At 45.8% G+C, this 144,179-nt stretch overlaps 1 protein-coding gene across 2 annotated transcripts; it reads left to right on the top strand.

The window, feature by feature from the left end:
• The first annotated feature begins 57,613 nt into the window (after window positions 1-57,613).
• Window positions 57,614-143,239, top strand: TEX9 (testis expressed 9). 2 transcript variants are annotated; one of them, XM_073587007.1, is made up of 12 exons: window positions 57,614-57,789; window positions 58,748-58,839; window positions 85,428-85,491; window positions 97,499-97,578; window positions 101,453-101,501; window positions 102,817-102,896; window positions 103,064-103,242; window positions 125,048-125,130; window positions 125,253-125,426; window positions 134,758-134,892; window positions 141,669-141,803; window positions 142,678-143,239. In XM_073587007.1, the coding sequence occupies exons 1-12, from the start codon at window positions 57,751-57,753 to the stop codon at window positions 142,753-142,755; spliced, it is 1,188 nt and encodes a 395-aa protein (XP_073443108.1). In that variant the 5' UTR covers window positions 57,614-57,750; the 3' UTR covers window positions 142,756-143,239. The 2 variants fall into 2 exon arrangements, with proteins under 2 accessions (XP_073443108.1, XP_073443107.1); XM_073587006.1 differs by lacking the exons at window positions 57,614-57,789; window positions 58,748-58,839 and adding an exon at window positions 57,892-58,708.
• The last annotated feature ends 940 nt before the right edge of the window (window positions 143,240-144,179 follow it).

Genomic DNA, 144,179 nt, shown 5'->3' with positions numbered 1-144,179 from the left:
CTGATGTGGTTATTATAGGAAAACTCAGCCCACGGGAGTAATTCAGACCAGTCGTTCTGGTGGATATTAGAAAAGTGCCGGAGGTAGTTCACCAAACTCTGATTCGTCCGTTCTGCCTGACCGTTGGACTGTGGATGATAAGATGAGGAGAAGTCGAGAGTGACATCCATCGATTTGCATAGAGCTCTCCAGAAGCGAGAGGTGAATTGGACTCCTCTGTCCGAAACAATATGTTGGGGCAGTCCATGGAGACGAAAGATGTGCTGGACGAAAATCTTCGCCAAGGCGGAAGCCGATGGCAAGCCAGGCAAAGGGATGAAGTGTGCCATTTTAGAGAATCTATCTACTACCACTAAGACGACAGTACACTTGGCAGAGGAGGGTAGGTCCGTAATAAAGTCCATGGCGATGTGTTGCCAAGGTGACGAGGGTACTGGAAGCGGATGTAGAAGACCAGAAGGCAGCTGCCGAGGCACCTTGATCTTGGCACACGAGAGACAGGAGGCGAGGAAATCCCGGACATCTTGGGAAAGGGTCGGCCACCAGTAATAGCGGGACACCAGAAGAAGTGTCTTTTTATGGCCGAGATGACCCGCCAGCTTAGAAGCATGGCCCCAGTGGAGGATTCGTCTTCGGTCCCTCTCAGAAACAAAAGTCTTGCCAGGTGGGGTAGCGAGGAGAGAAAGTGGTGCCACGGTGATGAACCTGGATGGGTCCAAGATATGTGCAGGTTCCTCCTCGACATCCGTGGAAAGAGAGGACCTGGACAAGGCGTCGGCTTTGAGGTTCTTGTTGCCTGGATGAAAATGCAGGTCAAAATCGAATCGGCCGAAGAACAGAGACCACCTGGCCTGCCGAGGGTTGAGTCTTTGTGCAGACCGCAGGTACGCTAGATTCTTATGGTCTGTGTAGATTGTGAAGGGATGTGCGGCGCCCTCCAACAAGTACCTCCACTCCTCTAGGGCTAACTTGATGGCAAGCAGTTCTCGGTCTCCGATGGAATAATTCCGCTCTGGGGTGGAGAATGATTTTGAAAAGAAACCGCACGTAACGAGCCTGCCGGAGGAGGACTTCAAGTTCTGAGACAAAACAACTCCGGCTCCAGTTGCAGATGCATCCACCTCAAGGATGAATGGTTTGTTGACCTCAGGGCGATGGAGAACGGGAGCCGTGGCAAAGGCACGTTTCAGAGATAGAAAGGCTCCTTCTGCTTCAGGGGTCCAGACGTGTGGGTTGGCTCCCTTATGGATCAAAGACGAGATAGCGCCAGTCAAAGAGGAGAAATGGGAGATGAACTGCCGGTAGTAGTTTGCGAAGCCGAGAAAGCGCTGAATGGCTTTCACCCCTTGAGGACGTGGCCAGTTAAGCACGGCCTAAACCTTCTCAGGATCCATACGCAGACCAGAGTCGGAGATGATATAGCCCAGAAATGGAAGAGAGGACTGTTCAAAGGCACACTTCTCCAACTTGGCGTACAGACGATTCTCCCTCAAACGGAACAGTACGCGGCGGACATCTCTTCTATGGGTGGACAGATCAGGAGAGAAGACCAGGATATCGTCGAGGTACACCACCACACAGGAATACAGAAGGTCTCGGAAGACGTCGTTCACAAATTCCTGAAAGACTGCGGGAGCGTTGCATAACCCAAAGGGCATGACGAGATACTCATAGTGTCCATCTCTGGTGTTGAAGGCGGTCTTCCACTCATCTCCGGAGCGAATACGGATGAGATTGTAGGCTCCACGGAGATCCAATTTAGAAAAGATTCGTGCCCCACGTAGCCGGTCGAACAACTCGGGGATGAGAGGTAGCGGATATCTATTCTTAACGGTAATCTCGTTGAGATCACGATAGTCAATACAGGGGCGCAGGGACCCGTCTTTCTTCTTGACAAAAAAGAAGCCAGCTCCAGCAGGGGAAGAAGACTTTCGGATGAAGCCCCTGGCCAAATTCTCCTGTACATATTCGGTCATGGCCTGGGACTCGAGTGGACTCAACGGATAGATCCGCCCTCGGGGCGGAGTCGAGCCAGGAACAAGCTCGATAGGACAATCATATTGCCGGTGCGGAGGGAGGACCTCCGCTTCCTTTTAATCGAAGACGTCCGCGAAGGCCCAGTAAGCCGAAGGCAACTCCGCAGGACCCGAGACAGGAGACGAGCATTTGAGGGGTCGTACTGGGTGGAGACATCTGGTTTGGCAGAAGCGGCCCCAGCGAAGAATGTCTCCGGACCGCCAATCCAGAACAGGTTCATGCATTCGCAACCACGGAAGACCCAGGAGCACGGTGTGGGACAAAGACGGCAGCACGAAGAAGGTTATCTTTTCACGGTGCAAGACCCCGATCTATAACTCCAGCTCTTCAGTGACCAGTGTAACAGCTTCGCGCAAGGGAGCACCGTCGACAGAGGCTAACTGCCGGGGAACCTCCAAGGACCTGACAGGTATCCCTAATCTCTTCACCGCCTCGAGTTGGATGAAGTTTCCCGCAGCCCCAGAATCAATATAGGCTAACTCCGAAAAACGTTTGGAGCCCAGGAAAAACACAACAGAAAGGGTCAAGGGTAGAGAGGTGTCGGTGACACCTAGGGAGGCCTCTCTTACCTGTCCTAGGCGGAGGAGTTTCCCGGCCTCACAGGACAGGAACGCAGGAGATGGGAGGCGCTGCCACAATAGAGACAAAGGCCATGAGCGAGTCTGTCCTGGCGGCGAAGCTCCGCGGGCCTGAGTCGGTCCACTTGCATGGGTTCGGGAGCTGCGGCCGCGGCGGAGGACCGCGAGCGTGGTGGGCTGTGTGTCGGAGGAGAAAAACGATTGGGCCTTCTCTCCCTGGCGATCTCGCGGGAACGCTCCCGGAAACGTAGATCCACTCGTGTTGCCAGCGAGATGAGGTCCTCCAAAGACGTGGGTGTATCCCGGCCTGCCAGCTCGTCCTTGATTCGGGACGATAAGCCTCGCCAAAAAGCCCCAACCAGGGCCTCATTGTTCCACCCCAGCTCCGAGGATAACGTACGGAACTGGATGGCGTACTGTCCTACCGAGAGAGTACCCTGGCGAAGGCAAAATAAAGACTCGGTAGCAGCGACCAGGCGACCGGGCTCATCGAAGACCTTACGAAAGGTCTCCAAGAAGGCCGCGAGCTGGGAGACTATCGGGTCATCGCGTTCCCACAAGGGATTCACCCAGGCCAGTGCCTCACCCTCAAAGTGGGAAATCATAAAAGCCACTTTGGCCCGGTCGGAGGGATACTGTAGGGGAGCCAACTCGAAATGAAACTGGCACTGGTTGATGAACCCCCGACAGAGTTTGGGATCTCCGCTATAACGTGGGGGTTTGGCCAACCGGGGAGAGGAGTGTGGGACTGCCACAGGTGCCGGGACTGCGGCTGCCGTGTGTAGGGCTAGTAAGCGGTTATCTACAGAGGCAATGTAGTTCAAAATATGGGCCTGGGTGTCGCGCTGCTGGGCCAGTTCCTGCTGCAGGCCGGAGATCTGGGAGGCAATTCCCGGATCGGAGGTCTGCAAAGAGGAGAGTCGGGACTCCATCGATTTGAGGAACGACATGATCCTCGCCTGGTTCTCACGAAGGAACAAAAGTTCCTTTTGGGTTGGGGTCGAGGTACCAGCGGGATCCATGGCCTGACTATCCTGTAAGGTACTCCTGGGGTGGACCCACTAGACCGTGGCAACGAACCTCCCGAGGGCGAGCTGACCAGGTGGACCACCCCCTATACAGGGAGTGTATGGGGCAAGCCCACGGGTAACTATCACCACGGTAGCCGGTACCCGGGAAAGTATGAGCAGACAGACGGGTAGATCCAAATAGCAGGCACTGGACAGACGACACGGCTCGGAGACACAGGAGAGATGGCACGTCTTGGTGGGACAGGAGGGATGGCTAGGCTAGAAGACACAGGAGGAACGGCACAGCTTGGCGAGACAGGAGGGATGGCACGGCTTGAAGACACAGGAGGGAAACGGACGAGGACTGAAGCCACAGAACCTAGGAGAGAGAGCACAAGAGGAACTGGGTAAATGCACGGAAGAAAGCTAGGGAGAACTAGGAGGGCGGCCAGAGTCACTAGCAAGTTCTAGTGATAGTCAGGCATCGCCTCCAGAAGGAGGCGGCCTGATATAGGGAGAGAGAAGGGCTTCCCGGTCATGACCTCCAGCTGGAGGAGGAGACGCGCGTCCTCAGGTGGGGGAGGGCGCACGCCCGGCCATAGCGAGGAAACGTGCCCGCCGAGGAGGAGGAGCGGGAGCGCGCACCAGGGGGCTGGACCGAGGCGGCCGTGGGCCGTGGACGGGAGACCGGGAGAGACCGCGCCGAGGCCTGCAGCGGCCGGCGTGGCAGCGAGGAGAACCCCGGAGAGCGGGTGAGCCGGGGCCGGAGGCAGTTAAGAGGAGAAGTCCGCGGCAGCCGCCGCGTGACACGGGGCAATAAATGGAGAAAATGGAGAGGTGAGTGGTGTTGTATTTTTTTGTTACCAATACACTGGGGAGAATAATGATGGGAGTGGGGAGAACAATGATGTAGGTGGGGGAGTACAGTGATGGGGTGGGGGAGAGGATAATGAGGGGGTGGGAGAGAGGACAATGAGGGGGTTGGGGAGATGACAATGAAGGGGATGGGGAAGATGACAATGAGAGGGATGGGGGATGACAATGAGGGGTGTGGGGGAGAGGACAAAGAGGGGAGTGGGAGAGAGGACAATGAAGGGAGTGAATTGGGATGAAAGTAAGGGGGGACATATAATAGACTTATGAACAGGGGAGGGGGAGGAGGACGTTAGATATGAATGTAAAATAAATCGGGTGATAAAGAGGGTAGGAGTGCACCACAAAAAATGGAGAGGGATATGCATGAGGCCTGTCAAAACACAAGTCTAAGAGCATAAAGAGAAAAGATACAGGCCATATACACAGGCATCACCTTAGATAATCAAATACTTTATTTGGTACAACAGACAACCGAAAAAACACACACATAAAAGCAATTAAAAGTCATAAAATGACACTACAAATTTGCTCATGATAGAGCTGCAGCCCTCATAAAACTGACATAACATGAACTCTTAATACCAGTGACGCACTGCCAATGGCGGCAGGCCACGCGACTGCTATGGGACCCCGAGGGGTGAGGGGGCCTGCCAGAGTCGTACCGCAATGGCTGTGTCAGGGGCGGACATACCGCATGTGCAGCTGGTGCAGCTGCACCGGGGCCCAGAGGCTCTGGAGGGCCCCTGCAGGACGGCTTACAATGAGGGAAATCTGGCCTGTTTATCCAGCCCCAAGGCTCCGGGGGGCCCCTGGCCAGATTGCCCTCATGTGTGGCAGACAGGGAGAGATCCCTGCAGCTCTGCTGATTACAAGAGAAAATGACAGCAGAGCTGCAGCAATCCGTCCTGCTTCCTGCCCGTGCTTCCTGTCTCACACAGCAGTCAGCAGTGCAGCTGAATGACATCATCATTCAGTACAGCGGCCGCTGTGCCAGTGAGAGGAAGCTGCCAGTGATGGTGATGCTGTGGCTGCGGGAGAGCGTGCGGAAAGGTGAGAGGTGCTGTCTGGTGTGTGTATGTGTAGCACTGCAGGGGAACGTGCAGAGAGGTTAATGGTGCTGTGTGTGTCTGTGTGTGTGAGTAAGTGGAGGAGAGGGCAATGATGGGGGTTATGGGGAGAAGGCAATAATGGGGTGATAGGGAGAATGCAATGATGGGGGTGACGGAGAGGGCAATGATGGGGTGGTGGGGGAGAAAGCAATTATGGGGGTGGTGGAAAGGGCAATAATGGGGGGTGGGGAAGAGGAAATGATGGAGCTGGTGAAAAGGACAATAATGTTGGTTGTCGAAAGGGCAATAATGGGGTGGTGGGGAGGAGGAAATGATGGAGGTGGTGGATGGGCAATGATGGGGTTGTTCTGTCTTCACTAATTGAAGCAGAATTCATGTAGCTTATACAGGCAGCTAAACCGCTATACCAGGGTCTAGCAAGGAGACTGTAGTTGAATCTGTGCTTTATTGAACGTGATGGTATATTGATGTGGTGAAACTATATTACAAACATATATACACTGAATCAATACAGGGTACATCAGGGATACATATTATACATATCATACATTATCTGCACTAATAGCTAACCAGGGGAGAACTAACAAAGCAGGCTAACATGAGACAGAAATTAGATACAGGAAGCATTATTACATACCAGCGATGTGCTCACAAGGGGAGAAGAGAAATGAGATGCTTCCAGGATGTAGGCTGAGGGAAAATGGTGGACTGGAGGGAACATGGGGGCTGAACTAACCATAATCCTTTAGATAAGGCTACCAGGGTGCATTGCAACTTTACCAGAATGCACTGCAAACAGAGGCAATGGAAAAATGAAAGTAAAACACACAATAACACTGAAGTTATGACTCTGGTCACTAGATGGAGCCGGAAAACACTGTAAACATTAAGAAGCAGATAATAAATCAGATGTTGAATTAAATGTCGGAGACAGATCAGGGGTGGTGGGGAAAAGGCAATGACGGTGGTGGTGGAAAGGGCAATGATGGGGTGGTGGGGGAGAAGGCAATGATGGTGGCAGTGGAAAGGACAATGATGGTGATGGTGGGGAATGAGGCAATGATGGAGGTGGTTGGGAAGAAGGCAATGATGGGGTTGTAGGGGAGAGGGCAATGCTGGGGTGGTGGGGGAGAAAGCAATGATGGAGGTGGTGGAATAGGCAATGATGGGGATCGTGGGGAAAAGGCATTGATGGTGGTGGAAAGGGCAATAATAAGGATGCTGGGGGAGGAGGAAATGATAGAGGTGGTGGAATGGGCAATGATGGGGGTTTATTTGCTTGTTACAAAGGTGAACACAGGCTGGGGTTAACTGATGCAAATTCATATAATACAATAATAATGAGAAGAATTAAGTTTGTCCGGTTGGTTCAGTCCTCCACAACAGTCACTTTTACATATGGCCTCTTGGGAAAATTAATTGCCCCCCCCTGAGCTGTTGCTATTGATAGCAGCATCCAGAGGGTTAAATGACAATGATCAGTGCCAACACCTGTTGTGGCTGTTGACGCAGGGTGTCAACTAAAGCATACAGCTGACACCCACTGCATTTTCACTGATAAGGGGATTTTATTGTGCTATTTATTATTTTTAGTAAGTCAGTAAAAAAATAGTTACTTGAAAGGGAATTTTTATTTATCTGTAAATAGCAGAATGCTCAAAATGACTTAAAGGGAATCTGTCAGCAGGTTTTTGCAATGTAATCTGAAGACAGTTTGATGTAGTGATTAAAACACAGATTTCAGCAATGTCTCTCTCATTAAGCGCCTCCTGTTGTTTACTTGCAATAATTGTTTTTGCAGCAGGAGCTCCTTCTGTGATAAGCAGCTCACTGTCTAAATACATTGTATATACAGAACCTGGTGGGGGCGGGGGCAGCTTTATCAGTTTTGCTGCATGGCTAAATATAAAACTTCTGATTGTGTCAGATCCGCTGCACCCTTTAAACTAAGTGATACATCTTTGGATTCAGGGTACCTTTGCCTAAATCAGGCTGATATCAGGTGTAACAAAACCTCGGTGGCAGATCCCCTTTAATGGATCGTGTTAGTTGTGCTAGTATACCATAACTGTCAGAGGAATATAGGAAAGGTAAAGAAAAAGAGGTCTCCAATCATAAAAATATAGCAAATTTGGACATTATCAGTATAGGCCCCATCTTCTGGTAATTCACCATGCTAAAGTGAACCCCGGGTTTAGAGAAGAGGTTCGTGCACAGAACTATATTACTGTTATGCACAAAGCTATAATTGGGTCCCTTGATGTGCATTTGGCCTCTTCAGTTCCTCCATATGGCTCTTATTTAAAATATCATATTTCTCTGTAGCATTTTAAAAAGAAAAAACAAAACACGTTGCACTTTTTATCAGATGCTCGCTCTACCAGATATTTCTGTGTATATATAGCATGATAAACTAAGAAATTATTTTGGCATTTGTTGTTGCTTTTTTTTTTTTTACTAAAATCATCAATTACTTTGTATGAAAACAAATTCAAGAACATTATTAAAGCACTCCTGGTTCAACCAAGTAATCACAAGTGCATAGAATCTCCAGATTAAGAGATTATGTCTGGTGAAATAATTGTGGTGTTTCTAGACAATGAGGCTGATGTTTCCATTTTTTTCTCATGCTCATGAGGTTTACCATGTAAGAACCTCTGTTATATAGATAGTAAAGCTTTTGTAATCACACTATGCCTAGAAGAATCTATTGTGCCTGTCTGCCTGATGATAAAAGATCGAAAAATGTGTGATCTCAACAATTTACTGTATTTAATTTTGTAATCTGTAAAAAAATAATATATGTTACACCCACTCTATAACTATACAGTATACTCACTTTTTTTGTATTATAAGGCTCCTATTTTTTTTTGCCATTCCTCACATTATTTGATGTAGGAAAAAAAATCTTTATACCCTATACCATGTTGAAACAAAACAATAAAAAATAAGAGTCCTTAGTGGTTGATAAACGTTTCGAGTCTTCCTGGGTCTTGTTCATGTCGCTGGGGAAGAAGCAAAAAATAACATGAATATCACATATACAATAGGAATATACAATGGGGAAAATGAGTATTTGATACACTGCTGATTTTGCAAGTTTTTCCCACTTACAAAGAATGTAGAGGTCTGTACTTTTTGTCGTAGCTACACTTCAACTGTGAGAGGCAGAATCTTTATAAAAAAAAGTCCAGAAAATCACATTGTATGATTTTCACATAATTAATTTGCCACAGGGGCATTTGATGATATATACCACAAAATTTGAGTCCCAAGTACATTAGTTTTTGATGGGAAATGTTTTGCCTGTCCTTGGGTGAGTAAGCTTTGATGCCACTGGAACAGGATGCACAGTTGAGGAAAGGGAGTGTATCCGTCCTTCAAGTGTTAATGAAGAATTGGGTATGTAGTTTCTGTGTGCTGCCAATGTCAGCTCTTACTAGTTGGTCTTGATGTTACGGGGTCTTTTGGTGTGGATTTGTAGACTTCAATGTTGGGATAAGCCCTTGTGAGAAGAGGCTAATACTTGCTGATAACTGTATGAATTTTCGGCATCAGTAGGTGGTACGTGTCAATAAAGGTATGAGTTCTGGTTTGGTAACCTGGAATAATGAGGGTGGTGTCAATAGAGCTCTCTGTTCCTCCTGTTTAACTCCTTTCCCACCTTAGGCCTGTTTCACATTTCTGTTTTTTTTACGTCAGTCAAAATCCGCCAATTTTAGAAAAAAACGGATCTGCCCTTTTTTTGGCGGATCCGTTTTTTTCTCCCATAGACATTAGCGGCAGATCTTGACTGACGGTCATCCGTCTCACCCGATTTTTTGCGGATCCGTCAGAATTTTACCGGCTCCCGGGCGGATGAGACGGACTCTGAAATGTTTTTTTCAGAGCGACGGTCCGCTATTTTGTATTGCGCATGCCCGGCAGATTTGCTCTGGCAGGGATTTTAACCGGTAAAACCGGTAAAGCTGTCAAAGTCTCTCTCACCCTTTAAATTTCTGACTCCAGCGGATTCATCAAAAAAACGGTCCGGTGGCATACGTTGGTGTCACAACGGAAACTGATCCGTTTTTCACATCTTTCACGGATTGCAACTGAACAAAAAAAAACGGAAGTGTGAAACAGGCCTTAGACGTATCCTGTGACCTGGATCTTATTGACCTGGGATGTATGGATACGTCCCGGAGATTTTGCGCGTACACGTGTTGTGCATGAGCGATTGACACTCAGCGTCAGGAGCAGTCCCGAACCGCTCCTGGCACTTTAACCCCTAAATGCTGCGATCTGCCCTTGGATCAGAGACCCTGCAATGACACACAGGGTCCCGATCGTTGCCATGGTGACCCGATGTCGTCATGATGACATCCGGGTCACGAGAGTTAGGAAATTTGCTTGATCATGCTCAGAGCATGATCAGCAACTTATCCTGTCAGTGCAGAGCTGACAGTTTGCATAGCATAGGGAAGCTGCTGCATCGCCATGCTATACAAGCAATCAGCCTGCAAAAAATTATAGTCCCATAGTAAGACAAAGTAAAAAAGTAAAAAAAGTTTAAAAAAAAATTGTAAGCATATAAAAAAGTAATAATGAAAAATAAAAATATATTGTACCCATAAATAAATATTTTTATGAAAAAAATAAAACAATTAAAGTACACATACTTGGTATCGCCACATTCAGAATGACCTGACCTATGAAACTGTCCCACTAGTTAGTCCCTTAAACACTATAAAAAATAAATAAAAAACAAGGTAAAAAACAGTGCTTTATCATTATACTGCCAAACAAAAAGTAGAATGAAATGTGATAAAAAAGAAAAATGTAAATAAACATGGTACTGTTGGAAATGTCATCTTGTCCCTCAAAAAACAAGCCAACATATAGCTCCATCAGTGGAAAATAAAAACGTTATAGCTCTCAGAATAAAGCAATGCAAAAATAATTATTTTCTCTATAGAATAGTTTTTATTGTGTAAAAGCGCCAAAACATGAAAAAACGATATAACTGTGGTATCTATGTAATTGTGCTGACCCGAAGAATAAAACTGCCTTCTCAATTTTACCACATGGGAAATGACATAAACCCTCCCCCCCAAAAAAAAAAAAATTTTGAATTTCTATTTTTTTGTTCATACTGCCTCACAAAAATCAGAATAGGAAGCGATCAAAAAATGTCATGTGTCTGAATACAAACATCAACTCATTCTGCAAACAACAAGCCCTCACATGAATCTGTCGGCCAAAATATGGAAAAATTATAACTCTGAAAATATGGGGATGCAAAAGCTAGTTTTTGCAAAAAAACCCTCTTTTAGTGTGTGACAGTAGCCAAACATAAAAACCCAATATAAATATGGTATCGCTGTAATCGCACCAACCTGAAGAAAAAAGTAGTTTAATCACTTATACTGCACAAGGAAGGGCGTAAAAAATGAATAAAACCAAATCTTCACCTACTGTTGATTTGTTCATTCTGCTTCCCAAAGATCGCAGTAAGGATTAGCGCACATTTGTCCTGCGCACTGCACTAAGTGCTTACCCCGAGGTTTCCGTGTAAATCTCTGAAATACATGATTCAGACGGAACCTCCAGCAGAAGATTCCTTATAATGAGGCAGATGGAAGCACTGTGGATGCCATCTAACCTGTAATCTGGCGGTGTCTGTCTTATTAGGATTGCATAAATGTGGCATCGGCCACAGTTTTCTGCACCTTTGAAAAGAATGACACCACTGAACAGAGGCCAGAGGGAGTCCAGGGTAATTCTGCTGCCTCATTATAGTGAATGGATCTCTCGGAGGTTTCATCTGAATCATGTCACTCGGAGATTTAAATGGCAATCTCAAAGAAAGTGCTCAGTGTAGATCGCCAGATAAATGTGATCCTAAATGTTATGTATAATGTTCCTAACAAAATATTCAACTCAATCCACAAAAAAAAAGCAAGTCCCCACTCCTGGCCATCATCTGTCAATGGAAATATAGGGGGCTTCCATGTTACTGGTAGCACAAAGGCTCTGGAAAAGCAAAATGGCTCCTCTCCCCTCAAAAGAATTTCAGCAAATTCTGCGCTCCCAAATCCAAATGACCCTCCCTTCTGAGCCCCACAGTGTACCTAAACCACATTTAGTGTCCACGTTTGGCACTTCTGTAGTGATGAGAGCCCGCCTAACTTACAGGTGCATCTCTCCTTAAGCATGAGCTGGGCATAATGTACTGGTCACTACAACGTACAGGTGTCAGATTTCTAGTCTGGGACCGGATTCCTGCCCGACAGCTCAGGGGGCTAGCACACAGGGTGGTGGACTGATACACAGCATCTTACCTCACAGAGGGAGGCAGGGGCACCACGTGGGTGCAGACAACCCGGGTCCAGGACCTGCGGGAAGCGCAGAGCGGTATGGAAGCGCTCAAAGCCCGCAGGACCTGCGGTCACGTGACCGCGCGTCAGAGGGAGGGGGCGGAGCTATCGCTGCGCTCCCAAAACGCTGCTGTAACTGGTGACACAGGAGAATCACAGAGTGGTCAGACAAAGCCAAGGGTCATACACAACACGGGCAGGCATGGTACTGGAGGGTTATTCAGAAGGGAGGTCAGACAAAGCCAGAGATCATACACAGCACGGGCAAAGCAGGTACAGAGTCAGTGAACCAAAGATGTAAACTGTAACAGAGCAGGATCAAAATACCAGGCAGACAGACAATGATTGGCGTGAAGCACGGACAAAGCAGGGTCGGGCACACTCAGATGGGAGTATAAATGACAGGGGACAGCTCTCCCCTGATGCTATAAGAACCCTCCCCAGATCCACAGAGAGGCTCCCAAAGTTAACTCCTACACAACCTACCCAAGACTCGAAGCATACCATGACAGTACCCCTCCTTCAATGGGGGGCCTCCGGACCCCCAGGTCTCTCAGGATATCGAGCATGGTACGCTCTAACCAGGCGATCAGCGTGCACTAACCTGGCTGGTACCCATGATCGATCCTCCGGACCGTACCCCTTCCAATGTACAAGATATTGCAAGGAACCACGTACCCACCGGGACTGTGCAATGTTTTGCACTTCGAACTCCATATGACAGTCTACCAACACCGGAGTTGGTATAGAACCAGGTTCCTCTACCACCGAGCCTACAGGTTTGAGTAGAGACCTATGGAAAACATTATGAAGTTTCAAGGATGAAGGGAGAAGTAAGCGATATGCCACTGGGTTGATTACCTCGATTATCACATAAGGGCCAATGAATTTAGGTCCCAGCTTGGCAGAAGGTAATTTTAAGGTTATGTTTCGCGTAGAAAGCCATACCTTATCCCCACACTGTAGTGTCTGACCCGGATCCCTCTTATTGTCAGCAAAACGTTTATATTTCTCCTGTGCCCTGGAAATGTTCGCCCGAACCTTAGTCCATAAATCACTTATTCTGCTGACAGAGTCCTCAGCCCCTGGACAGTTTGAAACCAGCCGTGAGAACTCACCAAAGCGGGGGTTCAATCCATGATTAATAAAAAACGGTGACCTACCCGTGGATTGGTTTATTTGACTGTTAAAAGCGAACTCCGCCAATGGTAAGGCCTCGCACCAGTTGTCCTGTAACATAGAAGTCAAACACCGGAGGATCTGTTCCAATGACTGATTGGTGCGTTCTGTCTGTCCATTGCTCTCTGGGTGGTAAGCTGAGGAGAAAGACAGAGATATCCCCAACTTCCTGCAGAAAGCCTGCCAAAACTTAGCCACAAATTGTGTCCCCCTGTCAGAAACAATGTTAGTAGGTACCCCATGGAGGCGAACAATTTGAGGAAGAAAGTGTAGAGACAGAACTTCTGCAGACGGTAACTTAGTCATGGGTACAAAATGTGCCATCTTAGAGAATCTATCTACAATTACCCATATTACCGTATTACCCCGAGAAGAAGGGAGATTAGTGATAAAGTCCATGGACAAATGAGTCCACGGCCTTCTAGGAATTGGTAAAGGCACCAATTTCCCGGCCGGCCGGCAAAGAGAGCTCTTTGAGCGTGCGCAAACCCCACAAGCAGTGACATGTTTCTTAATCTCCGCCGACATGAATGGCCACCAAAAGACTCTTTTAATTGCCTCACCTGGGGCAGCAATACCTGGATGAGCGCCCAATTTAGAGATCGGAACGCAAGTGTTGTGGGACAAACAATTTATTAGCGGGTTTGGATCTTGGAGCTAAAGATTGAGCCTCCATAATCTCCCGCTCCAGTTCCGATGACAGCGCAGCTAGAACCACCCCAGGTTGAAGAATGGATGACGGCGGATCAGGGGCAGACAATGGTTCAAAACTGCGTGATAATGCATCTGCTTTCACATTTTTAGACACTGGACGGAATGTAATTGAGAATTGAAATCTGGAAAAAAAAAGTTTCTAACGGGCCTGTCTGGGGGTCAATCTTTTAGCAGTTTTGATATATTCCAGATTTTTATGATTAGTGATGACCGTAATCGGATGTTCTGCCCCTTCCAAAAAATGTCTCCATTCTTCAAATGCCAGCTTAATTGCCAAAAGCTCTCTATTCCCAACATCGTAGTTTCTCTCTGCTGGAGAAAACTTTTTGGAAAAATAAGCACAAGGTCTAAGGTTAGTCAGAGTAGCTGGCCTCTGAGACAATACAGCCCCTACTCCTACCTCAGAAGCGTCAACCTCCACAACAAATGGCAAGGATGGGTCTGGTTGCACTAGTATTGGAGCAGACATAAAGCAATTTTTTAAAACCAGAAAGGACTGTTTCGCCAAGGGAGACCAATTTTTGATATCAGCCCCTTTGCATGTGAGATCGGTGAGAGGCTTCACAATCTGTGAGAAGCCCTTGATGAATCTACGGTAATAGTTCACGAATCCCAAGAAGCGCTGGAGTACTTTCAGGTCCTGGGGTTGGACCCACTCCACAATGGCTTGCACCTTCTTGGGATCCATTCGAAACCCCTGTGGTGAGATTATGAGCCCCAAGAACGTTAGCTCCTGGACAAAAAATGTACATTTTTCAGGTTTAACAAATAATTGGTTTTCACTGAGCCTTTGAAGTACCATTTTGACATGCAACAAATGAGACTCTTTGTCAGTTGAGTAAATCAGAATATCATCCAAGTAAATGACAACAAAGCGGCCGATGAGGTCCGCGAACACCACATTAATGAAATTTTGAAAAACCGCTGGTGCATTAGTGAGGCCAAATGGCATCACTAAATTTTCAAACAATCCCTCTGACGTGAGAAAGGCAGTTTTCCATTTGTCCCCTTCTTTAATTCTTATCAAATTATAAGCCCCTCTAAGATCCAATTTGGAGAACCATTTTGCCCCTGAGAGTTGGTTACACAAATCTGGAATCAGGGGTAGGGGATACGTATTTCTGACAGTAATTTTGTTGAGTACTCGGAAGTCGAGGCAGGGGCACAGGCCACCATCTTTCTTTTTAACAAAGAAGAACCCCGCTGCTACCGGAGAAACTGAGGGTCTTATATGCCCTTTACGGAGACTTTCCGTTATGTATTCCTTCATTGCCAGACGCTCAGGTCCTGACAAATTAAATAAACGGGCTTTGGGCATTTGGCCCCAGGGATTAGGTCTATAGTGCAATCGAATGACCTATTTGGGGGTAATGCCTTGGCTCACTTTCGAAGAACACATCCTCAAAGTCCTTAAGGTACTCCGGAATACCCTCCAGACAAACAGAAGACTTCGGTTTTGCGGGTATAACACAGAACACAGGTTTATAGAAACAGTCAATACATTTAGGACCCCACTTAACAATTTCTCTTTTCTCCCAATCAATAACTGGGTTGTGCCGTTGAAGCCACAGCATGCCCAATACCAGCCCTTCGGGCAGGTTGTCCATGACAGAACATTTCATCTCCTCGACATGGGAGGAACCAACATGCAAATCAAAACTGTTAGTAACGTAATGAATCCCCGAACGGGTGAGAGGGGAAGAGTCTATGGCCACGATTTTCAGAGGGGTCTCCAACCTGACTGTCCCTATCTTGACCCTGGAGACGGTACTGGAACTGACCAGGTTAAGTGATGAACCGCAGTCCACCAAGGCTGTAGAAGCAAAATGATAGTTGTCTATGACCAGTTCGACATTAAGCAGAAATATAGGGCATGAGGAAGAAAGTACCTGGGGGTCTGGGCAGCCTCCTCGATCACTACCCAGACCTAGTAGTTTCCCGTCAGCTTGGAGGACGTTGGACACACTGGACAATCTCTCCTCCAATGTCCTGGCTCCCCACAGTAGAAGCAAAGTTGTTTCTCATGGCGGCGCTTCCTCTCTTTCTCTCTGATCGAGGTTGCGCCAATTTCCTTAGGCACAGGACTAGCCTCCACCTCTTTACTGCTGGAAAACAAGGATGATTCGGAGTGCATAACCCCTCTGGCTCTGAGCCAGCAATCCATCCGCATGGCTTGGGTCATGGCATCCTCCAGTTTGTAAGGAGGTGGATGCAGGGCCAAGGCATCCTGAAGGCATTCCGACAGGCCTCTACGGAATAGTCCTCGCAGAGCGGCATCATCCTAGGAGACCTCTGCTGACCACCATCGGAACTCGGAGCAGAACCACTCTGCTGAGTGCCGACCCTGACGTGCACTCACCACCATGTCCTCTGCCAGGCGAACCCTGTCTGGTTCGTCATAAATGCGGCCCAAGGCCTCAAAAAATGCATCCACAGTCATACGTTCTGGGGCTGTGGAGGGAAGGGAGAACGCCCAGGCTTGTGGGGCACCCCGAAGTAGGGAAATAATCACACCCACCCTCTGGAATTCTCCCCCAGACGAATGTGGTCTCAAGGAAAAAAATAATTTGCATCCCTCTCTAAAAGCCCTGTACTCCCTTTTGTCCCCAGAAAAGGAGTCTGGCAGTTTAACCAGAGACTCCGGGGAAGTAAGTGACACGTCCCTGGTATCGGGACCGAGGGCCCCCTGTACAATATTAACCAGCTTCTGCTGGGTTTGGGCCATAGAGCGCTGCTCCACATTTAGTTTTTGAAACATCTGGGACAAATGTTTAACCTGGTCAGATAATGTTTGCATAGGGTCCATGATGCAAGCTGTAATTCCCACACTCACACACCTTTCTTTCAGGGGCGGGGGAAAGGAACTGTTTTGGTCGTTTATAATGTCAGACTTCTAGTCTGGGACCGGGTTCCTGCCCGACAGCTCAGGGGGCTAGCACACAGGGTGGTGGACTGATACACAGCATCTTACCTCGCAGAGGGAGGCAGGGGCACCACGTGGGTGCAGACAACCCGGGTCCAGGACCTGCGGGAAGGGCAGAGCGGTATGAAAGCGCTTAAAGCCCACAGGACCTGCGGTCATGTGACCGCGCGTCAGAGGGAGGGGGCGGAGCTATTGCTGCGCTCCCAAAACGCTGCTATAACTGGTGACACGGGAGAATCACAGAGTGGTCAGACAAAGCCAAGGGTCATACACAACACGGGCAGGCACGGTACTGGAGGGGTATTCAGAAGAGAGGTCAGACAGAGCTAGAGATCAGACACAGCATGGGCAAAGCAGGTACAAAGTCAGCGAACCAAAGACGTAAATCATAGCAAAGCAGGATCAAAATACCAGGCAGACAGACAATGATTGGCGTGAAGCACGGACAGAGCAGGGTCGGGCACACTCAGATAGGAGTATAAACGACAGGGGACGGCTCTCCCCTGATGCTATAAGAACCCTCCCCAGATCCACAGAGAGGCTCCCAAAGTTAACTCCTACACAACCTACACAAGACTCGAAGCATACCATGACAACTGGTCACTACAGGGTACTGGTCGCTACAACGGTAGTTTGCAATTTTGACTCGGCAACATCCACTTCTGCATGTTTCTGTACAACACGCATGGAGTCAAAATTGTCACTAGAGCTGTAGATGAATTCCCAAAGGGGTATAATTTCTAAAATGGTGTCACTTTAGGGGGGTTTCTGCTCTTCTAGCAATTAGGGGCTTTGTATATTGAGTCTGCAAACTATTCTAGGAAAATGTGCACTCCAGGAGGCAAATAGCGCTGTCACGGCCCCAGGCTCCTCTTACCCTGCTGCGCGTGCCTCCCGGCGCGCTCCGGCTCCCTGGTGCGTCCCCACACCCGGCCTCCGGCTCCCTCGGCGTCGGGCACCTGCGCGCTGCCTTCCTCCTGGCGCGCAGCCTCTTGGGTAGTATGACGCGCGCTGGCCCTGCCTCCAATATGGCGGCGCCCATCGCTACTTATGATATGTGTCTGGACAGGTAAGACGCCTGTTCTACGTATGCGGTGACGCTGTCTCTTGCAGCGTTCTCTGTGTTACAGGTCCTCTTCCCTGCCGCTGTCTGCGCTGTGTTTCTGGTCTAAAGTTCCTCATCTTTGCCTCTGCCTGCGCTGTCTCTGTCAGCTCCTCCTCTGCACTCCAGCCTTACCATGCCCTCCTTGGGTCAGTTCCTCAGACCTTCCCTGCTTGTCTGCCTTGCTTTTCGCTCAGTGTTTTATCTGTGCTTCCTCTTTTGCAGTCTCCAGCTATTGCCACCCGCTGCGCTCCGGTCCTGCGCCCTGCCCATTATCCACAGTCTGTGTTCCCCTGTGCTCACTGTACGGATTCGCCTGTGCCTCCACTCCTGTCTAAAGCCCCAGTCGTCCCTTTGGTTCTTGCTGTCGCGGTTCCATCCCCTGGGGGTCTGCCCCTAACACTCCCTGTATAGGGGGTGGTCCTCACCTGGGCGCTCGCCCCCGGGGGCTCTGGAGCCGTGACCCAGAGGGTCCACTTCCGGGTTGCCTCTACGTGCCTCCCCGCTACAGCAACCGTAACAGTTAGAACAGGCCATGGACCCCGCTGGAGCCACGGCTGCCCAAAAAGAGTTGGTTTTCCTTCGGGAGAACCAGACGCGCATGATGTCCTTTATGAAAACTATGGACTCGCGTCTCTCCGCTCTACAATCCTCTGACCCTGGTAATGCCGCCCAGTTGGCTGGCTTGCAACAATAATTGGCGCAGCAGCGTGATACCCAGTCGCATATCCTCAGCTACATGGCTTTGGTAGACGGTCAGTTGCTTTCCTTACAGTCGGCCGCCTCTGCTCCTCCTGCTGCGGGTTCCCATCCTACTCCGCAGTTGACCAAACCACCCCGGTATAGCGGTGACGCCAAATTGTGCCAGGGTTTTCTAAATCAGTGCCGCCTTCATTTTGAACTACTGCCCTAGCAGTACCCCACAGACCGAGCCAAAGTGGCCTTCATCATCTCTCACCTAGAGGGGGACGCTCTGGCTTGGGTCAATCCTCTCTGAGAGTGTGATGACTCTCTGGTTACCCAGTTAGCCGTTTTTCTGGAGACTTTCCGTCGTTTTTTTGACGAACCGGGTCGTTTAGCCTCCACCACTGAGGCTTTGTTTAGCCTCTGCCAAGGATCTCTAACCGTGGGCCAGTACGCCATACAGTTTAGGACCCTGTCCTCTGACTTAGGTTGGAATAACGAGGCGCTGGTGGGCGCCTTCTGGCGTGGCCTCTCGAGTCGTATTAAAGATGAACTCGCTGGTCGTGATACCCCTACAGCTCTGGAGGATTTGATTTCCCTAACTACCCGGATAGATCTCCGGTTTCAGGAACGGGCCAGGTAGAGAAGGGTTTCTCGTCCATTATCTTCTGTTCGCAGACCACCCAGTCCCCAACCCAGGATTCCCTCCTCTGCCTCTGCACCCGAACCTATGCAGGTGGACCGCCTGAAGCTCTCTGACCAGCGTCGTAGGGAGAGAAGCCTCCAGGGTCTTTGTTTCTACTGCGGTAGCGGCTCCCATTTGCTCCGAACTTGTCCAGATCGTCCGTAAAACTCCTTTGCCTAGGCCATGTAAGATAGGCCTTCCTGGGCGTTTGTGATACCTCTCTACCCCTCACTTTGTCTGTCCTCTTGCATGTTGATGGGAAGCGGGCTTCTCTGGTGGCCTATGTGGACTCGGGGGCCGCCGGAAATTTTATTAGGCTTGAGGAGGCCAACAAACTTTCTATTCCCGTGAGGGCCTTAGAGAACCCTCAAGTTCTCGCCTCCGTAGATGGTCGACCCCTGCTAGAGATAGCTACTCTTGTTACTCATGTGGTAGAGTTGCAGGTAGGGGCTCTGCACAAGGAGAAAATCACATTTTATGTCTTGGCAGGTATTTCTCACCCAATTCTACTCGGTCTTCCTTGGCTACGGCTCCACGAGCCCACCTTAGATTGGCATAGCGGCAACGTCTTGCGCTGGGGGAGTTTTGTCAGGCTGGGTGTCTGCTGCCGGTGCATCCCGTAGGTACCCCTCGTTCTTCCCTTGTTCCCTCCGGATTACTGTCGGCTTACAGTGCCTTTGTGGATGTTTTTGATAAGAAAGAGGCTGAGACTCTACCGCTGCACTGACCCTACGACTGCCCCATTGAGCTCGTTTCAGGCACCACGCCTCCTCATGGAAGGATTTATCCTCTCTCCTCGGCAGAGACCCAAGCCATGTCTGAATACATCCAAGACAACCTGGCCAGAGGCTTCATTCGGAAGTCTTCGTCCCCTGCAGGAGTAGGCTTCTTCTTCGTAAAGAAGAAAGATGGGTCGCTGCGCCCGTGCATCGATTATCGTGGCCTGAATCGCATTACGGTGAAGAAGAAATATCCACTGCCACTCATCTCCGAGCTCTTTGGTCGCCTGAAAGGAGCACGTGTGTTTACTAAACTTGACCTACGAGGGGCCTATAATCTGGTTCGCATACGTTCGGGAGACGAGTGGAAAACGGCGTTCAACACGCGAGACGGGCACTACGAGTACCTGGTTATGCCGTTTGGACTCTGCAATGCACCTGCAGTATTCCAGGAGCTCGTTAATGATATCTTTCGGGATCTCCTCTACTCCTGTGTCGTAGTCTACCTTGACGACATCTTAGTCTTCTCTCCTGATCTGGCCACACATCGCCGAGATGTTCGCCAAGTCCTCCAACATCTCAGAGAGAACCACCTTTTTGCCAAGTTGGAAAAGTGCCTCTTTGAGCAAACTTCATTGCCTTTTCTTGGTTACATCGTCTCAAACTCGGGGTTAGAGATGGACCCCGAGAATGTCTCGGCAGTTCTCAATTGGCCACATCCCCTCAGAGTGAAGGCTATTCAGCGGTTTTTGGGTTTTGCCAATTATTATAGGCAATTTATCCCCCATTTCTCTTTGTTGACTAAACCCATCTCGGCTCTGGTCCGCAAAGGGGCCGATCCCAATCATTGGCCCTCTGATGCAGAAGCTGCCTTTGAAGCCCTGAAACAAGATTTTGTGAAGTCTCCTGTACTCCATCGCCCGGATACCAGCAGACCATTAATTCTTGAAGTTGACGCTTCCTCGGTGGGAGCAGGAGCAGTTCTTCTGCAGAAATCCTCCTCTGGCTGTGCTCTCACCTGCGGATTCTTTTCTAAGGCGTTCTCCGCTCCCGGACGCAACTATGCCGTTGGAGATAGAGAACTCTTGGCCATAAAAATGGCTCTCGAGGAGTGGCGCCATCTTCTCGAGGGTGCCCTCCATCCGTTTATCATTTTTACGGATCACAAAAATTTGGCCTACCTCCAGTCCGCCCAAAGGCTCAACCCACGGCAGGTCAGATGGTCATTGTTTTTCGAATGCTTTGACTTCGAACTCCACTTCCGACCCGGGGATAAGAACATCAAGGCGGATGCCCTTTCACGGTCATTCCTATCAGTGGATAAAGAGGAGGGTCCTGCACATCTCATCGACCCTGCCAAAATCCTTACCGTGGCCCCACTAAGCCTGGTCTCCCCACCTTCTGGTAAAACATTTGTTCGTGGTGGAGATAGACTGAAGGTGCTACGTTGGAGCCTTTCGTCAAATTTTTCGGGACATTCAGGAGTTAAAAAGACTCTCGCGCTCGACTCCCGCCATTATTGGTGGCCTTCGCTTCACAGAGACGACCAGGATTTCATTGCCTCCTGCCCTTCTTGTGCCCGGAACAAGGTTCCTCGACATCGTCCTTGGGGATTCCTGTGTCCATTACCAGTGCCTGCCAATCCATGGACTCATATTGCTATGGATTTCGTCACCGATTTGCCTCCTTCTTCTAGATGTACGGTGATATTGGTGGTCGTGGATCAATTGTCATGGTTTATTTAGAATGCTGGGCAGGTGGTGTAGGAGTTAATGGGGAGAGCCTCTCTTTGGGTCTGGGGAGGGTTTTTATAGCTTCAGGGGAGTGCAGTCCCCTGTCATTTATACTCCTAGTTGAGTGTGCCTGACCCTGTGCTGCGTGTGCTTCGTGCCAATCCTTGTCTGCCTGTCTGGTGTTTGATTCGGTCCCGTCTTGGTTTACGTCTCCTGCCTGCTGATTTTGTGCTTTGCCGATTGTCCTGTGTATGACCCCTGGCTACGTTTCTGACCCTTCTTGAGCACACCCCTCCTGTACCGCGCTGCCTGTTCTGTGTATGACCCTTGGCTACGTTGATTGACCTGCCTCTGTACTTCCCTCCTGTACCTTGCCGCCCGCCCCGTGTATGACCCGATTGCATGCTTCACTACTGTAATTCTCTGTGCCACGGCATTCCCTGTACAGCTGGTAGTGTCCCGGGAGCTTGTCCGTGGCTCCGCCCACTCCCTCTGACGCGCGGTCACGTGACCGCAGGTCCTGCGACCTCTGGGAGTCTCACCACTGCTCCGCCCTCCCCGCAGGTCCTACAACCAAGCTACTGTTGCCAGCGCTGCAGACTCTCACCGCGGTGAGTAAACACTCTGCTGCCTGTTAATCAGCCCTGGTTCTCCGAGTGACAGCACTAGCTGGCTGTCACTATGACATTATAAACGACCTGTACAGTTCTCTTCCTCTCCCCCCGACTGGAAGGTGTGTGAGTGTGAGAGGAACCGCTGACGTCATGGACCCCATGCAGGCACTGTCAGAGCAGGTATAACAGTAGTCACAGATGTTCCAGAAATTAAACGTGGAACAACGATCTATGGCCCACACCCAGCAACAACTGGTTAATACGGTACAAGGGGCTATTGGTCCCGAGAACAGGGACGTGTCTCTTACGTCACCAGAGTCTCCGGTTAAACTGCTGGACTCTTTCTCCAGAGACAAAAGGGAGTTCAAGGCTTTCCGGGAAGGGTGTAAATTGTTCTTTTCCCTGAGACCAAACCCGTTCTTCAGGGGGAGAATTTCAAAGGGTGGGGGTGATTATTTCCCTACTTCGGGGTGCCCCACAAGTCTGGGCGTTTTCTCTAGCCCCTACAGCCCCAGAACGTATGACTGTGGATGCGTTTTTTGAGGCCTTGGGCCGCATTTATGATGAACCTGACAGGGTTCGGTTGGCTGAGGACATGGTGATGAGCGCACACCAGGGTCGGCACTCAGTGGAGTGGTTCTGCTCGGAGTTCCGACAGTGGTCAGCAGAAGTCTCCTGGGATGATGCCGCTCTCCGGAGACTATTTCGTAGAGGCCTGTTGGAACACCTTCAGGACGCTCTGGCCCTGCATCCACCTCCTGACACTTTGGAGGAAGCCATGACCCAAGCTGTGCTGATGGATTGCCGGCTGAGAACCAGAGGGGTTATGCACTCCGAAACTTCCTTGTTTTCTGGCAACAAAGAGGTGGAGACCAGTCCAGTGCCCATGGAAATTGGCGCTACCTCGGTAATAGAGAAGGAGAGGAAACGCGAGGGAAAGCAACTCTGTTCTACTGTGGGGAATCAGGACATTGGAGAAGAGACTGCCCATCATGTCCAGCATCTTCCAAGCCGACGGGAAACTACTAGGTCTGGGTAGTGATCGAGGAGGCTGCCCAGACCCCCAGGTACTTTTTTCCTCATGCCCTAAGTTTCTGCTTAATGTCGAACTGGTAGTAGACAACTATCATTTTGTTTCTACAGCCTTGGTGGACTGCGGTTCATCACTTAACCTGGTCAGTTCCAGTACTGTCTCCAGGGTCAAGATAGGGACAGTCAGGTTGGAGACCCCTCTGAAAATCGTGGCCATAGATTCTTCCCCTCTCACCCGTTCGGGGAATCATTACGTTACTAACAGTTTTGTTTTGCATGTTGGTTCCTCCCATGTTGAGGAGATGAAATGTTTTTGTCATGGACAACCTGCCCAAAGGGCTGGTATTGGGCATGCTGTGGCTTCAACGGCACAACCTAGTTATTGATTGGGAGAAAAGAGAAATTGTTAAGTGGGGCCCTAAATGTATTAACTGTTCCTATAAACCCGTTTTCTGTGTTACACCCGCACAATCTGTCTATGAGTCTTCTGTTGGTCTGGAGGGTATTTCGGAGTACCTTAAGGACTTTGAGGATGTGTTCTCCGAAAGCGAGGCAGAGGCATTACCCCCACATAGGCCATTCGATTGCACAATTGACCTGATCCCTGGGGCCAAATTGCCCAAAGCCCATTTATTTAATTTGTCAGGACCTGAGCGTCTGGCAATGAAGGAATACATAACGGAAAGTCTCCGTAAAGGGCATATAAGACCCTCAGTTTCTCCGGTGGCAGTGGGGTTTTTCTTTGTTAAAAAGAAAGATGGTGGCCTGCGTCCCTGCCTCGACTTTCGAGAACTCAACAAAATTACCGTCAGGAATACGTATCCCTTACCCCTGATTCCAGATTTGTGCAACCAACTCTCGGGGGCAAAATGGTTCTCCAAATTGGATCTTAGGGGGGCTTATAATTTGATAAGAATTAAAGAGGGGGACGAATGGAAAACTGCTTTTCTCATGACAGAGGGGTTATTTAAAAACTTTGTGATGCCGTTTGGACTCACTAATGCACCAGCAGTTTTTCAAAATTTCATCAATGTGGTGTTCGCAGACCTAATCGGCCGCTTTGTTGTCATCTACTTGGATGATATTCTGATTTATTCGACTGACGAGGATTCTCATTTGTTACATGTAAAAACCGTTCTCCAAAGACTCAGGGAAAATCAATTATTTGTTAAACTGGAAAAATGTACATTTTTTGTCCAAGAACTAACCTTTTTAGGGCTTATAATTTCACCGCAGGGGTTTCGGATGGATCCCAAGAAAGTGCAGGCCATTGCGGAGTGGGTTCAACCTCAGGACCTGAAAGGACTCCAGCGCTTCTTGGGATTCGCAAACTATTATCGAAGGTTTATTAAGGGTTTTTCACAGATAGTGAAGCCTCTCACCGACCTCACGTGTAAAGGGGCAGATATCAAAAATTGGTCCCTCCCGGCGAAACAATCCTTTTTAGTCTTGAAGAAATGTTTTATGTCTGCTCCGATACTTGTGCAACCTGACCCGTCCTTGCCATTTGTTGTGGAAGTCGATGCTTCCGAGGTGGGGGTGGGGGCCGTATTGTCTCAAGGGTCAGCTACTCTGACTAACCTTAGACCCTGTGCTTTTTTTTCCAAAAAATTTTCTCCGGCAGAGAGAAATTACGATGTTGGGAACAGAGAGCTTCTGGCAATTAAGCTGGCGTTTGAAGAATGGAGACATTTTTTGGAAGGGGCAGAGCATCCGATTACGGTCATCACGGATCACAAAAATCTGGAATACATCAAAACAGCTAAAAGATTGATGACCAGACAGGCCCGATGGTCACTCTTTTTTTCTCGGTTTCAATTCTCTATTACGTTCCATCCTGGGTCTAAGAACGTAAAAGCAGATGCTTTATCACGTAGTTTTGAACCATTGTCTGCCCCTGATCCGCCGTCATCCATTCTTTAACCTGGGGTGGTTATAGCGGAGCTGTCATCAGAACTGGAACGGGAGATTATGGGGGCTCAATCTTTAGCTCCAAGGTCCAAACCTGCTCATAAATTGTTTGCCCCACAACATTTAAGTTCTGATCTTCTGCAAGAATTTCATGACTCTAAATTGGGCGCTCACCCAGGTATTGCAGCTACAGGTGAGGCAGTGAAAAGAGTTTTTTGGTGGCCATTAATGTCTGCAGAGATTAAGAAACATGTCACAGCATGTGGGGTTTGCGCCCGTTCAAAGAGCTCTCATTGCCAGACGGATGGGGAATTGGTACCTTTGCCAATTCTGAGAAGACCTTGGACTTCATCACCAATCTCCCTCCATCCCGGGGTAACACGGTAGTTTGGGTAATTGTGGATAGATTTTCTAAGTTGGCACATTTCGTACCCATGGCCCAGTTACCGTCAGCTGAAGTTCTTTCGAAACACTTCCTTTCCCAAACTGTTCGCCTCCATGGTGTACCTATTAATATTGTTTCTGATAGGGGGACACAGTTTGTAGCGAAATTTTGGCAGGCTTTTTGCAGGAAGTTGGGGATATCTCTATCTTTCTCCTCAGCTTACCACCCAGAGAGCAATGGACAAACGGAGCGCACTAACCAGTCACTGGAACAGATCCTCTGGTGTATGACTTCGACGTTGCAGGATGACTGGAGCGATGCCTTGCCATTGGCGGAATTCGCTTTCAACAACCGAATTAACCAATCCACTGGTAGGTGACCGTTCTTTATTAATTACGGATTGACGCCCTCATTTTGGTGAGTTTTCACGCCTGGATTCAAACTGTCCGGGAGCCGAGGACTCTGTCAGCAGAATAAGTGAGCTATGGTCGAAGGTTCGTGCAATCATTTGCAAAGCACAAGGGAAATATAAACACTTTGCAGGTAATAAGAGGGACCCGGGTCAGACACTTCATTGTGGGGATAAGGTGTGGCTTTCGACACGAAACATAAGTTTAAAGTTACCCTCCGCCAAGTTGGGTCCCAAATTCATTGGCCCCTATGTGATAACTGAAGTGATTAACCCAGTGGCCTATCGCTTACTCCTCCCCTCATCTTTGAAACTGCATAACGTTTTCCATAGGTCCTTACTCAAACCTGTAGGCTCAGTGGTAGAGGAACCTGCGTCTCTACCGTCTTCGGTGTCGGTGGACGGTCATATGGAATTTGAAGTGCAAAACATTGTGCAGTCCCGATGGGTTCGCGGTTCACTGCAGTATCTCGTCCATTGAAAGGGGTATGGTCCGGAGGATCAGTCGTGGGTACCGGCCAGGTTGGTGCACGCCTGGTTAGAGCGTACCATGCTCGGTACCCGGAGAGACCTGGGGGTCCTGAGGCCCCCCATTGAAGGAGGGGTACTGTCATGGTTTATTTAGAATGCTGGGCAGGTGGTGTAGGAGTTAATGGGGAGAGCCTCTCTTTGGGTCTGGGGAGGGTTTTTATAGCTTCAGGGGAGTGCAGTCCCCTGTCATTTATACTCCTAGTTGAGTGTGCCTGACACTGTGCTGCGTGTGCTTCGTGCCAATCCTTGTCTGCCTGTCTGGTGTTTGATTCGGTCCCGTCTTGGTTTACGTCTCCTGCCTGCTGATTTTGTGCTTTGCCGATTGTCCTGTGTATGACCCCTGGCTACGTTTCTGACCCTTCTTGAGCACACCCCTCCTGTACCGCGCTGCCTGTTCTGTGTATGACCCTTGGCTACGTTGATTGACCTGCCTCTGTACTTCCCTCCTGTACCTTGCCGCCCGCCCCGTGTATGACCCGATTGCATGCTTCACTACTGTAATTCTCTGTGCCACAGCATTCCCTGTACAGCTGGTAGTGTCCCGGGAGCTTGTCCGTGGCTCCGCCCACTCCCTCTGACGCGCGGTCACGTGACCGCAGGTCCTGCGACCTCTGGGAGTCTCACCACTGCTCCGCCCTCCCCGCAGGTCCTACAGCCAAGTTACTGTTGTCAGCGCTGCAGACTCTCACCGCGGTGAGTAAACACTCTGTTGCCTGTTAATCAGCCCTGGTTCTCTGAGTGACAGCACTAGCTAGCTGTCACTCTGACATCGATTTTCTATAATGGCCCACTTCATTGGTCTACCGGGTCTGCCTACCGCACCTGAGTAGGCGAGGATCTTCCTGCTTCATGTCTTTCGCCTCCATGATTTCCCTCAACATATTGTCTCGGATGGAGGAGTCCAGTTTACCTCCCGTTTTTGGCGAGCTCTCTGCGGATTGGTGAAGATAACCTTGGATTTTTCCTCAGCCTACCACCCTCAGTCTAATGGTCAAGTCGAGCGGGTCAACCAAGCACTGACGACCTACCTTCGCCATTTTTCCAGTGCGCACCAAAATGATCGGGTCTCACTTCTTCCTTGGGCAGAGTTCGCCTATAACAACCATCCAAGTGAAGCCTCCTCCAAATCCCACTTTTTTGTGGTTTTTGGTCAACACCCCGGCATTCCCCTTCCTGTGTCCCCTACCTCGGGTGTACCGGCGGTGGACTCCTTTTCTGTGGACTTCTCTCGGATTTGGATGGAGACCAATGTAGCCCTTGAGGGTGCCAGCCTCAGGATGAAGAGGTATGCCGACAAAAAATGGCTAGAAGCTCCTCCGTATCACCCAGGGGATAGAGTTTGGTTATCGTCTCGGCATATCAGGTTGAAGATTCCCTCCTATAAATTAGGTCCACGTTACATTGGTCCCTTTGGGATCTTAAGTCGCATCAACGACGTGGCCTACAAGTTAAGGCTGCCCACCTCTTTAAAGATTCCCAATACCTTTCATGTATCTCTCCTCAAACCTGCAGTATTTAACCAATTCCACTCTGTGCCGTCCCACACCTCCCAACCTTGTAGCTCAGATAACACCTTTGAGGTACGGGATATATTGCCAATGAAGACAGTGAAAGGAAACGTTTTATTTCTGGTGGATTGGGAGGGTTTCGGTCCTGAGGAGAGATCATGGGAACCCCAGGAGAATATTGATGCTCCTCGCATTATGACACGATTTCTCACCAGCGTTAGGAGAGGGGGGCGTAAAGGGGGGGTACTGTCACGGCCCCAGGCTTCTCTTACTATGCTGCGCGCGCCTCCCGGCGTGCTCCTGCTCCCCGGCGTGTCCCCGCGCCCGGCCTCCAGCTCCCTCGGCGTCGGGCACCTGCGCGCTGGCTTCCTCCTGGCGCGCAGCCTCTTAGGTAGTATTACGCGCTGGCCCCGCCTCCAATATGGCGGCGCTCATCGCTACTTATGATCGGCGTCTGGACAGGTAAGACGCCTGTTCTACGTATGCGGAGATGCTGTCTCTTGCAGTGTTCTCTGTGTTACAGGCCCTCTTCCCTGCCACTGTCTGCGCTGTGTTTCTGGTCTAAAGTTCCTCATCTTTGCCTCTGCCTGCGCTGTCTCTGTCAGCTCCTCCTCTGCACTCAAGCCTTACCGTGCCCTCCTTGGGTCAGTTCCTCAGACCTTCCCTGCTTGTCTGCCTTGCTTTTCGCTCAGTGTTTTATCTGTGCTTCCTCTTTTGCAGTCTCCAGCTATTGCCACCCGCTGCGCTCCGGTCCTGCGCCCTGCCCATTATCCACGGTCTGTGTTCCCCTGTGCTCACTGTACGGATTCGCCTGTGCCTCCACTCCTGTCTAAAGCCCCAGTCGTCCCTTTGGTTCTTGCTGTCGCGGTTCCATCCCCTGGGGGTCTGCCCCTAACACTCCCTGTATAGGGGGTGGTCCTCACCTGGGCGCTCGCCCCCGGGGGCTCTGGAGCCATGACCCAGAGGGTCCACTTCCGGGTTGCCTCTACGTGCCTCCCTGCTTCAGCAGCCATAACAAGCGCTCTGTCCTCCTAAGTCTCTCCTACTGTACAGCCACATATGGGGTATTGCCACATTCAGTTGAAATTGTGGGACAAATTATGGTTCCATTTTTTCCCATTTCTTGATTGAAAATGTAAAATCTGGGGCTATAACTAAATTTTGGTGGTAAAAATTTGATTTTTTTTCACAGCCCTGTGATGAAGGAGTTAACTGCTCCTACCCCCCCAGGGCCTGTAAGCATATTGAAGAAAGCAGGATTTAGTGCTCCAATGCTGAATAGCAAGGCCTTTTAGTATGATAATGAGATAAGGCTCAAAACAGAACTTCAAAGCTTAGGTAAGGAGCCACGCCTGCATGGGGCAGGAAGATGCCTGAGGGCTTCAATTAGAAGGTACCTGCCAGCTAGACACAGAAATACACATCCATTGTCTCTCCCAGCCTCTCCGGCTCCATCCTAGGATCATGGATTATGAGCACATCTTTCGAGCTATGGACTCATGAAAAATATCCGAGTGACCCTGAGGAAATCGCGCATCTGGCAGTGTGACTCCTGAGTCGGTGAGGGTTCTGGGACCTGAGATACATAGATTGGCCCTCCACAGCAACCCAATGGGGCCATGTTTGCTCTCCACACAACAGGCAAAACAAACCGCATTCACTGGTACCTCTCATGTCCTGATCCGATCATGCTGTTGAAAGTTACCCCCTTTCTTAGATATTGGGAATAAGTTCTGCAGAGAGCTAAAGGGTGGAGATTATTAGCCCACCCTCTGACATAGGGAGAGGAACCTAGCGTGTTTAAGAACTAGCAGCCCATGGCAGAGACAGACACTCACACAGAAGAACCAGACGATGGTGATCTAAGATGAAATTGGGGACAAGGGGAGCAGCGGCCCATGCTTTGGGGGTCTGTCCGGCAACTAAGATTCTAGTACCTGTGGACTGCAGAGCTCCCGGCACCTACATGCACCCTACAATCTGGTAAATTGACCTCCAGCTTAATATCTCTAAGTCTTGTACCCTTATTGTTATATTTTACTCTGACTGCAAATCCACTGTAATTCCATTGTATAGCTTTCTGTATATTTCTGTAATTATCTAGTGCGCCCTTAAGGCAATTAAACTATAAAATTAATCTTGGGCTGATGCTTTTACTCTGATCACGAATCTTAGAATACTCAGCGGGTAACAGGACATCCTCCCCGGCGGCCATTTGCTCTAGGTGCAGTTCCCTTACTGACCTGAGAAACAAAGGGGGTGCCGGAGAGCTGTGCCAGTGTAGTTACGTCACATTGGTGACGTGGGAGGAACGGGTCCTGTGTTGTGTCCTCCACAAGCCCAAAGGTATAAAATTCTGTTACACACTGCACCCCTAGATGAATTATCACTGCACCCCTAGATGAATTCGCTGAGAGGTGTAGTTTGTAAAATGGGGTCACTTATGGGGGTTCGGCTGTTCTTGCAACTCAGGGGCTCTCCCAGTGTGTAATGGCACACACAAACCATAACAGTAAAATCTGCACTACAATATCGCGCTTCTTCCCTTCAGAGTTTTGCACTGTGCTGTAAAAAATTTCTTGATTACATATAAAGTATTAGCCCACTCAGGAAAAAATAGACCTCAGTTTGTTGTAAAAAAAAAATTCTGCTGACCCTTAGAAAAATTAAAAACTTGATGCTAAAACAACATTTTAGTGGTAGAAATGTAATGTATTCTTTCTTCACCGTTCAATGGTATAAAATTCTGTGAGGCACATGTGGTGTCAATATGATCACTGTACCCCTAGATGAATTCATTGGGCAGTGTAGGTTGTAAAATGAGATCACATATAGGGGGTTTCGGTTGTTCTGGCACCTCAGGGGCTCTGCTAATATGACATGGCACCCTCAAACCATTCCAGCAAAATCTGAACTCCAATGTAGCACCTTATCTCTTCTGAGTTTTGCACTGTGCCTCACAAGTAGTATTCCCCCACGTATGGGGCATCGGCGTACCCAGTTGAAATTGCACTACAATTTGTATGGAGCAATTTTTCCTTTTATCCTTATGAAAATGCAAAATTTGAGGCTAAAATAACATTTTTGTGGGGAAAATGTAATTTTTTAAATTTTTACGGCTCAACTGTTATGATTAGGCCACCGAGGAGGATCACTGGGGAACAAGCCAGGCAACCAGATGACCAGAAAGTTTGGTAACTTAGTGGATTGCAGACCCCTAAAACTAACAACACAACTAGAATTAGCCGTGGGACGTACCTACGATGCCCTAGACGCCTCAACACAGCCAAAGAATTAACTAAGCCTAAAGCAAGAAAGGGGGAAGCTAAACTGCCCCGAAGTAGAACCCCAAAGGAATAGATAGCCCCCAAACATATATTGCCAGTGAGACAAGATGAGGCACAAACACAGGCAGAAAATAGAGTAAGCAAATGATGGGGCCCAAACTGTCTAAATAGAATAAGATAGGAAAGATACTGTCTGCAATCATGCACAAAACCCTAAGAAAAATCCAAAATGTCTGATATGCAAAAATACTGAGGCCACACGACCTCTCCCCCACTAGATCAGCATTCTGGAGTGAACTGGAAGCAAAACAAAAGATACTGATATAACAGGGGACTAGCAATACTGAACAGACTGACATACGCTGTGGCACATGTTACAGGGTCATGCAAGGGTCACAGCAGGGAACAATGCTGAACCCACACAGCAAAGCAGAAATCAGAGAAAGGCAAACTGGATCAAATGCAAAAAGATTCCAGCAAACAAATAACTTATCTGAATGATGCAGGACCAAGCAGGGGGCAAGCGGACTTCAAAATGCACAGGAAAAAAAACAAATCACCAGCAACAACTGAAGAAAGTCTGCTCACTTAAATTTTCCCAGTCTGTAACACCTGACCTCCACTCCTCCTCTTCAGGTGATTGACTTCTGTCAACTCGACCCGCTCCATTACCGGCAGCAACCACCAGAGGGAGCCCAAACTCAGAAGTCAGGTCAAAAGTGTTCACAACACTCAACGTTATAAACATCAGTGAAGCACTTGGGGGTCCAAGGTGCTCACCACACATCTAAATATGTTCCTTGAGGGGTCCAGTTTCTAAAATGGGTCACTTGTGGGGGATTCCACGGTTGAGGCACACCAGGGGCTCTCCAAATGGGACATGGTGTCCACTAATGATTCCAGGAAATTTTACATTCAAAAAGTCCTGAGCCCTGCTGTGCACCCAAACAGTAGTTTTCTCCCACATTGGGGTATTGGTGAAATCAGGAGAAAATGTACTACAAATTATATGGTGCGATTTTTCCTGTTAGCCTTATGAAAATGCAAAATTTGGGACTAAAAAACATTTTTGTGGGGAAAATGTGATTCTTATTTATTTTTATGGCTCAACATTATAAACGTTTGCGAAGCACCTGAGAGTTTAATGTGCTCACCAAATATCTAGATCGGTTCCCTGAGGGGTCTAGTTTCCAAAATGGTGTCACTTGTTGAAGATTTTCACTGTTTAGGCCCATCAGGGGATCTCCAGAAACGACATGGCGTCAGCTAATTGTTCCAGCAAATTGTGCATTGAAAAAGTCAAATGGCGCTCCTTCCCTTCTGATATCTGCTGTGCAACCAAACTGTGGTTTTCCCTCACATATGGGGTATTGGCATGCTCAGGAGAAATTGCACAACAAATTTTGGGGTTCATTTTCTTCCTGTAACGCTTGTGAAATTAAAAAAATTTGGATCTACAGTAAATGTTTTGTGAAAAAAGTGAAATTGCCATTTTTTTCCACATTCCAAAAATTCCTGTCAAGCATCTAAAGGGTTAATAACCTTCTTGAACGTGGTTTTGAGCACCTTGAAGGGTGCAGTTTTTAGAATGGTGTCACTTTGGGGGATTTTCTCAATATATCGTGGCACTACTGTGCAGGTGCTCAAGTAGGTTACCCAAACCCGATAAATAGAAAGAACAAAAGAAGTGCCAACTTTTTTCTTTCTTTTTGGGGTTTTTTCTGTCATATAGACCACTCAAAGTCACTTTAAATGTGAGGAGGTCCCTAAAAAAATGGTTTTGTGCATTTTGGTGGAAAATGGAGAAATCGCTGGCCAACTTTTAACCGTTATAACTTCTTAATTAAAAAAAAATTGCTTCTAAAATAGTTCTGATATAAAGTAAGCATATGGGAAATGTTATTTATTAACTATTTTATGTGACATATCTCTCTGATTTAAGGGCATGAAAATTCAAAGTTTGAAAATTACGAAATTTTCAAAATTTTTGCCAAATTACCTTTTTTTTCACCTGCAGCAACACCGGACACCTGCAGCACTGAACACTCGCAGCAGCGCGCAGCATATGCAAACACCCCCTTTCCTTCTCCAGCCGCGACCCTGGGACACTGCTCCACTACGGCCAGTAAGGTATATCCGCATTATAAGACGAACCCCCATTTTCCCCTCAAATTTGGGGGAAGAAAGTACGTCTTATAATCTGAAAAATAAGGTAATCCACACATTACTGTATCAATAAAGTTTTTTCAAAGTCAAATACTAGGAAATATCTAAAATATGACAAGTCAACAAAAGATAAAAAAAAAACACTGTCAAAAATGTGATAAAAACAATTGTAAAAACGCACTTAAAACCTCAATGAAAAATGCAGTTAACCTAATTTACATGATAGGTGCAGAAATTCCGCAATAGCCTTTGGCTACATTCAGAAGATAAGCTTTTGGTGAGTTTTTGATGTTGCAGATCTTCAATGTAGCCTGGCTACGTTCCCACAATGAGCTTTTGGTGAGTTTTTGATGTTGGTTACTTGCATTTTTTTTCTTTTGAAAACAGCGTAAAAAAAGTCACCATAAACTCATCGTGGGAATGTGGCCTTACGGAACAAGAAACAAACTTCATTATAGTAAATGGGGACGTGTTACGAAATTTGTGTCCATCGTGGGGCATATTCGTTTACGTAATTTTAATACAAAAACCCAAATACTAGTGTGAATCTAACCTATAGGGGATAATAAATGGCAAGCTATCGAGGCTAACTTTGTACTTTGTAGGCTTGATTGCAAGCTTGCTATTTTTCAAAATGATTTGATCTAAAATACAAAAGAAAGTAACTTTACAAATCCTATTGATTAAAAATATCTACCCTATGTTTGGATCTCCCATTCCTTTTTAACTAAATGTACTAAAAATACGACATTATTACAATGAGGTTTGAATGATATCTGCCTGATACAAACTTAATATAGTCACAATCAAATATTCTGGATGTAAAGTGTAATATTCATTATCTGGATCCTTGCATTGTCCTGATTTTGATTGTAATGTTTCCCTGGAGCTTATTGTCAAGTTGTTTACAAAATGTGATAACATTAGCTTCCATCCAAAGCCGTCTGTCATCATCCACTAGGAAATGATTGTAGGCTTTCTCTAACCTATGGCATCTTTTACTATCAGACATTCCTGGTTTTTTACACAGATACAGGGTGACAAGTTGTTTTCATCCTGGTTGTGGCCTGTGATTGGATGTTTTGGATAAAGTAAGCTTATTCTCTACCCAGCTACCAAGTCAGAATTACAGACTCCAACACAACTGGCGAGGTCAATCTAGGTTACAGTCAAAGTGATAATGCCTTAATGGAGGAAAGGTTTAGGAGTTTAATTCAGCCTCAATTTTGTTGTTTTTTTTTATCTGACCTGATGCAAAATTATGACATAAAAGCCAACATCTGATAGAAATACTACTGGAGATGTTTCCATTTTTTTTCCCTACAGAGAAAACTACAAGAAATATTAGAGATCTTAGAGCAAATCATCTCTTAGCAGTCAGACCTGATCACATCACAGACGCTGAATAGGAAACCGCCTAGACCACTAGATACATTTCCTAGTCACATTAGCTCTGTCAAGCAGTTTAAATAGAAAATATTTTTGTAATGCTTTTCTACCAGAAGCATGTGCCAGCGTGGTGCCCTGGGTAGCTGCGAAATATCCACAAGTTTATATAAAAATAAATAAATAAATGAAATTGCAGAAAGATAAACCATAGATCCCATGCCGAGTAAAATTAAAAATGTATCATTCTGCTCTATATGAATATTATGACACACGGTTTTCAAACTATTTTACTAAATTGTTTCCTATAGAGCTGCGTCCCTTTACCAGCATTAGGGTTTAGTTACACCATCACATAAATCGGACAGGTATTATCTGATTTTTTTTCTATGCTATTCAATAGGGCAGTGCTGATGCCTGATTTTTTTCAATGACAGAATCTGACTGTGAGAAAAATGGCAATGTGCTGCGATTTCACTCCGAAATCGAATGGGTGCAAGAAAAAAAAAATCAGATGCCATACGGAGCCACGTGGTAGCCCATGTACAATAAGAAAAGAAGGGGGTACTGACTAGGCACTAAAACCTTATAATATCAGATGAAACTAAATATAGAGTTAGAAATATTTTATTTTACTCAAAAGCAGTGGACAAATTAGATAAAGACATTTAAAGACATGAGATACATCGATCTCCATAGAAAATACATATAGAGATCCAGCCTTACTCCATGTATGCAAAATCAATTCATGCAATAATCAATTATAGGAGGGCAAAAAAAAAGTCTAATGTACAGTGTTCAAAAACCAGATGAGACATAATGGCTATCATGTACCAAGAAGAAACATTGAAATAAAGGACAAGTAGATAATATAAATGAAATGTTCAAAGAATCAGAGTCCCAGAAGATATAAATACCAGATCTGAAATGGCGTGTGACCAGTGCGGAAACACTGGGTTAATGGTAAAAAAGAATAAGGTACGAACACAGACCCGAATGAAAATGGCTTCATCAGGGGTGTAGAGATGAATTCTCTATAAATATGAATTATAGTGAGCAAACTAATAAATAGGTTTCAGGTGAATAATAATCTGCACAGCTATAAATAATTGCACACTCCATTATAGAAGACAGAAGGAACAGGTAACTTATGTGAGACTTGGGCAGTTAATGGTGCTGATAATAAACCGCACCACTATTGATCAATGCCGGAAATAATTCGTCGTAACACAAAATAAGACCAAGTCTTATTTTCCTGCTCTAAGCCAGAGAAACCAAGGAAAGACCTGCCACAGGCCGCATGAACAGGCTATCTCTATTTCTCTTTATGACGTGGAACATGTTTGTGCTGCGGAGCGGGCCTGTGGGCAGGTTGTTCCTTGGAAGATAAGACTCTGCCTACAGCCTCGCCCCAGCGCATGGGCATATCTGTAAGGGCCCCGTCACACATAGCGATCTCGCTAGCGAGATCGCTGCTGAGTCACAAGTTTTGTGATACAACAGCGATCTCACCAGCGAGATCGCTGTGTGTGACAGCGATCAGCGACTGTCCCCCCTGCCGGTATCGTTGATCACTGTAGGAAAGCCCTGGACATTTTTTTTGGTCGCTGGTCTCCCACTGGCCAGCACGCATCGCTGCGTGTGACAGGCGGGAGACCAGCGATCAACTGGTAACTAACGTACACATCGGGTATCTAAGGGACGTGTGTCCCTTAGATACCCGATGTGTACCTTAGCTACCAGCGCGCTGATGCAGGGAGCTGGTAACTAAGGTACACATCGGGTATCTAAGGGATGCACGTCCCTTAGATACCCGATGTGTACCTTAGTTACCAGCTCCCTGCATCAGCGCGCTGGTACTGTAACTAATGTACGCAGCGACGCCGAGCGCTCGGCGCCGCTGTGCTGATCGCTGGTGAAGCTGTCTGTTTGACAGCTCACTAGCAATCACATAGCGACTTACCAGCGATCCTGACATGTTGATATTGTTGTCGGGATCGCTGGTGAGTCGCTATGTGTGACTCCAGCTTAACTGAAAACTTCTAACACTGATTACACAAGAACCACAAGAGAGATTTCTTCACCCCAGGTATCATTTTAATCAGATCACTTTAAAGCCCCCGTCACACTAAGCAAGATCACTAGCGACATCGCTGCTGAGTCACAAGTTTTGTAACGCAACAGCGACCTCAGCAGCGATCTCGCTGTGTGTGACACCTATCAGCGACCGCCCCCCTGCCGGGTATCGCTGATCGTGCAGGAGTGTCCTGGGCCTTTTTTTGATCGTTGGTCTCCCACTGGCCAGCACGCATCGCTGCATGTGGCAGCGGGAGGCCATCGATCAGCGAGCTCCCAGCGCTGTAAGCAGACGCTGGGAGCTGGTATCCAAGGTAAACAGCAGGTAACTAAACGCGCGCGTCGCTTAGTTACCCACTGTGTACCCTGGATATCAGCGTGCTCACGCTGGGAGCTGGTATCCAAGGTAAACAACGGGTAACTAAGCGCCGCACCAGCAGTGGTGTTACCGCTGCCTCTTTGCGAATCTCTGCCTGCCGTAACACCACTCTTGCAAATCATGTTACTCATGGACATGGACATAGGGTCATGATAACATTATTAGTGAGGCAATTAGTCTAGGCAGGGAAAGTAAATCACCCACAACTAGTCATCCACTAATCACAGGCATAGTTATAAAATTGTTTTTTGGCACATGAAAAATTTAAAATGACAATAAAATCAGCTTGTAATTGAGCTTATACAGGGCCGGACTGGCCATCTGGCAAATGTCAGAAGGGCCTGTCTGGTCGTGCGCCACCTTGTCTGCTGTTGTTAACAGAAACGGTTACTCTTAACCATACTATTAAGAGTTGTGATGGAGCACAAAGTCGATGACTCCATCGCTTGCACCAGCAGGCCATGGGTATCATTAGAAATATTGGTCTTGTAGTAAATCTTGCTTTTCTCCATCCAGGGTAATATTAGTAATATATCCCATCTGGTGCTTGGGGACGGGGACACCATGGGCCTGTGTGATTTCAAATGCCAGCGCTGAATTTCAGCCCCAGTCCGTACCTGAGTAGCAACAAATACATGGTGAAGGTTTGGGGGTTCTGAAGAAGCTATCTGGTTTCCTTTAAGCATATGACAGTAGCATTTTGATTTTTTTCTTAACATTTAGAATTTGATGTAGATTTACTGTAGGCTTCACAATACAAATCTGAACAAGTAATTTACATGCAGCGGATAGAAAAAAAAATTCTGCACTATCTATCCATTTACACTCTAAAAATGTATCCAGTATGTAGGTGAGATTTAGTACCTTGTTGGCACTGTAACACCCTATGAACATTCTGTCGCAAAATCTGCAGATAAATTCCCTGTGTGTAATGTACAAGGAGATGTAGGCTATGTTCACACTTTCAGGATTTGCTGTGGATTTGCAATCCATAGAAATTTACTGTACAATTTTCAAAATTCCTTCAACATGTAGTAGAAAAAATATGCCCCCAAAATGTTCAAGACTGGAGCATGCTCATTCTTGTGTTGATTTTCACTGGGGATTCCACCCTATCTAATGCATCATAATACAGAACAGTGAAGTCTGTTGCTAATACAGCATGTAACTAATGTAGCCAAGGGGCGTACCTAGTAGCAGACCACGCAGCTGCTATGGGGCCCGGACAGGTGAGGGGGCCCGCGACGGCCGCTGCGGTTTGGCAGCTGTGCTGTGCTGACACAGTACTATCTCCTTTAATTAAATGTAAGCGCCGGCCGCTGTATACCCCCTTGAAGCTCCCCTTTCCTTGTTACCTGGTCAGCAGTTGGCTGAAGTCTCTGGCTGGATTTGCATAAGAACGCCATGCTTCCTGGCAGCCAGAGAGCAGCACATGAGCATTGCAGGAAGCAGAAAACATTCATGAGCCTCTCTCACTCAAGACGGTGAGCCCGGCTGGGGGTGGATTTTTTTTGTTAAATGTGTCCCCTCACTGTGCTGGCAGCCTGGCACTTTACATTTACAATGGCTCTGGCTGCACTTTGCACCTTAGGGAGGGGGCCCGGCTGCATGCACTGTGGAGGGTGGAGGGGGCCCTGCATGCACTGCAGGTGTGTGTGTGTGTGTGTGTGTATATATATATATATATATATATATATATATATATGAACAACGACAAAGCAAAGTCCAGCAATAACGTGAGCAATCCAGGATGCCGTTAAAAATTTTTTTCTTTTTATTCATAAATCCATTAAAATGCAATGGTCCAAGCAGTTCAAAACAGCAATAACGCAGGAAAGTCGTGCAGATAGGACTACGCGTTTCAGCGGTAGAACCCGCCTTCTTCACGGTGCAGAATCTAATCTGCTTTCCAAACATGGAACCTTATATACATCCCACTCCCATCAGGGTAATTATAAACATATGTGAGAGACTTAAAAACATGTGCTATAAAAGCAGATCAAACATATAAACTATCCACATATTGATCAGTATACAACATGCATAAAGATTATAAGGAAAGAATTCAACATATTGGAGAAAAGTACATTAGGAATGTCCAATAACCTGACCATAAGATTTAAGGCCCTGTGCACACAGTGCAGACTCCGTGCAGTTCCGCAGCAGATTTGGCCCTGCAGAACCGCAGCAGAAAAGCAACAGAACAGCACGTGATGCACAGTACCATTTAAGGCTTTGTAAAACAAAAAAGGCTGTGCACATGCTGCAGACTTTTCTGCGCAGATCTGGTGCAGAATAAAAGAAGCAGCATATCGCTTCTCCTGTGCGGCTCTGCTGCAGCTCTCCACCTGCTCCTTTATAGAAATCTGCAGGCGGAAACTGCAGGGGAAATCCGCACAAAAACTGCACCAAATCTGCGACAAATCTGCAGGCAAAACGCAGATCATCTTACCTAAAGATTTAGCAAAATCTACGCGGAAAATTCCACAGCAGAATCGGCACCGTGTGCACATAGCCCCAGTGGTACAAAAACATAGAATAATAATATTAACCAGCATTATAGAATACAAATATATCAATAGTGCATAATGATATCCAGGCGGTTATTAAAGCCCTGTGGCATGCGAGTCCCCAACTCAAATATCCACCTACTTTCTCTTGCAAGCACTTTTTTATGAAAATCTCCCCCTCTCAATGGTTTTTTTACATGCTCTGTGCCCATAAAGGAGAAACCGCGTAAATCCCCATTATGTTTTTTTGAAAAACGTCGGGATACTACTGATGCACCAACCATAGGCAAATTACTAGCGTCTGACAGGTGTTTGCGGATTCTAGTTTTAAGGGGATTCATCGTGCAACCTACATATTGCATACGGCATATATTGCAATTAATTAGATACACTACATTCTCCGTATTACAGTTTATAAAAGAACAAACATTAAACTGTTTTTTATTGGAGATAGATGTAAATGTTTTAGATTTATTAGCAAAACCGCAGCACTTACAGATATTGGCACCGCATTTAAAAAATCCTGTTGTTTTTAACCAATTGCTAGGGGAAATTTTTTCCAGATCTTTGAACATGCTGGGTGATAATGTAGCTAAAGTCGGGGCTCTTCTTGCCACAAAGGCAATATCATTATTTTCCACAATATTTTTCAAAATATCATTCTGAGATAACAAGGGAAGATATTTTTTGATGATTTTAACAATAGAATTAAACTGAGGACTATAATTGGTACTGAAAACCACCCTAGATTTTTTAGAGTCAAACTCCGCACAGGAGAAGCGATATGCTGCTTCTTTTATTCTGCACCAGATCTGCGCGGAAAAATCTGCAGCATGTGCACAGCGTTTTTTGTTTTACAAAGCCTTAAATGGTACTGTGCATCACGTGCTGTTCTGTTGCTTTTCTGCTGCGGTTCCAGCGTCGGACTGGCCCACCGGAGAACCGGTGGATTCTCCGGTGGGCCCTGGCATCTGGTGGGCCCTGGCACCTGCTGGCATACAGGGCCAGCAGTTGCCTAGGGCCCCCCGCTGCTCCAGGGGCCCCCAGCCAGTGGTGTGTCGCACACCATGCAGCTGCTATGGGGGCCCCTGCCAGCGGAGCAGCAGCGGGTGTCAGGAGGGAGGAGCCCCTGTCCCCGCTGCTAAAGAGAAATGAATATTCACTGCGAAGCAGTGAATCTCATTTCAGGTCTCCACCCCCAGAGGCCCCGCCCCCAGCCCAGTAAGCTGCTCTGCATCAGGGCCGGCGCCGCCCTCAGTCCCCTCTGCTCCTGACTCACAGCCAGTGCGCGATGACGTCACTACATCGCGCACCCGCTGTGTGTCTGGCAGAGGGGGCAGCTCCTGACACTGAAGCCGGGATCAGCGTGGGAGCGAGGAGGAGAGGTGAGTATCATGGTTTGTTTTTGTTTTTTTATATCTCTCTCGCTCTCTCTATCTGTCTCTCTATCTATCTATCTCTATCTCTCTTATATCTACTGTATCTATCTTTCTATCTCTATCTATTATCTATATCTATCTATCTCTATATCTATCTCTATCTATTATCTATATCTATCTATTTCTATATCTATCTCTATCTATCGCTCTATCTTTATATCTATCTTTCTATCTCTACATCTATATATCTATCTATCATCTTTCTATATATATCTCTATATCTTTCTATTATGTCTATCTATCTATCTCTATATCTATCTATCTTACTCTATCTATCTCTATATCTATTATCTCTATATTTATTATCTATCTAGCTACCATCTATATCTATCTATCTTTATCTATATATCTCTATCTAATATCTATATCTATCTATCTCTATACCTATCTATCTATTTATCTATCCGTTATCTATCTCTATATCTTTTCTCTGTATCTATCTATCTCTATATCTATATCTCTCGCTATCTATCGCTCTATCTCTATATCTATCTCTATATCTATCTTTATCTCTATATCTATCTCTATATCTATCTCTATATCTATCTCTATATCGCTCTCTATAGCTATCTATCTATATATCTCTATCTATCTCTATATCTATCTCTCTGTATATCTATCTATCGCTCTATCTCTATATCTATCTTTCTATCTCTATATCTATATATCTATCTATCTTTATCTATTTATCTCTATATCTTTTCTCTGTATCTATCTCTCTCTATATCTATATCTATCTATCTCTATATATATCTATTATCTCTATATCTATTTCTCTCTATATCTCTCTCTATCTATCTATCTATTTATCTCTCTCTATATCTATCTCTCTGTATATCTATCTATCTTTCTATCTCTATATCTATCTATCTTTCTCTATTTATCTCTATCTATTTATATCTATCTATCTCTATCTATCGCTCTATCTCTATATCTATCTTTCTATCTATCTCTATATCTATCTATATCTATATCTATCTATTATGTCTATCTATCTAGCTATCTCTATTATCTATATCTACCTATCTCTATATCTTTATATCTTACTCTATCTCTATATCTATCTATTATCTCTATACTTATTATCTATCTTTATCTATCTCTATCTATTATCTATATCTATAACTATCTCTCTATCTATTTATCGATCTCTGTATCTATCTCTCTATATCTATCTCTCTATCTACCGCTCTCTCTATATCTATCTTTATATCTATATCTATCTATCTCTACATCTATCTTTCTATCTATATCTATCTAACTCTATATCTATATATCTATATAGCATTATTCCCTATGAGGGGGGCAGTATTATACCCTATGAGGGGGCAGCATTATACCCTATGAGGAGGCAGCATTATGCCCTATGAGGGGGGCAGTATTATACCCTATGAGGGGGCAGCATTATACCCTATGAGGAGGCAGCATTATACCTTATGAGGAGGCAGCATTATACCCTATGACGAGGCAGCATTATACCCTATGAGGGGGGCAGTATTATACCCTATGAGGAGGGCAGCATTATACCCTATGAGGAGGCAGCATTATACCCTATGAGGAGGGCAGCATTATTCCCTATGACGGGGTGCATTATTCCCTATGAGGGGGGCAGTATTATACCCTATGAGGGGGGCAGTATTATACCCTATGAGGGGGCAGCATTATACCCTATGAGAGGGTGCATTATACACTATGAGGAGGCAGCATTATACCCTATGAGGGGGTGCATTATACCCTATGAGGAGGCAGCATTATACCCTATGAGGAGGGAAGCATTATTCCCTATGAGGAGGCAGCATTATACCCTATGAGGGGGTGCATTATACCCTATGAGGAGGCAGCATTATACCCTATGAGGAGGGCAGCATTATTCCCTATGACGGGGTGCATTATTCCTTATGAGGGGGGCAGTATTATACCCTATGAGGGGGCAGCATTATACCTTATGAGGGGGTGCATTATTCCCTATGAGGGGGCAGCATTATACCCTATGAGGAGGGAAGCATTATTCCCTATGAGGAGGCAGCATTATACCCTATGAGGGGGTGCATTATACCCTATGAGGAGGCAGCATTATACCCTATGAGGAGGGCAGCATTATTCCCTATGACGGGGTGCATTATTCCTTATGAGGGGGGCAGTATTATACCCTATGAGGGGGCAGCATTATACCTTATGAGGGGGTGCATTATTCCCTATGAGGGGGCAGCATTATACCCTATGAGGGGGGCAGCATTATACCCTATGAGGGGGGCAGCATTATACCCTATGAGGGGGATACATTATACCCTATTAGGGGGTGCATTATACCCTATGAGGGGGACAGTATTATACCCTATGAGGGGGACAGTATTATACCCTATGAGGGGGGCAGTATTATACCCTATGAGGGGGGCAGTATTATACCCTATGAGGGGGTGCATTATAACCTATGAGGGGGGCAGTATTATACCCTATGAGGGGGGCAGTATTTTACCCTATGAGGGGGTGCATTATACCCTATGAGGGGGTGCATTATACCCTATGAGGGGGGCAGTATTATATTCTATGAGATGGATGCATTATATTCTATGAGGGGTCTACATTATATTCTATGAGGGGGCTGCTTTATATTCTATGAGGGGGCTACCCCAACTCCTGCTACATAATTAAGACATGTACAACCTTATACCCGGATATTAGCGTGTTTTACCGCACAATTGGTGGTCTGGTATTTAACTATGCAGCTACATAGTGGGCCCCAAGAATGATTTTCTCTGGTGGGCCCAAGGTGTTCCAGTCCGACGCTGTGCGGTTCTGCAGGGCCAAATCTGCTGCGGAACTGCACGGAGTCTGCACTGTGTGCACAGGGCCTTAAATCTTATGGTCAGGTTATTGGACATTCCTAATGTACTTTTCTCCAATATGTTGAATTCTTTCCTTATAATCTTTATGCATGTTGTATACTGATCAATATGTGGATAGTTTATATGTTTGATCTGCTTTTATAGCACATGTTTTTAAGTCTCTCACATATGTTTATAATTACCCTGATGGGAGTGGGATGTATATAAGGTTCCATGTTTGGAAAGCAGATTAGATTCTGCACCGTGAAGAAGGCGGGTTCTACCGCTGAAACGCGTAGTCCTATCTGCACGACTTTCCTGCGTTATTGCTGTTTTGAACTGCTTGGACCATTGCATTTTAATGGATTTATGAATAAAAAGAAAAAATTTTTTAACAGCATCCTGGATTGCTCACGTTATTGCTGGACTTTGCTTTGTCGTTGTTCACATTTGTATGGATGGACTCCTACATCCAGATCCGGGCACAACGGAGTTAACCAGGTCAGCTGAGGTTCCAGGTGGTTCACAGGAGTGAGCTGGTCTACATTGTTGGATTTATATATATATATATATATATATATATATATATATATATATACACACACACCACTGAGCCACCAATGATTTATTCTGCCTTGCTAAATGTCTGTGTTATATATATTGACAATCAATCAGCTACTTGTTGGCCAATAGCTGATAGCCCATTTTGGCATTTCTTATGCTCACAGGATGATCAGTATAGATTGTTTTGTGTGCATAGATTATTATTGTTCTCAGCAGCACATACTGGTTACAAAGAAGGATGTGTTACTGAGTGGGATTATTTTTAAGCCAGATTGAAAATCATTTTAGTGCAGTATATATGAGTTCATGGACAGTACTTGGGCCCCTGTGCAGTATATATGGGCTCCTGGACAGTGTTTGGGCCCCTGTGCAGTATATATGAGCTCCAGGACAGTATTTGGGCCCCTGCGCCGTATATATGAACTCCAGGACAGTATTTGGGCCCCTTGACAGTATTTGGGCCCCTGTGCAGTATATATGGGCTCCTGGAGAGTATTTGGGCCCCCGTGCACTATATATGAGTTCCTGGACAGTATTTGGGCCCCTATACAGTATATATGAGTTCCTGGACAGTACTTGGGCCCCTGTGCAGTATATATGAGTTCCTGGACAGTACTTGGGCCCCTGTGCAGTATATATGAGTTCCTGGACAGTATTTGGGCCCTTTGCAGTATATATGGGCTCCTAGAGAGTATTTGGGCCCCTGTGCAGTATATACGAGTTCCTGGACAGTATTTGGGCCCCTGTGCAGTATATATGAGCTCCTGGACAGTATTTGGGCCCCTGTGCAGTATATATGAGCTCCTGGACAGTATTTGGGCCCCTGTGCAGTATATATGGGCTCCTGGACAGTATTTGGGCCCCTGTGCAGTAGATATGGGCTCCTGGACAGTATTTGGGCCCTTGTGCAGTATATATGAGCTCCTGGACAGTACTTGGGCCCCTGTGCAGCATATATGAGTTCCTGGACAGTACTTGGGCCCCTGTGCAGTATATATGAGTTCCTGGACAGTACTTGGGCCCCTGTGCAGTATATATGAGCTCCTTCCATTTTGACTTTTACAAGGAATATATCAAATTGGATGTAAGTGTTTTACTTTTTCTTTTACTCAAATGAGAAAAAAATCAAAGACTAGCTATAAAATTAATTGTTTGACCTATAACATGCATGCCTGGAGTTAAGAGCACCTGTTGATTTTTTTTTTTTTTTTTTTTTTGGGGGGGGCCCATTCATGACTTCTATGTACGCCCCTGATGTAGCCGCATGTAACAAAACTAAGTATGGTATGTTATTTACATGTACTATTACTATTTAGTTATTTACTTACTGCAGAGTGTATGCTCATTTTGTATTTGTCTTGGGTTTTGCCTGATGAATTTCCAGTGTGAACATGCTCCTACGCACTTCACATAAACCAACATATCTTCTGTCATTTCTTTGGTTTTCTTGTAGTTTTTGTACTTTGTACAAACAGGAGAGTGACTCCCCCTTTTTGAAATAGGCATTTCATCAATATAGCTTCACATGGGCAGGTATCTGAACATTTGGGCTTAGGTCCTGCTCTGCACCCTTCTATATTGAAGTCAGCTGACACAAAGTGAGGCTTTAGTACTAGAGATAGGATAGGACTATCCTGACTGGGTACAGCTTGTCACGTTTGAACGGCTTTTACGATTTTCTTTAATCAAAACAGTGCCAACTAATTACTCTGTTATTTACATTGTGAGAAGATCACTGGAAAAATGCTGGAGGGGAGATATGTGTCACTGAGGCAGTTAGCCTCAGTGATATAAACCCCAATGTTTGCTCCAGCATATTATGTGTTGAGAGGGGTTAATCGGCAATAATAAGGGCTGTTTTTTTTTTGGTGAACAACTGAAGAGTGAGTGGGAGGCTATTCACTATTTCTCCACCCTAGGGTGTGGTCCAGAAGGTAAATGTGGAGCCTTTGGACTTATACTGTGTTTGGTGTATCTGGAGATTAGATCTCCAGAGCTTTTGGTCATGTTAAAGAGAGATGATCCCCCCCCCCCGTGACCAGGCAAACCTCACAGCCACACAGACTGTGCTATGAGGAACTGCCACCACTGTAGAATTCTTGCTAAGACTTGCTCCCTTTTCTTGTCTTTTGTTCCTACACACACACTTGATGATAACCTTACTCTGCAGGTGTCCTTTCTTGTCTCTTGCTCACTAACTACTCACTCTAAAACCTGGAACTAACAATCTGGTCTCTAATACTCCTGCCCAACTGTGACCCGGCCCTACAGTTAACCTTGACTAACAGGAACTCCAGGAGGATGCAAACATGCAATACAATACATTTTTGCACAAATTAAACAACAGGGGTCTTCAGAGGGGTGTTATGTCATCTTCTCCACCTTTACATGACGTTATTGGAGGCTAGGGCTGCTCTTAATCCTCGCAGCGTCCATCGCCGCTTCTGGAACAGGACGTCACGGGAGGCAGCACTGCAGTTACTCACTAGTTTCTTGCATTGCTGCACTCTCTGAAAACATCCTGGATCCTGGGTAATTGACGCTGTGGAAAATGTGAACGCAGCGTCAGCTCCCTGCTTCTATCTCTGATACCTGATACCTCTAGTTCCTGTGAAAGGGGATGTCTTTAGGGAGCGGTGATAGAACCAGTGAGTGACATCAGTGCCACCCCAATGGTATTAGCTCTGCACTAAAAAAATCACAATCATGTGGTGGCACTGGTGGTACTCACTGCTTCCATCTTCACCCTCTGAGGATATTTTTTTTATAGTTAGAAGCTACAGTGGTGGCGGAGATTGAAGCATTGAGCTGGCGCTATACTCACATTTCACACTGCTTCCATCACCCAGGGATACATGACATCTTATGACGATGGCGATGCAAGAAACTGTAGTAAGTAATTTCAGTGCCGCCCCTGATGATGCTGTATTCCAGGAGGGGCAATGGATGCTGTGGGGAGTGAGTGCAGCCCGAGCCTCCTGTGACATCATGTTTGAGACTCCTCTCAAATGAAACCTGACAGGGAGTGCAGTAAAAAAGACACATTTGGAGATTAGCAGGATAGAGAGGTGTGGAGTATTGGGTAATAAAGGAAACAATAAAAGTGGTTATTGTTAGGCGTTGGGTTCCTGTCGCTGCACAGCAGGAATCCCAAAACTTGCATCCGGCAGTCTCCCATTCCTCTTCGGCCGCAGAGGAGCCTGCTCAGCAGACTCATCGATCCTGGCGCTCTGCTCAAACCAGCTCTGTGTTTGGTTGCTGCTGGCACCTCTGGCTCAGCTATAGCAACGCATGCTGGTCAGCAGCGAGCTACTCTAGAGACTGTCCTCCTTTCGGTCCACTGAGCATGCCTGTGGGACGATCTCTCATTGGAGATCGGAGGTCACATGCTCAGGTCCATCTCCAGCTCGGATTGGACCATCAGAAAGGTCAGGAAGGTCCCGGAAGGACGCGGCTATAAAAGGTTCGACCATGCGCTATTATAGACTGCATTATCAGACTATAAGGAGTGAGTGTCGTATGCATGTATGAATGTCTCTGGTGAATGACTCATTAAGAAACCCCTACCCTTGGTACCCATGTGTTGTGCAGCCTAGCCTGTTAAACGCCCAGGCTTAGGTGTAGGTAGGACAGAGTCTGAGACAGGCATCAGTGTCCACGGTGCACGTGCTCGACACTCCATAGTCAGTGTCTATAGTGGGGTCTGCAGGTGCGACGCCGCGCGCTCAGAAGGTCTAGAGGGACTCTGATCCCGTGTCCTTGGGGCAGAGTTCTGTGACCGCTTTCTGTGCGCTCCGTGGCCAGGCTCTGTAAGCTAAACAGGCACCGGCATTTATGTTCTGTGGTAGCGTGGCTCTATGAGTTAAGAGTTCGCTTCTGTTCACACTAGGTGACGTTAACCCACGTGTGACCTTTTGTACACCGCTTTATACTTCCGCCATTACTAAGCAGCAGTTTACCACCCCAGCATGGTGGACCCCGGGCTGCAAACGCACCTACTATTATTTTATTATTTGGTGCTTCCTGCCAGCCCTAACATTATACTAGTGCCAGGGTCTGGCTGGTAATGGCGGACGAACAGCGACTGCTGCAGTACATCGGGCAGCTGGAGGGCAGGTTGGCGGCTCTCGAGCGTTCAACCTCAGCTGCGGATGTTACTGCGGTCGCTGCCCAGGCAGCTGTGGAGGCTGTCTCACGTGTTCCCACTATCATCCCTGCACCGATGTTATTTCGCCTCCCGCTGCCCGAGAAGTTCTCGGGCAATAGTGCCTCCTGCAGGGGCTTCGTGAGCCAGTGTGCTATTCAGTTATAGCTGCTGACTGCGCGATTCCCCTCTGAGCGGGCTAAGGTGGGATTCATCATTTCCCTTTTGGCTGGCAGGGCTCTGGAGTGGGCCACCCCACTGTGGGAGCATGGTGACCCTGTGGTACAGAGAGCCTCTCAGTTCCTAGTCTCTCTGAAGCAGGTTTTCTGGGACCACGGGTCACACACGATACCACGATACCGCGCTCCAGTGGTTGGCTCTGACACAGGGTTCGTCTCTGGTCAGCCAGTATGCCATCCATTTTCAGACGCTGGCTTCCGAGTTGGAATGGTCAGACAAGGCCCTTATACCAATTTTTTGGAGGGGTTTGGCTGACCATGTTAAGGACGCTCTGGCTACTCTGGAGGTTCCCTTACTCTGGAGGAGCTTATTACCATCTCCACCTGCATTAATCTCTGCTTCTTAGAGCGAGGGTTGGAGCGCTCCCAGTCTAGACAGAGGTTTAGGTTGGCTCCAACTTTCTCTAAACCTCTTGAACCACCCGATCAAGTGTCCGAGCCGTCGGTGGCTATGGAGGTGCCTCGCACAGGCTCTAAGTCCTGCTCTACTCGAATCTCCACAGCCCATTTCCATTGTCGACAGTCTGGTCACTTAGCCAATAGGTGCCCACAGCGCTCGGAGAAACGCCCGCGTCTAGTGGCAATTGGAGGAGGTCTACTAGACACCACACCATTCTCCTCAAAGCTAACCTTCAAGGGGATGCTAGAGTTCGGCTCCACCACTCTGGCGGTAGAGGTTTGCGTAGATTCTGGAGCGGAGGGTAATTTTAAGTCCTCAGCCTTCGCTCTTCAGCACGCAATCCCCTTGGTTATGTTACCTCAGCCGGTCACCATCAGAGTGGTGAATGGCTTGACACTACCCTCGCAGATTACCCTTCAGACTGCTCCACTAAGGCTCTCGCTGTCTCCATCCCATGACGAGACAGTGTCCTTCCTTATAATGCCTGAGGGTATCGATCAGGTTCTCTTGGGAGTTCCCTGGTTGCGTTGCCACTCTCCCCATATAGAGTGGTACTCGGGGAGAATTCTTAGTTGGAGTAAGTCCTGTGAGGGTAGATGTCTGAGCGAGTGCGTACAGGTTGCCTCCACTGTAGCCCCTGCAGATCTTTCTTCGCTCCCTAAACACTATCAGCAGTACGCAGACGTGTTTTCCAAGAGAGCGGCGGAGACTCTTCCGCCGCACCGCCCCATGACAGTCCTATAGACCTCTTGCCTGGTGCAGAGCCTCCCAAGGGTTGTGTGTATCCCTTGTCTCTCACGGAGACAGAGGCCATGTCACAGTATATCAGGGAGAATCTGGCAAGAGGATTTATTAGGAAGTCGGTGTCACCAGCAGGGGCGGGATTCTTCTTTGTTCAGAAGAAGAATGGAGAATTATGGCCTTGCATCGATTACAGGGGTCTTAACGCCATCACTGTTAAGAATAAGTACCCTCTGCCCCTGATATCGGAACTGTTTGATAGGTTGCGTGGAGTGAGAGTGTTTACCAAGCTCGATCTGTGGGGGGCTTACAATCTGATATGCATACGTGAGGGAGACGAGTGGAAGACGGCTTTTAATACCAGGGATGGCCATTATGAGTATCTGGTCATGCCCTTTGGCCTCTGTTATGCCCCGGCCATCTTCCAAGACTTTGTAAATGACATCTTCCGAGATATGCTTTCCTCTTCGGTGGTGGTCTATCTGGATGATATCCTCATCTTGTCTCCAGATATGGAGTCCCACCGGAGAGAGGCTTGCAAAGTCTTCGATCTCCTGCGGGCAAACTCCCTATATGCCAAGTTGGAGAAGTGTGTGTTTGAGCAGGAGTCCTTGCCTTTCCTGGGCTATATCATCTCGGCCCAGGGGTTGGCCATGGATCCTGCCAAACCACAGGTGGTGATGGATTGGCAGGAGCCTCACTCCCTCAAAGCGGTGCAGTACTTTATTAACTATTACCGCCAGTTCATTCCACACTTCTCGACTTTGGTAGCTCCCTTGGTTGCCCTCACCAAGAAGGGAGCGAATCCTAAATTGTGGTCAGATGAGGTCTCCAAGGCCTTCCTCTCCATCAAGTCCCACTTCGCTAGTGCTCCCATTTTACATCGCCCCAATGTGGATAAGCCATTTATTTTAGAGGTGGATGCCTCGTCCGTCGGTGCTGGAGCAGTCCTGTTCCAAAAGGATGCTCAAGGTCGGAAGCATCCTTGCTTCTTCTTTTCAAGACCTTCTCGCCGGCGGAGAGGAACTATTCCACTGGGGACAGGGAGTTGCTAGCCATGAAGTTGGCCTTTTCTGAATGGAGACACCTCCTGGAGGGGGCTCGCTATCCCTTCCAAGTTTACACTGACCACAAAAACTTGGTCTATCTCCAAACCGCCCAGCGGCTAAATTCTCGCCAAGCCCGATGGTCTCTCTTCTTCTCCCGGTTCCACTTCACCCATTTCCTTTCCGGTGAGAAGAATGTCCAGACCGATGCGCTCTCTCGCTCAGTGGTGTCAGTGGAGGAGCCTTGGTTAATTGTACCATCTGAGAGCCTGAGGACAGTTGCTCCGTTCGCCGTTGAGTCTGTACCCCCGGGCAAGACTTTTGTCCCTGCCAGTTTGCGTCCGGAAATCCTCTCTTGGGCTCACGCGTCCAAGGTGGGTGGACACTTTGGTACTAAGAGGACAGTTGAGCTTTTGGCGAGGATATACTGGTGGCCGCAAATGGCTCGTAACGTCAAAGAATATATTTAGGCATGCGTCTCCTGTGCCAAGAATAAGCCTTCCCGGCAACGACCCCATGGGTTACTTTATCCCTTACCGGTGGCGGACAGGCCCAGGGAGATAATTGGCATGGACTTTGTGGTGGGTCTACCCAAGTCCAGTGGCAGCACAGTTATTTGGGTCGTCACCAACCATTTTTCTAAAATGGTGCACTTGGTGCCTCTCTCTCGGCTTCCTTCCGCACGGGGTCTAGCAGTGTTGTTCATCAAACACGTTTTCTGGTTACACAGCATGCCAGACAAGATTGTCAGTGACCGAGGTCCCCAGTTTGCGTCTCGGTTCTGGAGAGAACTCTGTCGCTTGCTCAGTATTGAGCTGAATCTCTCCTCGGCCTATCATCCCGAGACGAACGGGTTGGTAGAGAGCCAACCATACCCTGGTCACATATCTCTGACATTTTGTCTCAGCCAGGCAGGATGACTGGGCACCCTTGTTCCCGTGGGCAGAGTTCGCCTTGAACAACACTGTGGCCTATTCCACCGGCCAGACCCCATTCCTCAACTACGCCCAACATCCTCGTGTCCCTGTGCCCATGCCCGTGTCATCCACCGACTCTAGGGTGGCAGACTGGGCGGTGGAGGCACGTGATATTTGGGACCGCACCCAGGATGCCATTTGGGCCTCTAAGGAGAGAATGAGGTCCTCTGTGGACGCACATCGGCGTCCTGCTCCAACCTTCTCCCCTGGCGACTTAGTGTGGCTCTCCGCCCGTAACATCAGGCTGCGAGTCGAGTCCAAAAAGCTCGCTCCTCGCTACATTAGCCCCTTTAAGGTCCTCGAATAGATCAGCTCTGTAGTCTATCATCTGGCCCTTCCACCACACTTGGCTATCTCTGACACCTTCCACATGTCCCTCCTTAAACCTGTTCACATGTCCCGGTTCTCTGAGTCATCTGCTGGGACATCAGACCTGTCTTCAGACGAGTTTGAGGTCAATGCCATTGTGGGATGCAGGGTGGTGCGTAGTAAAAAGTTTTATTTGGTGGACTGGAAGGGTCATGGTCCAGAGGCTCGGACCTGGGAGCCAGTGGAGAACATCCACGCTCCGCTCCTTATTGCGGCATTTGAGCGTAGCAAGGCTCAGAGGGGAGGGGGCCCTAGGAGGGGGGGTGTAATGTTAGGCGTCAGGTTCCTGTCGCTGCACAGGAGGAATCTTGAGCGTTGCATCCGGCAGTCTCCCATTCCTCTTTGGCCGCAGAGGAGCCTACTCAGCAGACTCGTCGATCCTGGCGCTCTGCTCAAACCAGCTCTCTGGGTTTGGCTGCTCCTGCCACCTCTGGCCCAGCTATAGCAACGCATGCTGGTCAGCAGCAAGCTACTCCAGAGACTAAGTCCTCCTTTCGGTCCACTGAGCATGCCCGTGGGACGATCTCTCATTGGAGATTGGAGGTCACATGCTCAGGTCCTTCTCCAGCTCGAATTGGATCATCAGAAAGGTCAGGAAGGTCCCGGAAGGACGCGGCTATAAAAGGTTTGCATAGCCGCTCGGCCATGCACTAGTATAGACTGCATTATCAGACTATGAGGAATGAGTGTCGTATGCATATATGAATGTCTCTGGTGAATGACTCATTAAGAAACCCCTACCCTTGGTACGCATGTGTTGTGCAGCCTAGCCTTTAAGTGCTTAGGTGTAGGTAGGACAGAGTCTGAGACAGACATCAGTGTCCACGGTGCACGTGCTCGACACTCCATAGCCAGCGTCTATAGTGACGTCCGCAGGTGCGACGCCGCGCGCTCAGGTCTAGAGGGACTCTGACCCCATGTCCTTGGGGCAGAGTTCTGTGACCGCTTTCTGTGCGCTCCGTGGCCGGGCTCTGTGAGCTAAACAGGCACTGGCATTTATGTTCTGCGGAAGCGCGGCTCTGTGAGTTAACAGAGTTCGCTTCTGTTCACACTGGGTGACGTTAATCCACGTGTGACCTTTTGTACACCGCTTTATACTTCCGCCATTACTAAGCAGCAGTTTACCACCCCTGCACGGTGGACCCCGGGCTGCGAACGCACCTACTATTATTTTATTATCTGCCAGCCCTAACAGGTTATGGTGTAAGGTTATATAGAAAATACATTTTAGATGCCAGACCATTCCCTTAACATATCTATCCATCCTGTAATTTCCAGAATTCTCCTTCTTGGCGTTACAATTGAATTTCTGAAGAGAACATATATATAATTTTATGAGGAAATGTAGAATAAATAAAAAAGAAAAAAAAAATAAAATATATATATACACTCACTGGCCACTTTATTAGGTACACCTGTCCAACTGTGTGTTAAGACTTAATTTCTAATCAGCCAATCACATGGCGGCAACTCAGTGCATTTAGGCATGTAGACATGGTCAAGACAATCTCCTGCAGTTCAAACCGAGCATCAGTATGGGGAAGAAAGGTGATTTGAGTGCCTTTGAACGTGGCATGATTGTTGGTGCCAGAAGGGCTGGTCTGAGTATTTCAGAAACTGCTGATCTACTGGGATTTTCTCGCACAACCATCTCTAGGGTTTACAGAGAATGGTCCGAAAAAGAAAAAAAATCCAGTGAGCGGCAGTTCTGTGGCCGGAAATGCCTTGTTGATGCCAGAGGTCAGAGGAGAATGGGCAGACTGGTTCGAGCTGATAGAAAGGCAACAGTGACTCAAATTGCCACCCGTTACAACCAAGGTAGGCAGAAGAGCATCTCTGAACGCACAGTGCGTCGAACTTTGAGGCAGATGGGCTACAGCAGCAGAAGACCACACTGGGTACCACTCCTCTCAGCTAAGAACAGGAAACTGAGGCTACAATTTGCACAAGCTCATCGAAATTGGACAGTAGAAGATTGGAAAAACGTTGCCTGGTCTGATGAGTCTTGATTTCTGCTGCGACATTCGGATGGTAGGGTCAGAATTTGGCGTAAACAACATGAAAGCATGGATCCATCCTGCCTTGTATCAACGGTTCAGGCTGGTGGTGGTGGTGTCATGGTGTGGGGAATTTTTTCTTGGCACTCTTTGGGCCCCTTGGTACCAATTGAGCATCGTTGCAACGCCACAGCCTACCTGAGTATTGTTGCTGACCATGTCCATCCCTTTATGACCACAATGTACCCAACATCTGATGGCTACTTTCAGCAGGATAATGCGCCATGTCATAAAGCTCGAATCATCTCAGATTGGTTTCTTGAACATGACAATGAGTTCACTGTACTCAAATGGCCTCCTCAGTCACCAGATCTCAATCCAATAGAGCATCTTTGGGATGTGGTGGAACGGGAGATTCGCATCAGGGATGTGCAGCCGACAAATCTGCGCCAACTGTGTGATGCCATCATGTCAATATGGTCCAAAATCTCTGAGGAATGCTTCCAGCACCTTGTTGAATCTCTGCCATGAAGAATTGAGGCAGTTCTGAAGGCAAAAGGGGGTCCAACCCGTTACTAGCATGGTGTACCTAATAAAGTGGCCAGTGAGTGTATATATATATATGGGGCCGGTGTTAAGAATAGGCAGACTAGGCAGCTGTCTATGGTCCCGCTCCCTCAGGGGCCCCCAGCCAGTGGCAAAGCCGCTACAGGGCCTGTAAGAGGGGCCTGGTTCCGCGCCCCCCATTGCGCATTCAACTTATAGGCATCATAGATGCTGATACAGTTGAAAGCAGTGATGAAGATGAGAGCGTCAGATTGTGTGTGTGTCTGCATTATATTGTGTGTGTGTGTGTAGTACTGCTGGACTGTGGGGCATTATATTGTATGTATGTGTATATATGTTATAATGTGTGTAGCTAAATTATACTGTGTGCGTGTGGGGGTTGGGAGCTGCATTATACTATATGTGTGTGGGGGGCTGCAGTGTACTGTGTGTGCGAGGGGACTGCATTATACTGTGTGTGGAGGGCTGCATTATACTCTGAGGGGGGGCTGTATTATACTCTATGGGGGGGCTGCATTATAATCTATTGAGGACTATGGGTTGCATTATACTATATGGAGGCTGCATTATACTCTATCCAGAACCATGGGGAGTGCATTATGATACGTGTACTATATGGGACCTGCATTATACTGTATGGAGGACTATGGGGAAAACACACTATATGAAGGATTATAGGGTGCATTATCCAAAGTTGAGTACTATGGGATGCATTATACTATATGGAGGACTATGGGGAGTGTATTAAAGTATATGTAGGAATATGGGTCACATTATACTATATGGAAGACTATGATGTGCATTATTCTATATGGAGGACTATGGGGTACATTATACTATATGGAGGACTATGGTGTGCATTATTCTATATGGAGGACTATGGGGTACTTTATTCTATATGGAGGACTATGGTGTGCATTATTCTATATGAAGGACTATGGGGTGTATTATACTAAACAAACAAAATGCTGCCTATTCATCGAGTGATTGGATTGTTTATACCGGTACAAAAATCATTGTTCTCAGCAGAACATCGCTGATTACATGATACTGTATGGGGACAGACTGATCTAATAGTAATTGTTCTGTCCCATCATTGTTCGTCAGTCAGTGTGAAGAGACTGGGAAACAAGCATTGAGCGACTTCAATATTGTTGATCGCACTCGTTTAACACCCTAAACTCAGCCGAAATATTTCTGTGTGATGGTTCAATATGTCAGCATTTGGGGCCGCATTTTCAATTTTTGCCCAGGGCCCCACTTTTGTCTAAAACAGGCCCTGTAAAAATATATATATATATATATATATATATATATATATAGTAGCTGAAGAGCCCGGCGCTGCCCGGGCATAGTAACTAACTGTGGTTAGTTATAGCAAATTATAATTATCCTTCATCCCATAGTCCCGTGCCCATGTACCCAACATACATATCCTCCATCCCATAGTCCCATGCCCATATACCGATCACACATCCTCCATCCCATACATACTGACTGCTGAGCTGTGTATCTAATCCTATCCTGTGTGATACTGACTGCTGAGCCGTGTATCTAATCCTATCCTGTGTGATACTGGGCTCCCCCCTGCAGTCTGTGTCAGAGGGTGGTCTGTGATGGCATGGTAATACATTGTGTTACTTCTAGCTTTACAGAAGGATTATAACACCATAGAAATAAGAATAATAGGCCTCAGTTACCACAACTGTCTACAAAGAAAACTGTTGCTGATAGTAACCAATCACAGCTCATTTTTCATCTTTTAAACAGCTCTGGGACAGCGTGGCTAATTTTGTGTCTCGACTTTTATGTGGCGAGGTTGGTGTATGTGTGGTGAAATGTGTGCTGAGGGTGGTATATGTGTGGAAGCACGTGGTAGTGTGTGGCGTATTTTGTGTGTGTGTTCATATCCCCGTGTGTGGTGAGTATCCCATGTCAGGGCCCCACCTTAACAACTGTACGGTATATACTCTTTGGCGCCATCAATCTCATTCTTTAAGTCCCCCTTGTTCACATCTGGCAGCTGTCAATTTGCCTCCAACACTTTTCCTTTCACTTTTTCCCCATTTTGTAGATAGGGGCAAAATTGTTTGGTGAATTGGAACGCGCAGGGTTAAAATTTCACCTCCCAACATAGCCTATGACGCTCTCGGGGTCCAGACGTGTGACTGTGCCAAACTTTGTGGCTGTAGCTGCGACGGTGCGGATGCCAATCCCAGACATACACACACACAATGAGCTTTATACATTAGATTAGCATAAAGCATAAAACAAGCAGCTGAGAAATAAAAATAACATTACATATCATGGCCTCATGTAACACAACACAGATAATAGTATGTATATCATGCAGGAGGGCTGATGTTCTGGGTGTCGCCCTCAGCACGGAGGCGGCCATACTACACCGGCACCGCAGGTGAGGAGAGGTCTGCACTCTGCATCACTAGTAGTCTATTCCTAGGCCAGGTCACGTGATCAACCGCCGTGTGACTCCTCTCGCGATAGCTGGAATCTAGTGTTGCTTAGTAACAGAATGCCGGCGCCTTAGTGTAACCTGCAGTGCAGCCCGAGCCCGTACAATGGCGGAGACCCGCAGAGCTGCCGCTGTATCCAGCAAGGTATGGGCAAAGGTTGGTGACCCGGATCATCCATCACTGCACGGGCCGGCACTGGGAACACAGGTCGTGTCCTCCCCCGTAACCTGTCTTCCTCCGTCGTGCACTGTCCTCCTCCCTGCGCCTTCCTCCTCCTTAGTGCATTGCCCTCCTTCCTACGCCTTCTTCCTGCTCCGTGCACCTTCCTCCTTCGCCTCCTCCTCCTCCGTGCACCTTGCTCCTCTTCGTGCCTTCCTCCGCGTGCTGTCCTCCTCTTCCTCTGCGCGCCATCCTCCTCCTCTTCCTCTGCGCACCTTGCTCCTCTTCCTCTGCGCGCTGTCCTCCGCGTGCCTTCCTCTTCCTCCGCGTGCCGTCCTCCTCTTCCTCTGCCCGCCATCCTCCTCTTCCTCTGCGCGCCTTCCTCCTCTTCCTCTGCGCGCTGTCCTCCGCGCGCCGCCCTCCTCCTCTTCCTCTGCGTGTCTTCCTCTTCCTCTGCACCTTCCTCCTCTTCCTCTGCGCACTGTCCTCCGCGTGCCTTCCTCCTCCACGTGCCTTCTTCCTCCTCCACGTGCCCTCCTCTTCCTCTGCACGCCTTCCTCCTCCTCCACTGCGTGCCCTCCTCCACGCTCCTTCCTCCTCCTCCACGCGTTCTCCTCCGCACGCTTCCTTCTCCACGTGTCCTCCTCCTCCGCACGCCTTCCTTCTCCTCCATGCCTCTTCCTCCACGCGTTCTCCTCCGCACGCTTCCTTCTCCTCCACGTGTCCTCCTCCTCCGCACGCCTTCCTTCTCCATGCCTCTTCCTCCACGCGTCCTCCTCCTCTGCGCGCCATCCTCCTCCGCGTGCCTTCCTCCTCCTCCGTGCACCGCTGTCCTCGTCCACGCGCCGTCCTCCTCTTTTGCGTGCCGTCCTCCTCCGCGCATCCTCCTCCTCCGATGTGACAGGTGAGGACTATTTGTTACTGAGCGCTGCTATTATTTTAGGTAAAGAAAAACAAAGGCGTGGGACCCCCTGCAGCGGGCACAGCGAAGAAGACCACCCAGGAGAAGCTGCTGGCCAGAGAGGAGGAGTACAAGTATGGACGCTCTAGACATTATGATTCTCGGCCCCTGCGCCTGTTGGTTCTGACTCTCAGGAGGATTCTGGTATAAAACTGCTGGAAATGTCGTGAGGTTTTGGCACCACTTGTAGCTGGGCAGAACTTTTGCGATATTTGGCATTTTACACCAGTCCTGATCGGTGCCACCGGGGTATTTGTTCTCAGCTAGGGGTGAGACTGAGCGCTGCCTACAAATTGCCACAATTTATGCCAGGAGAGTGGCGCCCCCTCTGGTCAGATGTGGTCAGTGCTGGCAGCAGTTGTGGGACTGAACAGCACCTGTGTAGTGTAGTGCCGCGGCCGGTACTGCGGGTCTGCCCGTACTCTTAGGGTGTGTGCACACGCTGCGGATTCTGCGGTGGAATTTTCCACGTGCATTTTGCAAAATCTCCAGGTAAATCCGCAGGTCAAAAGATCTGCGGATTATCCTGCGGTTTTCCCCTGCGGTTTGACACCTGGACAATGGAGTAGGTGTAAAACCGCTGCGGATTCCGCACAAAGAATTGACATGCTGCTGTTTTGAAACCGCAGCAAATCCGCTCAGAAAATTCCGCACCGTGTGCACTGCGGTTTTTGTTTTCCATTGATTATAATGGTACTGTACATCGCAGCAAAAACCGCTGTGGATCCGCAGCAGAATCTGCAGCGTGTGCACACAGCCTAAGGGTATGTGCACACGTTGCGGATTTGTATGCAGATTTTTCCACTCGGAATCTGCAGAATCCGCAGGTAAAAATGTCCTGTGTTTTACCTGCGGGTTTTCTGTGGATTTTCTGTGGTTTTTGTGAGGATTTGGCCTGCGTTTTTACACCTGCGGATTCCTATAATGGAATGGGTATAAAAACGCTGCTGAATCCGCACAAAGAATTGACATGCTGCAGAAAATAAACCGCTGCGTTTCCGCGCAGATTTTTCTGCAGCATGTGCACAGCGGTTTTTGTTTTCCATAGGATAACATGGTACTGTACAGCGCATGGAAAACTGCGCGGACGAATCCGCAACGTGTGCACATACCCTTATGTATATACATGGATCAGCAGTACTGACCGCAGCACTGCATTACACGGGTGACCGAGCTGTCCTGCCTGCCCAAGTACCGCTGATTGGTGGGGTGCCAGCTGCCGGTCTCCCACCGATCTGATATTAATGACATATCTGGAGGATGCAGTGCAGCCGCCTTGTGATCAGGACCGGAGCACTAAATGTCAGCCCTGCGCCTCTCCTTCCTGCCGGCGTCCCTGGTACAACGTCTGTGATTTGACGTCACACTGGAGCCAATCAGAAGACGTGCAGCAGGTAACATAGGAGGCTCCCAAGGCTCTGGTGCAGGGGCCACAGGCTAACAACATGGCTGCTGGACTCTGATGTCCTGCTATGTATCTCTGACCGTGGACCCCTTACACACCTGGTACGTGCTATTAATACTAAGGCTCTGTTCACACGGCCATTTATATTTCCGCTCTTATGATCCATTTGGGGAGCAGAAATCCAATGTTCAGTCCCAGGATCTATTCTGCTATTTCCTAAATGGGCATCGGCCCCATCGGCTCTTCGTGTTATGGAATGATTAAGCATAGTATCCATACCATGTCTTCCTCCATCCTAAAAATGGGAGAGAGATCTTTTCACATCTGGACGATTTGGTATAATTTTTCCCTCCCATTCTTCAAGAGCTGTAACTTTTTTTTTTTTTCCATCAACTTCGCCATATCGGGTGTTGGTTGTTTTTTTTTTTTTTTTTTTCGTAGGACGAGTTGTAGTTATGAATATCACCATTCATTGTATTATTCAAAGTATGGGACAACAGGGAAAAAATCCAAGTGCAGGGAAATTGCAAACCCCTTCCGAATTTTGCAGAAGTTTTTACGGCATTTATTGTGCTGTACAAATGACCTGGCAATATTAGTCTCCGGGTTAGGCCGGCTTCACCCTTAACGGATGGAAAATCAGTCCGAGTCTATCTGCCGAGACTCGCAGGAGTGTCATACAAGTGTCAAGCGAGTACAATGCGATTTTCACACCTATTGAGATCCGAATGCAGTGCGATTGCTATCCGATTTTAACATGAGCTTTTACATACAGCAGTTCTCTGTCATTTACATATTATTTTCAAGGGAAATATTCTTCAAAGCACACACACATACATATATACATATGATAGATGATTGACTAAAAGCCAGCAATTCATCTGCCGCGTATAATCACAGAGTGACAAGTTAGAATAGATATATACACATATACAGAATATATATGTCAGTGACACACCCACACACACATATGCTGTGTTCTGTAAAATCACTGCACTAGCCGACAGGATAGAAGAGATGGATTACATACAGTAAATACACAAAGTATAGGTAGATATACAGATGTCAGTGACAAATACAATTAGCACAGTGTGTGTGCAAATTACTGTACATGTATTTAACTAATAAAAGATTATTTTTCAGAAAAAATGGCGTGGGCTCCCACGCAATTTTCGTAACCAGCCGAGGGAAAGCTCACGGCTGGGGGCAAATGTTTATAGCCTGGGAAGGGGGTAATACCCATGGAGCTTACCAGGCTATTAATATCAGCTCATAACTGTATAATTAGCCTTCACTGGCTATTAAAATGGGGGACCCCCCCCCCCCCCCGAAAAAAAAATGATGGATTATAATTAATAACCAGCAAAGCCTATGCAGACAGCTGCGGGCTGGTATTAATAGCCCAGTAAGAATCCATGGATACTGGGTGCCCTCCAGGCTAAAAACATGAGGTCTGAGCCGCACCAGAAAAGGCACATCTCTAAGATGCGCCAATTCTGACACTTAGCCTTGCTCTTCCCTCTTGCCCTGTAGCGGTGGCAGGTGGGGTGATAGTTGGGTTGATGTCACCTTTGTATAGTCAGGTGACATTAAGGCCCGAGGTTTGCAATGGAGAGGTGTCAAGAAGACGCCCCCATTACTAATTCCATAGTCACATTGCAAGAAAACACAGGCACCCAGAAAAAGTCCTTTTAATTTAAAGAAAGACACAGACTCCTTTAACCTCTTAATGACTGGAGCTTTTTTCAGTTTTGCGTTTTGTTTTTCGCTCCCCTTCTTCCCAGAGCCATAACTTTTTTATTTTTCCGTCAATATGGTGTGAGGCTTGTTTTTTGCTGGACGAGTTATACTTTTGAACAACACCATAGGTTTTAGCATGTTGTGTACTCAAAAACGTGAAAAAAATTCCAAGTGCGGTGAAATTGCAAAAAAGTGCAATCCCACACTTGTTTTTTGTTTTGGATTTTTAGCGATCGGGTTAATCCTTTTTTTTTATTGATCAGGCAATTCTGAAAGCGGCGATACCTAAGATACGGTATGTGTTTGTTTTTTTATTTTATTTTGAATTGGGCGAAAGGGGGGTGATTTAAACTTTTATATTTTTATTTTTTTCATAATTTTTAAAACTTTTTTTTTTTAAATTTTGGCATGTTTCAATAGAGAAGCAATCCACTACTTTTTCAGCTCTGCTACATATAGGCGATGAGCAGATCGCCTATATGTAGCAGAATTACAGTATTGCTATGAGCGCCGACCACCGGGTGGCGCTCATAGCAATGCCTCATCAGCAACCATAGAGGTCTCGAGGAGAGCTCTGGTTGTGATGGCAACGAATCGCTGACCCCCGATCACGTGACGGGGGACGGCGATGCGCATATGTCCGGCCTGGCGGCCAGAAGCACCGTTTAAATGCCGCAGTCAGCGTTTGACAGTGGGATTTAACTAGTTAATAGGCGCGGCTGCATTTTTTTCCGAATACGAATATTTTATTAAATACTTGTACAGTAATTTGCACACACACTGTACTGATTGTATTTGTCACTGACCTCTCTATATCTACCTATTCTATGTGTATTTACTGTATGTAATCCATCTCTTCTGTCCTATGGGCTCCTGCAGTGATTTTACAGAACATGGCAGATGAATTGCCGGCTTTTCTTCTATCTGTCTATGATATATATACTGCTCAAAAAAATAAAGAACACTATTCCATTTGCAACAGGCTGTGTTTGTGTACCCTTTATTTGAGCAGTGTATATATATATATATATATATATATATATTATGTGTGTGTGCGTCATGGGACGATATATATCCCCTGTGGCTGATGCTGCTATACTATATAACCCCTGTGGCTGATGATACTACTATACAAGATTCAAAGAAGCTTTATTGGCAGGACTAAATACACATTAGTTTTGCCAAAGCAGGTGTACAGAAGGGAATAGGGATAGGGACTGTAGGGATGTTGGGTAGGGGCTGTGGGAAAGGTGGATGGGGGCAGATCCAGGATGGGGCTATAGAAGTCCATGGCATAGGAAAGGTGGATGGGGGCATGGGGGCAGATCCAGGATGAGGCTATAGAAGTCCATGGTATAGGGAAGGTGGATGGGGGATTGGGGCATATCCAGAATGGGGGGCCATAGAAGTCCATGGCATATCATAGTTCTCTTTCTCGCAGTCTATGGCATTCGCTCACATATTGCGCTGCTATCTCCACTGCTCTCTCTTCTTCCCCCAACAGGATATATGTTTTCTCTTCCTCCTTCATGGTGGTGAAATCCGGGAAGAGATGTGAGAGTCTCCTGAAGTGAGTGTACCTCACTGCTGAGTACTTGGAGCAGTGTAGCAGGAAGTAGGTCTCATCCTCCAGGGCCTCCTGGTCACAGTGTTGGCACAGTCTTTCCTCCCTGGGCTTGTAGCTCTGCCTGTGTCGGCCGGATTCGATGGCCAGACTGTGGGCACTGAGTCTATACCGGCTCAGGATCTTGCGGTCTTTGGGGTCCGGGAGTTTCTCCAGGTATGGAGCCAGTCTGTAGTCTCTCTGTAGACTCTGGTACATGGTCAGTTTCTGTGAGCTGATGATGTCATTCTTCCAGTCACTTACGTACCTCTCCTGGCCTTCGTCTACCATCTTCCTGATTCCGGCTTTTGTCAGGTTGTTGTGATTGGTGTTCTGGTCAGGTTGGGTTTGGGTGAGCTGTTCCGAGGGTCCTGGTTTTTCTGTTTCCCCTACATGTGTCAGGGCTTTATGGTGATGGGAGCTTGGATTGCTCCTACGTAGGTGAGCCCGGAATGACAGTGCCCTCTTTAGAACCGTTAGGTGTAGAGGGAATCTGCCCAGCTCGGCCCGGCAAGCACTGTTGGAGGTGCTCCGATGGACTTGGAGAAGGTGCTTGCAGAATTCCAGGTGGAATATTTCTGTTGGGCTTGAATCCCACCTTGACCAGTCTGGGTAGGTGTGAGGACCCTAGACTTTGCTGCCATACAGGAGGATTGGGGCGATGATAGAGTCGAAGATTTTTAACCAGACCCTCACTGGTGGCTTTAGATGGTAGAGTTTCCTTCGGATGGCATAGAAGGTTTTGCATGCCTTGTCTTTCAGGGACTCTATGGCTTGTTTGAAGCTCCCTGATTGGTGAATCTCTAGGCCCAGGTAGGTATATTTGTCCGTTCCTGTAAGGGCGCAGTTGTTGAGGATAAATGAAGGATGCTGGTCTGATTTTCTCTTTCTCTTCTGGAACACCATGATGTTGGTTTTCTTTAGGTTGACCGGTAGAGCCCAGGTGGAGCTGAATTTCTCTAAGATTTTCAGGTTGTCTTGGAGGCCTTTCTCGGTTGGTGACAGAAGCAGCAAGTCATCTGCATACAGCAGGAATTTCACCTGCGCGTCGTGGAGGGTGAGACCTGGTGCTGTGGAAGATTCCAGAGCGGTAGCCAGCTCGTTGATGTAAATGTTGAAGAGCGTTGGGCTTAGGCTGCAGCCTTGTCTGACTCCCCGGCTCTGCTGGAAATAAGCCGTTCTTCTGCCGTTCACACTCACACTGCAGAGGTTCTCGGTGTAGGAGCTTTTGATAACATCATAGGTCTTTCCTCCTATTTCGCTCTCCAGCAGTTTCAGGAATAAGCCTGGGTGCCACACCGAATCAAAGGCCTTTTTAAAGTCCACTAAACAGGCGTATATCTTCCCGTTCTTTGTATTGTGGACGTGGCGCTGAATGAGGCTGTGCAGGGTGTAGATGTGGTCAGTAGTGCGGTGATTTGGCATGAAGCCTGCTTGGCTCTTGCTGAGGACGTTGTGCTCGGTGAGGAAACTGAGGATCCTCTTGTTCAGGATGCTGTTGAACAGTTTTCCCAGGTTGCTGCTGACACATATTCCTCTGTAGTTGGCTGGGTCATACCTGTCCCCATTCTTGTGGATGGGTGTGATGAGGCCTTGATTCCAGGTAGGAGGGAAGTAGCCGGCACTTAGCACAATATTGAAGAGTTTAACCATTGCAGCCTGTATTTCTGGCTTTTCTACATCTTATGGAAGAGATTCTCTCTGCTACTTCCTGTAATGTAATAGGTGCATCCACAGGGTTTTGGAAATTTTTTACTTTTTGATCCATTGCTTTTAGTTTTGCCATTATGTTTTCCTGTTCTTGGCTTAGTTATTCCTTTGGAATGTCTTTATAGAGGTCTCTGAAGTACTGGAGCCAGATGTTGCCATTTTGGATATGGATGTTGTTTTTCTTGTCTTTTGTGCCCATGTGGTTCCATAGTTCCCAGAAGGAGTTGTCTTGGAGGGCGTCTTGGAGTTGGTTAAGTTTGGTGGAGATGTAACTCTGCTTCTTCCTCCTGAGGATGGTTTTGTACTGCCTTTGTATGGTTTCATAGGCTTCCCTCAGACCCGGGTGGTTGGGGTCTCTGTGTTTCTTGTTTGAGGCTGTTCTCAGGGTCTTCCGTACGGCTTTACATTCTCTGTCAAACCATCCATTGATCTGTTTTTCTTTTGGTCTCTTGTAGTTGACTTTTTTAAGGTCGGACAGTCTGGCCATTATATACTATATAACCCCTGTGGCTGATACTACTATACTATATAACCCCTGTGGCTGATACTACTATACTATATATCCCCTGTGGCTGATACTGCTATACTATATATCCCCTGTGGCTGATACTATACTATATATACCCTGTGGCTGATACTACTATACTATATAACCCCTGTGGATGATACTACTATACTATATAACCCCTGTGGCTGATACTGATATACTATATATCCCCTGTGACTGATACTACTATACTATATAACCCCTGTGGCTGATGATACTACTATACTATATAACCCCTGTGGCTGATACTACTATACTATATAACCCCTGTGGCTGATACTGCTATACTATATATCCCCTGTGGCTGATACTATACTATATATACCCTGTGGCTGATACTGCTATACTATATATACCCTGTGGCTGATACTACTATACTATATTTCCCCTGTGGCTGATACTACTATACTATATAACCCCTGTGGCTGATACTACTATACTATATAACCCCTGTGGCTGATACTACTATACTATATAACCCCTGTGGCTGATACTGCTATACTATATAACCCCTGTGGCTGATACTGCTATACTATATATCCCCTGTGGCTGATACTGCTATACTACAGTCATGGCCAAAAGTTTTGAGAATGACACAAATATTAATTTTTACAAAGTCTACTGCTTCATTTTTTCTAATGGCAATTTGCATATACTCCAGAATGCTATAAAGAGTGATCAGCTTAACAGCAATTACTTGCAAAGTCAATATTTGCCTAGAAAATGAACTTTATCCCCCAAAACACATTTCACCATCATTGCAGCCCTGCCTTAAAAGGACCAGCTAACATCGTTTCAGTGATTGCTCCATTAACACAGGTGTGGGTGTTGATGAGGACAGGGCTGGAGATCAATCTGTCATGATTAAGTAAGAATGACACCACTGGACACTTTAAAAGGAGGCTGGTGCTTGGCATCATTGTTTCTCTTCTGTTAACCATGGTTATCTCTAAAGAAACACGTGCAGTCATCATTGCACTGCACAAAAATGGCCTAACAGGGAAGAGTATCGCAGCTAGAAAGATTGCACCTCAGTCAACAATCTATCGCATCATCAAGAACTTCAAGGAGAGAGGTTCCCTTGCTGCCAAAAAGGCTCCAGGGCGCCCAAGAAGACCAGCAAGCGCCAGGACCGTCTCTTAAAAGTGTTTCAGCTGTGGGATCGGGCTACCAGCAGTGCAGAGCTTGCTCAGGAATGGCAGCAGGCAGGTGTGAGTGCATCTGCATGCACTGTGAGGCGGAGACTCTTGGAGCAAGGCCTGGTCTCAAGGAGGGCAGCAAAGAAGCCACTTCTCTCCAGTAAAAACATCATGGACAGACTGATATTCTGCAAGAGGTACAGGGAGTGGACTGCTGAGGACTGGGGTAAAGTCATTTTCTCTGATGAATCCCCTTTTCGATTGTTTGGGACATCTGGAAAACGGCTTATTCGGAAAAGACCAGGTGAGCGCTACCACCAGTCTTGTCTCATGCCAACTGTCAAGCATCCTGAAACCATTCATGTGTGGGGTTGCTTCTCAGCCAAGGGAATGGGCTCTCTCAGTCTTGCCTAAAAACACAGCCATGAATAAAGAATGGTACCAGAATGTCCTCCAAGAGCAACTTCTCCCAACCGTCCAAGAGCAGTTTGGCGATCAACAATGCCTTTTTCAACATGATGGAGCACCTTGCCATAATAATAATAATAATAATAATTTTTATTTATATAGCGCCAACATATTTCGCAGCACTTTACAATTAAGCGGGGACATGTACAGACAATAAATTCAATACAAGTTAAGACAATTCAAACAGTGACATTAGGAGTGAGGTCCCTGCTCGCAAGCTTACAATCTACAAGGAAATGGGGGGACACAGTAGGTGAAAAATGCTTGTTAATTCAGGTCTGGCAATTATAATAGGGATTTTCATATAAAGCTGCATGATCCGGTCATCAGCCCGTGTGTTTAAGTGCAATAGACAAGTATCAAGTGCAGTTATCATGTGCATGAAGGGTGTGGAGACAGATGAATAGTAGGGTGCAGATTCAGAATAATATTTGGAAGGAGGGAACAAGGCAAAGTTAGCTTGCTGGGTAGTTGATGTGGTAGGCTTGTTTGAAGAGATGGGTTTTCAAAGCGCGCTTGAATAGGTCAGGGCTAGGTATCAGTCTGATCGCCTGGGGAAGTGCATTCCAGAGAGCTGGAGCAGCACGAGAGAAGTCTTGGAGGCGGAGGTGCGAGGTTCGGATTACGGGGGATGTTAGTCTTAGGTCATTTGTAGAATGGAGGGCACGTGTAGGGCGATAGACAGAGATGAGAGAGGAGATATAAGGCGGTGCAGAACAGTGGAGAGCTTTGTGGGTGAGAGAGATGAGTTTATACTGGACCCTGTAGCGAATAGGTAGCCAGTGTAATGACTGGCACAAGATGGAGGCATCGGTGAAGCGGCTGGACAGAAATATGACCCTGGCTGCCGCATTCAAGATGGATTGGAGAGGAGAAAGTTTGGTAAGAGGGAGACCGATCAGAAGAGAGTTGCAGTAGTCCAGGCGAGAATGAATAAGAGCGACAGTAAGAGTCTTAGCAGTTTCAAAGGTGAGAAAAGGTCGGATTCTGGAGATGTTTTTAAGATGCAGGTGACAAGAGCGACTGAGTGATCGGATGTACGGAGTAAAGGAAAGTTCAGTGTCGAATATGACCCCAAGACAGCGGGCATGCTGCTTGGGAGTTATGGTTGAACCCTCCAGGGTTATTTCGATGTTAGGTAGAGTGAGGTTAGTAGAGGGGAGAAACACAAGAAGTTCAGTTTTAGAGAGATTTAGTTTCAGATAGAGGGAGGACATGATGCTAGAGACAGCAGACAGACAATCCTTGGTATTTTGAATTAGGGTAGGGGTGATGTGAGGGGAAGAAGTGTATAATTGGGTGTCATCAGCATAGAGATGATACTGGAACCCAAATCTGCTGATTGTTTGTTCAATAGGGGCAGTGTATAAAGAGAAGAGGAGGGGGCCTAGGACTGAGCCCTGCGGGACCCCGATAGTAAGGGGACGAGAAGAGGAAGAGGAGCCGGAAAAAGATACAGTGAAGGAGCGGTCAGAGAGGTAGGAGGAGAACCAGGAGAGGGCCGTGTCCTTGAGGCCTATAGAGCGGAGCATAGTGAGGAGGAGCTGGTGATCCACAGTGTCAAATGCGGCAGAGAGATCCAGGAGAATCAGCAGGGAGCAATGACCTTTCGATTTAGCTGTTATTAAATCATTAGAGACTTTAGTGAGGGCAGTTTCAGTAGAGTGTAAAGAGCGGAAACCAGATTGTAAGGGGTCGAGAAGAGAGTTATCCGAGAGATAGCGGATTAGACGGGAGTGGACCAGGCGTTCCAGGAGTTTAGAGATGAAGGGAAGGTTAGAGACAGGTCTGTAGTTAGCAGTGCAGTTCTGGTCCAGGGATGGCTTTTTAAGTAAAGGGGTTATGATGGCATGTTTAAATGAGGAGGGAAATATACCTGAAGAAAGAGAGAGGTTAAATATTTTAGTCAGGTGAGTGGTGACCACTGGTGAGAGAGACTGCAGGAGCTGTGAAGGAATAGGGTCACTGTTGCAGGTTGTAGGCCGAGCAGAAGCGAGGAGCTTGGAAACTTCTTCTTCTGAAACAGGCTCAAAGATGTCTAGTGAGCTTGAGGTGCGGCAGGGAAGGGGATCCAGGCACTGAGGAGATAGGGCTGAGATATCCTGATGGATGTGGTTGATTTTTTCTAGGAAATAAGTGGCCAGATCCTCACCGCTGAGGTTGGTGATGGGGGCCTGTACTTTAGGTTTCAGGAGGGAGTTTAAGGTTTCAAAAAGTCGTCTTGGGTTGTTGGATAGTGAGGTGATGAGGGTGGTGAAGTAGGATTGTTTGGCCAGATGAAGGGCAGAGTTATGGGTTTTGAGCATGAACTTATAGTGGATGAAGTCTTCTGCTAAGAGAGATTTTCTCCACTGCCGCTCTTCACACCTCGAGCAGCGCTGAAGAAAGCGTGTTTGCGTTGTGTGCCAGGGCTGCCGTTGTCTGTGTCGGGTCTTTCTGCGTATAGAAGGTGCTGCTTCATCTAGGGCATTCTTCAGTGTCTTATTGAAGTGTGACAATGCTATGTCTGGACAGGAGAGGGTGGAGATGGGGGCTAAAGATGTGTGGAGATTGTCCCTAAGCTGTTGGGTATTAATGGTACGTGTATTCCGATAAGTGTGGTAAGTGGGGGTGTTCCGGGTGAGGAGACAATTCTTGACAGAGAAGGAAAGAAGGTTGTGGTCCGAGAGCGGGAGGGGTGAATTAGTAAAGTCGTGCAGCGAGCCGGGACGGGAGAAAACCAGGTCCAGAGTATTCCCGTCCTCATGTGTAGGAGAATTAGTAAACTGTGAGAGGCCGAATGAAGAAGTTAGAGAAAGAAGATGAGAGGCAGACTGGGAGAGCGGATCATTGATGGGGATGTTAAAGTCTCCCATGATGAGGGTGGGGATGTCACAGGATAGAAAGTGAGTAAGCCAGGTGGTGAAGTGGTCTAGAAACTGGCGGGAGGAGCCTGGAGGGCGATAAACGACCGCCACTCGTAAGGAGAAGGGCTTAAAGAGTCTGACGGCGTGGACTTCAAAGGAAGGAAATGTAAGTGAGGGAACCAGGGGGATGACCTGGAAAGCACATTGTGATGAAAGGAGCAAACCAACACCTCCACCCTGTCTGTTCTCAGGTCTGGGGGTATGTGAAAATTTTAGCCCACCAAACGAGAGAGCGGCAGCAGCGGTGGTGTCTGAATGCTGGATCCAGGTTTCTGTAATAGCCAGAAGGTTAAGGGAATTAGAGAGAAAAAGATCGTGAATGTAAGTCAGTTTGTTACACACAGACCGTGCATTCCAGAGAGCACATTGGAAAGTGAGAGGAGAAGGCATGCACTGAATGTTAATAAGATTAGCAGGGTTTCTATATGCAGATGGAGGAGAGTAACGTATGCTGGTGGAGGGAGGCCCAGGGTTGGGGGAGATGTCACCTGCAACTATTAAAAGGAGAAAAAACAGAAAAAGCAGGTGGTGGGATGATTTGTATGAACGTTTTGAGTGCTGCATGGTGGTTTTGGATGGTTTGGTGTGGGTAAGAAATGTCAATAGAGCCTCAGAGTTATACATGGGAGAGGGGAAAAGGGAGGGGTGGATATGCAGAGAGTGCACAGAATGTGTAAAAGGGCAGGCGAGTTGTTAGAAAGCAGAGGTGAAGACAAAAAAGCAGCAGTTTGATATGATCAATGCAAATGTAGTACGACTGACCAAGAAGCATGCGTGCATGAAAAACTTATGCACCTTACCTGTCTCCTGCCCTGTCCAACTGCATTGTCTAACTGCAAAACACTTGATCCCGTTGCACTTAATACCTGTTGCACGCGTGCTATCCCAACCAGAGCTAAATATATATGAAATGAAATGTCTGGTAGCTTCAGCCACCAAAAGGCCACAATCAGTAATTAACCAATTAGCACAAGGCCAGAGCAGGCATTACTATGCAGGGTAAATAACTAACGCTGGACAAGGCCATCAAACAGAGAAAGGGAAAAAAAAACAAAAAAAAAAAACCTTTCGACACTTCAAAGCAGAAACCAAATAGTTAAAAAAAAAAAATAAAGACCCACCACAGGAGTGATGGAATGAAATACCATAAAAATATCTGGCAATATATGATGCAGTTCACACTTGTCAGACAGCATACATGGATGATGGAATGAAATACCATAAAAATATCTGGCAATATATGATGCAGTTCACACTTGTCAGACAGCATACATGGATGATGGAATGAAATACCATAAAAATATCTGGCAATATATGATGCAGTTCACACTTGTCAGACAGCATACATGGATGATGGAATGAAATACCTGTGTGAAGAAGAGAAGAGAGGAACATCAGCTTCAATGCATTGTCTAACTGCAAAACACTTGATCCCGTTGCACTTAATATCTGTTGCACGCGTGAGCCCGCACGCGTGCTATCCCAACCAGAGCTAAATATACACTCACTGGCCACTTTATTAGGTACACCATGCTAGTAAGGGGTTGGACCCCCTTTTGCCTTCAGAACTGCCTCAATTCTTCGTGGCAGAGATTCAACAAAGTGCTGGAAGCATTCCTCAGAGATTTTGGACCATATTGACATGATGGCATCACACAGTTGGCGCAGATTTGTCGGCTGCACATCCCTGATGCGAATCTCCCGTTCCACCACATCCCAAAGATGCTCTATTGGATTGAGATCTGGTGACTGAGGAGGCCATTTGAGTACAGTAAACTCATTGTCATGTTCAAGAAACCAATCTGAGATGATTCGAGCTTTATGACATGGCGCATTATCCTGCTGAAAGTAGCCATCAGATGTTGGGTACATTGTGGTCATAAAGGGATGGACATGGTCAGCAACAATACTCAGGTAGGCTGTGGCGTTGCAACGATGCTCAATTGGTACCAAGGGGCCCAAAGAGTGCCCAGAAAAAATTCCCCACACCATGACACCACCAGCCTGAACCGTTGATACAAGGCAGGATGGATCCATGCTTTCATGTTGTTTACGCCAAATTCTGACCCTACCATCCGAATGTCGCAGCAGAAATCGAGACTCATCAGACCAGGCAACGTTTTTCCAATCTTCTACTGTCCAATTTCGATGAGCTTGTGCAAATTGTAGCCTCAGTTTCCTGTTCTTAGCTGAGAGGAGTGGTACCCAGTGTGGTCTTCTGCTGCTGTAGCCCATCTGCCTCAAAGTTCGACGCACTGTGCGTTCAGAGATGCTCTTCTGCCTACCTTGGTTGTAACGGGTGGCAATTTGAGTCACTGTTGCCTTTCTATCAGCTCGAACCAGTCTGCCCATTCTCCTCTGACCTCTGGCATCAACATGGCATTTCCGGCCACAGAACTGCCGCTCACTGGATTTTTTTTCTTTTTCGGACCATTCTCTGTAAACCCTAGAGATGGTTGTGCGTGAAAATCCCAGTAGATCAGCAGTTTCTGAAATTCTCAGACCAGCCCTTCTGGCACCAACAATCATGCCACGTTCAAAGGCACTCAAATCACCTTTCTTCCCCATACTGATGCTCGGTTTGAACTGCAGGAGATTGTCTTGACCATGTCTACATGCCTAAATGCACTGAGTTGCCGCCATGTGATTGGCTGATTAGAAATTAAGTCTTAACACACAGTTGGACAGGTGTACCTAATAAAGTGGCCAGTGAGTGTATATGAAATAAAGCCATAAAGCAAAGGTGATAACTAAATGGCTCAGGGAACAAAACATAGAGATTTTGGGACCATGGCCTGGAAACTCCCCAGATCTTAGGCTAAGTGCACACGTACCGGAACTCTTGTGGAAATTACCGCAAGAATTCCGGAATTCCAGTCCGCGGGAAAATCGCATTTTAAATTCCCGCGATTTTCCAGCGGAAAAACTAGCATTTTGCAAGCGTATTTAGCTTGCAAAATGCTAGCGTTCTCCAAGCGATCTGTAGCATCGCTTGGAGAACTGATTGACAGGTTGGTCACACTCGTCAAACATAGTGTTTGACAAGTGTGACCAACTTTTTACTACTGAGGCCGCCTATGCGGCATCAATAGTAAAAGATAGAATATAAAAAAAAAATAAAAAATAGTGTTATTCTTACCCTCCGACGTCCCGCGCATCCGTTCCCAGTAATCCTTTGCGAAAATGCCCGCGATGACGTCAGTTCTCGCGGGATCGCGACGTTTCGCGATGATATAGCGCGAATGACCGCGAGACTTCGCGATCCCGCGAGAACGGACGCCATCGCGGGCATTTTCGCAAAGGACTACTGGGAACGAGAGCGTGAAGAGAAGCAGGAAGACCGCGGGACGTCGGAGGGTGAGAATAACAATATTTTTTATTTTTAAATTCTATTTTTTGCAGGGATATGGTACCCAAAGCCCAGAGGACAGTCTCCTCTCCTCCGGACCATGGGTACCATCCGCAAATGTTCTGCTTACTTTCCGCATGGTGTGCACAGCCACATGCGGAAAGTAAGCGGAACAATGCATTCCTATGGGTGCAGGATCGCCGCGATTCCGCAAATTAATGAGCATGCTGCGGTTTTTACCGCGAAGCGATTCCGCCGCGGTAAAAACCGCAGCATTAGTACAGCATTGCGGAATCCCATAGGAATGCATGGGATGCTTATTTTTCGCGTTTTCGCGGCAAAATCGCGCGGTTAAAACCGCCGCGGAAACGCGAAAAAAACGCCACGTGTGAACTCAGCCTAAATCCCATTGAGAATTTGTGGTCAATCATCAAGAGACGGGTGGACAAACAAAAACCTTCAAATTCAGACAAAATAAAAGCATTGATTTTGCAAGAATGGACTGCTATCAGTCAGGATTTGATCCAGAAGTTGATTGAGAGCATGCCAGGGAGAATTGCCGAGGTCCTGAAGAAGAAGGGTCAACACTGCAATTATTGACTTGCTGCATTAACTCATTCTAACTGTCAATATAACCTTTTGTTACTCATAATATGATTGCAATTATATTTCTGTATGTGATTAAAAACATCTGACAAACACACATAAAAACCAGAGGCCAGCAGATCATGTGAAAATATAATATTTGTGTCGTTCTCAAAACTTTTGGCCATGACTGTATATACAGTGGGGAAAAAAAGTATTTAGTCAGTTAGCAATAGTGCAAGTTCCACCACTTAAAAAGATGAGAGGCGTCTGTAATTTACATCATAGGTAGACCTAAACTATGGGAGACAAACTGAGAAAAAAAAATCCAGAAAATCACATTGTCTGTTTTTTTTTCATTTTATTTGCATATTATGGTGGAAAATAAGTATTTGGTCAGAAACAAGCAATGAAGATTTCTGGCTCTCACAGACCTGTAACTTCTTCTTTAAGAGTCTCCTCTTTCCTCCACTCATTACCTGTAGTAATGGCACCTGTTCAAACTTGTTATCAGTATAAAAAGACACCTGTGCACACCCTCAAACAGTCTGACTCCAAACTCCACTATGGTGAAGACCAAAGAGCTGTCAAAGGACACCAGAAACAAAATTGTAGCCCTGCACCAGGCTGGGAAGACTGAATCTGCAATAGCCAACCAGCTTGGAGTGAAGAAATCAACTGTGGGAGCAATAATTAGAAAATGGAAGACATACAAGACCACTGATAATCTCCCTCGATCTGGTGCTCCACGCAAAATCCCACCCCGTGGGGTCAGAATGATCACAAGAACGGTGAGCAAAAATCCCAGAACCACGCGGGGGGACCTAGTGAATGAACTGCAGAGAGCTGGGACCAATGTAACAAGGCCTACCATAAGTAACACACTACGCCACCATGGACTCAGATCCTGCAGTGCCAGACGTGTCCCACTGCTTAAGCCTGTACATGTCCGGGCCCGTCTGAAGTTTGCTAGAGAGCATTTGGATGATCCAGAGGAGTTTTGGGAGAATGTCCTATGGTCTGATGAAGCCAAACTGGAACTGTTTGGTAGAAACACATCTTGTCGTGTTTGGAGGAAAAAGAATACTGAGTTGCATCCATCAAACACCATACCTACTGTAAAGCATGGTGGTGGAAACATCATGCTTTGGGGCTGTTTCTCTGCAAAGGGGCCAGGACGACTGATCCGGGTACATGAAAGAATGAATGGGGCCATGTATCGTGAGATTTTGAGTGCAAACCTCCTTCCATCAGCAAGGGCATTGAAGATGAACGTGGCTGGGTCTTTCAACATGACAATGATCCAAAGCACACCGCCAGGGCAACGAAGGAGTGGCTTCGTAATAAGCATTTCAAGGTCCTGGAGTGGCCTAGCCAGTCTCCAGATCTCAACCCTATAGAAAACCTTTGGAGGGAGTTGAAAGTCCGTGTTGCCAAGCGAAAAGCCAAAAACATCACTTCTCTAGAGGAGATCTGCATGGAGGAATGGGCCAACATACCAACAACAGTGTGTGGCAACCTTGTGAAGACTTACAGAAAACGTTTGACCTCTGTCATTGCCAACAAAGGATATATCACAAAGTATTGAGATGAAATTTTGTTTCTGACCAAATACTTATTTTCCACCATAATATGCAAATAAAATGAAAAAAAAACAGACAATGTGATTTTCTGGATTTTTTTTTCTCAGTTTGTCTCCCATAGTTGAGGTCTACCTATGATGTAAATTACAGACACCTCTCATCTTTTTAAGTGGTGGAACTTGCACTATTGCTGACTGACTAAATACTTTTTTTCCCCACTGTATCCCCTGTGGCTGATACTACTATACTATATATATCCCCTGTGGCTGATGCTACTATACTATATATCCACTGTGGCTGATACTGCTATACTATATATATCCCCTGTGGCTGATACTGCTATACTATATATCCCCTGTGGCTGATACTGCTATACTGTATATATCCCCTGTGGCTGATACTGCTATACTATATATATCCCCTGTGGCTGATACTGCTATACTATATATCCCCTGTGGCTGATACTGCTATACTATATATATCCCCTGTGGCTGATACTGCTATACTATAATAATATAATAATAATAATAATATATAATAAATTTTATTTTTATAGCGCCGACATATTCCGCAGCACTTTACATTTCAGAGGGGATTTGTACAGACAATAGACATTACAGCATAACAATAATCACATACAGTAGATTATAGCAAATACCAAGAGGAAAGAGGGCCCTGCTCGCAAGCTTACAGTCTATGAGGAAAGAGGTAGACACGAAAGGTGGGTGGTAACAGTTGCCCTGATTGTATGGACCAGCCATAATGTTAGGTGTGTGACAGTACGGACACAGAGGGCTAATGGATGCATAAAGCATGTGGGAGAATGATGCGGGGAACCTGGTTATGGTAAAACTTTTGGCTCTGCCACACAGGGATAGATTAGGTTAATGTGTTGAGGCGATAGGCCAGTCTGAATAAATGCGTTTTCAGGACACGCTTAAAATTGTGGGGATTGGGGACTAATCGTATTGACCTGGGAAGTGCATTCCAAAGAATTGGCGCGGCACGTGTAAAGTCTTGGAGACGGGAGTGGGAGGTTCTGACTATTGAGGATGCTAACCTCAGGTCATCAGCAGAACGGAGGGCGCGGGTAGGGTGGTATACTGAAACAAGGGAGGAGATGTAGGGTGGTGCTGAGCCATGGAGGGCTTTGTGAGTGAGGGCAATAAGTTTATACTGAATTCTGGAGTGGATGGGTAGCCAGTGTAATGACTGGCACAAGGTAGAGGCATCGGTGTAACGATTGGTGAGGAATATGATCCTGGCTGCAGCATTCAAGACAGATTGGAGAGGGGAGAGTTTGGTAAGAGGGAGACCGATTAGAAGAGAGTTACAATAGTCGAGACGAGAATGAATAAGAGAAACAGTAAGAGTTTTTGCAGAGTCAAAGGTAAGAAAAGGTCGAATTCTAGAAATGTTTTTGAGGTGCAGATGACAAGAGCGAGCCAGTGATCGAATGTGGGGGGCAAAGGAAAGCTCGGAATCAAGTATGACCCCAAGACAGCGGGCCTGTTGCTGGGGAGTAATAGTGGAACCACACACAGAAATAGCAATGTCGGGTATAGGTACATTAGTAGAGGGAGGAAACACCAGGAGTTCAGTCTTTGACAGGTACAGTTTCAGATATAGTGAGGACATGATTTTAGACACAGCGTTTAGACAATCGCCGGTGTTTTCTAGAAAGGCTGGCGTGATGTCAGGATAAGAAGTGTATAATTGGGTGTCATCAGCATAGAGATGGTACTGGAAACCAAATCTACTGATTGTTTGACCAATAGGGGCAGCCTGTGGCTGATACTGCTATACTATATATATCCCCTGTGGCTGATACTGCTATACTATATATCCCCTGTGGCTGATACTGCTATACTATATATCCCCTGTGGCTGATACTGCTATACTATATATCCCCTGTGGCTGATGCTACTATACTATATATCCCCTGTGGCTGATGCTACTATACTATATATCCCCTGTGGCTGATGCTACTATACTATATATCCCCTGTGGCTGATGCTACTATACTATATATCCCCTGTGGCTGATGCTACTATACTATATATCCCCTGTGGCTGATGCTACTATACTATATATCCCCTGTGGCTGATGCTACTATACTATATATCCCCTGTGGCTGATGCTACTATACTATATATCCCCTGTGGCTGATGCTACTATACTATATATCCCCTGTGGCTGATGCTACTATACTATATATCCCCTGTGGCTGATGCTACTATACTATATATCCCCTGTGACTGAAGATATTATACTATATATCCCCTGTGGCTGATGCTACTATACTATATATCCCCTGTGGCTGATGCTACTATACTATATATCCCCTGTGGCTGATTCTACTATACTATACAGTGCCTACAAGTAGTATTCAACCCCCTGCAGATTTAGCAGGTTTGATAAGATGCAAATAAGTTAGAGCCTTCAAACTTCACACAAGAGCAGGATTTATTAACAGATGCATAAATCTTGCAAACCAAAAAGTTAAGTTGCTCAGTTAAATTTTAATAAATTTTAAACATAAAAGTGTGGGTCAATTATTATTCAACCCCTAGGTTTAATATTTTGTGGAATAACCCTTGTTTGCAATTACAGCTAATAATCGTCTTTTATAAGACCTGATCAGGCCGGCACAGGTCTCTGGAGTTATCTTGGCCCACTCCTCCATGCAGATCTTCTCCAAGTTATCTAGGTTCTTTGGGTGTCTCATGTGGACTTTAATCTTGAGCTCCTTCCACAAGTTTTCAATTGGGTTAAGGTCAGGAGACTGACTAGGCCACTCCAACACCTTGATTTTTTGCCTCTTGAACCAGGCCTTGGTTTTGTTGGCTGTGTGCTTTGGGTCGTTGTCTTGTTGGAAGATGAAATGACGACCCATCTTAAGATCCTTGATGGAGGAGCGGAGGTTCTTGGCCAAAATCTCCAGGTAGGCCGTGCTATCCATCTTCCCATGGATGCGGACCAGATGGCCAGGCCCCTTGGCTGAGAAACAGCCCCACAGCATGATGCTGCAACCACCATGCTTGACTGTAGGGATGGTATTCTTGGGGTCGTATGCAGTGCCATCCAGTCTCCAAACGTCACGTGTGTGGTTGGCACCAAAGATCTCGATCTTGGTCTCATCAGACCAGAGAACCTTGAACCAGTCTGTCTCAGAGTCCTCCAAGTGATCATGAGCAAACTGTAGACGAGCCTTGACATGACGCTTTGAAAGTAAAGGTACCTTACGGGCTCGTCTGGAACGGAGACCATTGCGGTGGAGTACGTTACCTATGGTATTGACTGAAACCAATGTCCCCACTGCCATGAGATCTTCCCGGAGCTCCTTCCTTGTTGTCCTTGGGTTAGCCTTGACTCTTCGGACAAGCCTGGCCTCGGCACGGGAGGAAACTTTCAAAGGCTGTCCAGGCCGTGGAAGGCTAACAGTAGTTCCATAAGCCTTCCACTTCCGGATGATGCTCCCAACAGTGGAGACAGGTAGGCCCAACTCCTTGGAAAGGGTTTTGTACCCCTTGCCAGCCTTGTGACCCTCCACGATCTTGTCTCTGATGGCCTTGGAATGCTCCTTTGTCTTTCCCATGTTGACCATGTATGAGTGCTGTTCACAAGTTTGGGGAGGGTCTTAAATAGTCAGAAAAGGCTGGAAAAAGAGATAATTAATCCAAACATGTGAAGCTCATTGTTCTTTGTGCCTGAAATACTTCTTAATACTTTAGGGGAACCAAACAGAATTCTGGTGGTTTGAGGGGTTGAATAATAAATGACCCTCTGAATAAACTTTTCACAATTTAAAAAAAAAATTAAACAAAGAAATAACATTCTTTTTTGCTGCAGTGCATTTCACACTTCCAGGCTGATCTACAGTCCAAATGTCACAATGCCAAGTTAATTCCGAATGTGTAAACCTGCTAAATCTGCAGGGGGTTGAATACTACTTGTAGGCACTGTATATCCCCTGTGGCTGATGCTACTATACTATATATCCCCTGTGGTTGATGCTACTATACTATATATCCCCTGTGGCTGATACTACTATACTATATATCCCCTGTGACTGAAGATATTATACTATATATCCCCTGTGGCTGATACTAAAAGGAGGAGCATGAGGTGCAGGAGGAGGCTGTGCAAAAAGCAGAAGCATGAGGTGTATCAATAATACTTGGGTAATCATTTAGTTAATTTGTGTTGCAAATCTGTAGTGTTGAATATATGATGTGAAATGTTTTATGCGCAATATAATCATTATAATTTGTTATAACTAACCACAGTTAGTTACTATTCCCGGGCAACGCCGAGCTCTTCAGCTACTGTGTATGTGTATATGTATATATACTGTATATATGTGTGTGTCACTGACGTGTATATACAGTATGTATTCTATGTGTATATAATTATTCTATTCTAAGCTGTCAGTGTGATTTTACTGTAGTCGCACATGAATTGTTGGCTTTTCAAAGGACACCGGTGCGTAAAAATCAGACAGCACTCGCATGGTCCAAGTACTGTGTGATTTTTTTTTTTTTTTTTCTCACACCCATAGGCTTGCATTGATGAGTCTCGGTGAAAATCGCAGCGTGCTATGATTTTACCTGCACGCTGTATACGCCAGAGAAAATAAACGGTGATGTGGGCTGCCCCATAGATGAACACTGGGCAGAGCGCTATGCGATGTTTTCTCACATAGCACTTGTCCGTATTCTACGGTAGTGTGACTCCGGCCTTAATATGATTATTGCGGTATCAAACTTGTACATTTTTTTGTAAAATTCATTTCAAGAGTTCTTATCACCTTCGAAAGTCACGCGTATGCAATGGCCACTCATCGTCATCCCGTCCCATCGGCTCCGCTCGAGTGGGGAACTCGACCACAATGGTGACGTACTGTTTTCCCAATGTCAGGAAGATAGTAAAAGGAGCTTGTCACCGTGAAACTTCAATTTCAGCTAGAGTCCGACGGGAGACTTAGCACCCATCAAAATCAGACCTACACCGTAGGTTTACCTTCTTTAGTTTTCCAGAAAATAAGGGCTCCTTGTGCACCCTTGGAATGGTTGAGAGCTCGGTGCACCACTCCACCTCTCAATTGGCATCCACACCTGATTGGCTTTCTCCCCCCCCCCCCCCCACAGCCCACCCACCCCATGCTCAGTAGTTACAGCTGTCGGATAGGTTTCCCCCCACTTGGAACCATACAATATTGGTCTCTGCTTAAAAATCCCATTTGTGCAATTTTCTCAATAAACTTGATGTTTGTGTTACTTTCATGTAAAGTATTACTGGATTTCATTACAATTCATTTACATGAATTGGCTGAACTTTAATCGTTTTTAAGAAATCTCAATATGGAAGAGGCCAGGAGCCATTTGGTGACCTGCATTTCTTGCTACATGTTCACAGACTTACCAGTGGAAAAGCCAAACTTCACATGCCACAAATGCAAGCTTGTGGCCCTGTTGGAGGAAAAGTTGCAAAATCTCGAAGAGAGGTTAGCTACGTTGAAGATCATTAAGGAAGGTGAAGAGTTCTTGGACAGAGCAGAATTATCTCTTCATGTTACAGAAAGAGAAGAAATTCGAAGTGCACCTGAAGAAACAGAGGAATGGAGACATGTGACCCAGAGAAGCAGGAGGATCAGGAGGCAGTCAGCACCCATACTTCTCAGGAACCAGTACCAGGCTCTCACGCAGGAAAACGATGAAGAAATACATCAGGATAAGACTTTGCCAAGAAACAGCAACCTTGTACGCCTTCAGAGTCCTCCTGGATGGAGAAAGAAAAATGTTGTGAAGAAGAAACGGAGAGTGGTGGTCATGGGGGATTCCCTGTTGAGAGGAACAGAGGCCGCTATCTGCAGACCGGATATAACTTCAAGAGAAATGTGCTGTCTTCCAGGTGCAAAAATTAAAGATGTGTCTGACAGGATATCAGGACTCTTCAGACCTACAGATGACTACCCATTCCTGCTACTACATGTGGGGACAAATGACATCGCAAGAAATGACCTGGAAACCATCTGCAGAGACTTTGAAGACTTAGGCAAGAAAGTGAAAGAACTGGGAGCGCAAGTGGTCTTCTCTTCCATCCTCCCAGTGGATGGCCATGGAACAAGGAGGTGGAATAACATTCTGCAGGTGAACAACTGGCTACGTCGATGGTGCCGTCAGCAACGATTTGGATTTCTGGATCACGGAGTGAATTACTTATATGATGGACTACTTGCTAGAGATGGGGTGCACCTTACGAAGACTGGAAAGCATGTATTTGGAAGTCGCCTTGCTACACTTGTAAGGAGAGCTTTAAACTAGAACAACATGGGAAGGGAAGCAAAAGACAAGAAAAAGCCATACACCTGACAAATGCTATTGAGAACTCTGCTATTAGAAGTGGAAAGGAAGAACAAAGACAAAAGAATCTAATTAATAAAAATATTGGAGAAAGAGAAACCTATCACAAACTAAAATGTTTCTATACTAATGCACAAAGCATGGGCAACAAACAAGGAGAATTGGAACTACTAACACAGGAAAAGAAATATGATGTTATTGGAATCACTGAAACTTGGTGGGACATTACACATGATTGGAATACAAGACTAGAAGGATACAACTTATTTGCAAGAAACAGACTTGATAAACGAGGAGGAGGTGTCGCATTGTATGTTAGAAACGTGTATATCTGCACAGAGATTGAAGCTACAGAGACTGGGAGTTCTGTGGAAACTGTTTGGGTAAGAATACAAGGACAGAACAATGGAAAGGACACCATTGTAGGCATTTACTACAGGCCGCCTGTGCAAGCTGAAGATATGGATGAACTCTTTATGCATCAAATGGCCAAGTTCTCCAAAAAATATGACATAGTTGTCATGGGAGATTTCAACTATCCAGACATTTGTTGGGAATCTCTCTCAGGCAAAACTAACAGGTCAAGGAAATTCTTATCCTCTCTTGCTGACAATTTTATCTTCCAAAAGGTAGGGGAGAAAACAAGGGGAACTGCTACCTTGGATCTAATCCTTATAAACAGGGAGGAAATGGTTGAGGAGGTAAAAGTGGCTGGGACCCTAGGAGGTAGCGACCATGCTATTTTAGAATTTTGGATAACTAGAGGAGGAAGACCTGTGAAGACTCAGACGTCAAGGTTAGATTTCAGAAAAGCAGATTTTAAGGGATTCAGAAAGAGAATTGGAGGGATCCAATGGCTGGATATCCTTAAATACAAAAATGTCCAGGAAGGATGGGAAATCTTGAAAAATGAAATTCTCAAAGCACAATTGTTAACAATTCCGAAAAGAGGGAAGGATAGGAAGCATTTAAGGAAACCAGGATGGATGAACACAGAACTTAAGCACATGCTAAAAAGGAAGAAAGAAATGTTTATAAAATGGAAAGAGGGAGGCATATCTAAAGAAGAATATAATGCTGTCTGCAGAACCTGCAGGGCACAAATCAGATTATCTAAAGCTGAAAATGAATTGAGGCTTGCAAGAGATGTCAAAAGCAATAATAAAGGATTTTGGGGATATGTCAAAAGTAAAAGAAAAGTCAAAGATGCTATAGGATTTTTACAGGATGAAAATGATGAAATGGTAAGACAGGATGTTGAGAAGGCTGAAGTTTTAAATTCCTATTTTGCATCTGTTTTCTCTCAGAAAGGAAATGTAACATCAACTGTTCTTCACTGTCCTATTAAGGGAATAGAAGAATCCAGGATATGTATAAACAGAAAGATAGTGAGGAAACACTTAGCTAACCTAAATGAATTCAAGTCTCCAGGTCCAGATGAATTACACCCCAGAGTACTGAAGGAGATAGCCGAAGAAATTTGTGAACCCCTCTCCATAATCTTTGAAAATTCTTGGAGAATAGGAGAAGTGCCAGAAGACTGGAGAAGAGCAAATGTTGTTCCTATCTTCAAAAAGGGGAAGAAGGTGGACCCAGGCAACTATAGGCCGGTGAGTCTGACTTCTATACCAGGAAAATCTTTGAACAAATTATTAAACAACATGTATGTCAGTACCTGGATAAGAATGAAGTGATTAAACAGAGTCAGCATGGGTTTGTAACTAATAAGTCATGTCAGACTAACTTAATTTCCTTCTATGACGGAATCACTGATTGGGTGGATCAAGGAAATGCTGTAGATATAGTATATCTTGATTTCAGCAAAGCATTTGACAAAGTCTCATACAATCCTTATTGAAAAAATGACTAAGTATGGAATGGACAAGGCAACTGTAAGGTGGATTCATAACTGGCTTAGTGATCGGACCCAAAGAGTGGTTGTAAATGGCTGCACATCCAGTTGGAAGAATGTCTCAAGTGGGGTACCACAGGGCTCTGTCCTGGGCCCTGTATTGTTCAACATCTTTATCAACGATTTAAATGAAGGAATTGAGGGTAAACTGATTAAATTTGCTGATGACACAAAGCTAGGAGGGATAGCTAATACTAGAGAAGAGAGAGAGAGGATTCAAAAAGATATAAATAAACTGGAGCATTGGGCAGCAACTAACAGAATGGTTTTTAACAGGGAGAAATGCAAAGTACTACATCTGAGCAATAAAAATGAAAAAAGCATATACAGAATGGGAGGAATAGGGCTAAGTGACAGCACATGTGAAAAAGACTTGGGTATACTAATAGATCACAGACTGAATATGAGTCAACAGTGTGATGCAGCAGCAAAAAAGGCAAATGCAATTCTAGGATGTATTAACAGAAGCATACAGTCTAGATCACGTGAAGTCATTATTTCCCTCTACTCCTCTTTGGTCAGACCTCATCTGGAATATTGTGTCCAGTTTTGGGCACCACATTTTAAAAAAGACATCAACAAACTGGAGGAAGTTCAGAAAAGAGCAACCAGAATGGTGACCGGTCTGAAAACCCTGTCTTATGAGGAAAGGTTGCAGGATTTGGGAATGTTTAGTTTGCAAAAGAGAAGACTGAGAGGAGACTTAATAGCTGTCTACAAATATCTAAAGGGCTGTCACATTGTAGAAGGATCAACTTTATTCTCATTTGCACAAGGAAAGACTAGAAGCAATGGGATGAAACTGAATGGGAGGAGACACAGATTAGATATTGGAAAAAACTTTTTGATAGTTAGAGTGATCAATGAGTGGAACAGGCTGCCACGAGAAGTGGTGAGTTCTCCTTCAATGGAAGTCTTCAAACAGAGGCTGGACAGACATCTGACTGGGATGATTTAGCGAATCCTGCTTTGAGCAGGGGTTGGACCAGATGGCCCAGGAGGTCCCTTCCAACTCTACGATTCTATGATTCTACATCTTGGTTAAGTAACTGGGTCTGTGGGTGTGGGGCCATGATGTAATATTGATGTATTTTGGTTAAGGACAATTCTAGATTTTTTTTTCCTATTTTAAGAAAGGAAAAAAAATAAAACTTTTTTACGAAAAAGTAAATGAGCCTAGCTTGAAAGGGATGTTTGAATCTGGGTGTACAGAAATCAGGAAATTTACTTTGGTCTTCTTTCTGAATTATCTAACCTTTCATAAAGTTTTTAGCTTGGACAGTACAATCCATACAAAGCACGGGGTCCTCATCTTGTCTGCTTTATTGTATATTTCATTTCTTTACTTAGACGACTAAATGCTGAACTAGAGGCAAAAACCGCTGAGCTGGTACGTGAGGCTGAGGAAGTGATGGTGAGTAATCCAGACAGGTGTTGTCTTTTCTAGAACCGTGAAGTCCTGAGCTGACAGGGTTTTATATTGTGTATGTGACTTACTACTTACACCACTGAACATTTGCAAGATTAGAAATGGAGATGCAACAACTGTATTCCTCTTATATGCAGCACATGCTATTTTCTGCATCATTTATTTTTAAGCAGTGTCATTTAAAGGGAATCCGTCAGCAGGTTTTTGCAATTTAATTTGATCCGTCAGCAGGTTTTTGCCATTTAATTTGATAGCAGCTATATGTAGATGCTGAGAGCCTGATTCCAGGGATCTGTCATTTACTAGGCTATGTGCTGTAGTTTAAATACAATCAGTGTTTATTTAAACACATTTATCACAGCAGGACTAGGTGTTGTGTGGATGCCAGTCCAGCTAATTTGTATAACCCCGCCCCCACTACTGATTGGCAGCTTCCTGATAATGTGCAGTGCATACATGAAGCTGCCTATCAGGGGTGGGCATTCTGACCACTGCTACATATACATCAGAAACAAAATAGACACCACAATAGGAGAATAACAAAATATTGTACCAATCTTTACATAATAAAATAATATAGAATCAAATAATACACATATTAAATTACTCCTTGTATGTCATAGATTTGAATGGAAACCATTCGATACTATAGTAAGAACAAACCACTATGTGTGGACAATCCAAAAAATATATAAAGACAATGGGACTAGAATATGTATAAAAAATTATTTAATCTTTAATAAATCCGATTTAGGCAATCATAAAATTATGTAAAAGCAAGTGCCAATGGCATACCAAAAAAGAATTATGCAATCACAATGTACATAAATATGATCATTCATGAGGACTGTCAAATAAGATGTATAGTAATGTAATAGTATATCTCCATAACTGTGTGAACCAATATAAATATTGCATACCCGTAGTGTGGAGACAGCCTCAAGGTAATGCCCGGCACTCCCCGACGCGCGTTTCGGAACCAGCGTCCTGACGTCAGGACGCTGGTTCCGAAACGCGCGTCGGGGAGTGCCGGGCATTACCTTGAGGCTGTCTCCACACTACGGGTATGCAATATTTATATTGGTTCACACAGTTTTGAGTATTATTATATGGTTATACACTGTGTTATAGGTTTGTTCACCACTATGGCATATTAGTAACATGGACTTTTATACTAGTTTACAACCTAATTGCGGGTAGAATCACTCTGCTGCGGTATGTGTTAATTGGTTATATATAATTTTTAGTTCACATATTGTTTATACCTTTATGCACTTAATCCTTTATAAATATCTGTGTGTGATATGGAGATATACTATTACATTACTATACATCTTATTTGACAGTCCTCATGAATGATCATATTTATGTACATTGTGATTGTATAATTCTTTTTTGGTATGCCATTGGCACTTGCTTTTACATAATTTTATGATTGCCTAAATCGGATTTATTAAAGATTAAATAATTTTTTATACATATTCTAGTCCCATTGTCTTTATATATTTTTTGGATTGTCCACACATAGTGGTTTGTTCTTACTACATATACATCAGAGAAAACTGCAGCAAGCGGCCCAGTAAGTGATACATTGCTGGAAATCGGACTCTCTGCCCCAAAATCATGCAGCTTTCAGATTCCATAGCACAAATCTGCTGAAAGATTTCATATAAGGCATTGCTAGGAAATTCCAACACTTTAACAAATCATATTTTATATTGTGATCGCCACTGTAAAAAATGTTGTTTGCTAGGGAGCAGCCAGCACCTGCCTCCAGCAGCAGCGATTGGAGCTGGCTCTGATCACTGCTGTTGAAATACTTAGATGTCACTGTTATCCTGTGATAGCGGCATTAATTTGGTAGAAACTCAAGGAATGGGGTTTGCTAATGCGGCCATTGATCCCCACAATTGTGTGGTGCCGATGAGTTATTATGGCAGCCGGTGGCATGGTGACTTCACAGGAGAACATGAATTTCACCATATACTGCAATACAAAAGTGTTGCAGTATGTCTTGCAAGCCATAAATCAATTGCTGGCACCTAAAAATAAATAAATACATATATATAAATATTTATACTGTATATCCTAAATGTTTAAATCTCCCGTTTCCTATTCCCAAAATATAAACATTCGGTTGTGCTCAAAAGTTTACATACCTCGGCAGAATTTTTGCTTTCTGGGCCTTTTTTCAGAGAATATGAATGATAACACCAAAACCTTTTCTCCACTCATGGTGAGTGGTTGGGTGAAGCCATTAGTCAAACTACTGTGTTTTCTCTTTTTAAATCATAATGACAACCCAAGACATCCAAATGACCCTGATCAAAAGTTCACATACCCTGGTGATTTTGGCCTGATAAGGCCTGTTTCACACTTCCGTTTTTTCAAATCCGTCAAAATCCGTTGGTTTCCGTAAAAAAACGGATCCGCCATTTTTTTGCAGGATCCGTTTTTTTTGTCCCATAGACTTCCATTAGTGGTTACCGCGGATCCGTCAAAAAAACGGATCCGTTTTTTTAAAAACGGATCCGTTTGCATCAGTTTCCGTCAAAAAAACGGAAACGGATCCGTTTGGCGGACACAAAAACGGAAGTGTGAAACAGGCCTTACATGCACAGAAGTTGACACAAATGGATTTGAATGACTACTAAAGGTAACATCCTCATCTGTGACCTGTTTGCTTGTAATCAGTGTGTGTGCATAAAAGCTGAGTGAGTTTCTGGGATCCAGACAGACTCTTGCCTCTTTCATCCAGCCACTGACATTTCTGGATTGTGAGTCATAGGGAAAGCAAAAGCATTGTCAACGGATCTATGGGAAAAGGTAGTTGAACTGTATAAAACAGGAAAGGGATGCAAAAAGATATCCAAGGAATCGATAATGCCAGTCAGCAGCGTTCAAACTGTGATTAACAAATGGAAAATAAGGGGCTCTGTAAAAACAAAACCACGGTCGGGTAAACCAACAAAAATTTTGTCCACAACTGCCAGGAAAATTGTCCGGAATGCAAAAAAACCCCACAAATAACATCAGTTGAAATACTGGACTGTCCGAAAACTAGCGGTGTGGATGTTTCAAGATGCACAATAAGGAGACACTTGAAGAAAAATTGACTGCATGGTCGAGTCGCCAGAAGAAAGCCATTACTGCATAAATGCCACAAAGTATCTCGCTTACAATATGTAAAACAGCACAGAGACAAGCCTGAAAATTTCTGGAACAAGGTAATTTGGAGTGATGTGGCTAAAAAGATAAATTTTGGTCTCAACCATAAACATTACATTTGGAGAGAAGTCAACAAGTCCTATGATGAAAGGGACACCATTCCTACTGTAAGGCTGGGATCACACTTGCGAGTGTGCGGCTGTATGTATTTCTATGCAGCCGCACACTGCGGTCCCGAGTGCTGGTGGCAATGCCAGGTATTGATGCGAGAGACTTGTGCGAATTTCTCGCATTGTACTCGCAAGTGTGACCCCAGCCTAAAGCACGGAGGAGGATCGCTCATGTTTTGGGTATGTGTGAGCTACAAAGGCACAAGAAACTTGGTCAAAGTTGAAGGAAAAATGAATGCAGCACGTTATCAGCAAATACTGCTGCGCATGGGATGTGCTTGGATGTTCCAACATGACAACAATCCAAAACACAAGGCCAAGTCAACCTGTCATTGGCTACAGCAAAACAAAGTGAAGGTTCTGGAGTGGCCATATCAGTCTCCTGACCTCAATATCATTGAGTCACTCTGGAGAGATCTCAAGTGCGCAGTTCATGCAAGACAGCCCAGGAATTTACAGGAACTGGAGGCTTTTTGCCAAGAAGAGTGGGCAGCTTTTCCATCTAAGAAAATAAGAACCTTATCCACAACTACCACAAAAGATTTCAAGCTGTCATTGATGTTAGAGGGGGCAATACACGGTATTAATAAATGGGGTATGTAAACTTTTGATCAGGGTCATTTGAATATTTTTGGTTGTCATTCTGATTTAAAAAGGGAAAACACAGTAGTTTGACAATAAATGGCTTTATCCAACCACTTACCATGAGTGGAGAAAAAATTTTGCTGTTATCGTTCATATTCTCTGAAAAAAGGCCAAGAAAGCAAAATTTCTGGCGGGATATGTAAACTTTTGAGCACAACAGTAATTAGCATTTGGTATCCCTGGAAAAGTCTGATCTAACAAAGTAAAAATAGCGGTATTTAGAATGCAGAATTTATTGTATTTTTTGGACTCTTCCCCTCCCGCAAAAATGCAATAAACAGAGCAGAGATCAAAACATGTTTTGCCACGCAGATTGGTAGAGACAAGTAAAATATAACATACATCTGTGTGTGTGTGTGTGTATATGTATGTGTGTGTGTGTGTGTATATATATATATATATATATATATATATATATATATATATATATATACATATACACTCACTGGCCACTTTATTAGGTACACCTGTCCAACTGTGTGTTAAGACTTAATTTCTAATCAGCCAATCACATGGCGGCAACTCAGTGCATTTAGGCATGTAGACATGGTCAAGACAATCTCCTGCAGTTCAAACCGAGCATCAGTATGGGGAAGAAAGGTGATTTGAGTGCCTTTGAACGTGGCATGATTGTTGGTGCCAGAAGGGCTGGTCTGAGAATTTCAGAAACTGCTGATCTACTGGGATTTTCACGCACAACCATCTCTAGGGTTTACAGAGAATGGTCCGAAAAAGAAAAAAAATCCAGTGAGCGGCAGTTCTGTGGCCGGAAATGCCATGTTGATGCCAGAGGTCAGAGGAGAATGGGCAGACTGGTTCGAGCTGATAGAAAGGCAACAGTGACTCAAATTGCCACCCGTTACAACCAAGGTAGGCAGAAGAGCATCTCTGAACGCACAGTGCGTCGAACTTTGAGGCAGATGGGCTACAGCAGCAGAAGACCACACTGGGTACCACTCCTCTCAGCTAAGAACAGGAAACTGAGGCTACAATTTGCACAAGCTCATCGAAATTGGACAGTAGAAGATTGGAAAAACGTTGCCTGGTCTGATGAGTCTCGATTTCTGCTGCGACATTCGGATGGTAGGGTCAGAATTTGGCGTAAACAACATGAAAGCATGGATCCATCCTGCCTTGTATCAACGGTTCAGGCTGGTGGTGGTGGTGTCATGGTGTGGGGAATTTTTTCTGGGCACTCTTTGGGCCCCTTGGTACCAATTGAGCATCGTTGCAACGCCACAGCCTACCTGAGTATTGTTGCTGACCATGTCCATCCCTTTATGACCACAATGTACCCAACATCTGATGGCTACTTTCAGCAGGATAATGCGCCATGTCATAAAGCTCGAATCATCTCAGATTGGTTTCTTGAACATGACAATGAGTTTACTGTACTCAAATGGCCTCCTCAGTCACCAGATCTCAATCCAATAGAGCATCTTTGGGATGTGGTGGAACGGGAGATTCGCATCAGGGATGTGCAGCCGACAAATCTGCGCCAACTGTGTGATGCCATCATGTCAATATGGTCCAAAATCTCTGAGGAATGCTTCCAGCACCTTGTTGAATCTCTGCCACGAAGAATTGAGGCAGTTCTGAAGGCAAAAGGGGGTCCAACCCCTTACTAGCATGGTGTACCTAATAAAGTGGCCAGTGAGTGTGTGTGTATATATATAATTTTTTAGTATCTCTGCGGGTCAGTAGGATTGCACAACACATCGTCAGGTCATTTTTACTCCACACCGAATCTGGTTGAAACAAAAAGATGACGGAATTTCAGTTCTTGCACATTCTCACCTTGTTTCCAGTTTTCAGTATACAACCCCTGGTAAAAATTATGGAATCACTGGCCTTGGAGGATGTTCATTCAGTTGTTTAATTTTGTACAAAAAAAGCATATCACAGACATGGCACAAAACTAAAGTCATTTCAAATGGCAACTTTTTGGCTTTAACCCCTTTCTGTCATGTGAAGTACTATCCCGTCCATGTGCTCTGGGACTTAATTCCCAGGGACGGGATAGTACGTCACAGCGATCAGCGGCGCCCACGTGGTGAGCGCCGCTGATCGCGGCCGGGTGTCAGCGGATTATCACAGCTGACACCCGGCACAATGTGTCAGGGGCGGTCACGGACCGCCCCCGACACGTTAACCCCTTGAACACCGCGATCAAACACGATCGCGGTGTACCGGGGGTTAAAGGGAAGCATCGACAGGGAGGGGGCTCCCTCCGTGCTTCCCTGAGCCCCCCACAGCAGCGCAATGTGCAGCGCTGCTGCGGGGGGTTCCATCCCTGCAGGTCCCCGAATCCACGATGGCGATGGCGAACTTCGGGGGCCTGCAGGGAGCCGGCTTCCTCATGCCTGCAAAGCGCAGGCAAGGAGGAAGCCTTGTGCAGTGCCTGTGACAGATCGCTGATCTGTCACAGTGATCTGTGATGTGACAGATCAGCGATCTGTCACAGGACAGTGATGTCCCGCCTGGGACAATGTAATAAAGTTAAAAAAAAAAAAAAGTGTAAAAGTAATTTAAAAAAAATCGCTAAATAAATTAAAAAAAAAAAAAAAATATTCCCTAATAAATTAATTTTTTTGAAATAAAAAAAAGCAATAAAAGTACACATATTTGTTATCGCCGCGTCCGTAACGACCCGCCCTATAAAACTGTCCCATTAGTTAACCCCTTTCACAAACCCCTTAAAAAATAAAAATAAAAAACCAAGCAAAAAATAATGATTTATTATCATACCGCTGAGCAAAAAGTGCAATAACGCGCGATCAAAAAGACACACATAAATATGCATGGTACCGCTGAAAACGTCATCTTGTCCCGCAAAAAACGAGCCACCATACAGCATCATCAGTGAAAAAATAAAAAAGTTATAGCTCGCAGAATAAAGCGATGCAAAAATAATTATTTTTTATATAAAATTGTTTTCATTGCTTAAAAGCGCCAAAACATAAAAGAAAGACCTAAATGAGGTATCGCTGTAACCGTACTGACCCAAAGAATAAAAGGGCTTTATCAATTTTACCGCATGCGGAACGGTGTAAACGCACCCCCCAAAAGAAATTCATGGAACGCTGGTTTTTGTTCATTCTGCGTCCCAAAAATCGGAATAAAAAGCGATCAAAAGATGTCACATGCCCGGTCATGATACGAATAAAAGCCTCAACTCGTCCCGCAAAAAATAAGACCTCACATGACTCAGTGGGTCAAAATGTGGAAAAATTATAGCTCTCAATATGTGGTGACGCAAAAACTATTTTTACAATAAAAATGGTCTTTTAGCGTGTGACAGCTGCCAAACATAAAAACCGCCATAAATAGTAAATCAAACCCCCCGTTATCACCCCCTTAGTTAGGGAAAAATAATAAAATTAAAAAAATGTATTTATTTCGATTTTCCCGCTAGGGTTAGGGCTGGGGTTAGGGCTGAGATTAGGGTTAGGGGTGTGTTGGGGTTAGGGTTGGAGTTAGAATTGGGGGGTTTCCACTGTTTGGGCACATCAGGTGCTCTCCAAACGCAACATGGCGTCTGATCTCAATTCCACCCAATTCTGCGTTGAAAAAGTCAAATGGTACTCCTTCCCTTCCAAGCTCTGCCATGCGCCCAAACAGTGTTTTACCCCCACATATAGGGTATCAGCGTACTAAGGACAAATTGCAAAACAACTTTTTGGGTCCAATTTCTCCTGTTACCCTTAGGAAAATAAAAAAATTGGGGACTAAATGATCATGTTTGTGGAAAAAAATACGATTTTTTTTTTATTTTCACGCCCGGGCATTATAAACTTCTGTGAAGCCCTTGGGGGTTCAAAGTGCTCACCACACATCTAGATAAGTTCCTTAGGAGGTCTAGTTTCCAAAATGGTGTCACTTATGGGGGGTTTCCACTGTTTAGGTACATTCGGGGCTCTCCAAAGGCAACATGACACCCGCAGAGCATTCCATCAAAGTCTGCATTCCAAAACGTCACTACTTCCCTTCCGAGCCCCGACGTGTGCCCATACAGTAGTTTTCTCCCACATTTGGGGTATCGGCGTACTCAGGACAAATTGGAAAACAACTTTTGGTGTCTAATTTCTCCTGGTACCCTTGGGAAAATAAAAAAAAATGGGGACTAAAAGATCATGTTTGTACGATTTATTTATTTTCACGCCCAGGCGTTATAAACTTCTGTGAAGCACTGGGGGGTTCAAAGTTCTCACCACACATCTAGATAAGTTCCTTGGGGGGTCTAGTTTCCAAAATGGTGTCATTTGTGGGGGGTTTCCACTGTTCTGGTACATCAGGGGTTTTCCAATCGCGACATGGTGTCCGATCTCAATTCCAGCCAAAAAATTCAAATGGCGCTGCTTCCCTTCTGAGCTCTGCCATGCGCCCAAATAGTCGTTTACACCCACATATGGGGTATCAGCGTACTAAGGACAAATTGCACAATAACTTTTAGGGTCCTGTTACCCTTGGGAAAATAAAAATTGGGGGTGAAAAGATCATTTTTGTGGAAAAAATATGATTTTTTAATTGTACCGCTGTACGTTATAAACTTCTGTGAAGCCCTTGTTGGTTCAAAGTTCTCACCACATATCTAGATAAGATCCTTGGGGGGGGTCTAATTTCCAAAATGTGGTCACTTATGGGGGGTTTCAACTGTTTAGGTACATCAGGGGCTCTCCTAACGTGACATGGCGTCCAATCTGAATTCTAGCCAATTTTGCATTGAAAAAGTCAAACGGCGCTCCTTCCCTTCTGAGCTCTGCCATGCGCCGAAACAGTGGTTCCCCCCCACATATCAGGTATCAGCGTACTCAGGACAAACTGCACAATAACTTTTGCAGTCCAACGTCTCCTGTTACCCTTGGTAAAATAAAAAAAATTGAACCTGAAGAATTTAAAAAAAAAAAAAAAAAGTTAAATGTTAATTTTTTTTAAATATTCAAAAAATTCCTGTGAAGCACCTGAAGGGTTAATAAACTTCTTGAATGTGGTTTTGAGCACCTTAAGGGGTGCAGTTTTTATAATGGTGTCACTTTTGGGTATTTTCTATCATATAGACCCCTCAAAGTGGCTTCAAATGTGATGTGGTCCGTAAAAATAAAATGGTATTGCAAAAATGAGAAATCGCTGGTCAACTTTTAACCCTTATAACTTCCTAAGAAAAAAAAAATTTGGGTTCCACAATTGTGCTGATGTAAAGTAAACATGTGGGAAATGTTGCTTATTAAGTTTTTTGTGTGCCGTATCTCTGTGATTTAAGGGCATAAAAATTCAAAGTTGGAAAATTGCAAAATTTTCACCAAATTTCTGTTTTTTTTTCACAAATAAACGCAAGTTATATGAATGAAATTTTACCATTAGCATGAAGTGCAATGTGTCACGAGAAAACAATGTCAGAATCACCAGGATCCATGGAAGCGTTCCAGAGTTATTACCTCATAAAGGGACAGTGGTCAGAATTGTAAAAATTGGCCCGGTCATGAACGTGCAAATCACCCTTGGGGGTTAAGGGGTTAAGAAACACTAAAAGAAATCAAGAACAAAAAATGTGGTAGTCAGTAATGGTTACTGTTTTTGACCAAGCAGAGGGGTAAAACTATGGAGTCACGCAATTCTTTGGGAAAAAATTATGGAATCACCCTGTAAATTTTAATTTCCAAAGCTAACACCTGCATCAAATTAGATCTGCTCGTTAGTCTGCATTTGAAAAGGAGTGAGCACACCTTGGAGAGCTGTTGCACCAAGTGGACTGACATGAATCATGGCTCCAACAGGAGAGATGTCAACTGAAACAAAGGAGAGGATTATTATCAAACTCTTAAGAGGGTAAATCATCAAGCAATGTTGCAAAAGATGTTGGTTGTTCACAGTCAGCTGTGTCTAAAATCTGGACCAAATACAAACAACATGTGAAAGTTGTTAAAGGCAAACATATGCTGGTAGACCAAGGAAGACATCAAAGCGTCAAGACCAGAAACTTAAAGCAATATGTCTCCAAAACAGGAAATGTATAACAAAACAAATGAGGAACGAATGGGAGGAAACTGGAGGCAACGTCTGTGACCGACCTGTAAGAAATCGCCTAAAGGAAATGGAATTTACATACTGAAAAGCTAAATGAAAGCCATCATTAACACCTAAACAGAAAAAAAACAAGGTTATAATGGGCTAAGGAAAAGCAATCGTGGACTGTGGATGACTGGATGAAAGTCGTATTCAGTGATGAATCGCGAATCTGCATTGGGCAAGGTGATGATGCTGGAACCTTTGTTTGATGCCATTCCAATGAGATTTATAAAGATGACTGCCTGAAGAGAACATGCAAATTTCCACAGTCATTGATGATATGGGGCTGCATGTCAGGTAAAGGCACTGGGGAGATAGCTGTCATTACATCTTCAACAAACGCACAAGTTTATGTTGATATTTTGGACCCTTTTCTTATCCAATCAATTGAAAGGATGTTTGGGGATGATGAAATCATTTTTCAAGATGATTATGCTTCCTGCTATAGAACAAAAACTGTGCAAACATGCCTTGAAAAAAGACACGTAAGGTCAGTGTCATGGCCTGCAAATGGTCCGGATCTCAATCCAATTGAAAATCTTTGGTGGAAGTTGAAGAAAATGGTCCGTGACAAGGCTCCAACCTGCAAAGCTGATCTGGCAACAGCAATCAGAGAAAGTTGGAGCCAGATTGATGGAGTACTTTTTGACACTCATTAAGTCCATGCCTCAGAGACTGCAAGCTGTTATAAAAGCCAGAGGTGGTGCAACAAAATACTAGTGATGTGTTGGAGTATTTTTTTGTTTGTTTGTTTTTCATGATTCCATATTTTTTTTCCCACAGAATTGAGCGATTCCATAATTTTTACCCTCTGCTTGGTCTAAAAAAGTAACCATTACTGACTACCACATTTTTTGTTCTTGATTTCTTTTAGTGTTTCTTAAAGCCTGAAAGTTGCCGTTTGAAATTACTTTAGTTTTGTGCCATGTCTGTGATCTGCTTTTTTTCTCCAAAATTAAACAACTGAATGAACATCCTCCAAGGCCGGTGATTCCATAATTTTTGCCAGGGGTTGTAGTAAATTGTAAAGTAATTGATTTTACTCAAAACTGTATCTGGTCTCTCAAAAAATCAAACCTACCTGTGTCGGCAGAAAGTGTAAAATAAGTATGGGAGCCTTTGGAGATATGAAATATGATAGCACAAGGATGAAAATTGGCTTAGACATGAAGGGGTTAGTAGAAAATGTTGTGCTGTTTTGTCTATACATCTCCTATGTGTTTCCATGGATGCCCTGCGTAGTCTTATCCTGCATTTGTACTCCCTTTCCTCTGACCCCTACATGTCCGACTGATAGTAATTGTGTATCTTTTATAGTCTAGAAAGTTATTGAAGGGAATGTCCACTTCTTGGCCGACCTCTTCCTAAATACTATTTTCCCCAATGTACAATAAAGCTATGAGCCACTCTCCTCCCGCACAGACACTGGGGTCTCTGAGTCTCTGAGGGCTCATGCGACATTTCTATTCTAAGTGAGCCCTGCAGCTGTAGCCAATGGTTGGCTTCGCTCACACGTCCTACAAACGAAGCTCGGATGTCTGAGATAAATTTGAGATCTGCTGCCCATTAGTTGCTGATTGGCTGAAGGGCTTACGTGGCATAAAAATGTCAGGCAAGCCCTGGGAGACCCAGCCCCATTATTGCTGGATCCGTGTGGGAAGGAGGGTTCTGCTATCTTTTTTTTTTTTTTTTTTACACTGGGCAATACGGTATTTAAGAAGGGGTTATCTTAGTAGAGGACAGCCATGTTTTGTCTCACAAGGTAGCAAAAAGACATATGACATATTAAGTGCGAGGTTCATGATTGTTGAAGGCAGCACCTAAGGTTATGTTCGTTCTTCCTTCATAACGAGTCATAATTTACAAGACCTGCAGCACTTTTCTCACTGTGTGAATTACTCTGTTTTTGTGAAGTAACTTACATCTTCACCTCCTTATAACAGCGAGAGCAGCAGCAGCTCCTGTCACGACCAGCACTGTCGCAGGTTAAACTTTTTGATGAAGACGAGGATGAAAATTTAAGGTAGTATATTTTTATAACCCATTTTTTTTGGGGGGGTATCCTTTAACACATCTGTAGTTAGAGCGGTCTTACTGACATAGACGAGCACATGTTTATTCCCAATTTTTGAAGATGGAAACATCCCAAACATTTTTGACCATACCCCACAACTACGCATTCCAGCCATACCTATTAATCATTTCTTTCCCCTCACCCTGGGCACATTAAACAAGGGTTAGAAAGTGATGGACAACTCCTTTCAGAAAAGAGTTTCCTATAAGGCTATGTGCACATGGTGCGGATACTGCTGCGTTTCCGCAGCGGTTTTGGACCTGTGGAAACGCAGCAGTTCCGCAGACCCAAGTACAGTACAATGAAACCCTATGGGTTTTCAAAAACGCTGTGCTGACGGTGCGGTTTTTTCCACGCGGTTTTTCTGCGGTTTACAAACTGCAGCATGTCAATTGTTTGGGCGGTTTCTGCAGCGGTTTCACACCTTTAACATAGTAGAGGTGTGAAACCGCAGACAAAACCGCAGGTCACTTTACCTGCGGTTCCGCGTGGAAAAAAACGCAGCTGAATCTGCAACGTGTGCACATAGCCTAAGCTCTGTTAGTATTAAGAATGAACAGTATATGACTCGTCCTTCCTGGGCCGTGCGCTGAGTTTCTGCTGTTGCTCCCGGTGTCTGTTCTTGTCTACAGCGCTGATACCACTTTGACAGTGTAGCAGCCAATCAGTAAGCTCAGCTGCCTGACGAACTTGTGTCGTCTACTTGTGCAGAGCTGCGGTGCTCACTCCATGTCATGGCGGCACCGCAGACAACAGCAGAGCAGCGGCAGAGACTCGGCTCTGGATCCGGGCAGACTAAGTAAGGCACAGTTTTTAATTTTTCCACCGACAGAGCTGATAGTAAAAACTATGCTGAAAGAGGACAACCCGTTTTAAGTCTGTTAAACCATTTTGTTGTCCTGTTTCATTTTAGGGACTATGGTGGTTGTGACAGTTCGGCACATTCAGCAGAACAGAGGGGCAGAGGCCCAAATTCACGACTGTCCCACAATAACACATGGCCTCCATAGTACCTTTATATACCTCTGACTTTATTTGAAAGTATACAGAGCCGTCGCATGTTTCATTGGCCGCTGTATCTATGGAGATATTCTCTCTAAACTGGTGCTTCAAAATGAAATTAATATTTCAATGTCTAGTATTAATTTGACTTTAACTTCCTGTAACTTACCATCATTTTCCAATAGTTAGCTTTTATTTATTAAGAAATTTGATAAAATAAAACTATACATTGTAGTTTGAGTTGCTGCTAATTGATTTGAATATCTCATTCCATCGGCCAAGACAGGTGTCTGTAGCTGCTGCACGGGAGAGGGAACACCGCATGTTAGCTGCTGACGGCTGCGACTCTTCTTTTTATTACCGGCTTGGCGCCATGTGACACTTGTTATGTAGTGCCAGGCCAGCTAATCAAAATAAGGGCCATGGATGTCAGTAGGTAAGAGATGGTACTTCTCCCGAATCGTGGCCACCGACCTCTGTCCTGGGTGGAGGAATGGGACGAACTAATGAATTAATATCAACTGTAGTTGTATTTATAGAATGGGAGGTCATCCAATCACACTCATTTCCATATAATCTCCATCTACTAGGACATCCCCTTCTCATTTCCCATGTTTGGCCCCATTAAAATAAAAAAGCTTATACTCGCCTTTGGTGCCGCTACCATCCCAGCCATGTGAGCCTTCTTGTTCCTGGGGCTCGCATGAGGTTGTTATCACACATGAGCCCTGCTCCCAATCAGCACGGGTGTCACTGATCCCTTCTTCAGACGTGTAAGTAATCAAGAAGAGATGAGAGTTGCGGCTGGCCACTCACTTCCTGTTAATTACTTATATGACTGAATGCGGGGACAGTGACGCCAGTGCTGAAGGGCGCAGGGCTAACATGTTATGAAAACCTCATGTAAGCCCTGGGAATGTGAGTGCTGACATGGCTGGAACGTCGCTGGCACGAGAGGTGAGTATAAGCTTTTTTATTGTAACAGGGACAAACAAGGGGAATGCGAAGAGATTGTCTAGTAGTGGACAACTCCTTTAAAGGGAATCTGTCATCAGGTTTATGCTAAGTAACCTGAGGACAACATGTGGTAGAGGTTATTACTATTATTTGTTTATACAGCACCATTGATTCCATAGTGCTGTAATGAGAAGGGGTTACATACAAAATACAGATCACTTACAGTAACCAAACTAACAATGGTAGACTGGTACAGAGGGAAGAGGACCCTGCCCTTGTGGGCTTACATTCTGCAGGATTATGGGGAAGGAGACAGTAGATCGGGCGTTGCAGTAGCTCTGGCGGTGGTGAGGTGGCAGTGTGGTCATTGCAGGTTGTAAGCTTTTTTTTGAAGAGATAGGTTTTCAGGTTCCATCTGAAGGATCCAAATGTGGTGGATAATCGGACGTGTTGGGGCACAGAATTCCAGAGAATGGGGGATATTCAGGAAAAATCTTGGAGGCGATTGGGTGAGGAGCGAATAAGTGTGGAGGAGAGAAGGAGGTCTTGGGAAGATTGGAGATTACATGAGGGAAGTTAATGGGAGAATAGTTCGGAGATGTATGGTGGAGAAAGGTTATGGATGGCTTTGTAGGTCAGTGTTAGTAGTTTGAACTGTATACGTTGGGGAATTGGCAGCTGATGATGGCATTTACAAAGGGGGAAGCGGAGGAGTGGTGAAGGAGAGAGATGAACTAGTTGGGCAGCAGAGTTAATGACAAACTGGAGAGGTGCGAGAGTGTTAGCAGAGAGCACCATGGAGAACGTTGCAGTAGTCGAGGCGGGAGATGATGAGGGCATGCACAAACATTTTGGTAGAGTGAGAGTTGAGGAAAGGACGGATTCTGGAAATATTTTTGACCTATAGGTGACGAGGTGGCAAAATCTTGGATGTGTGGTTTGGACACGGCAGAGTCAAGGCAGTCAAGCCAAAGCAGTGAATTACCGGTACAGGAGAAAGTGTAATGTCATTTATTGTGATAGACAGATCAGGTAGGGAAGATATGTGAGATGGAGGAAAGATAATGTGTTCAGATTTTTCCACATTGAGCTTGAGGAAGCGAGAGAAGAAGGATATGGCTGATAGACATGCCAGGATTTTGGACAGCAGAGGTGACGTCTGGGCCAGAGAGGTAGATCTGGGTGTCATGCCATGGGACTTTGAATTGTCCTAGGCCAGTGGTACTGATGGAGAAGAGTAGGGGTCCTAGGACAGAGCCTTGAGGGACCTCAACAAAGAGAGAATGGGATGAGGAGTAGTGTGGAAGTGGGAGACGCTTAATGTGCGTTTGGAAAGGTATGAGGAGATCCAGGATAGGGCAAGGTCTTTGCTAAATGAAGAGAGGATGTGTATTAGGAGGCAGTTGTCAACTGTGTCAAAGGCAGAGGGCAGGCCTAGAAGAAGGGTTAAAACATATCATGCTGTGAGGTGTTGTTTGCTTAGACTTAAGGATTAATCACCTGTTGATAAGAGTGCTTTCACTATTAGGCAGGCACATTGGCAATCTTCCAATTTTGCCCCCTCTCCTGTGATAAGCAGCTCCCTGTCTATAGCCATTGTATATACAGAGCCTGATGTGGGCGGGGTTAGTTTCCTCAGCTCTGCTGCATTGCTAAATCTAAAAGCTCTGATTGTGTCAGAACGGCTGCACCCAGTAACCTAAGTGATACCTAGTTGGATTCAGGGTCTCTTTGCTTTCATCATGCTCCTCAAAGAAGCTGTAGTAAAAACCCGCTGACAGATTCCCTTTAATGAGATGCAAAAGCAGGCTTTTTTAATATTTGTATTTTCTATATTTTAATAGTTATTCTTTTATTTTTTGAGAAAACTCCTCTCCCCAGAAGTACCAACTCTAACTCTCTCCCACGTCAAGGTAATTAGATTATGCGTACAGTATAATTGTTAAAAAAAAAACAAAAAACATCCTAGCATAGTTTTGTTATAAATGAAACCTGACCTAGTGACAAAAAGTTATTGTTCTGCTAGCTTCTACCCCGGGTACCATGTCTGTACCTCACTGCTACAATTGTGATATCAGGTTTTATGTAAAGAAAGATTAACCCCATAAAGGGAACCTGTCATGTTGAAAGTGTCAGATCTGCAGGCAGGATGTTAAAGGAGTAGTAGCTGATCAGATTGATAGACTTTTTGTGGGAAAGGTTTCACTAAACATGGCATTTTATTCATTGACATTTCTGATGTGTATATACATGAGTCTACTGGGCGGTCCCTGTGGGACTGAGCATGGAGAGATAGCTGTCAATCACTTGTAGGGATGCCCACTGGACTCATATGTATACACGCACACCATAGATTTCAGTGAATAAATGACAAATTATCCTGATTCCTTCCCTTAATATTCAATGGGGTTTCAATACAATGGCGGAATATTTTTCACAGTCAGTGCCTGCCTGTAATCACATTGATTGGAGCTGTCATTCACTGGTACTTGCTCCCATCTCCACCAGGACAATGCAATTGTGGAGTACTAATGTGTTGTCATGGGGGCCAGGGACTTGCTGAGGGCCTTACCTGCTGCCATTTTAGCCCTATTATGAAGACCTACATATTATAATTGGATTTGTATTTCATTTTTCACATGCATAAATCAATGGTGTCATTCAAAATTACAGTCTGCCATCTGTTTTTTGCTATTTAATCTTGCAGCAGCATAATATAGGGCAAGAAAACCTAATTCCAGGGATGTGTTATGTGCTGAAGTTTCAATGCAATCAGTTTTTTATCAGCAGGAGATTATCACTGTCTGACTAGGTCTGACATGCAATCCAGTCCAGCTAATCTGTGTAGCCCTGCCCCCACCACTGATTGGTTGCTTGCTGACAATTCACAGTGTACACAGGAAGCTGCCAGTAAGGGGTGTGGGCGGGGATATGCAGAGCACCGCTTTCTGACCACTGCTACATCTACATCAGAGAAAACAGGGATTCTATCAAAACTGCTCTAAGCGGTCAAATAAGTGACACATCGCTGGAATCAGGGTCTCTGCGTCTACGTCATGGTGCTATCAGATTACATAGCAAAAACTGGGTGACAGATTCCCTTTAAGCGGTATAATACGAATTACAGTGTAATGAGTCCAGCATAACTTATGATAAAACTTTATAGATATTAAACATAAAATCGTTGACTTTAGATTTGTACCTAAAATAGAGGCTTTCATTTTTCAGACTGATGGTAAAAGTGGCACAAAACCTTCAGCACGGAACAGACCGCACACTGCAACGAACGCAAAAAAACAAGCAGCAAGGTAATTCTGCTGCATTGTTACAGCGAGCAGTCTGATAATCTGATTTTATACTGTAAGATCTAAAATATTTCTACTTAAATCCTTGTATGAACTGTCTTCTATCCTATAGTTTGTTTTTAACGGGAATGTCCTATACATATATATTTATTTATTCTCTTTGTTTCAAGACCTAGACCAAAAACAGCGGACGTGCGCACTGCCAGTGACGTTGCAATCCCAACAGATATTGTGGACTTCTCCCTTGCGAAAACCATTAGTAAAATTGAAAGCAAACTAGAAGCGGGTGAAGTGCCTGAAAACGCTGAAGATGATGTCATTCCAGGAATAAACAATGACATTGGAGCAGGTATTTTAGTTCTCTATATAAGACAGAATCTATCGCAATTAAAGGGAACCGGTCAGGTCCCCCGCGCCCCCAGAACCACCAGCAGTTGTGTCTGCATATGTAAAGACGCTGCCTCACCTGCCCTTCATTACATTACACTACACACACAAAAAAGTATTTCTAAAGTCCGTTTATGATATGTAAATGAGGGCTGTGACTAGTCGAAGGTGCGTTGGTGTCCCCAGACTAGTCGGCTCACTAATCATGTGGGCATGATAACATAACTTACAAGGGCCAGCATCATCGCAAGCGTTGTACTTACCTCGTGAATGCGTGCAGCTTCTTCCTCTCGCCTCATTGATCATCTGAATCCGGATATACGTGTCCCGGCCTCAGAGGGGTACACTGCACATGATCGGAAGTGCAGAAGTGTGTGACCCGCACGCTGTGAGGGTTCTCTGTGAGCCATGGGCGCATGACCGCAAGTATGTGATCACCTACTGCTTGGGCACAGCCTCACTCAGTGCAAGTGTATTGAGAGCGACTGGACACAGTCTAGTTGGAATGTGCATACTTGCGGTGACTTAACCGTCCACTCCAAGTTCCCGCACTGGAAATTCTTCACAATGCGCACGATGTGAGGTTTGATGATCAGACTTGTAGCCTAAAGCCGGACAACTCCTTTAATAGACACCAAAATAAGACACAGCTCTAAGTTTAAATAGATAGATGTATTGTATGGGTAAATGATCCTTTTCCTTTTTACAATGAAAGTCATTTTAAGGCTATGTGCCCACACCTATAAGATAGCTTTTGGCTAAATGAGAGTTCGGCTGAAAGCTATCTCTCCTGATTCCTTTTCCTTATCAATGCACGCTCTGCTTAATTGAGTGCGCATGTGTTCTGTATGGAGGGGAGTAATGAGTAATCTGCTGCCTGTCACCTCTGCCAATGCCTTATCTCCAGTCAGAAAAAATGCTCCATATTTTCTATCAAACCATCATCTGCCAGGTGAGAGTCGAGAAGCTGCCATACACAGAAACACAAATATTCAACCGACTTTGCTGTGTATGGGAACCTTTGATTATGCTATGTCCATTGCCTATTGTTTAGCAAATCTCTGAGGCTGAAACAGGGAAAATGACAACTCCATTTTAGAATGTGAAAGCGAAACCTGTAATGTCTCCTAACCTAGCCCGCTGAGATATAACTTTTATATATATATATATATATATATATATATATATATATATATATATATATATACAGTCATGGCTGAAAGTGTTGGCACCCTTAAAATGAAGTATTTCTCCCAAAAAAGTGTTGCATTTACACACGTTTTGTTATACACATGTTTATTTCCTTTGTGTGTATTGGAACCGCACAAAAAAAAACAGAATTAAAGGCAAATTGGACACAGTTTCACCTAAAAACCCCAAAATGGGCCGGACAAAATTGTTGGCACCTTTACAAAATTGTGGGTAAACAGCTTTTTCTCTTTCGTCTCATTGGGGGACACAGAAACCGTGGGTGTGTGCTGCTGTCACTAGGAGGTTGACACTATGCATGAAAAAAAGTTAACTCCGCCTCCGCAGTATACACCCCTCCGACCAGCTGTAGGGCAATCAGTTTTGCTTAGTGTCAGCAGGAGGTGGACAGGGGTCTCTTGCAGACCCTTGCCTACCTCAATGTGCGTCCTTCCTTTTCAGGTAACCATGGAGGGATACAGAGTAGATTTGCTACATCTGTATTCCCACACCGGGATCATGAGTACGGCGTGTACTGCCACCCCGTATCCTCATGAATCCCACGGGTAGGACCCTATCCCCTAACACAGGACTCGTGTTCAGGTGGCAGCTCCCAGTCCTGACCTTCGTCTCCCATCACTCGCCCACCAGAGCCTGATGATCGAGAGAGTTGCCCTGCAGAAAAAGTTTGGGACAGCAATCTTTTCATGCAGATAACCGACCCCTGTTACGGGGTGAAATGGAGGTAAGAGGCTGCAGCGTTGTATGATCTACTCCCCAGCCGCTCTGGCTCTATACTATAGCCAACACTTACTTTCAAGCACGAGGTGCAGTGCGGTTCCAGCCTCCTCCCGTGGCAGCGTTATGGCCCTGGGCCCAGCACGGCCGACGCCAGATTCCGGCAGGCTCCTGGTGCTCCAGGAGGCTGGAGCAGGGCACCGACCACCACTTCCGGGCGGGGATTTCATAAGGCTTCTAGGCAGCGGCAGGGCTGTTCACCTAGCTCTCTCTCTCCCTCATCAGCCTTCGGGCGGCAGCTGCAGCCGGGGACACAGGTCGTGGTTATGTGAGTACTGCACTACAGGTTGCTCCCTCACTCCGCTTTCAACCCCGGACAATCGGCAAGAGGTAAAACCTGTCGGTATGCCCAAGGGAGAGCAGTCCCGCTCCTCCTCCTCATCCGCTTCAGTGACCTTGGTCAAATATTTTGTATGTACCAAATGCAATGTCAGGCTTCCTTCAGGTCAGTCCTCGCCACTCTGCTCAGATTGCAGCAGACCTACGGTGTCACCTATGCTAGAGAGCAGGTGCAGCCCCCCCGTTTTGCCTGTCAGAGCTCCTACGTATTACCCCTGGAGCAGGAGGAAGCCACCTTGCCTGTCGCCCAGGGGCCATCCATCGACACAGGAGACAGCGAGTGTCCATGATGGGCCTCTTCCTTATCTAAGTCCGTGGCCGACCTTACCATGGTATCACAGACCTTGGTAACGGTGCTTAACAGATTGCCACTTCAGACTCCAGTGGACACAGGAGCACCAAAGGAGCCTCCTATTGGGCCTTCTAGGGGCTGTAAAATGTTTCGACAGGACCACCAACCCAGGTCCCCTTCTCACTCCATCTTACCGCCAGAATTCCTCTGGCCGTCTGCCTCCTCCCGGTCCTCATCCCCGGAATCAGGCGAGGCATTATCAGAGACACACTCAGAGGAGGGTTCTGAGTACGGGCCAGAGCAGTCCCAGGTCAAGGATATGGTTCAGGGCTTCATTGCCGCAGTCAATGAGACCTTTAACATTGGGGACGCCACATCAAAACCTAATGATCAGGTTTTCTCATTTAAGCGTCATAAGTCCCCTCTAGGGTCTTCGCCTCCCACAAGGATTTTGAGGAAATGTTGGCCAGGGAAAGGGAGAACCCAACCAGGTGGTTTCAGAGAGGAAGTCGTTTTGGGATTCTATATCCCTTCCCTCCAGATCTCACCGCCAACTGGACCGCCTCCCCTTCGGTGGACCCACCAGTGTCCAGACTCGCTACCAATACAGTCCTCCCACTCGCCAGTGGGGCAGCCCTAAAAGATCCCAATGATAGGAATATAGAATCCTTGACAAAATCTGCCTTTGAGGCAGCAGCCGCTACATTGTGTCCAGCCTTCGCCTCAGCCTGGGTAGCTAAGTCTCTAAGTCTGTTACAGAATGGGCCAAACAGCTTTGACAGGGCATATTGGCTAGGGCCCCACCAACAGAACTAGCGGAGTTCGCAGATCAAATTTCTCATGTTGGGAGGTATATGGTATCAGCAGCCCTGGATACCGCGTCTTGCGCAGCTCAAGCATCCAGTAACATGGTAGCCGTCCGGCGGATGGTCTGGCTAAAGGCTTGGCAGGCTCATTTGTCTTCAAAGAAATCACTGACCAATCTGCTGTTTCAGGGCACCCGGCTCTTTGGGTCAATGTTAGATCAAATCATTAAGGATGCAACAGGGGGTACAAGCTCCCTTCTACCTCAGGCCAAGCCTCGTCGATATGTTTTCAAACATAGGGTTCAGCCCTTTCAGAGATGTCTGGCAGAATTCAGTAGAGGATATCTGGGTAAAGGAGGTAGTATCAACAGGATGCAAGATAGACTTCAATGCGCTTCCGCTTCTTTCTATTGCAGCCACCAAAAGACGCTGCTATGGCTCTAGGTTTTTTGCGGCAATCGACTCTCTCCTCAACGCAGGAGTAATCGTCCCTGTTCCCGAGCAGGAACGTTTTACCGGCTTTTACTCAAACCTGTTTGTGATACCGAAAAAGGATGGCTCAGTTCGTCTCATACTAGACCTCAAAAGGCTAAACAGATGGGTCCACTTACGCCATTTCAGGATGGAATAGATTCGATCGGTAATTAAGTCTATGGAGGATCAGGAATTCCTATGTTCCATAGATATCCGGGATGCCTACCTACACATCCCCATTTTTCAGGGACATCAGAGGTTTCTGTGTTTTGCTGTCCAAAAGCAGCATTTCCAGTTTGTGGTCCTGCCATTTGGGCTGGCAACAGCCCCCAGAATTTTTACAAAGATTATGGCAGCGATGGTTGCTATATTAAGGGTCAGAGGCATAATATTGGTACCATATCTCGACGATATTCTCGTCAAGGCGCCCTCCTTCGCTCAGGCCCAGGAAAATCTAGCGGTAGTTTTAAACACGCTGTCCCGGTTTGGTTGGATCATAAACAGGGAGAAATCCCACCTAACGCCAACACAGCGCCTAGAATTCTTAGGGATGATAATCGACACCCGCCGCTCGAGAGTCTTTCTCTTCCAGGGGCTGGTGTGAGTCTAATCGCATCACACCTATGCCCTGTTCCCTGCCATCTGTCCTAGCCTTTCTCCAGGCAGGGTTAGATGGCGGTTTTGCCCTAAGTTCCTTGAAAGGCCAGGTATCTGCTCTCTCTATTCTTTTTCAAAGAAATTTGGCCTCCTGCTTACAGGTTAAGACCTTCCTGCAAGGAGTAGCACATGCGGCCCCTCCTTACAGATCTCCTGTGGCTCCATGGGATCTTAACTTGGTCTTGGAAGCCTTGACACCCTTCGAACCACTCCAAGAAGCTCCCATGTCTTTGTTGTCCTGGAAGGTGGTATTTCTCGTAGCCATCACCTCTATTAGGCGGGTTTCAGAATTGGCGGCATTGTCCTGTCGCCCTCCATTCCTAATTATGCACCAGGACAAGGTTGTTTTGCGGTCTCCTCCTAACTTTCTTCCCAAGGTGGTATCGGCCTTCCACATGAACGAGGATATAGTAACATAGTAACATAGTTATTAAGGTTGAAGGGAGACTTTAAGTCCATCTAGTTCAACCCATATCCTATCCTAACTTGCCCTAACATGTTGATCCAGAGGAAGGCAAAAAAAACCCATGTGGCAAACAGTAAGCTTCACATTGGGGGAAAAAATTCCTTCCCGACTCCACATACGGCAATCAGACTAGCTCCCCGGATCAAGGCAATATTAAGGAAACTAGTGTATATACCCTGTAATATTATACTTTTTAAGAAATATAATATATATATATATATATATATATATATATATAATCCTTCCCTCATTTTGTCCCGCTCCAACCCATCCTCTGGAGCGTTCTTTGAATAATGTAGACATGGTCAGGGCGATAAGGATCTATCTGGCCAGGACCACTCCCTTCAGGAAGACGGACTCGCTCTTTGTTATCCCCGATGGGGTGAGAAGAGGCCTGCTGGCCTCTAAGGCAACAATTGCCCCCTCGATCAGAATGGCAATTCTGGAAGCCTACCGGGTGAAGGACAGGGTGTCCCCTGCTGGGGTCAAGGCCCATTCAACCCAGACGATGGGCGCCTCCTGGGCGGTACACAACAGGGCATCATCCATGCAGTTGTGCAAGGCTGCCACATGGTCATCCGTGCATACCTTTTCAAGGTTCTATAAGGTCCATACCATGCTTCAGCGATTGCCAGCCTGTCATGGTCCAGTCCGGAGTTTATCTTCTGCTGTCTTCACTCCGGACTGGTCATGCGGGGGTTAATCTCCTCAGCCTCGTTCTGGAGCTAGCTGGGCTATTTCAATCCCTCACAGCCTGCTGACCAGTGTTAGTGATAGCTCAAGCTTGCAGTTTAGAGCCGCTGACCCTTGTACCCTGGTGATCCTCCTGCCTTGGACTGATATTCACGTGTATGACCCGGACTGATTTCTGACCCCGTCTCTTGGTATTTGTTTCTGCTGTTACGTTCCCTCTCTGGCATCTGACTCCCTGGCTTGTACCCCGACCACGTATTTCGTCTCACGTTTTGGACCCTGTGCTCATGTTCTGGCTTTCTGACTCTCGGCTTTGGTATTTTGACTACGTGTATTGCTGCTCCTTCTGGTACGTCTGCTCCTGTTAGTTTCTGACTCGGTTCGTCTGACTATTCTCTCTCGTTACCTGTGGCACCTGTGCTGTTGCTCAGGGTTGCTGCTCTTAGTGTATAACCTCTCTTCCCTCACCAGCTCCCCCTGACGTGATGGAAAATTGTGTTTTTACTGCGGAGTTCCCGGACATTGGAAAAAAGACTGCCCCTCCTGTCCTCCGACTAACAAGCGGCTGAGTCTGGGTGATAATCGTGGAGGTCACCCAGACTCTCAGGTACCTTTTTCTTCCTGATTTCAGTTTTCCATCACTTTCAGACCAGGTTCCAAGAATGTGAATGCGGATGCCTTGTCTCGCAGCCTAGATCCGGTATCGCCTCCGGAGCCTCCTTCCTCCATTCTTCAGCGCGGGGTGGTGGTGGCCTTGGTGTCCCAGAGATTGGAGCAGGAGATTCGTGAGGCCCAATCTCTAGCTCCCCCATCCATACCTGAAAATAAGCTCTTTGTGCCTGTCCAGTATCGGTTAAGGGTGCTTCGGGAGTTCCACGACTCGGCTCTGAGTGGGCATACAGGAATCTCGGCCACTCGTAAAGCCATCACTAGGCTGTTCTGGTGGCCCTCGTTGACTTCTGACGTCACTGGTTTTGTGTCCTCCTGTGAAACTTGTGCCCGCGCTAAAGCCTCCCACAACCGGCCGGCCGGGGAATTGGTGCCACTGCCAATTCCGGATAGACCGTGGACTCACCTGTCCATGGATTTTATCACCGATCTCCCACCCTCTAATGGCAAAACCGTGATCTGGGTAGTTGTGGATTGGTTCAGTAAACAAGCACATTTTGTACCCTTAACGGGCCTTCCTAATGCTGAGACTCTATCTAAGCTATTCATTGAGCATGTGATTCGGTTGCATGGTGTGCCTGTCAGTGTGGTGTCTGATAGAGGGGTGCAATTCGTGTCAAAATTCTGGAGAGCTTTTTGTAAAAGGCTGGGCATCAGTCTGACCTTTTCATCGGCCTACCATCCCGAGACCAATGGTCAGTCTGAAAGGACCAATCAGTCTTTAGAGCAGATCCTGCGGTGTCTTGATTGTCTTGATGATTGGTGCTCTATGATACCTATGGCGGAATTCGCCTTCAATAATCGTGTCAATCAGTCTACTGGTACTTCTCCTTTCTTCTGCAACTATGGGTTTCACCCTCATTTTGGTGAATTCTCCAGACTAGATTCGGAATGTCCAGGGGCTGATTCAGCCTTTTTGTGGTTGGAGGAGGTTTGGAGGGAAGTTCAGAGAAACATTGGGGAGGCTCAGGGCAAATATAAGTTTCTCCTACGTCTCATTGGGGGACACAGAGACTGTGGGGTGTGTGCTACTGCCGTCTGGAGGCTGACACTAGGCATACAAAAAACAAGTTAGCTCCTCCTCTACCGCATACACCCTTGCCCCGGTAGCGGGCGGAGACCAGTTTTTTGCTTAGTGTCTTTGGAGGCACACGCAGTCTGGTTTTCTCCAGACTAGGTTTTTTCGGTTCTCACTATGAAGAGGAGATAGGGGCGACGGATCCTATAGAAAGGGTCCGATCTCCCCAAACCAGCAACGGGCGAGCACGCGTTGAGCATCGCTCCGCGTATCCTTTCCCGCACCGAGGGACACCTCTGGGACTTTTCCCCAGACATCTATTTTTCGTGTTTATTATTTTATGAAGAAGAGACAGGGGCAACAGATCCTATAGAAAGGATCCGATTTCCCCAAACCAGCAACGGGCGACTACGTGCGAGAGTCCCTCCACGTCTCCTCTCCCGCGACGTTGGACACTATGCCAGACTTAGCCCTGTCCACCCCTAGGTATGCAAACCATGGGCGTACACAGAGGCACAAGACTAGTCTGTGCGCCCCCACTGCTCCACCAAAGCATGACGGCGGTGCTGCACGGCGGCGGACAGTCCCTCTCCTCGCCCCTACAGGGCAGACGGAGTCAGGGTGCCTGCACCGTCCAAAAATGGATTACCTCATAGCCCCTGCTGAGGGCAGGTATGGATGGCTGGGGAGAGCCCCTGGGACGTTTCAGGTTAGCGTGGCAGGTTCTTGGCCATTCCTCTCCCTGCTCCCTCCTCCTCCTCCCTCCTCCTCCTCTCCTCCCTCCCTATACCTACACGTGGGCCGCGGGAAGATTCCCCAGTGGTGGTGGAGGAAAGCGCTTCATGAGGGTGCCGGCGGGATCGCCGGGATAGCGGGGCCGCCAGGGCGCCCCCCGCCTCCTGCGGTGGGGCATCGTTAATTTAGCCCGCGGCTCCGGCCTGGGGCCGCGGGTGGAAGTCCCGCCTTCAGCGCGACGTCGCGTCTGACGTCACTTCCGGCGCCGCCCCCTCCTGGCCGGGTGCCAGATAAGATGGAGGCCCCGCCGGTAGTCCGGGGTAGGCTGTAAGAAGCTTACCGCAGCCGCAGAGCACCGTCAGCGCTAGCGGGAGTGCGGAGGAAGAGGGAAAGAGGACTGCAGGACCGGGTAAGTGTGACCCCGTCCTGAGGCCACGCTAGGCCATACAGGTGCCCCCCTCTCCTCCTCATTCACCTTCCTCAGAAGGTAGAATAGAAAAAAAAAAAGAAAAGAAAAGGAGAGCCTGTTACAGCAGTATGTCTGGAAAAGGAAAAGCGCACACATCCTTCTATGCCGCATGCGTTTCCTGTGGGGTTAGGTTCCCACGAGCGCAGACCAGTAAATTATGTGAAACCTGTGACAACGAACGCGCCCAGGAGCCCTCCCCTGCGACAGAGCCCAGAGGTCCGGAACCCCCTGAATGGGCGGTATCACTCTCGCGGTCTATGGTGTCACTAACTAAGGCAATTGAGACCCTTCAGGCCCCGGATAGGGGTAGAGATGACGGCTCCCCTGGTTGGGAGGGTTCTGCCTCCTCACATGAGCCGCCGGCCTGCAGGGGCCGCACTCTCTCTAGACAGGCACATAGGAAGAGAACCCATACTGTGTTGCCAGGCCCCTCCGGTGCTTCAGCATCTGCGAGTGTGGCATCACGCTCGCCGTCACCCTTTTCAGGGAGCGAGCAAGGTTCAGTAGAGGACGTGGAGGAGTCGGGAGATGGTAGACAGTCTCATTGAAGCCGTAAACCAGACCCTGGGTATTGATGATGAGGTCACCCTAACCGCAGGCCATAAGGTGTCTTTTAAAAAGGCCCGGAAGCCGCGTAGAGTGTTCAGCACTCATCCGGAGTTCGAGGATATAGTGCAGCGGCACCGGGAACAGCCAGACAAGCGGTTTTCGGGACAACGGACGCTAGAATCAAGATATCCATTTGCGCCAGAGCTCTGTAAAAAATGGGCAGAGTCTCCCGTGGTGGATCCCCCGGTATCCCTCCTGGCCTCAAGGTCCCTATTGTCAGTGCCTAGTGGTTCCGCCATCAAAGACCCCACAGATCGGCTCATAGAGGGATTAGCGCGCTCTGTGTATGAAGCATCGGGATCGGCGCTCTTCCCTTCCTTTGCGGCAACATGGGTAGCCAAAGCCATGATGTCCTGGTCAGATACTTTGAATGGGATCCTGCAGGGTAGAGAGTTGCCAACAGAGGTGGCCGAGATAGCAAGTCAGATCGCGATGGCGGGTGACTATTTAATTAACGCATCCTTGGATGCAGCTAATAGCGCAGCACTTGCAGCAGCAAACGCAATCGCCATTAGAAGAGCCTTATGGTTAAGGCTATGGCGGGCTGATTCGGTTTCTAAAAAATCCCTGACTTCCCTACCCTTTCAGGGTAACCGACTATTTGGGGAAGAATTGGGCAAACTTATTTCGGACGCAACAGGGGGAAAAAGCAGTTTTCTCCCACAACAGAAGACAAGGACGCCGTTTCGTCAGCCTCAGGCGCGTTTTCGGGCATTTCGCGCCCCCGGGTGGACGGCAACAGCCAGTGCCTCCACGCCCGCGCGCTATAATCAGTACAAGGAGCGTCAGGTCACCTACAGGACCAACCCGCTGGGCAGGATGCGGGGACGCCCGCCCAGGGCAAGGGGGACCAGGTCCCAGAGGCCCTGTACAAAATGACTCGAGACGTGCGGTACCCGAGGACAGCAGGATTGGCGGACGCCTGCGCCGGTTCTGTCACATATGGGTCGCGGTGGCAGGCGACGCATGGGTGACAGAGTTGATATCCTCCGGGTACAAGATAGTTTATAAAACTTCCGCAGACGCGATTTTTTCCTTCCCGGCTTCCCAAAACAAGGTCTCGGGCAGAGGCATTGCTAGGGGCCATCGAGGTACTGCAGCGCAAAGGGGTCATTGTCCCGGTACCGAAGGACGAAAGAACCCAAGGTTTTTATTCCAACCTGTTCGCGGTACCCAAGAATGATGGAGCAGTAAGGCCGGTTCTGGACCTAAAGCTCCTGAACAGGTTCGTCAGGGTCAGGCATTTCCGCATGGAATCCCTCTGGTCAGTTATATCCTCCATGGAGAGGGGAGAATACCTGGCCTCGATCGACGTTCAGGATGCATATTTACACATCCCTATTTTTACCCCGCATCAGAGATATCTACGGTTTGCGATCGAGGGGCGGCACTTCCAGTTTGTGGCCCTGCCTTTCGGTTTGGCCACGGCCCCCAGAGTGTTCACGAAGGTGATGGCGGTCGTCATGGCCATTCTACATTCTCGGGGCATAGTGGTTTTACCATACTTGGACGACCTCCTGGTAAAGGGTCCGTCCCTTCCAGCGTGCAAGGAGAATGTCAGAATCACATTGGATACCCTGTCGCGCCTAGGATGGGTGGTCAACAGGAAGAAGTCATGCCTCACACCGGCTCAGAGGATTGTATTCCTAGGGATGATATTCGATACCTCCCAGGGATTGGTAATTCTCCCTCAAGACAAGGCTCGGGCACTCCGACAGGGAGCTCGAAGACTCCAACAGCCAGGCCCCCATACTATCCGATTCGGGATGAGGGTCCTGGGCAGGATGGTGGCAGCGATGGAAGCAATCCCGTTTGCTCAGTTTCATCTCCGTCCCCTGCAGCATGCCCTGTTAGCAGCTTGGGACAGGAGCCCGTTCTCGCTCGATCACCCGTGCAGGTTGTCCGCTCAGGTCCGACGGACTCTTCAATGGTGGACACGCGATCTATCGCTTCGGCAGAGGAAGCCCTTTCCTCCGGATCATTGGTTAGTGATCACGACCGATGCGAGTCTCTCCGGTTGGGGGGCAATCTTCCGTCACCACACGGCGCAGGGGCAGTGGTCGCCTCGGGAAGCTCGTCTCCCTATCAATCTGTTGGAGATTCGGGCAGTGCGGTTGGCCTTGCAGCAGTTTCAACACATGCTAGCGGGATACCCAATTCGGATTCAGTCGGACAACGCCACGGCAGTAGCGTACGTGAATCACCAGGGAGGCACACGCAGCAAGGCAACCATGCGCGAGATTGGACATGTGCTCCACTGGGCCGAGAGGAGCCACTCGATGATCTCAGCGGTTCACATTCCAGGCGTCGAGAATTGGGCAGCAGATTTCCTAAGCCGCCAGGACATCACGGCCGGAGAGTGGTCACTGCACCCCGAGGTGTTCCAGCAGATTTGCCAGCGCTGGGGAACACCAGACGTGGACCTGATGGCCTCCAGGAAGAACGCCAAGGTGGGCGTATTCGTCGCCCGGTCTCAGGACCCGCGAGCAATCGCAGCGGATGCTTTGGTGCTACCCTGGAACCAATTTCGGCTCCCATACTTGTTTCCGCCGCTGCCACTTCTTCCGAGGGTCATCAGAAAGATCAAAACGGAGGGGGTTCCGGCAATTCTGCTGGCTCCGGACTGGCCCCGGTGGGCATGGTACGCGGATCTGGTACAACTCATCGCAGACGTGCCATGGCGGCTACCGGAACGACCAGATTTACTGTCCCAGGGACCGATCTGCCACCCGAACTTAGGGGCCCTGCGTTTGACGGCATGGCCATTGAATCTTGGGTGCTGACCCAGGCGGGTTTTGGGCGCGAAGTAGTCGCGACAATGGTAAACGCTTGGAAGCCGGCCTCGGCAAGGATCTACCATAACACTTGGAAGGTTTTCTTCCAGTGGTGTCGGGAACACGGGGTTCCGCCATTGTCCTTCTCGGTGCCCAACATCCTGGCTTTCCTTCAGTCCGGACTAGATGCAGGTTTGGCGCCAAGTTCCCTTAGGAGACAGATATCGGCCCTGTCGGTCCTGTTTCAGCGAAAGATCGCTACCAATTTGCAGGTCAGAACGTTCCTGCAGGGGGTCGTTCATTTAGTGCCCCCCTTCAGAGCGCCATTAGAGGCCTGGGACCTTAATCTGGTCCTGACTGTCCTGCAGGAGGCCCCGTTTGAGCCACTACAGGAGATTTCATTGGCATATCTCTCCAGGAAGGTAGTGTTCCTGGTAGCCATAACGTCCATTAGGCGGGTATCAGAACTGGGAGCGTTATCTTGTAGAGCCCCTTTCCTGACCTTTTTTAAGGACAAGGTAGTCCTTAGACCTCCGCCGCCTTTTTTACCAAAGGTAGTATCCTCGTTCCATATTAATGAAGACATTGTGCTGCCTTCTTTCTGTCCAGCGCCAGTGCACAGAGTGGAAAAAGCTCTCCACACGTTGGATCTGGTAAGAGCTCTCAGGAGGTACGTGTCGAGGACAGCACCGTTTCGCCAGACGGACTCGCTGTTTGTGATCCCCGAAGGGCGCAGGAGGGGTCTCGCAGCCTCACGGTCAACCATAGCCAGATGGATTCGCCTAACCATTCAGGAGGCTTACCGTATTAGAGGCACGCCAATTCCAGCAGGGATTGGAGCACACTCTACTCGTGCAGTGGGCGCCTCTTGGGCGCTTCAGCACCAGGCTTCGGCAGAACAGGTATGCAAGGCAGCAACCTGGTCCAGCCTGCACACTTTTTGTAAACATTACAGGGTGCATACTCAGGCTTTGTCAGATGCGAGCCTGGGCAGGAAAATTCTCCAAGCAGCAGTGGCACACCTTTAGACAGGAAAGCATGCGGCTTGGATTGGTGAGTGTTATCCCACCCAAGGACTGCTTTAGGACGTCCCACAGTCTCTGTGTCCCCCAATGAGACGAAGGAGAAACATGGATTTTTGTGAGTACTCACCATAAAATTCTTTTCTCCGAGACGCTCATTGGGGGACACAGCACCCACCCTGATAGCCGGTTGGCTCATGTTTATTATTTAATATGATTTTTGTTTAACACAGGGTGATCCTTTTTCAGACATATGATTTGTGGCATTAAGGCTGTTTTTTGTATGTTCTCCTACTGCTTTTGCACTAAACTGGTCTCCGCCCGCTACCGGGGCGAGGGTGTATGCGGTGGAGGAGGAGCTAACTTGTTTTTTGTATGCCTAGTGTCAGCCTCCAGACGGCAGTAGCACACACCCCACAGTCTCTGTGTCCCCCAATGAGCGTCTCGGAGAAAATGATTTTACGGTGAGTACTCACAAAAATCCATGTTTTTTGCACATAAACGACGCTCGGTGGGGCCGACTTATCAGGTGAGGGATAAGGTATGGTTATCCACCAAAAACATAAGGCTGAGAATTCCCTCTGCTAAGTTGGGTCCCAAGTTTATTGGTCCGTATGAGATTTTAGAGGTGATTAATCCTGTGGTCTTTCGCCTGCGGTTGCCTCCGTCATTACGGATTCCTAATGTGTTCCATAAAGCGCTTCTGAAGCCATCGGTGCCTTCCTCTGATGAGTCTCCATCGCACCCGCCGCCTGTTATGTTAGATGGGCAGACCGAGTACGAGGTGGAACAGGTGGTGGATTCTCGTATGCTCCGTCGTTCACTTCAGTACTTGGTCCATTGGAAAGGATTCGGTCCTGAGGATCGGTCATGGGTGCCGGCGCGTTCGGTCCATGCGGATCGGTTGGTCCGGGCCTTTCACGCTCGTCATCCAGGGAAGCCTGGGGGTCCAGTGGCCCCCCATTGAGAGGGGGGTACTGTCATGGTCCAGTCCGGAGTTTATCTTCTGCTGTCTTCACTCCGGACTGGTCATGCGGGGGTTAATCTCCTCAGCCTCGTTCTGGAGCTAGCTGGGCCATTTCAATCCCTCACAGCCTGCTGACCAGTGTTAGTGATAGCTCAAGCTTGCAGTTTTGAGCCGCTGACCCTTGTACCCTGGTGATCCTCCTGCATTGGACTGATATTCACGTGTATGACCCGGACTGATTTCTGACCCCGTCTCTTGGTATTTGTTTCTGCTGTTACGTTCCCTCTCTGGCATCTGACTCCCTGGCTTGTACCCCGACCACGTATTTCGTCTCACGTTTTGGACCCTGTGCTCATGTTCTGGCTTTCTGACTCTCGGCTTTGGTATTTTGACTACGTGTATTGCTGCTCCTTCTGGTACGTCTGCTCCTGTTAGTTTCTGACTCGGTTCGTCTGACTATTCTCTCGTTACCTGTGGCACCTGTGCTGTTGCTCAGGGTTGCTGCTCTTAGTGTATAACCTCTCTTCCCTCACCAGCTCCCCCTGGTGGAGGTTTCACTACACAGCCTAGGCAGAAGAATCTTGCAGACGGCAGTGGTGAGTTCTCCGGCCTGAAGGAAGTTTCTGTCTTTTTCCACCCCAGGGACTGCTTTTGGACGACCCACGGTTTCTGTGTCCCCCAGTGAGACGAAAGAGAAAACAGGATTTTGGTTGCTTACCGTAAAATCTGTTTCTCAGAGTCTTCATTGGTGGGCACAGCACCCTCCCATGATTTTATTACGTGTAATGAATATATGATGACTTACATGATAATGTCTCCTCCTACTGCTTTTTCACTAACTGATTGTCCTACAGCCGGTCGGAGGGGTGTATACTGCGGAGGCGGAGTTAACTGTTTTTCATGCATAGTGTCCACCTCCTTGTGACAGCAGCACACAGCCACGGTTTCTGTGTCCCCCAATGAAGACTCTGAGAAACAGATTTTACGGTAAGCAACCAAAATCCTGTTTCAAACATGTGATGCTTGTTCAAACTCACCTGTGGTGATATGAAAATTACACCTGAATCCAAATAAAAAGGGGAGAAACTGACGAAATCTTTGCATTGTGTGTCTGTGTGTGCCACGCCAAGTATGGACAACAGAAAGAGGAGAAGAGAACTGTCTGAGGACTTGAAAACCAAAAATTATTGAAAAATATCAGCAATCTCAAGGTTATAAGTCCATCTCCAGAGATCTTGATGTTCCATTTCCAAAGTGCCCAACATAATCAAGAAGTTTACAATCTATGGCACTGTAGGCTAATCTCCCTGGATGCGGACAGCGGAAAAAAATTGATGAAAGGTTGTAACGCGGGATAGTCCAAATGGTGGATAAGCAGCCCCAATCAAGTTCCAGAGAAATTCAAGCTGTCCTGCAGACTCAGGGTGCATCAGTGTCAGCGTGAACTAACCATCTACATTTGAATGAAATGAAACTATTGCAGGAGACGCAGGATGACCCCAGTTCTGACACTGAGACAAAACTAGACTGCAGTTTGCCAAAATGTATGTGAGTAAGCCAAAATCCTTCTGAGAAAGCGTCTTGTGGACAGATGAAACCAAAATGGAGGTTTTCTTTGGTGAAGCACATTATTCTACTGTTTACCAGAAATGGAATGAGGCCTACAAAGAAAAGAAGACAGTACCTACAGTCAAATATGATGGAGGGTCAAAGATGTTTGGGGTTGTTTTTTCAGCCTCTGGCACAGAGTGTCTTGACTGCGTGAAAGACAATGAAATCTGAAGATTACCAAAGAATTTTGGGTCGCAATGTAGTGCCCAGTGTCAGAAAGCTGGATTTGCATCCTAGAACATTGGTCTTCTTGCAGGACAATGACCCCAAACATATTTCAAAAACCATTCAGAAATGGATGGAAACAAGGCGCTGGAGAGTTCTGAAGTGGCCAGCAATGAGTCCGGATCTAAATCCCATTGAACGGCTATGGAAAGATTTTAAAATTGCTCTTAGAAGAAGGCACCCTTCGAATATGGGAGACCTTGAGCAGTTTGCTAAAGAAGAGTGGTCCAAAATTCCAGTAGGAAGCGATTGATTGTAGTAGTTTATTCCAAAGTGTGTGCAACCAAATATTAAGATGACTTGTATGTTCAGTATGCGTGTGTGTGTATATATGTGTGTGTATATATGTGTGTGTGTGTGTGTGTGTATGTATGTATGTATGTATGTATGTATATATATATAGATATAATATATATATACATATGACTATTCTTGCCTCTGATCCTCCTAATCATGCCTTGGTAAGAGTGTTAGCATGTTGGGCACATGCACAAGATATCCAGCGGTCCTGCCAAGCTGGGGATTGCAGTGGAGGTAGAGACGCTGCACTGGACTAGTCCTTCCTCATTGGCAGATGCCAAGTGGGCACATTAAGGCTGTGTGCCCACGTAGCGATTTTTAAGCGTTTTTGCCGCGATTTTCGGCGCGAAAACGTTTAAAAAATCGTGTACAGAACGCCCCCCATGCATTCCTATGGCATTCCGCACATGCTGTGCTAATGCTGCGCTTTTTTCCGTGGCGGAATCGCATCGCGGAAAAAATCGCAGCATGCTCATTCTTTTGTGCAGAATCGCAAAGAATTGCCGCGATTCCGCACCCATAGGAATGCATGAGAATCGCTTACTTCCCGCATGTGGCTATGCCCACCATGCGGGAAGTTAAGCGTCTCATGTGTGGTTGGTACCCACGGTGTGGAGGAGAGGAGACTGTCCTCCAGGCCCTGGGTACCATACCCCTGTAAAAAAAAGAATAAAAAATCAGGGTATATTTACCTTCCGGCTTCACGCGCTGCATTCCCTAGCGTTCCCAGTAATGCCTTGCAGCAAGGCCCTGTAATGACGTAGTCTCGCGTTACTCTAGCGGTCTCGCGAGATCGCTATAGCAACGCGAGACTACGTCATCACAGGTCTCGCAAGGCATTACTGGGAACGCTGAGACCCGGGAATGCAGCGCGGGACGCCGGAAGGTAAATATACCCCGATTTTTTTTTATTTTTTTTTAGCATTTTAACATTCTATCTTTTACTATTGATGCCGCATAGGCGGCCTCAATAGTAAAAACCTGGTCACACTTGTCAAACACTATGTTTGACGAGTGTGACCAACCTGTCAATCACTTTCCAAGCGATGCTTCAAATCGCTTGGAAAGTGCTTGAATATCGCACGCGAAAATCGCGATCAAAATCGCGGTGAAATCGCGCGGAAAAAAACGCGTGATTTCTGGGAAGGAGTCCGGTTTTTAGTGAGCGTTTTAAAACGCTACATGGGCACATAGCCTAAAGCTTTGTTTTTAAACAATGGACACATTATTGTGCCACTAAAAAGGCTTCAATAGAGTACACATAACACTATAGTGGCAGACTTGGACATTTAGGGGATCTGACAGATCCTCTTAAATGTATTTAGAAAAAGATAATCCATTAGCTTTTTATGTTTTGTTGTAATTTTGTGGGGATTTTCTGATATACTGTGTAATAGTTGAATGCAGTAGGTCTCTTAGAAGAGAATGGAATAAAAGAATTACGTAACTCACAAAATTTTTTTTTTTTTCAACTTTTTTCCAACACTTATTTTTGTGGAGATTCCTCTTCGAAGCTTTTTAATTTTGCTTTGACTAAATAAAGATGTGCAAAGTTGAACGACAATGGTGGGAGAATTATCCTGGAGCGTTCTGACAACACTGAAGCATTGCCCATGCGGCCGTGAGTTGTCAGAGTGCGAGTAATGTATTTATTTCACCCATGTCTGACACCTCCATTACTTCTTTAGCCGCTTGTTCTTGAGCCGCTGTGTCAGCATTGGGACTGAGCCAGCGAGATGAGACTATGAACCTCAGACCTGGAGCTGACGATGCTGGCAAATGATGCATCTAATGCTCTGCTTTTGTGTTGGAAGAGCGGGCAAGGAAATATTTTATTAAACGCGCTAGTCGGTAATAACTCAAGGTTTGTAAAAGTCTGTTTTCTGCCAGAATGTAATATCAGGTCATGAGATTCTGTCATATCTAATTCTGGCTTTGGTGTGATGGTCCTATTGCTGACACTCATCCTTTTTTTACGGCGTCTCGGCATTCTTGTCACATTTATTCTGGTGTCATATATTTGACACGTTGTACAGGCTGCGTGAGTAGTGTGGGGGACGTAATGAGCTTGCTTCCATAGTTTTCTAAATGCCTGTGGAGGATATATTAGGTTGGAAAACATATCCAAGTTTTATAATCTCATCCCTTAAAAAGTCATATTTCGGAAGATCCAATCCTTTTGAAGTTTTACTGTGACTGATAATGGTTTGTCAAAATCTGTGAACATTTTGTTTTCTAATTAAATTCACGTGTTTGGGGCTAAAAAAAAATATAATTTTTGCAGTCGTGCTTCATAAATGATGTACCATTGGCCTTCTATCGCCTTTTTGTTTGGGCTCACTCACACAAGCATATAACTTGGATGAGTGGTATCCATTGCTATTCTTTGGGGCAGTGCTGGACAGCATGCTGCGAGTGGCTTTTCAAATCAGATTGCACTCACCCATACAAATCTATGGGTGCGTATAAAACATTGGACTACACTCTGGTGACATCTGAGTGCAGTCAGAGTTACGCAGTCTCACACAATGGAGAAGGCATTAAGTTCTTTGTCTTCTCCGCACCTGTGATCATGTAAGATAATCGGATCAGAGTATACTCTGCTTAGTTTCTGATCAGAGTTTGAGCCAATTGTCATTAGCATAATCGATCCCATTCTCTCAGAAGAGAGAATCATAGCTCTTGTGTGCAAGGCCTTTCACTGTCTATTGTTGGTTGTAGCATGCAGTTAACTGAGCTCCCATCAGTGAGCTCAATCTGATAGGACAGGTTAACTCTTTACCTGTCTTTTTTTTTCTGAGCTCCCCTCGGCTGATATGACCACAGACCACATCAAGGGTGAAAGTCTGTAAAAACGAAACAATTCAATATTGTAATGAAACTCCGTTGCTAAAATGATTTTTTTTATCCCCAAACACATGCATTTAAGTAAAAAAAAAATGTTTCCATAGTTGGACAATCCTTTTAATGTGAATTGTTCGAGTGAGGAACAGCCAAACTCTGCTACAAATGTGAGGTTGTGTAAGACCGTTTCGTATTACACGTCGTACACCGTGGTAAGACTGATAACAGTAACAAGACACAGGGTAGTTGTACTGCATCAGCAAGGTCTCTCTCAGGCCAAGATTTCAAAGCAGATTGGGTTTTCAAGATTGGCTGTCTGAGCTTCTTTTAAGAAGCATCAAAAAATGGTCAACGTTGAGGACCGTACACACTGTTTTGGGCCAAGTGCAGCAGATGATAAACACATCATGCTTACTTCCCTTCCAAATTGGAAGATGTCCAGCTGTGTCATCATCTCAGAATGGCTTGTAGCAAATTGACAGGCATAATCCACATATAATTTCTAGGTGCAACATGCTCGCATAGCACAAGATAAGACCAATAGTTATACAATTAAAGCAATGTACACAGGTAGGTATCATGAAAATTACAAATTTATTAAAGCTTTCATGCAAACAAAAGGAAATAACACTAATGGTTAAAAATGTACTATTGTACTACACCTAAATCAAAACTATCTCACTATAATTGGAGAGAAATATATAAAGACCACAATTATGTAGTCTAACAAAGTGTATCCATATATTCAAGTTCCTATACAGGATTAATACAAAATTTGATATCAAATGTTGTATTAGTAAAAAAAAATACAAGAGCACAGAGACCTAGGGGAATAAGGACCTGTAGCTCATCTCAGAACTGGCAGCCGCTATTGGGACCCAGCTATGAAAAGGCTGATCAGAAGAATTACGGCTAAATAGTTATTCCTTCAATATAGAAACAAGGCCTAACAACTCAACTGTGTACAAAAACCTAGAATCTGGGGTGCAGAAAAATGGAAGCAGGTGTTCTGGAGTCAAAGCTTGAAATATTTGGCAGCTTTTTCACCAGAGGGCTGGAGAGCACTACAATAATGAGTTTCTGCAGAGAACAGTGAAGCATGGTGGAGATTCTGCAAATTTGGGGATACTTATTCATCATGAAGTACCATCAGGGAGGCTCCAAATATATTCTGCAGCAGGACAAAAACACCAATCACACAGCCAATGTCTTTAACATCTTCAGGATCACCCTTAGACTATAAATATCTAGGTGGGCCTCATTATACTCTGTAGTGAGGTTCTAAAACGCCTCTTCATTAGTATAGCAGATTTCAGCTGCACGAGATCGCAGAGTTGCTGAAGTGGGGAGTCGGCAGCCAGAGTTCGCATCGAGAAGGCAGCGATGTGCTGTGTATACATTAATAGATACCTGACAGTGCTTCCTCCTTCAGACCCTCATTGGGTGTAGGGAGAGAGCAGGAGCTGCTAGGTCTTGGGAGACCCTGTAAGTTTTGTTATGCAGGCAGGAGGCTGAAATTGGATTAAAAAAATAATTATATGTTACGATCCTCCCCATCCCCCACCAAAGATCTTTCATGAACTTATTGGAGGCACACTATATGAAATATAAATAATTACTAGTATAGGAAGAAAGAACAGCTTACCACTCCGTGCAATGTGAAGTCCTGGTTCCATATGTTCCTGGAAGGTGCTAGTCCGGCCGGTGATCGCGGCAACGTAGAACAGAAGGGGAGGATGAAGCTAAGCACAGACTTCCAGTACATAAAATTCCAAAAAAATTTTATTAAGTGAAAAACATGATTTAAAAACAAAACCTGACGCGATATGTATCCTATGACTAAGGGTACTGACGTGCCAGAAACGCGCCAGGTTTTCATTAGCCAACCTAGCGTGACGTCATCATTGTGGTGTGAGGTGCACACTGTCACGCCAAACTGGCCAATCATAAGAGATCCTGGAGATGCCAGCAGTTAGGAATCAGTTCACACTCAGCAGGCAAGAGTCCTGCAAATGTGTTTGGTCTAGAAGAAATTATCCTAATCATACAGGGCAGAGGCAAGAGATGGAGTTTACATCTATAGTCAGAATGTTAAGAGTAGCAATATGGGGTTGATTAATTATTAGGTACAAAGATGTTACATGGGAAAAAATAAGTACAAGCAAGTGTACACATAACATAATAGAGAATAGACAGGTCACCAAAGATTAAGGACGAGAAGGAAAATCCACAATACATGGTAAATTTATAAGGAAATAGGAAGGTAGAATTAGGCTTCTTAAGTGTTGTCTTCTACTGTGCAGCCATAATAGGTCCAGGGAAATAAAAAAAATGATATTTTCTTCCCAGCCTGTGTCTGCTCCTCCATTTGGAGCGTTTCTTCCCCTGCCGGTCTCCTGGTATCAACTTCCGGCCAGATTGTCACATGCCAAGTGCAGCCAATATGGGACTTCCAGTAGCAGATAACTCCCTTTAAGGACTATTTCTACCATGTCCACCTCCATACATTCTGGTAAAATGTAACATATTTGAGGTGACCACATTTTCTCAATGCAGTCTTGTTTGTCTGCCAAAATACAAATACGGCACTTATTGTGGACTTGTCCCGTCAATGCTGCACCAGTTTGTGTAGTGAGTGACATCCAAGCTGTGACTTTGGCCTCCATTCCTACTTTATTTTCTTCCACCTATCTTTACTGAAGTATCACTGTACCAGGAGCTTCTTCTCTATCCTTTAGTAGGACATGGTGTACGCTGCCCTGCTTTGTGATCGCTAGCTTCTGTATTACACGTTTTCTACTTATTTTGCAGAGGCTCAGATCAGATTTCTGAAGGCAAAGCTCCGAGTAATGCAGGAAGAGCTGGACAATGTGACTCATGAATGCAATAAGAAGGTAAAATCTTCTCTCTGAGCCTTCACTAAGGAGCTACTGAATAATTTCAGTCACTTTGCCCCCCATACGCCTATTATTCCATGAAATGACGGGTGAGATTTAACCTATTGTGTGACTTTCAGGATGATGAGAACCACAACCTTACATCTCGAGTAAAGGACCTGGAAGAGGAACGCGTGAGACTGCAGAGAACCGCCAACATAATGCAGACCCAGGCGGAAAAATATAAGGCTTTAATGGAAGAATCTAATAAGAAGACTGATGGCTTACAGCACCAGCTCTCTGCTTTAGAGAAGGTGTGTTACATGGTCTTGCTTTTTCTACAAAAGGTCTTCATATTGCAAGTAAAGCAAGACCAAGTAAATGAGCTGGAACTTAAGGCTATATGCACACGTAGTGAAAGGTGCTGCGGATTTTCCGTGTGGATTTGGAAAAATCCTGCGGATTAGATTCCGCACAAGGAATTGACATGCTGCGGATTTGAACCCGCAAATCCGCGCGGAAAAATCTGCAGCATGTGCACAGTGTTTTTCATTTTACCATTGAAAACAATTGTACTGTACAACGCAGCTAAATCTGCTGCGGTTCCGCAGAGCCAAAAACGCTGCAGATCCGCAGCAGAATCCGCAACCTGTGCACATAGCCTAAGTTTGTATAAGTGCAATGTGAATGTGCACCTACACATTGCACTGATGCCAACATACTGTATGTTAAAGCTCATTTCTGATTTTGCAGTAGGTTGTTGTACTTTGTACATACAGGAGCGTGGCTTCCCCTTTTGGGCTGGGCATTTTGTCCATATAGTATTCCACGGGCAGACGTCTGAACAGTCAGGTCTAGGTCCTGCTCTGCCCTCAATTTTGAGGTCCGCTGACACATAGGTGAACTGCAAGTGTTAGGATCCGGCCTGATTGTGTACAACTTGTCGCGGTGGGATGGTTTTACGCTTTTTTGATCAAAATCGCGCCAGCTAAGTACATTATGTTATTTATATGTACTATTACTACAGGGTATTTGCTCATTTTGGTTTAATTTTAGGTTCTGTCTTATAGCTAATAAAGCCCAAAGAGCAGCCAAAAGATCTAGCACAACATGTAATTTACTATTGCTGTTATGTTAGCACTGCAGCCTTGCAGCGCTGGGGTCCTGAGTTCTAATCCCACCAAGGACAACATCTGTAAGGAGTTTGTATGTTCTCCCCGTGTTTTCATGGGATTCCTCTGGGTTTTCCGGTTTCCTCCCACACTCCAAAGACATACTGATAGGGAACCTAGATTGTGAGCTCCAATGGGGACAGTGATGATGATGTCTGTAAAACACTATGGAATTAATGGAGCTACATAAATAAGAAAAAAAATATGTTCTGTTAACACCTTCCTCTTGAGTATAAAGACCCCACTATAATTGATAAGAATTTAGATGGTGCTTAAAGTATTAGTTGCCAACGTGACTGATTAACTCATATGTCATATGAGCAGTACAGCATAATTTACCCTTGCACGCCAACCATGAAATCCGCCCTCTCTGCTCATTTTAGAACCATTTGTTGTGGGGTTTTTTTTTTTCCTAGAAAGTAAATCCTCTTTAGCCGACATTAGAGCTTTACCTTGTGTCACAAGCTATGACATTAACCCTGTGAGATGTGGGGTATTATGTTAGATGATTTAGTAATTTATATAATGGCTGTGAGCAGTTGCTATACAGAGGAGCGAGGGTCTGGTGTTTTTATCCTTGAGTGAGTTGCAGTGCTGAAATCCTCATCGCTAAGTGATCTACAGTATAGAAACGGTGGCTCCAATCCTTTATTCCCTTGGTGCATCCCTTACATTTAGTGTGATCTTTATCAGGAAAGGAAACTACTTAATTGTGAACATTTCTGCTAAATTTGCAGAAGCGGACCATGTAGCGTCTCCTGGTACGTGGACGCCATCATATTTGTTAGGAGTAGTACATTTCTAAAAAGAGAAGTAAAAAAAAAATATGTAAGGCCGGGTTTCACATTTGCGTTACAGGCCGCAGCGCCGGCCTGCGCACGGCCGCCGCTAAGCCCCGCCCCCTGCCGCCCCTCCGGCGGTAGCTCCGCCTCCAGGCGCATGACGCTGCATGCGTCATGCGTCCCCTATCATCACTGAAGACGCAGGCCGTGCGCAGTATGTGTTTGGCGGCGCCTGCGTCCTTTTGACGGTGCGCCGACCAGCGCCAAACGCAACCTGTTGCAATTTGGTTGCGCTCGGCGCTCCGTCAAAAGGACGCAGGCACCGCCAAACGCATACTGCGCACGGCCTGCGTCCTCAGTGATAAAGATAGGGGACGCATGACGCATGCAGCGTCATGCGCCCGGAGGCGGAGCTACTGCCGGAGGCGTGGCAGGGGCGGGGCTTAGCGGCGGCCGTGCGCAGGCCGGCGCTGCGGCCTGTAACGCAAATGTGAAACTGGCCTTAGACAGATGAGCAGAAAGGGCCTTGTCAATATGAGGAACAAGCTATAAAGAATACAGTGGTAACTTTGTCAAGGAGGTGGGTGGCACAAATGACAGCAGATCTTGAAGGGATCATACAGCAGATTACACAATAGTTTAATTGCCTCTTTCATAGGGTTGAGTTGTAAGTAAGGAAATTCCAGAGATTTTAAAAAAGAGACTTTGAAAATAAAATACAAAACTTAGATCATATGCTGCACACAGATACGCTAATGTGAAGCCAGCCTAAGAAATTAACATTGCTGGACTACATTGGTTTGGCAACGCCCGCTCCCTCTGTGATAAGCACCTCAATGTCTATGGACTTTGTACATGGAGAGCCTGGTGTGGGCAGGATTAGCTTTCTCACCTCTGCTTCATGCTAAATCTAAAAATCTCTGAAAGTGTCAGAACTGTTGCACCCAGTAATCTAAGTGATACATCGTTGGATTCAACTTCTCTTTACCTACATCATGCTGCTTTCAGATGAGGTAGCAAAAACGTTCTGACAGATTCCCTTTAAAACTGTTATGTTGAAAAATAGTGACTGATCTGCTGACAGGATATTATACAGCTGGAGGAGCTGATCAGATTTATATACATTTTATGGGAAAAGATTCAGTAAAACTTGCATTCTGTTCATTGAACCCCTTGGTTTTTGCATGCATTATGAATGCAGTGGATGATCCTACTCAGTGATTGACAGCTATCTCTGCATGCACAGTCTTATAAGACTGTCAGTCACTGAGTAGGACCGCCCACTGGACTCATTTGTAAATACCTGGGATTTCAATGCATAAAATATTGGTTGTAGTTTTCCCACAAACCTATATATCGTTCTGCTTGGCTTCTCCATCTCGATAATATACTGTCCATAGATTTCACTGCATGTACAACTTGACAGGTTCCCTTTAAAGAGAGCCATCACCCCATGCAGTAAATGTTACTCTGCATTTCTAATGTATAGTCACTATACCAAATGACCTCCGCTCTGCGGGTGATTCTTCTGTATTTGTGATCGGTGCCCCATTTGTTGTAAAGGCATGGGATAGTGCTATGGTAAGTCTGAACCAATGCCTCCCCTTTCACTCTCTGCCCCACAACCATTGTCATCAGGGCTGGTCCATCCCACACCAATGGTAAAGCACGGAAGGCATGGTTCAGATGTAACAGCGCTCCCCAAGCCTCTGACGGGAACACTGACCTCAAAGGTGGAAGAAGCGGCAGCAGAACGGAGGCCGTTAGGTAGAGTTACACATTAGAAAGGCATATGTACATTTACTATTGATGGAAGATCACTTTAAGCATCCGACACTATTGAAAAAAAAGCAACTCTAAAAAGAAAACCATGACAGACCTTATATTTAGCTCAATGAGAAGTTTTACAAAACAGATTATACTGGTGTACAAAGAAGGGCAACTGTTTGTACATTGTATGGTTATTAGACAACCAAAAATACCCTGATATACAAAAACACGTACATAACTCTAGAACTATACATTTCAAAACTCCCAATAGAAAAAAAAGAGTATAAGTTCCATATACAATTTATTTTGATCTTTATTTAATAAATATTAAAAAAGAAAATGAAGTAGAGTATACAAAAGTAATATCAGAAGCTGTAAATACCATATATTAGTCGCAGAAAATGATATTACTTATTTTTCCCTGCTTAAAGACCTATTCCATATCCATTGGACTGGAATACATGGAGATTAAGCATTGATATAAGTACAACACAAGGTGTATGTAGTATAAGGTGCTGCTTATTAACGTGCATATACCATACAGTATCATAGTAATAAGACTCGCATAATAGGACAGGGTATAGTAATGGTGCTGCCGCCGCCCTAACGCACGTTTCGTGTGGTCACTTCCTCAGGATGATGGAGTGAAGAGTTGTCTACAATAAAAGAAGTATGATGAAGCTTTTATTTCTGCTCTTAAACATGTCACAACCAATGAAAGCATGTTCTACAAGAAGGAGCAAGACTAAATGTAAGGCATTGTCAAAGAGGAAGTGACAGATAAGCGTGAGGTGGAAAAGAAATGGTTACCAGTAAGGGGAGCATTGGTCCTAACCAGTCTGATTGCCAGACAATATTGGAGAGGCACAAGTTAAGGCCACCATACAAGATGAATAAAAGTCAGGCGAACCCACTTTCCAGCTATTGTGAGTTTTATATATTTTTTTGCTAATTTTTTTCTGCAGGCAGAAAGGCCGCTATCAGATATGTCTTCAAGTGACTTGCTGCTCTCTCCCCTTAGAGACTTCATGTCCACTTGGCTACGCATTCATGTGTTTTTGGGAAGTCAGGCTAATATGTATGGGTATGGCACCACTGATCTAGCTCAGCTAATAGAAAGGTGTCTTCCTACTGATGACTAATATGTGTGTGAGACCAACATAAAAGGGCTAATTGCTTTGTTAAAATCAATGACCAATTGTTAGGATAGGCTATTAGTATCAGATCAGTGTCCCACTTTTGGCAAGTGAATAGGACAGATCTGCAATACCTGTACTATAAGTGTAGGCAGTACAGAGCAGTGTAAACAGCGAAGAGGACCACGGGCCCCTTCAGACAACTGAACAATGGGGTACCAGTAGTCGGACCCCTACCCATCTAAAATTGATAGCTTATTTCATGTATAAATGTCTGTTCTTATTGTCAGTATATTTGATTTTGAAAACATATTTTTCATGATGGGGGTCAGTTATGCCTTTTCTCCTTGTTTTAGTTCCTCTCCATGGCAGTGGAGGAAAAATCAGCGCAATGGTGTCTTAAGGCCCCGTCTCACATAGCGAGATCGCTGATGCGTCACTGATTTTGTGACTCGCCAGCGATCTCGCTACCTGTGACACATAGCGGCGACCGGCCCGCCCCGCCGGATATCGCTGATCGTGCTCGAATGTTCTGGGCCGTTTTTTCATCGTCATCGTCCCGCTGTCCAGCATGTATCGCTGGGTGTGACGCCAACGAGCGACCTCGTTGGCGACGCAGAACTCAGGGATGCAGGCGGGAATTGTTCAAAATAGTTGCTGTGTGACAATGCACCAGCGATGCTTACCAGGTCATATCGTTGTCGGGATCGCTGGTGCATCGTTGAAGAGATCTGCCTGTATGACCGCTTACTAGCGACCATGTAGCGACGCCCCAGCGATCCTTACAGGTCGCATTGTTGTCGGGATCGCTGGTGCATCGTTGAAGAGATCTGCCTGTTTGGCAGCTTACTAGCGACCATGTAGCGATGCACCAGCGATCCTTACCAGGTCGTATCGTTGTCGGGATCGCTGGTGCATCGTTGAAGAGATCTGCCTGTATGACAGCTTACTAGCGACCATGTAGCGACGCGCCAGCGATCCTTACCAGGTCGTATCGTTGTCGGGATCGCTGGTGCATCGTTGAAGAGATCTGCCTGTATGACAGCTTACTAGCGACCATGTAGCGACGCACCAGCGATCCTTACCAGGTCGTATCATTGTCGGGATCGCTGGTGCATCGTTGAAGAGATCTGCCTGTATGACAGCTTACTAGCGACCATGTAGCGACGCACCAGCGATCCTTACCAGGTCGTATCGTTGTCATGATCGCTGGTGCGTCGCTATGTGAAACGGGACCCTTAATGTTAGGAAGAACAGCCTGGAATCAACGACCTTTTCATTATCATGTCTTTGCTGGAGAAATATTTGTCGCCCCCTACTTTTATAATTTTTGCCTTTTCAGGCCAGCTGCTCGATACAGAGGGTTAACCTTGATATTTTATTTCTAGAACTGATAGCGTCTTATCCTATTGAAGAAGTAAAATATCACAATACAGATGAAGGTTAAAAGCAAAGCATTCCCTCAGGGATGGGGGTGAGGAGTGATATGAGGTCATTTCTATTTTCTTGCTTTTGAAATATTAGCCGAGGTAGGACCTTGGGAGAGACTCTGTAGGACTTGCTAATAAGGGATGATGTAATAATGTCCATGATCTTCTTGCTGTGCCTAGGCAACATGCTGAGAATACACACTGGCGTAAGTCATTTTGTTGGGAGGTGGAAAATGGTATTTGTCCCTCTTGATTTTTCTGTCAGCTTTTACTCTTCCAGTTTAATTATTACCCATTATTTGTCTAGCATTGGCAATGCTTGGACTGCCATAGAGACAAAGCACTCCTAATGGGGCTTAAAATCTAATCTCAAGTACAAGTACTAACTCAGTAAGCCTTCTTCATAGGAAGCTAATTTATAGTATGGTTTTTGGGGAGTGTGAGGAGACTTGAGTTACCCAGAGGAAGCGCACATGGAAAACATGGACACTAATAACTCAGGAAAAGTAGCATAGGAAACTTTGATTTTAACTATTAAATATGCCGTAGATGCTATTAAGATTCCACTATTGGGAATGGCTATTAAAGTCCAAGGATGAGGATGGAGGCCACTGCTGTAGCCATGTCCTTCTGCACGATTATAGAGGTTTATATGTTGACCTTTTTACTACAGAAGCTTATATCATTACAAATGGTGTAAAATATTTGTGTGTGTGTTGTCATTTTGCTCTTATTGTATAAAAACATTAACCCTAAAAAAATGCCAAAAATGAGACACTTCAGGATCAGAAGACAATAGAAGATTGCACGGGTGGCACTCTGGATCAGAAGATTGCTCAGGTGGCACTATGGATCAGAAGATTGCTCTCGTGGCACTCTGGATCAGAAGATTGCTCGGGTGGCACTCTGGATCAGAAGATTGCTCTCGTGGCACTCTGGATCAGAAGATTGCTCTCGTGGCACACTAAATCAGAAGATTGCTCTCGTGGCACTCTGGATCATAAGATTGCTCGGGTGGCACTCTGGATCATAAGATTGCTCGGGTGGCACTCTGGATCATAAGATTGCTCGGGTGGCACTCTGGATCATAAGATTGCTCGGGTGGCACACTGGATCAGAAGATTGCTCTCATGGCACTCTGGATCAGAAGATTGCTCTCGTGGCACACTGGATCAGAAGATTGCTCTCGTGGCACTCTGGATCAGAAGATTGCTCTCGTGGCACTCTGGATCAGAAGATTGCTCGGGTGGCACTCTGGATCAGAAGATTGCTCTCGTGGCACTCTGGATCATAAGATTTCTCAGGTGGCACTCTGGATCATAAGGTTGCTCGGGTGGCACTCTGGATCAGAAGGTTGCTCAGGTGGCACTCTGGATCAGAAGAATGCTCAGGTGGGGAGAAGCTAGGAATAAGTGTTCAAAAGATTTCGGATGCAATAAAAGTTTGGATTGCAAAAATGAATAAAAATGTTGGTGTTGGGAAGTGTGCAAAAATTGTCACAATGAGTGAGAGCATGGAGTGTATGGAGGGAATGGCACTGTGGTTCATTTAGAAGTGGTGCGCGACTCTCAAAACTTGATCAGAGTATATGTTTAATATTAAGTGTAAAGGGATTCTCTGTGAGTAGCGGGTGTTTTATTATTTTAACCAATGGAATGAAAATACTGAAACAGGGAAACCCCCCCCATTAACAGACACATAGCGTATAATTGGCTGTATGGGGTGGAGTGCCTAAAGAATGGAAAAGTACTAACCTGAATCTTAAAGGGAATTTGTCAGCAGGTTTTTGCTATGTTATCTGAGGACATCATGAGGTAGGGGTTAAAACACTGTACTCAGCAATGTGTCACTTGCCAGACTGTGTGCTGTTTACTTACAATGAAGGTTTTATCACTAGGACATGATCATTGGTGTGACTAGCTGGCCATGGGAGCACTCATACAAATGTGCCCCCTCTTGTGATAAAGCAGCTCGCTGTCTGTAGACTGGGGGGGGGTTAGCTGTCTCAGCTCTGCTTCCTGCTAAATCTAAGAACTCTGATTGTGTCACAGCTGCTGCACCCAGTAACCTAAGTGATATATCACTAAATTCAGGGTCTCTTTGCCTACATCATGCTGCTCTCAGATAACGTAGCAATAACCTGCTCACAGATTCCCTTTAAATCAATTAAATAAACAGAAATAAAATAAGCAATTTGTTTATTTTGCTTCCTTATATGGCGCCATTAATTCCACAGCACCTTACAGATATAATCATTGTCCCCATTGGGGGTCACAATCTAAATTTCCTATTAGTAAGTTTTTGGAGTGTGGGAGGAAACCGGAGAATACATTGCCGATGTTGTCCTTGGTGGGATTTGAAGCTACAGCACAAACACACAGTGCTAACCACTGAGCCACCGTGCTGTCATAAATAATAACTGTCACTTGAGTGTATGGGATAGGATCATATGCCATTTTAATAGTTGGCAGAACGGGTTAGGATAGTTGTGTGGCATTGGAAGAGACACAGCTGAGGGTGAAGCAAAAGTGGGGTTTTAAAGAGGAGCAAGTGAACGAACACTGTAACTGTTCCTAATGGAGAGAAGAATGAATTAGATCTTCTGTTCTATTCACCCCACAGTGACTACAGTTGTGCTCGTCGAGAGGACATACTCCTGTACTAACATTAATCTGTAGTTTCCACTAAATATGCAAGTTCTTTGGGTATAATGACTACTGTCCGGCATAGCATACAGGGTAGTGAGCTGTCATTCGGCAGGCAGCTATTTCTCCCGACTCCTCCAAACACAGGAGCGCCCCCTCTGCCGAGTGCTCTTGTGTTCTCTATGAGAGTGCCACTGCCAGACATCTCTATTGGCGGCTCGGCTCGCTAAGGGCAAGAGGATCGGCAGTGAGAAATTGGACATGCTGGATCTTCTTCTCCACTGGCGTCCTCTGTCAGGAGGCCCCCATGCACATTAGACTGTCGCCGATACTGACTGGTTTGGCTGATGTTAATCTAATGTATATGGGGGCCTTAGGGAGCCAATTCATCCACCTTGGATTAATATTAATTACCCAGTCAGCCAGAATTGAATGTAGTATCTTATAATTTATCATTCATTTACATTTATTTATTCAATTTTCACATATTTTTAATTTTATTTATGTGAACTGCAGAAAAGTCTTCTTCTAAGCGACTTCAGATTTATGAAATAATTGCCTATATATCTAATGTTAATCAACGGTTGAGTTTCACTTAAAAGACAGGATTTTTTTTTCCTGACCACATGTTGCGCATTGCTGTACACGGGTTCTTCAGTTTTATAAGCCAATTACAGACTAATATGGAACATGTTTTCTATCTGATTTAGGAACTGGAAAACGTTAAAAGAATACAGAAACAGTCTGTAAGCAATCAAAGTGCTACCGAGGTTCGCCTGAACAGAGCCGTGGAGGAAGCAGATAGATACAAAATGGAACTCAATAAACTAAAGCAAAGTAACAAGGTATTTTAATTGAATTTAGGCTTTTTCATTCCACTCATTATGGATATTGTTTCCTGGGTCGGATAAGATGCATTAGTACATCTTGACCAACCCCAAGTATTTATAGATGAAAAGTACAATGCAGTCATTGTTTCTAAGTGAAATATTATCTTTTTTTGTGGATAACGTAAATGTTTGCAACCTTCTAATACACATCTAATATAACATTTACATCCAGAGATTGAAAAAAGAGTACAGACTTATGATGATGACAACCCTGCACTGTACAGACCTATGTCACTGACAACCCTGCACTGTACAGACCTATGTCACTGATGACAACCCTGCACTGTACAGACCTATGTCACTGACAACCCTGCACTGTACAGACCTATGTCACTGATGACAACCCTGCACTGTACAGACCTATGTCACTGACAACCCTGCACTGTACAGACCTATGCCACTGATGACAGCCCTGCACTGTACAGACCTATGTCACTGACAACCCTGCACTGTACAGACCTATATCACTGACAACCCTGCACTGTATAGACCTATGTCACTGCTGATAGCCCTGCCCAGTACAGACCTATGTCACTGCTGACAGCCCTGCACAGTACAGACCTATGTCACTGATGACATCCCTGCACTGTACAGACCTATGTCACTGACAACCCTGCACTGTACAGACCTATGCCACTGCTGACAGCCCTGTACAGTACAGACTTATGTCACTGACAACCCTGCCCAGTACAGACCTATGTCACTGCTGACAACCCCGCACAGTACAAACCTATGTCACTGATGACAGCCCTGCACTGTACAGACCTATGTCACTGCTGACAGCCCTGCACAGTACAGACCTATGTCACTGATGACAGCCCTGCACAGTACAGACCTATGTCACTGACAAACCTGCACTGTACAGACCTATGTCATTGATGACAGCCCTGCACAGTACAGACCTATGTCACTGACAACCCTGGCCAGTACAGACCTATGTCACTGCTGACAGCCCTGCACAGTACAGACCTATGTCACTGACAACCCTGGCCAGTACAGACCTATGTCACTGCTGACAGCCCTGCACAGTACAGACCTATGCCACTGACAACCCCGCACAGTACAAACCTATGTCACTGATGACAGCCCTGCACTGTACAGACCTATGTCACTGATGACAGCCCTGCACTGTACAGACCTATGTCACTGATGACAGCCGTGCCCAGTACAGACCTATGTCATTGATGCTAGCCCTGCAAAGTACAGACTTATGTCACTGATGACAGCCCTGCCCAGTACAGACCTATGTCACTGATGACAGCCCTGCACTGTACAGACCTATGTCACTGATGACAGCCCTGCACAGTACAGACCTATGTCATTGATGATAGCCCTGCACAGTACAGACCTATGTCACTGATGACAGCCCTGCACAGTGCACATCTATGTCACTGATGACAGCCCTGCACAGTACAGACCTGTCACTCATGACAGCCCTGCACAGTGCACTTCTGTCACTGATGACAGCCCTGCCCCGTACAGACCTATGTCACTGATGACAGCCCTGCACAGTGCAGACTTATGACACTGATGACAGCCCTAGTTGTGCGTACAGGTGGAGACAATTTAAACATCCTTTGGCCAGTATCTGCAACCTTTGGCACTCCAGCTTTTGTGAAACTATGACTCCCATCATTCCTTGACAGCTACCGGCTCAGGCATGTTAGGAGCTGTAGTTTTACAACTGCTGGAGTACTGAAGGTTGCTGATCCATAGTCTATGGCATGTGCAACCTACATCTTTGTTCACACTGACATCATAGTTTGTGTTTAGCTAAGATGTGTAACTGATCTGCTCAGATGTTCAGTAATGCACGGTTTTTCTGGCAGTGAAAAACTAAGTGCACCTGAGGGAAGGGAACTGAAGTTATTTAATGGCATTGTCCGTTTTCACAAAATCTTTGACCCTTCTGCAGTTTATTATAAAAAAAGAAATTGCGCTTTACTCATTATCCCTGGATCCAATGCTGGGTCTCTGGCACTGCTCCTGGTAGCTGGTATTGGCTGCAGCGCTGATGTTGCAACAACAGTTCTGCTGCCAATAAGTGAGTACAGTGGCTGTTCCCGTGTATATGGAGCACCATACACAGAGCTGCTGAGCTCACTGATTGGCTGCCACCTTATGGACGTGGCATCAGCCCCACAGCCACTACTGCACACTGGGAGCAGCGGCAGAGACTCATTACTGGACCTGGGGAGGGTGAGTAAAGCTCAGTTTTTCTTTTTTATAACAAACTGCAGCCAGAAGAAAGGTGGTGACCACTTTATGTAACTTCAGTTCTCCTCCTTCAAGTGAACGTTGTCTTTGCCAGAAAAGCATGCATTGCTGCATGTCAGAGCAGGTCCGTTCTGGATCTTGTTTGTTCACACTGGCATCATAGTTTGTGTTTAAAGCTGCAGGTTGCAGATGCCCCAGAGCAGGGGTGGGGAACGCCCTTTTTGCAGGCTGTATACTTGCAATATGATTGGGTTGTTGAAGCCGATGACACAGATTTTCTGTAATGGGACTATCCCTTTAATTCAGCTGAAGAAAAGAGGCTGAGTCTGTCATCTCTGACGGTAGTAGAGGAATGAAGGACAAATAATTCACACTTCACACAGCGTTTGGTGGTCCCATTCTGTAAACTTGTCAGTCGACACGAAGCAAAAACCTTCTTTACTGCCAAGAGAGCATGTTTTGCGTGCAGAAAAAAACGCAGCAGAAACGCAACGTATGAACTTAGCCTAACAGAACTTACTGTTTACACAAGAACATGTTGAAAGTCACAGATCTCCAGTAGATCCCATTCTGCTTACTTTTATCTAGGGAGAGTATAAGGTTATATGCCTGAGTAGGTGCCCGTTAGCTGACATGCCTTAAAGCCATTGATTAGGAGGGGTATTCATATGCGTGGCCACTATTCACTATTAAAGAAATACATTTTATTTTATTAGTGAATGGAGAGAAACCCAGTCAGGTAAGCCAGTGCTGCTGTCACCTCCTCTCACGTGATGGCAATACATTGTAGTTATGAGTCTAATTTACAAAAACAAATATTATGTTCTATATTTGTAGATGCCGAGCATGCCCTATTCTCATCGATTTTGTTATTTAGACTCGACCATAAAAGGAGTCCACTACTTGGATATCCCTTTTTCATTCCCCATGTTTAGACCCATTAAAATAAAAACACGTATACTCGCCCCTCAGTGCCATTACCATTCCAGCGGTGTCGGCACTCGCGTTCCCTGAGCTTACGTGAGGTTGCTATGACACATGACCCCGGCACCCAATCAGCACCTGCTTCACTCTCCTCGTCTTCGAAAAAATTGAACATCATGAGGAAGTCCGAGAGCAGCCGCAGTACTGACTTCCTGTTGATGTTCAATACAATGGAAGGTGGAGAGAGTGAAGCATGCGCTATTTTAGCTCAGGGCTCGCATGACTTAACCTCACATGAACCACGGGAATGCTAGTGCCGGCACCGCCAAAACTACGCCAGCATCGGAGGTGAGTATAGGTGTTTTTATTTTAACAGGGCCAAACATGGGGAATGAAAAGGGGTTGTCCAAGTAGTGGACAACCCCTTTCAAGTCTACAGGGTTCCTTGCTAGGGCTTGTTCAGATGAGCGTATAATTCAGATATGGCTGGCTGAGTAAAAATTTTACACCACAACTAACCAACGGTATAGATGGCTGAGCGAAAAAACATCATATGTGCTAGTCTCCTCCTCCGAGTCTCGAACATTCCAGTCTATGGGTGCATAAATCGTTTCGGATCACACACAGAACATCAGTGTGGCATCTCATTTCTATGGATACATTCCCATTATTACCATAGAAAACGGTGATTGATCATGTCGTATGGATGAAAACCGTCTGAGTTTTCTGGATGATAATCTGATTTTTATTTATACTCTTGTCTGAATCCAGCCTAAATTGACACACTGAAGATACACTTTGTATTTCAGAATTTCTTAAGTTTTTTTAACTAACATGGTAAGAGTCATTGGATACATAAAAGTTCCGAGTGCAGACAGTCTACCTGCTTCAGTGAACTTAAACGGATGCAAATAGGATGACACCTGGGGAAAAAACTGGTCTGTCTCTCTTGGATGGTAACCCTCACACGGATGGAGGCTAACTCTTTTCTGCCTCAGTAAGGGGGTCAACAAACACGCCAGGTCTTGCTACATACAGATCACATTTTATGAGATTTTATTGTGAAAAATGACTGCGTTTTACCTATTAGATAGGTATTGTTGATTGTGACAACATTGAGGTCAGGCAGATAGGATCCCCAGTAGTCATCTTTGCCCTAGAGAATGGTATTGGATCTTGGAGATGGGAATACCCCTTTAACTGTGTCAAGCTGTTACTTGAAGGCCTGGCAAACACTGCTTCTGATCTGCGGTGAAATCATCCCCGCCGCTCAGAGAGCCACGGAGTCTGACTGCTGGATCCAGGTTTCAGTGTGAGCCAGAAGGTTAAGGCCTGTTTCACACATCAGTTTTTTTTCTTCAGCCAAAATCCGCTAAAATGGCGGTTAGCGGATCCGTTCCTGTACTGACCACAACGTTTGTCACCGGACTGTTACTTTAACGGATCCGTCAAAGGAAGAATTTTAAAGGAACCGCTGCCGAGAGAGAGCGAGAGAGACAGAAGGGAATTAGAAAGGAAACAGTCATGGATGCAGAGGAGTTTGTTTTACGTTGGCCGTGAGTTCCAGAGAACACAAAAGATAACTCTATGCAGGCTTTCATATGTCTTGCACTGAAGAGAGGCTTCCGTCGGGCCACTCTGCCATAAAGGCCCGACTGGAGGAGGGCTGCGGTGATAGTTGACTTTGTGGAACTTTCTCCCACCTCCTTACTGCATCTGTGGAGCTCAGCCAAAGTGATCTTGGGGTTCTTCTTTACATCACTCACCAAGGCTCTTCTCCCACGATTGCTCAGTTTGGCTGTACGGACAGGTCTAGGAAGACTTCTGGTGGTCCCAAACTTCTTCCATTTAAGGAATATGAAGGCCACTGTGCTCTTAGGAACCTTGAGTACTGAAGAAATTCTTTTGTAACTTTGGCCAGATCTTTGCCTTGCTACAATTCTGTCTCTGAGCTCCTTGGCCAATTCCTTTGACCACGATTCTCATTTGGTCTGACATGCACTGTGAGCTGTGAGGTCTTATATAGATAGGTGTGTGCCTTTACAAATCAAGTCCTATCAGTTTAATTAAACACAGCTGGACTCCAATGAAGGAGTAGAACAATCTCAAGGAGGATCACAAGGAAATGGACAGCATGTGACTTAAATATTAGTGTCTGAGCAAAGGGTCTGAATACTTATGACCATGTGATATTTCAGTTTTTCTTTTTTAATAAATTTACCAAAATATCTACATTTCTGTTTTTTTCAGTCAAGATGGGGTGCGAAGTGTACATTAATGAGAAAAAAATGAACTTTTTGGAATTTACCAAATGAAACAGAGTGAAAAATTTAAAGGGGTCTGAATACTTTCCGTACCCACTGTATTTCATTTTACCGCCATACGGTTCCAGAGAGATCAGCTATTTTTCCATGTAATTTTTAATGACCTTTTCAAGGGAGCTGGGCTCACATAGTAATTATGCAGCCTAAAGACACGCCCCCAGAGAATTGTATGAGCCACGCCCCCTTGGAAAGACCATAAAAATTACCACTAAATAAAAAGGCCCATATCTCTAATTCCTGCTGTTGCCCTGAGTATTTGTTTTTTTTTTGCTTTCTTTGTAAACCAGCTACACAGTTCTAAAAAAAAGCGAAAATTGGCCACTTTTGACCTGGTTGACGTATCCTCTTTTAAATTCTATAACAAGGCCAATTCATTATGACTGGTGATGCATTTGCCAGTCCTGGTGAAGGTGTATGATGCGCCAAATTCATTAAGAGGTGAACACCACATAATGAGTTAAATTCATCTTCTTAGGCCTCTTTCATACTTCAGTTTTTTGCATCAGTTCAAATCCGCCAAAAAGTCAGACAAGCGGATCCGTTCTCAACTGATGTCAACGGATGGCACAGGATCCGTTTTCAGACGGATCCTGAAAATGAGGAGAGAGAGAGAGAGAGAGAGAGATTTTTTTTGTCCGGCACCCAGAAAGAATTTCGGGTTAAATGAGTGTCTGGAGGATCCGCCAGAGAAAAAAACGTTGCAAGCTCCGTTTTGAAATCTTTGAGGATGGTGACGGACAGCAACTTTTGGCGGATCCTCAAAAAAAACGGATGCAACGGACAGCAATCCGTCACAATCCGCCATTAATGGAAGTCAATGGGGAAAAAAAAACAGATCCTCAAAAGAAAATTGAGGATTCGTTTTTTTCAAAACCTGGCGGATTGTGACTGATTGTAAAAAACTGAAGTGTGAAAGAGGCCTTAGTGGCATGCAACTCTGGAGAAGCAGTTATGGTGTAAGAAACAACGATACTTTTCCTGAATTTGGCCATGCACTGTATCTGTCCACAGCAAGCAAGGAGCAATTTGCACAGAGCTGCTTCAAGCTGGTGTGAAGACACCAAAATGTGCAACATTTTTGTTTAACAATTTCTGCTTAAAACACTTTGATGACCCCCCCCCTCTTTATTTATTTTTTTTCTTGCACAATTTTGTAAGAATTATCAGTAACATTCCCTTTGTCTTTGACATTACATGGGCTCTGGTTTACACTTTCTTGAAATAACACAGAAATATCACAAAGAACGTTATCCAAATCTGTTCTAGGATACAGCCAACCAGGAGAGGAAAAGGATAGAAGAACTGAAACATGAGAATAAGAAGCTGGAGAAGCAAAAAGCCGAGTTGATGACTGGATTTAAAAAACAACTCAAGCTCATCGATATTTTAAAAAGACAAAAGGTACGCTGCAATGGGAACCACACGGAAGAGAACCAAGAGTAGGAAGGTTTCAGATGCCCGTAATGAGGTTCCACTATGACCTGGGCCTGTCATCGCCACAATACTAATTTTAGGTCACCACACAATTCTATGATACTTCTGATACCCACCCTAGTGTGTGTAATAATTGTTACTGGTAATGCTGTCCTGGACCAGGTCCACAAGGCGGTCGGTTCTGTTTGCCCAAACATAGGGAGCAGCACATTTATAATTGCGTCTGGCATATTGAGCCTCATAGTATGTAAACCATACTATAAATGAACATATCTATTTAGAAATGTTACTAAAAGTCATCTGGCCTCTGAAATACTTATCAATGGCCCATTTGTCACAGTCAAGTTAGAAGCTGCCTAGATTTCTTATTTGGAGAGTTTAATTTGATACGCTTGGTGGTTGATAGCCCCCCGGAGACCCTCCAGGTTAAGTAACACCTGACAGAACTGGGTTTGAGAAGGTGACGGGTCCTGTTACATTTCAGGTGCTTTCTGCTATCGTCCATTAAAAAATATCTTTTACAAGCTAGTTGGTCCAAGAGGTGTTTTGCTCTCCTAACGAATTCCCAGGGGTCTCTGAAACCTAAAATAACTTGAGTTTTATGCTGCTCTATGGACGGGAATAATCGAGTTCTAAACTGCATTTTACACACTGACCCTTTTACAGCTTTGCTACTTGACTAAATGTTTGTTTCATATGAACAAGGGCAGACTTGAGGAATATACAATGATGGCCAATTAAAAAAAACTAACTTATAAGTACATACATTATTATAGTGTTCCTTGTATTTTATGGTGTTATGGAAGTGAATTTATCCATTTTCCTCAATTATCTATTACAGATGCACATTGAATCTGCCAAGATGCTGTCATTTACAGAAGAAGAGTTCATGAAGGCACTGGAGTGGGGTGGCTCCTAAAGCCTGAACGCATCCGGACACGTGTGAACTGTACATAAATCACTTTCTACATGTTATGGAGTAATAATAGATGTAGCACATAGAAGTTATGCCTATAAAGTTTCCATCACATTGTCATTTATGTCACGTCTTTACCAGGGTCACTGTTTTCACAATCGATGTTGTCTATGTTAATAATAATCTAATAAAACAAAAAAATGCTTCTTTTGGTGGCTTTAACCAGATGACCACCCATGACAAGAATGTACAGTACATCATTGGCATCTGACTGTTAATGCTCCATGATGTACATTTTCATTGTGACAATTTCATGGAGGGCAGGAACCATCCATAATACATCCCTGTAATTGCAGCTGAGTATTTAATGTTTTTAAATTATATTCATTTTATTATATTCTTCTGTTCTTCATGCTATGATTTCATACAAAAAAGCGATCACATTTGGTATCAGATTAAGTGTCTGTAAATATAGAATGAAGTTAAAGGGTTTGTCATCATTTAATTTATTTAATTTATTCCTTTTAAATCCATACGCTTTCTGTATGTGAAAATCAAGTCAAAGGTATTTTCCTGCGTCCAGCCTCCGCTGCTGCCCTTGTTTGTGTTGGTAGTGATTTAGTAGTGATGTCACATCATCATGTGCCCGGTGTAGCTAATCCCTGGACTTAGCGGCGATGCCAATGTAGACGGCACAAGAACTCTGACCCCATGTATCTGCTTCAGGGGTCATGTGATGTCACTACTGCAATCCACAAAGTGGAAAATTGGCGTTGGAGCTGCAGTGGGTAAATCTGATGTCGCCTTTGGTATGTATTTTAATAAACCTTCACACCCCATTGAATAACATTGATGCAGTCCATGGACATCACTTGTCTTTGTACATTCAAACATATTTTCGGTTGGTGTGGAAAGCGGACGGCACATGGACCTTATATTAGCTTAGGTGCTAGTTCAAATGAGCTAGTTTTCAAATGAAAATCGGGTAAGAGTGAAAATAAAAAAAATGCAGCATGTGATAGTCTGATCCAATTTACGGACCAAACTAGTGCATGTAAATATGAAAAACAAAAAACCCAGTTGCATACTAGATGCAAAACGGTTGCACACGGTAGGTGCAAAGACTCTTACAAAGAAGGAACAAACTCCAAACTAATCATAAATACAGAAGGATGCAGAGTGTAAAGGTTAAAATTGTACATTTTATTAGGCAAAATATCATAAGTCACAAAAAGCATGAACAAAGTGTGTCAAAGACAGACAAACAGTAGCCAGCCTACAGCATCCACACAAGCACACCATGGGCAGTGACGTGTGCGAGTTGTGCTCCAGGAAAGAAAAGCCAAATACCAGCCCATATGGGTCAAGCCAAATGGTAATAAATACAGAGTTAGAGAGGGCACATCTTACCAAAAGTAGAGAAAAAA

Source organism: Dendrobates tinctorius, unplaced genomic scaffold (genome assembly GCF_039654945.1).
Source record: "Dendrobates tinctorius isolate UK_male_01 unplaced genomic scaffold, ASM3965494v1 ptg000097l, whole genome shotgun sequence".
Classification (NCBI taxonomy): domain Eukaryota; kingdom Metazoa; phylum Chordata; class Amphibia; order Anura; family Dendrobatidae; genus Dendrobates; species Dendrobates tinctorius.
The sequence above is the reverse complement of the archived record's forward strand: the minus strand, read 5'-3'. Positions and strand labels throughout refer to the sequence as shown.

Excerpts from the sequence above, each read along its gene's own strand:
- TEX9 (XM_073587006.1), top strand. The coding sequence starts at position 58,476 with ATGCCTCTTCCTCCACGCGTTCTCCTCCGCACGCTTCCTTCTCCTCCA. Across the intron at positions 97,579-101,452 it reads GACGAGGATGAAAATTTAAG|AAAACTCCTCTCCCCAGAAG; the intron begins GTAGTATATTTT and ends TTATTTTTTGAG. Across the intron at positions 102,897-103,063 it reads GCAAAAAAACAAGCAGCAAG|ACCTAGACCAAAAACAGCGG; the intron begins GTAATTCTGCTG and ends CTTTGTTTCAAG.